At 46.0% G+C, this 144,179-nt stretch overlaps 1 protein-coding gene and 1 pseudogene across 6 annotated transcripts; both read right to left on the bottom strand.

Moving 5' to 3' along the window:
• Nucleotides 1-80,710: 80,710 nt before the first annotated feature.
• Nucleotides 80,711-81,056, bottom strand: LOC101835081 (annotated as a pseudogene).
• Nucleotides 81,057-92,471: 11,415 nt separating this feature from the next.
• On the bottom strand, nucleotides 92,472-143,185 carry Adcyap1r1 (ADCYAP receptor type I). Of its 6 annotated transcripts, none has more exons than XM_040737296.1 (18): nucleotides 142,305-143,181; nucleotides 134,714-134,838; nucleotides 133,336-133,441; nucleotides 121,921-122,028; nucleotides 120,035-120,055; nucleotides 119,172-119,213; nucleotides 116,407-116,516; nucleotides 115,813-115,910; nucleotides 115,264-115,396; nucleotides 113,971-114,124; nucleotides 113,566-113,626; nucleotides 112,949-113,018; nucleotides 109,346-109,437; nucleotides 107,759-107,800; nucleotides 102,889-102,972; nucleotides 99,917-100,046; nucleotides 98,485-98,526; nucleotides 92,472-97,088 (listed from the first exon to the last, which is right to left on the bottom strand). In XM_040737296.1, the coding sequence occupies exons 2-18, from the start codon at nucleotides 134,762-134,764 to the stop codon at nucleotides 96,900-96,902; spliced, it is 1,533 nt and encodes a 510-aa protein (XP_040593230.1). In that variant the 5' UTR covers nucleotides 134,765-134,838; nucleotides 142,305-143,181; the 3' UTR covers nucleotides 92,472-96,899. The 6 variants fall into 6 exon arrangements, with proteins under 6 accessions (XP_040593230.1, XP_040593231.1, XP_040593233.1 ...); XM_040737297.1 differs by having other exon boundaries at nucleotides 102,889-102,969; XM_040737299.1 differs by lacking the exon at nucleotides 107,759-107,800 and having other exon boundaries at nucleotides 102,889-102,969; nucleotides 142,305-143,176.
• Between the last annotated feature and the right edge of the window lie 994 nt (nucleotides 143,186-144,179).

Genomic DNA, 144,179 nt, shown 5'->3' with positions numbered 1-144,179 from the left:
TTTTAAACCCTACGATTTCTATAATTCCATCTGTTTTAGGTTTAATTAGCAAAGTTACAAAAGCCAAATATATTTGAATAATTTGAAAGCAGGCTGAATGGCAAAAAAATGAAAAGTTCCCATAAATATTTAACTACATAATCATGTACATTTCATGAGAATGTACTTTCCGTGTGCTCTAAGATGATACATGTGAATTTTCTATATTTTACCAACAAGAAGCCACATCCAAGGGAAATTATGATCAAATGCTGCTAAGCTGTTAATTCATTCAGTTGTTTTTTTAATCCAAATTTCAGAGATTCCTTCTGATAAAATGCATCCTTATCATCTAAGCTCCATCATGGCCCAGAGGAGCGGCAGCTGCATGAAGTTAGGCATTATTGCATGCACCTCTTAAAATACTGTCTCTGACCTTTGAGAAGATGCATGATGCTCTGCAGGTAGAAGGATGTGCTCATCACCAGCCTAATAATATTTTCAGTCTCCCAATAACACAATTTTGAACAATAAAAGTACATATTGATGCAGCACCTCTAAAATTAAATGCAAAATCTAAAGGTACAAATTGAAGAATTCAACCCCTTCCACCGTTATTGAAGGAAAATTTTATACTGAATTTTTCGAGCCTGACCCAACATGAACTCTTGCCATGTTCTTTGGTTTGGATGTTGTGCTGAGCAGCTGTGCATTATTCTGGGCCTCATATGGCCCCAGTCACCAATGACTGACAGAATGACGGTGACAGTGTGACACATGATATCTACTCCACTCAAAACGCTGCCATCCCATGATGGTGACTCAGTGGGTGTTCAGCTCCGTCCTCTTTCTTACTGCACTGCTGACACATAATAAGGAGTAATTAATATTGTGTGTAAGCTTGTCTTTTTCATTACCAGAAATACAGTGAGAACAATTTATCCTATCCTGTTCTGCTTAAACACGTGACTTTTGTTTCAGTGTGCATCAAACACTACCAGTTAAGAAAACTGAATAATAAAATAATAAAAGAAATGACTCATCAAACCTATGTGCTGCTTTCATGTCACTCTAGAAAACTGACATTTAGCAAGAGTCTACTTGAAGGCACATTTTATGTACTCATCTCTTACAGTAATGCCTCAACCATTCAAGACAGGTATAGCCATCCCCTATTTGACAAGAGAAGAAAAGAAACCCAACAACAAGAATGTTGCTCAAGTAATAAAAAGGAGAGAAATACCAATAAGCAATCTGCAGGAGTGGGGGCAAGAGCCAGAAAGCACATCCTGAACTTTAGCTCTACTCCAAAGTTCACAGATACCCCTACCACTTTCTAAAACACCCGCCTTGCAATGCTGAAGAGATTACTCAGTGTTTAAGGTCACCAACTACTCTTCTAGAGGACCTCTGTTCAATTCCCAGAACCCACATGGTTGCTCACAAACAGTTCCAGAGGATACGACACTCTCTCCTGGCCTCCACAGAGACCAGGCACAGATATGGTGCACAGACAGACATACATGAAGGCAATATACTCACACACATAATAATGATAGTAATAAAATAAAGTTTAAATTAAAAAAAAACCATCACCTTCCAAGACTATGATACAACCTGTACCTCTGACTTCTATTAGGCAGATGGGTTCCAGGTCCCGTTGTGGATGTCATAATTCCAAATGCTCAGGTACCTTATGGAAGGTGGTAGAGGGCTGGCATATACTTACAAGCTCCTGCCTCTCTAATCAACTCAGGTTGTTTATGACGCCTAATGCAATGTGAGTAGTATGCTGTGTCTGTACTTCACTCTGCATATTGTTTGAGTAATGATGACAAGAAAACAAGTCTGTGCGGGTTCAATATAGATGGACTTCTCTTTCAAATATTTTCAACCTGTGGTTGTTTGAATCCGGGCATGTAGAAGCCAGATATGGAAAAGTGGCTGTGCAACAGTATCTATTTTACTTACAAAATACCACCTGGGTTTCCCACCTGTGGGTCATTTTATTGTATTATATTAATCTTGACTCTCTGAAGGGTTTATTATCTTTGAAAATAACTATCTACTTTTGTGTATTTTGAGTTTAAACAAAAGTATAATGAATTATCCCAGGAAGAAGGCTGAATGGATTTTGTTTGTAAATAGTCCCGGGAGGCACCTGTTCCCACTTATTCACCTGCACTTGCCTTTCCCTTCGTCTCTGCTCACTCCTCACTTGCCAAGAGGCTGTCACTGGAGGGCAGGGCTGTGCTGAGCCCAGCAGAAGGCTGCACAGCATCAAGAGCTCTTTCTCCACTAAATAAGAAGGAAGGATCCTGCTGTAGTTCTTGCTGTTATGATGAGTAACAGCTTTCTGGATAAAAACCTGATAATGGGGACAGGAGCTGCAGAATGGGAGGGAGGGAGGGAAGGAGGGAGAGAGGGAGGGAAGGAGAGAGAGAGGGAGGGAGGGAAGGAGGGAGGGAGGGAGGAAAGGAGGGAGGGAGGGAGGAAAGGAGGGAGGGGGGGAGGAGAGGGGAAGCAATGAGAGGAGATACCAGAATATGAGAACATCAGGAAGTTAGTTTTGGCACCCTTCTCTCCCTGGTTAGAATTTGGACAAGTATGCTAACCAACACAGACTTTGTGCAAAATAAAAAAGAAGGAAAGATTATGCACCTATCCATTTTCTTAATTCTGTACTGCTTTTTATTCCAGTTTCCCAAGGTGAAAGTTGATCAGGCTCTCCAGAGGTCCATCTGTGCTAATCTGAAAAGATGGCTGCTTTCTGCTTGCCCATTTCTAACTATCTGTGTCATTTTTTAATATTGATCTGCTTTCTTAACATTTAAATAGTCCGATGAATCAGTCATTCCTACAACAATGTATCAATTTATAATTGCATGCCAGAGTTGAGTTTCTATGCTAACAGATTGGCCAGGAGACAAAACTGAGTCTTTTTATAGTCCTGCCTGTGCAGTCACACTTTGACTATGACATTTGGAAAGGATCCTTGTGGACTGATCGCTAGCCAGATAATTCAAAACCAAAAACTCCATTCTGTACCCTCAACTCCTTAATTTGCCGTTCTATAAGAATAAATTCAACTTTTTTAAAAAAAGTGTCTATATTTCAGAAATTCTAAAAAGGATCTAGAACAAGTTTGTGCCTTGAAATGTAATGTTCTTTATTTTCTCAAAGACATTTAAGCAATACATTATAATAATTATGGAATCTGTGTGTCACCATGGAGCTGAATTACACAGTAAATTGGGATCAGGTCTCAGAGCTTAGAGTCAGGGTTACAAATGACACAGGTTCAAGGCTTCATTCTGATGTTTACTTACTCGAATTTAGTGTAAGCGTAGGCCCAAGAAATCAGCACTTCAGTTGTATTACACACCAAGTAGGCATAGTATTACTACCTCACAAAGCCGACTATTAAATGAGTTAATTATTAAAGAATATGTAAAGCTAATGAGGCACACACAGGCGCAAGAGTCAGACAGGAAAAGTATTACATGCTATTACTGGAGTTTCACTTACCAACAGGCTAGCCAGCAGTAGGGAGCTCTCTTATGTAGTAGAATCCACAGAGTTAATGGCTCCCATAATCACTGCTGGCATATAGAAACCTCCTGGCTAAAACTCTTCACATTTTTTGAAATGTATGTATGTATGCAAGCATGCTTGCATACATACATATATGTGGCCTACAATCCAGTTTTCAGGATGCAAGGGCAAGATGATCACATGAGATTGAGGTGGCATAATGAGACCCTGTCTCATAAAAACAAGGGCAGAGACTGTAGCTCAGTGGTAGAGCCCTTGTTCATCAAACACAAGACCTTGGGTTCAACCCAAGTATTACAAAAAAATATTCAGTCACTAATCCTCATCCAAATACGTTTGTCTAGCCATAGTCTGTGGTGTTCACATTAGAGGTCTGCTGATCAACTGTCACCATCTTAGAACTTTATTATTCATATTCTACATTCAAGGCACCATGTTAATTATTTATGGGTTGGCATGGATAGATGTCGTGTAGAATGTATGGGTCTACCCTCTCATATTTAGCACAAACTGATGGGTTTATGGCCTATTCATTTAAAACCTAGATACAAAGTCTAAAGAAAGACATGCTACAAAGACAGGTGTTTGGAGCTTAACTATGTCATGTTGTTTTGGACTCTCTTCCAAATCAAACTGCTCCATCTTCAGAAGTTCAACTGTGTCTGCAAACCAAAGATGGGCTTGTTGACTGTAGACCTGCTTTCTTGGAAGAAAGGGACTAGGAGGTCCAGAGGACTCTCATAAGAATATTTAGCCACCCATCTTAAATAGTTATGAAATTTTCCCTAGTTGAATGTGGCCTTGGGATCTCTGGGTAGGGCTAGAAGATAGGTGGGAAAGAATTAGAGGAGGCTCCACCTACACAACTGGGGGATATCATCATCCATGTTAGATACAGAACTTCCAGGGAGACTGCTTTGAAGTCGCCCATGCTCCACCCATAATTGCTCAGTCTTTGCTATATAAGTAAGCCTGAAATAAACTCTTTGGTTCTCTCAAGTTCATTTTGATGAAATCACTTCTTAGTTTGTCATTGGGACCTTAGGAAGAGGGTAGACATTGTTCACTTTGTTCCCAAGGAAAGAATTTTGGCAACACCTCCCAAGATTTGTATGTTGAAGTTTTGAGAATCTCAGAATATGACATGAGATCTTGACAGAAGTAATTAAGTTCAGATGAGGCTTTTAATGCAGGTTCAGTATATTTGTATCTAAGAGGAAACCTAGACATAGAGTCAGATAGAAGCAAATTGTGTAAAGATGCCCATCTACAAGTCAAGAAATACCTGAGAAGAAATTGACCTTACTAACAGGTTAACCTTAGATGGGACTCTTAACACCTAAACTATGTGTGGAAAGGCTAGTCTTGTTTTAATAAGTTACTTAATAACTTAATACAATTACAGGACAAGGAATTAAAAGAAGAAAGTAATGAGTTAGAGAAGGATAGCTTGCAACATATGAAAATAGAGTAAAGGATACAGAAGAAGATGGTGAATGGCAGGCATAGAAGACGTAGAATCTCTGGGATAGAAGAGATAACTTTGCTGTGGGAGGTGAGGGGAAGAAAGAGAGCGGAGAGAGGCTCTGGTTTTCTGCTCTGGGAGGAAAATCTGCATAACCATAAATGCTCAAGTCCTTTTTAAAAGGTGGTAGGTGCATACACCTACACACACATGACTCTGTAGTAAACTCAGAATTGCTTATAATGCCTAACGCAATGTGAATGCTATGCAAATTATATCTATACTTCACTGTACATATTGTTTGGTTAATAATGAAAAGAAAACAAGTCTATGCAGGTTCAATGAAGATGAATTTTTCAACTATTTTCAGTTGTTGGGTATTAGCAAGTGTAGATTTGTAGATCAGATGCAAAATCTTTGCCTAGAGGTGTGCACTACTTTCATACTTGTTCATGCCTGCTTGGGCATTCTCAGTCTTAGAAAGGTCAAGATAGTGCTTTGGATCATGGTCAAGCTGTGAGATTGATGAAACCACCAAAAGAAATAACTGAAAGACAAAGAAGCCTGGGCAAATAGACCTAGGGTACATTTATGAAACAAAGTCACTGAAAGGGCTATTATTGGTGTCTTGGAGATAGAGGAAATAGACCTAGGGTACATTTATGAAACAAAGTCACTGAAAGGGATATTATTGGTGTCTTGGAGATAGAGGAGGACAGCTTGTGCTGGCGGAAAAAAAACCAAAAAACAAAAACCCTTGTACTTGGCCCCTGGTGTACCACTAAAGTCTTGAAGGAAAATCTCCAGGTGTACTCATTTAAATTTGTGACATGTTGAGCAGAGTAAAGTGCTCCCAGGTTATAGCAGAAAATAGATCCACCTTTTTTTACTTGCATCCTCAGACAAGGAAGTGGAAATCTCAGTTTCTGCTTAACCATGAGAGATCTAAATGAAAGAATCTAGAATCAAGAGCTTAGTTTCTGCCAGTTACTACCAGAAGTCCTACTCCACTTCTCTGTGGCTGTGATAAAACACTGACCTTGGGGAAAGGAGGGATTATTTCATCTCACATTTCTTTGTAACAATTCATCACTGACGGAAATATGGAGTTCAAGCCTGGAGGCAGGAGCTGAAGCAGAGAACACAGAAGAACCCTGCTTTCTGGTTTGTTTGAGGGTCACCTTCTTTCAGACCTACCGGGACCACTTGGCCACTACTGGTACCACCCAGAGAATACAGCCTCTGGGTGCTGATGCCGGAAGTCACCCAGTCTGACCTCCTTCTCCAAAGAAGAGGCAAGATTTAAATTCAGGAGCTCAGTGGAGGTTATATTACCAAGTGTTCCCTGAATCTTCCCATTTTCATCTCTTCACTGCTTATACAATGATTCTCTTCCTCCTACACACTACTTGGTCTCCCTGGGGTGCCCGGGTTTGTGTACTCTCTCTTGTAAATGTATACAGCGACTATATGGTGCCCATCTGATCTGCTAGAGGGAGGATTAGCTTGCCCCCTGCCACCAACAGAGGCCCACAGGTGGGTCTCCTCAAAAGGAAAATGCTCAGAGTGGAGAAGGTCCCTGAATATGACTTTCTTTGGTTTGGAACCTTGTACTTTTCAGCTTGAAAGAAATAATGATATTTTATCCAAGTGGATTTATGAACAGTTGTAAACATTTTACCGCACTGATATTTCTGGGCATGTTTAGCTACTATAAAATAAAAGCATTTGTACTGAATACCAATTAGTTTTAAATTAACTTACAGATCCAAGAGAGTTCAACTTTCATTTTGAAGATCATAGTGACAACATTTATTTTACTTCCACAAGATGTACATGTACATATAGTAAAATGGGTATGAAGATGGAACAAATGGACTTGTCAATCATTTCACAGTTACAGGCTCCCATTGCAATGTAGCTATGATTTATTCATTTAGAAAAATCCTCATTATAATATTTTATTGTTAGCTATAATACTTATGTATTTTATTTCCTAATGATTATTAAACTTTGACAAGAAAGTAGTCTAAATACACACTCAACTCTAAGCTCTATGAATAAGCTTTAAAAGTCAAAATTTCAGACAGGTAACTTCTACCACCACCAAAAGCCATTCCACAGAGACTCCCAGACGCTCCCTGTGTATTATGTGATGTTCAGAAATACTTAATAAACTGTTATGCTGAGATAGAAACTTAATAAATATCTTACTGATTCCAATTTTTGATACCAATATTTATCAATAATTTGCCAACACTTGCTTCATTGTTATTTAAAGAAATTCCTTAAGCAAGTATAGAAAATGGACACATAGTCCATACATCGCAATTGAAGAACTTTTGTCATTATTTGTCTTTGTTGACAGAAAGCCAGAGATCAGGAAAAATTAAATTTTTGGGCTGTTTCATTAAGTCAGTTGACCAGCTATGACCATCATAGACTTTGGTCCAAGGGTTTCTATGTGTTGCCTCCCAAATCAAACTTGAAGAGCTGCCGTACATAGAAAATCAGAGCCAGTAGCCCATGGGATGAGAAGAAGTTTTATGCATACAACCATAAATCTAATCATGCTATATTTTAGTAACTGTAAATCATGGACCCAAGAAAAGCAAGCGCCCAAACATATTTGCCAGGGCTGGATTACCAAGCTACAGAGGCTTAATTAAAAACACTGAAGAGTTTTCTCTTTACTTATCCATTCCATGTGGGTAAACGTAGTTTCCTCAATGATTACTACAGACTTCTTTCCAGAAAAATAATTATATATAGAGTATTCAACTCAACATCATAACCATTGGAATATTCCCCACCCCAGCACTGCTTCCCATTATTAAGCCTTTCTGGGTAGTTATCAAAGAATTATTTGCCCCAATAATTTAGCCTAAATGGAATTTTCATGAAACCATGCTGGTTTTTCAAGTTGTGTACAGACTACATATTGTTGTTAATATAAATTTTCCTTAAAAATGACAACTTTGAACTTGGGAATGTGTCTACAAGCACTGCTGACTCAAAGACAGGGTAAGGAGTATTTAATTATAGGTGGAAAGGGGATTAGCATGCACCTGTTCTATGAAGTCAGATTATTTTAGGATTTGTGTCAAGTGTGTTGTCTCTGCAAGAAGAAAATGGAGAAAAGGTTGCTGGACCTGCCATTTACATTAGGATGGGGATGGATAATTGGGTCAGTCAGGTTCGTATGGTATTGAAGCATCGTCTGCCAGCTACTGTGTTGGCTGCCACAGTCTGTCCCAATCAAGCATAACTGCAGATTTCAGAAAAGTGACATGAATCAAAACAAAACCCACATTTCATTTAGGTTCAAACTAAGAGCCAATGCTAATATTGACTACGTTTTTGATTACCAAGTGATAGTTGAGTATTCCACTGTACAAACCACCCCTTGCTAAAATAAAAATAGAAATCCTGGATCCTTTTGAACTATGGATAGGTTTGGTTTATTTATTTAAATTAAGAAAAAATAAGAGATGTGAAGGAAGGAATGTTTCTTTGATGATAATCTCAATTCAGAAAGACTAGGGGAAAAACAATGACAGCAAAAATAACAAACAGACATAAAAACCATCTAGAAAATTTCTAACATCCATAATTGATCAACATTTCCTGAAGACACACATGTTTTCTTTCATAGTCAGTTTAAATGGCTCAAAAACAGCAGGACAATGGCCAGACTCCCTTGTTAAAGGAAACAATTACTTGGTAGTATAGGTTATTTTAATGGACATATCACTTTAAACAAAGCCATCACATCTGTTCCACCTTCTAATTACAAATGCAACAGGATGCAATTCACCAATGCATCATAAAAAAAATAAAATGTAGGTGATTGAAATGCATGTGTGTGTTCCTTAGTAGAAGCAGCATACAATCTGCTGTGTTTATTACATGTTCTGGGCACGAATCAGATGGAAAACCTGCTCCATGATGAAACTGACTTTTTCTCCTTGGGTATGGTTGGTACTGTATGGGCACCATGGGTCTGCCACCTGTATGTGCATGAGAGAAATAGTAAACATTCCCAGACAAGCCCATTCTGAACACTGGTGCTCTGTGATCAACATGATGGAGCACAAGCCATTGAAATGCATGTTGAACACACACACACACACACACACACACACATCCATTGTGAACTATTGAAGTGAACCCTTGTGTTCATGTATTTGAACACTGCTCTCCAGCTAGTGGCCATGATATGGGAAGTCATAGCACATTCATTAGGCAAAGCATCATTACAGAAAATGGGTCACTGGGAGTGGACCTTGAGGTTTTATAGCCTGCAGCCTCTTTGCGTTCCTCTCTGGCAAGATGTGCTAAAGCCTGAGTCACACCCTCCCACAACCAGAGTTGCTGCAGCCAGGCTTTCCCACCACGATGTTCTGGACCTTCCAACTGTCAGACATTTGGTCACGGCAACAAGAAAGGGAGTTGCTATACTTGCATATGGGATGTGCTCTTGCTGATACATAAGAGACAATTTTGCCACAGAACAAGGAGAAAGTGTGAGAAGTATTTTCACAGTGCTGCTATCCCAGCTCTCTTTGGTCCAAAGAAGTGACTAATTACCACCCATTGCTCCCAAACAGCTATTGTCAATTTTCATAATAAATGGGAAAATAGGCATGAGTTTATGTCATATCCCCCCAAAAAAGTTAAATTGATTTTTCCGAAAAATAATTTAATTTAAGGAAAACATTTGAATGGGGATCAATTTAGACCAGAGAGCAGGGCAAGCAAGTAAGTATTTGGCTAAAAGTCGGGAGGTTAAAATCCTGTAGTTGGAGAGGCAGAGAGAAACAGCACGAACTGAGTGCTGAGTGGGGCTGAGTGAGCAAGGACTGTTGAAAATTCACATCTTTTCTCAAACGTGGATTGAATTCACCTGGGGTCTTCTATGTGCATCTACCATAACTGTAAGTGTTGGAGGGATAAAGAAGGAGCTAAAGTTTCCCTAGTTCAGAAATGGCCGTCAAAACTAGGTGCTGTGTTCTAGCCTCAGGGAAGACCTATCACCAATACTAAAACCTGGAAAGTCCTTTAAGGGAACAAATGAACCTGAAAAGCTGGGCCTGGGATTGACCGGCTCTGACAAAATCCTACCACTATAAATGGAAACACTAGAGCAAACAACAACAAAATTTTTCAAACGGAGTACAATTTCCACATTTTCTTTCTTATAACTAAATCTCAGGTAAATTCTAGCCTTGAAGGTTTTCAAGACCTGATCAATTGCTTATCTTTCTTATCTAATAAATAATTTTAAATTTTAACTCATACTAATATATGAGTAAAAATAAAATTTGATGATGGCTCCATATACAGCCAAAGGTTAAAATTCATTTAATACTCATGCAAACACACACACACATACACACAACTCACACACACTCAACACACTAATTCATACAACTCACATACTTACATACACACACGTACACACATATGCACACACACACACACACACACACACACACACACACACACTGGCCTCTATCTGTGGGCTCAGCATCTGCAGACTGTTGCAGAGCTAGAAACTCCTGATTATTTGTATATTCACATCCTTGTTACTATTGCTTAACAACACAGTATAACAACTATCTGTATTATTCTAGGTATTATGAGTCATCTAATTATTAAAATCTGTAAGGCATATTATATGCAGATACTATGACTTGCACTCATTCACTTACTTATTTTGATTTTTGAGACAGGGTCTCACGTAGTACAAGATAGCCTCAAACTTGCTGTGTAGAAAGGTGGTCCTGAATGCCTAATTCTCTCCCTCCACTTCCCACATAGTGGGTTTACAAGAGTTCAGCACGGTAACGGTCCTGTTACGGCTTTTTAAATAAAGGATTTGAACCTCCAAAAATCTGAATCCACAGGGCTTTGGAGAATAAATCCTAGATGACTAAAATAGACCCCGATGATGATAAAACTTACCTTGAACGTATTAACCACTGAAATCACAAGAAAAATGAGTTTACTCTAGAGCCTTGAAGACCAGCCAGTGAGGTTCACTGCCGTTTCTCTGTATGTGGGATTTAAATCACTTCAGCCTCTGTCTCCTCATCTATTACATGGAGATAATAACTAATACAATTCCAGACACTTGGTGGAGGTGACTGACAAAGCAGCAATTTGAAGTGAAGCATGCTGCCTAAATCACTGACAGTACCCAGTGAGGAGTAATTAGTATTATTAGAGCACCCACTCCTGGCATCAAATTTTGTCACTTTCTGTCAAATCTTTTAAAGTGGATCCTGTCATTTTCATGAATAAGAAGGAAATTCTGGTGGGGTTTGACCAAAAAAGAAAAAAGAAAAAGAAAAAGGACCCTGAAGAAAATCATTTCTCCTTTACATATGAATCTGACTTCCTTTGATATCAACATGAAATCCCCATGCGCACAGAAATGAGGAAGATTGGATGCTGTGTGCATTTCTTTGGCTTGTAACTTCAAAAGCAAAACTCCAAAGCAATCTGTTGTGGCGTGTGGCCCTCACGGCCTCCTGACTGGATTCACTAAATGGCAGCAGCTAGAAGCTCATCTTCAAACTGCAGCTTTCCCTCATCTTGCTGACAGTAAAAGTCATTCCCACATGCATCTATTGGGTGTTTTCCTCTGAAACAGCTTCCTAGCCTCTCCACTCTGACTATGGCATCCTAGTGTCAAAGCGTTGAACCTGTAGTGCCCTGGCTGATCCCCCATCCATTAATTGCTTGAGCCTAAATCCAAACCTTACCTGGGTCGTTCTACAGCCTTACTCAATGATATGCCTACATTCCAAACCATTGCCATATCCTAGGATGCAAAAACAATCCTTAGTTCACTTACCCTCCAGATCTATCCTCATTTCCCACTCTGCTGTATATACAGCAAAAGTCTGACCTCTGGTAATTCCTGCTTTTTGAATTCTACTTGGGTTTAACCAAGGAAAGTACAGTACACAGACCTTGAATGAAAACTGTGAGAGTAGAGATAGACACCTTTTCCTTTCTTTCTAGAACTTGATTTTGAAATGGCTACACTTCTCTACACAATACCGTTAGCCACAGGTTCTGCTGCCTATGTGAAGTGCAGTTCTTCTTAGCTTCTGCCAATGGTTCCAGCATCATTCTTGCTCAAGCATGTTAGTAGCATGTGCTTGCTTAATATGTACCACATTCGGTGTTTGCCCCTGTTACACGTGTGTCCTCTTCAGGGGACTATCAACTATGTTAAAATGCAACCAAAAGGCCTTCACCTAAGGCTTAATTTCCTGCTTCTATTCATCAAAGTTTTGAGCTAAATAAACTTCTTCCCTTTCTGACTTACTTCAGCCTTGAATATCTTACTATAGTAACACAAATAGACTTATACATCTGGTTCTTGCTGGGACTTTGACTGACACAGGATGGTTACAGAAAAAGACTCTAGTAATAGAATTCTGGAATGGGGCTATTCATACAGTTCATAAAAACATAAGCAAATTGCATACTAGAAAAAAATAAGAGACTGTAATTCAAGGTAGGTGCTACCAAAGTGAACACTCAGATCATCTTCATCCTCTAACTGTCCCTTGGGAAGCCACAGATGAATTATCAATGGAGTTTTAATTTGCATTTCCCTGATTACTAAGGATGTGGAACACATTTTTAGATACTTCTTAACCATTTCACACTGCAGGAGGGTGTAAAAATGCATTCTATTGATTCCATGATTCTGGTGGGGCACAGTAGGGGTGTTTAACATTAAGAAATAAGTAAGTGATAAAATAAAGAAATTAACCCTACTATGTCCTACCAGAATCATGAAATCAACAGAATACAAATATAGCTCCCTTATATTGGTTTCTGGAAATTCTACTAGTGTATAAAATCCAAAGGTGTTGAGCCCAGGTACTGGATGTATTATTTAAGAACACTATAATCATGAGCAATGGTTAATCCCAACAGCAACCCTATAAGCACCCGAGGAAATTTATTTAATTTACCTGGGCCTACTATCCTCACTGACATCATAGGTTTGGGGACCAAGAAAAGTATTTCTTTTACTTATCTGGCACCTAATAAGGGCACAACAAGCTATACTGTTATCAATTTTATATATACAATTATGTATACAATAATATACAATACTTAGCAAATAAGATTTATGTACTTATCATAATTAATATAATGTTTTAAACATACATATATATTGAAGAATGGATGAATGAGTTAGCATACTAATTATCTCATGTTATTTATTTTATACCATTATTATTACTATTACAACTATTGCTGTGTTGGCTCAAAGAATGCCAGAAATTACTGTGTAAATATGCTTGTCAGATTCTGGTCTCTATAGCAAGTACTTACAAGAAATCAGCTTAAAAGGAGGAAAAAGAAGCCTGAAAGCTGTCTCAGCTGGCAACGACACTTCCAAAACATCAGTTTAATCTACAGGACCCACATGGTAGAAGGCAGGAACCAACTCCTGCAAGTTCCCTGATCTCCACACGTGTGCAGTGGCACACAAACACACATATATACACAATACATAAGTAAGTGTGACAAAGAAAAAACTGAAGAGGAAATTTTTATTTTGGATTACAGTTCTAGATGTTTAAAGTACAATAAGTTGGCTCCATCAGTTGAGGCAGTGGCAATGAAGAATGTCATGACAAGGGACAGAGATAAAGCAAAGCGACTTACCTCATGGCAGCCAACAAGCAAAGAAACATATGGGCCTGATGAGCTACTGTCCTATGGTGCTACTGGGCACCACCCTGTAAAGGTTTTGCCACCTCCCAGTAGCACCATAGGCTACTGACAAAGTTTTCATCACATGACCTTTAAGGAGCCTCTAAGTTCCAAAACGTAATTATCTCATAATGCTGTGTTTCCTTATTTAGGGACACAATGTACTCTCCTGGATGGCATATCAGTCTAGGAATCAAGCAACTTGGATCAACCAATCCAGATCTGTCCTTAACTTCCCCTTTCAGTATTCTATCACTTCAGATATTCAAAAGAATGGGTATAGTTGCTAAGGTCCTTTAGATCACTGGCCTTCTTTACCTGCAGAATACAATCCCAAAGTGATCCTAATCCCCATACATAATCATTTAGGAAGAGGGAATAGATGTGGGAGTAGCATGATTCTAACATGGTTGCTTTTTCAATATTGTTTTTATAAAATATAACATCAACTATAACATGATGTTAGAAATTTAAAGTGTGTAGTTCTATGACATTTAGTGTAGCCACAATGCCATTAACCAATGCCTTCATCTAGTTCTAAGATATTTTATTACCCTAGTAGAAAGCCAAATACTCTATAGAGCAGTCGCTTCCCATTCCCCTCTCCCATTTGCCCTCAGGAGCCGCCAGCCTGCTTTCTGTCCCTATGGACATTTCATATGAACAAAATCATATAGTAGGTACCACTCTATCTCAGGATTCTTTCATTTCATGTTTTCAAAATCTATGTACCAGCTGTAGCATACTTCGTATTCTATTCCTCCTTGTGGCTTGTGTGCTGTCCCATGGTGTGAATCCCATGATCTGCACATCCATCCGCTCATTAATGCTTGATCATTGCAGCCACTTCTGAAGCATCCATCATCCTTACTGATTTCCAATACTTTTCTCCTTTTCTATTTAATTGGACCCGCTCAGTTTTGGACAAATAATAACAGTTAACTTGAAAAGACACAAATTGCAAGAAGGCTTTGCTTCAAAAGCCTTATTTTCTTAGTGAAACATTATTCCCCATAACCCAGATACCATTTTCTTCTCTCAATGACAGCTTGTCACCTTACATGAGTACTCTAAATGTAGTCTTGGCATGCAAGCGAATAACTGACATCACAGTCTACAAGTAACTCTAGTTGTACATACACACAAATAAGTATGTCCCAAAGAAGGAGAGGAAGAGGCAAAGGGGATGAGGGGAGGAAGGGAGGAGGAAGAGGGGAGGGGGAGAAAGAGAGGATTGGTTCCTTGAAACCTTCAAAGAACAAACAGTATTGTCTACCGTATCAAAAAAAAAGACTGATCTGGTCAATAAGATGGTAGAAGTGGCCTTGGTACCTCTGGCCTCCTCTCTAGAGTAAGCAATCATAAAAGAATTCTAATACTTCTATAGCTCTTCTGCTTCCACCCAGTTGCTTAGTCCTGACAACACAAACAAGCATCATGAAGACCACTGCTGCCCCAACTGGATAGCACCTCCAGGGAAGAGTGTGAAGAGCATAGCTCCAAACCAGTTTGTGGCTGGCTGAGTCAACTATCTGGTTTGGAAGTGAGCTAAGCCCATGACCTTTCAGGATAGACTACTCATTATTCAATGCAGGTGCAAACCACACTTATTTTGAGATGCTTTCTCCTCCCATTTAAATTCTGCATGATGACTATTGTCCCCAAATCTTCATCACCCCCAAAAGTTGTGACTATACCCCACTGCAAGGATCTGGATCTGGCAATGATCCAGTTCATTTGATCTACATAGCTAGTGGGAACAGATAATTTAAGTTCCAAATTTTCCCATTAATCAAAATAGTCTGATGACGGATACATCTGCTTTTACTTTGGGTTGTGTAGACACAGTCTAATTGTGCATTTCCTAAAAACAAAACTGTATCATCTGGAGCATTCACAGAGCTCTTCCTGCCCACATTTCTTTCCCAGCCGTTGACTAAACAGATAACTCAGTAATTAAAATTCATAATCAACACATGGTGAGGAGTTTTCTGTTTCTTATGCTTTTACAATCTTTTTCTCTGACTTCTGGGTGATTTGCCAACTGTTCCATCCCTCAGGAGTATATACTCAAGATTGTATATGCCTGTGATCCTCACCTTGGTCTGCTTTCTTAACCCTTTCTTCTCTCTGATAGCCTCAGTGGTAAACCAGCTTGCCTGGGAGAAATCCTTGCGGTTCTGAGTCCATCACAAAGGCCTCCTGGAGAGTGGTGTGCTGCTCCATTATGAGGGCCACCCCCCTTAGGAAGGTCTGTGTGTCCTAGACTACCCCATTAGACTTGGATTTGTGACTATAATTGGCTAAGGATACGCTGAGTTGAACATTAGAATAATGGGCTGGTGGGCTGGTGGGTTGACAAGTAGTTGGGGCGATTAGTGGGGAGTAAGAGGAGCATTTGTAAAAGTTTGCCTGAAATCATAAAGTGAATACATTCAATGAGGAAGGCCCACAAGTTTGATCATGACTTAGGTTCACTGACAGTTGATTGACTTGAGTCATAATCAGCTTTAGAGAATGTTGAAAATTATATGACTTTTTAAACTAAATGGAAATCAGGATTATTGCCCATGTCCTGAGTTGGATATGTGGAATCCCAGGCCCATAATCTCAAGTGCTCTTTGAACACTTCCCCTCAGGCCACCACAAATTTTCCTCCACAGCACTTATGGAACTCCTCCTTCATGAGTCTCCTTTCCTCCAAACTTAGTGTGCTGTTACCCATCTATGGGATGGAGCTACGGAGCCTCCAGAGTGAGTAGCCAGTGACTTTCATTGTGTTACCCTCCAGCCTCATTCAGACCACAGGGATTTCAGGGCAGAGAGGCCAGGCTGCTGGTCCTAAGGTTTATGGCATGGAGGTGCCAAGCTGTTGCACCGTCCAGTTACAACACCACTTGTGGCCTTCTCTGGGACTCACCTCCATCATCAGAGCGAATAAGTGAAGACACTCCTGACAGTTCCAGAAATCCATGAAGCTAGGGTGGTATTTTTAACACAGCCATTTTAAACAGTGTCTGTGCTGAACCACTTTTGCTTTGGCTGTTGGTGCAGGTGAAAAGCTGAGAACAGCTGAGCTCGGGAGCAGACATGTGTGGCCCAGGGTGGGCCCTGGATTTTTCAAAGGGTAACGTTTTCACACATGGAAAAACACACCAGTGTTTTTAGTATTCATGGCTCAGTATAGCTCCCTCATGAGAGTTTCATAGACAAACAAGAGGCATCTAACAATGGAAATCCTATCACTGTATCTGTTTCACCCTTCCTCCCATCTGGAGAACTCAGGCGCACACCTGGGAAGTTTGCTTTCTTGAATCCCTAAAAACTTTTAGCATTGTTCAGAGAATCTTTCCCTTAGAGTGCTCAGACAGACACTCTATGGGTGCCCCTCGCCCTAAGAAAAACAAGGCCCCTGCCTCTGTGTCCTGCAATTCTTTGCTCCTTCTAAAACGTGTCCTAGGAGCAAGACAATTTTCTGAGCTAGCAAGATAGAAAGAACTGGCTACCCAGAATGCAGAAGGCTCTGAGCCAGATCCGGTGGGTTATACAAACACATGGCACTGAAGCCTCAGGTGGCTCAGGTCAGCACTTCCTGGAAACCAAAGATACAGCCTGTTCCCTGGACAGAGGAGTGTGGAGATGCCATCCCTCTAGCATCCTTTACAGATGCTCTACGTCTCCATTTGATCCTTTGTCTAGATCCCTCAAACCTGGACTTTCAACAATCAAAAATTCCCTGCAGGCTGTGCCAGCATCTTGTGATAAAGTGATCCAGTACAGACCATTGTGGAATGTGAATCATTCTGGGCAGAAGTCACTTGAGTTCCTAGGCCCCTTACCTACCCTAAGGCAGAGACTCACTAAAGAGCACAACCGAATTCAACAGAAATCCACTCTCTAGGAAACAGGAAAGATCGACTGCCATTAGTGAAGACACCTTCACAAAAGCAAGATGTCTCCCACATACATACTTTCTGCTCTCCTTGTCCTTTTGCTCTCGCTTGTTTTCCCAAGTGTCTTTTCTCCACTCCTCTGTCCTCTATAAAATGAAGCCTCCAATTCTGATTGAGGCTTTATGTCACATATGTTTGTGAACTCTTGGTCTTGAATGACAACACCTGTTTTTTCTCTTGATAACCTGTCATTGTTCAGTTTGATTTATACACCCCCATGCCTAAAACTAACAACACCCTCTAGGATTCTCACTAGTGCATGCTACTTCAGTGGGATCTCTCCTTGCATTCCCAATTGCCTTTACGCAGTGGGTGCCCTCAGCAAAAGTGCTGTGAAAGGCAGAAGAATGGGGTCATGGCGCTTTTCATTTTCCTTAGGCTTGTACGGACTATGTACATCAAGCAAAATCCATAGCTCTTGCAATGGAGCGCCCTCTCTATCCCAGTTCTGATCATTAATCTTCCAACTTGCTACTTCCAGACAACCAGCAACAGAGTCCTCAACACCCCAGAGTAATGAGTGTCCTTTAAAAAAATTCCTATAGCCTGTTCCATCCTTCTGAATGACTCCATGCAAAAATCTTTCAAATCACCCAGCTTGAAGATGCCCCTGGAGTCCAGAATTCTCAATGGCATGCAGAGGAGCAATTAGGATACAGATGCAGCATCTCTCTACTTCCCTGTGAACTGAACACTCACTCTCTGAGGTCACTGAATTCCTGCTAGAGGCACATTCAGCAAATTCACCCCATATTCAGCAGCCATGCCTTGCTGGCATTTCCTTGTGCTGTGTGTGACCTTCTTTAAGGTTGGGAGGAGTTGCAAGTCTGAACCCCCTGTGGAGAGGCATGTGCTATCGAACCAGCTGCTGGCTGCTCCCAGGAGAACTCAGGGGTCAGAGTTTTAGCTGCTGCAGGCACTGCTACTCTAGCCCCCCCCAGACCTCCAGAAGAGAGATGTTCAAAGAAGGAAATGAGAGGCACAGACTTAAATGTGCCAAGGAAGACCTCAGTAAACGTGTAGACAACAAACGAAGTCCTGAGTCAATGTGAACTGTTTGACATGGCCACAGCCATATCAAGGACTACAGCCTCAGATCCATGGGAAATCAGCAAAGCCTTCCCCTGGTACTGGTGTTTACAAGGATTGACCAGTTTGTACAAAAACTAGTAACTGCAGCTTCCCCCTCCAGGTGACTGCCACCTAGGACTGTAGAGGCTTCCTACTGGGGCTGGCTAACTCCTCCCCCCTACTATACATAATAAACACTAAACACACTGAAGTTCCAAGTTATTAAGGTAGTTGATGCCATTCTATCTGAGTGTGCACAGCCCACTTGACACAGCTTTTCTAAAGTGCATGTATTTGTCATTTCTTCAGAGTCACTGTCCTTTCTTCATTCCATAGTCAGGTTTCCAGGAGTATGTCATGCTGGACACAATACCAAATAAAGAAAGCACTTATTGAAGGTTTAAAGACAGACATTTCCAATGTAAATTGTTGGTGATCGTGTAACACAGAACAGTCCTCCTGGTACTTTGTATACACATGGATGGAGAAAGGGAGAAGATACATACACATGAGCCCTTCTGTGAGGGGTGCGTGGATATATATGGCATACATGCATATGTGTATGTATGCATATAAAGACTACAGGTCTACCATTGATGTCATTACATAGGCACTGTCCACCTTGTTTTCTGAGACAGTGTCTATCACTAGGACATGAGGCTTGCCAGCTAAGCTTTGTTGGTTAGCCAGTGAACCCCAGAGATCCAACTGCCTCCATCTCTCTAGCTCTGAGCTTCGGACACACCAACACAACATTTTGTAGTACTTTTTAGTAAAAGCCCAAACCAGCACACATATCACTCAGGCATCCCAGTGGAATTCTCCAAAAAGACAAATCAAGGGCATGTCCAGGACAATAAAGGTCTTTGAATGGTTACACAATAGGTCAAGGAATTAGTGTGAACTTATCTCGTGAGGTGTCAACCGAAACAGATTAAGATAACAAAAATCACATGACTTACAAAATGTTCCTTAACAAAATGTTGTTTCTTACTTCTGCTCTGTCTTCTGTGGGTCACCTGCAGTATCTGTTCCATGTGTCCTTGCTCAGGGACTCAGTCTACTAGAGCCTCCAAATTCATACCATCACTGACGGCCAAATGAGTGGAGGGAACCTGGGAAGGCAGGGTACTGACTCTGGTTACATTCTCCAGGCTGGGAAAAATCACCCATCACTGCTCACAGTTCTTTGACCTAGACAAGTCACATGGTCCCACAAATAGCTTCCAAGGTATGAGTAAGAACTGTTTTGTTGTGTTGAAAACAAAGAGCCTTAAGTGGACCACTCTCATGTCTGTCACATAGATCTAAGCCAAGGGTTTTTTCCCAGCATTATCAGACTTTGAAATTTGTTCCTGAAATTATGCTACATCTTGTTCTTGAATGCCCCCTAAAAGCCTGTATAGTGAAGGTCTCTAGCCTGGGGCAATGTTGGACAGGGATGAACCTTTAGGATCTGAGGTTTAGTGTAAGAAAGTTAGGTCTCAGTGCATGCTGATAAGAAGCTGTTTGCCTCTTTTTCCTCTCTCTTGAACTTCTCCTAAGACAAGTACTTTCTCCCACCATGTGCTTCCCCAGTGTTGAGCTGCTCTTCACGGGTAGCCATAGGTTAAAGACTGAAACCCCCAAAGCTAGAAGCAAAAAGGTTTCCCTTTCGTCTTAAACTGAATTATCTCTGCTGTCTCCATGAGTCACTGCAATGAGTATGGATGGCCAACGAAAACACTTAAAAAAGAAGCATGAGAGAGACCCTCATATTGTATAATGTTAAAACCATAAGGTTGGGGTCAAGCAGACAAACATTTTTTATCACTTCTGGTAAGTCAGAATAATCACATTTAATGTTTAAGAATATTTGAGGAGTAAATAATATCAATACCATAAACTCAGTTTTTAAAAATCTAGTGTAATGTCCAGGTCAAGACCAGTCCCTGGTAACCACCACCAGAAACCATCCCTATTGACAAATATGGGTGTTGAGACACACTTTCAAATGCAGCAGCAAAATGATGAATGTAAAAAAAACTCAGAAGATCAAGCCACACAAACGTCACCATCACCTCAGTAAATAACAGATTTTCCATTTCATTAATCTGTGTAACTGCAATGAATGCTGCACATTACAACTTCTGCTTAAACCACCTCATTGGTAGATGGGAAAACTCACTGTATTTAGTTTACCCAACCCATTCAGACACAGAAGACCCAGCCAACACACTTTCTTTGAATTGGCCTGACCTGTGTTTACAAGGTTCTCTGCTGGCCATTCTACCTCGTTCTCATCCCAGGCCTGTGTCACCAGCTTAGACAAACACGTGCATCTGCACACAAGAAACACACTCAGGTCTTTGTCTCTTCCAGGCAAAGAAATAAAACAAACAAGTAAACAGAAAAGGTTGATATGATAAAAATGGAGCCAACCACAATTTTTTTGGCGAAGGCACACCAAACCAGCTAAACTCATTTTAAAAATCAAAACCAACTTGACGGCATGAATGCACAATTTCCTGGGCACTAATCTCATCGAGTGGGCTCATCTCTGTCCAAATAAAAGCAATCATGGAGGAGTTAGCACTCTAAGCTCGTGGTGAGTCGGGTGCTTTGCTGAAGGCTTTTGTGAATTCTCTTGTGCTGTCACCACCACAATCCAAGCATGCAGCACTGGTCTATCTGCGGTTCTCCGGCAGCATCAGACACACTGAGAGATTAGGCACTTTTCCTAAAGAAACAGCTCAGCACTCACCCCTGGCCTGCATACTGCTGTTGCATCTGATCCTCAGGAATACCCTGGGTAGCTCCACATCTTGATTTTAAACCAGCATTGTACAAACTGTCTGAAATTCCTGTGGCCAAGATCCAAACTCTAACCTAGATGCTAGCAAAATAAAGTACATTTATGAGATACATTGACTGTCCATGATCAAGTTAGTGTAGACCACTGTAATCAGAATCTTTTAGGTTTTATGAAGGATAATATTTAGTTAGGTTATATGCCTGTCTTAAAATATTACCTAATTGAGATGAAAGCATAAGATGTTTTAATATTTTTACACATACATAATTATGTATTACAATGTTGTGAATAATCATGAACAAGAAATTTCAACTTAAAGAGTCTTTACTCTCTCATTATCTTCCTCCACAAGTATTTGCTATGCTGGACTCTGTGATGAACCGTGGATTACAGAGCTTGGAGATGTAGTCTTTTATCTCAAGAAATTCATAGTCTGGCCAGAGAAAGAGCCTGCAAAACTATAAGTTGGCAATGAGATAAACACAGAATCCAGTTTGAAGATTCAAACAATTGATCAATTAAGGACAGCATAGGCAGTAGTAGGTCTCGATGGACAGTTATGACAAAGGCTTTGGAAGTATCTGTCCGCATGCTCCCTGACTCCAGAGCAAACTGCTCATTGGAGCTGCTAAGGCTTTCCCGGAATGTGCTTACGACAATATCTAATGATAGTGTCATACATTCTCTAGTAAGAAAGAAGGAGAGGACTAGAACTTGGGGAAAATGTCCATCTGCACACCACCATGATCTGTTCTTGGCACAAAAATTTCTGAGGTAATGGAGGTCTCTGAAAACATGAGACAATCTAGAAACAGCCGTGAGCAACATAGTGACAGATTCAGAAATTATGCCTGGAGGAATGGCGGGAGAGCAGAGGAAGAGAGAAATTAGAGCGGCCTTGGTCATAATCAAACTGGGAGGAAGGCTTAGTGCCAGCTCTCTTCCAGAAAGCAGAGTAAGTACCAAGGAGAGGGGCACACACCTGCTACAAACAGTGAAGTCCAAGGAGAACCACTCGGCGGTGGTTCGTACTCAGTGCCTGTTCTTACCACTTATGTGATGTGGAGTCTGCATCAAAAACAGTAGTGAATGGAAGGGCATTACTGTGAGCATTTTGTTTAACAATCTTCAGCATGGGAAACTTTTTCATTAACCTCTGCACGAGAAAATAGGTGCAAGGTGGAACTTCTGTCCTCTGAGAAGCCAAGACCGGATTACCTGAGACTGAACAATGAACAAAGAAATAAACTAACCCACATCCTAGTGAGAGTCCTGTGCCTTTAGGAGCTGAACTTGAGTACATCGCAAAATTCTGGAACTTCTCCTTGGAAGTATGTGTTGAAGCAGGATTTTCTTCTGCAGCCCCCACTCTTCTGTTTCCAATATGACACATCTTAAGCTTTGCTAGTTCATTGTGTTCAGAGTTCGGGACAGAGCAGATACCTCGTAAAACACATATATTTATTATTTTTAATAAGCTTTACTATAAAGACGCTGGAAATAAGTAAAAGCATCACACACCAATAGTAACCAGACTCAAAGTCTACACAAACTGCATGCTACCTCTCATATACAGAATGTAGACAATGGTGTGTGCTCATGTGAAAACAAAGCTAGAAAGAGAAGGCTGGGCTCCCAGGGATGAAAAAGAAAATTTGTACCTTTCCCTGCATGTGCAAGAATTTCCCTTTCAATATTTCTAATTACAATGACCAGTTCAGGCTACACTCACAGAGTGTTCACTGCCTCTTCTGGGTTCACAGAGGCGTAAACTGCACACCACCAAGCGGTCACATCGTCTGCCTACCCAGCCTTGGGTAAGCTTGGCCTCCTCCACCTCCTGTCAATACAGCCAATCTGCCTCTGACTCCATCCACTCAACCACAGGCAAGAACGCAGAGCTCCAGTCGCGTGTCTAGCCTTCTCCTAGACGCATCTACACATCGCTGCGTAATGTCTGCAGATAGCAAGGACGCTGCCACATCAGCCTGGCAGAACCCAGAATGTACCCTGATATACGATCCCCCAGTGATAACTGACCAGTGTCCTCAGACTTCACATTCTCCCTGGTCCACTACTGTCTCGGAACACTCCTTAGAGTTTAACCTGAATTCCCTCCATCCTGATTCTTTCCGGTAGTGGTTTCTACCTGTAGACCCCATCCTCCTGCTTGGTGTGCTTTCTCACTTGCTGGTGCTACGCTGCTGGTGGAGACCAAGCTCTCTGACACAGTGCAGGGCAGAGTTTCTCTGTCCCCACATTTGCTGTAAGAGTCCTGAGTAAAATCACCCTTAGCACGATTTAATAAGTGTTCCTGGATAATTTTTCCTCAATGACCTGTTAAAGTACTGACTAATTCTTACACCCCTTCAAAGCCCTTAGAGGCATTAGTCATTCTTGGTGTTGTTTTTAGAAAACAGTTAGATCAACCCTGAGAAGAACTCCAGCAAAAGGCAGCATTTGTTCACCTTGTCTGAGCCTCAGGTACTTGGTTTAAGGGTACCCAAACTCTCAGCCCCCCACGCTGTTACCAGCTCTTGCCTGTAGTACACTGAACACAACAAAGTGAGAAGTGTAATTTCCTAGAAAACAAAACCATATATGTGATATCAAAGCTAATCTCCATGGGGGGACAGTCGAGGGTGGGGGCAGAATTCTCTCTTCTGACTTTGGCAAATGCATCTTCGGAAAGAAGAGGCCTTCTGGCAGCGTGGATGTCGTGGGTGCTGGAGCCGTTCAGATCCTGGCTGCAGCAGTGGCCGCAGCCCCAGCAGCTGCTGGCATGGCCAGCTCCGTTCCGACAATCCCTGGATCAGACTGACCTCTAGGGGCCGCCCAGCAACCGGCAGCCAGGGCTCCTGCGCACACGCGCACACAAAAGGAGCCTTGGAGGCTTACAGGCAGAGCCTGCCAGAGCATCCCTGGTGCAGGGCTCTCAGATGCAGACACCACAAAGCCAAAACATTAACATTTTGCTTGCTATTTATTCAGCTTCTTTGTCTTTAATTCCCCCATCGCCAAGTAGCCTCCAAATGTGTCTCTTTCGGTATCAAAGTGATCGCCTCGGATTAAAGCATTCCTTCTGGAAAGATACCTTAATTAAAATGTGTGTGGTGGGGAGAGGTGGGTGGGCAGCAGCAGCTTTCTAACTCCTCTATGGAAAAAAAGGAAAAACAACAACAAAAAATAAATAGTTCAAGAAAAGAAGAAACGGCCTTTTCACAGTGTGAGACAGAAATTAGTTTTAAGCTTTTGGTATTTCTGGTGGGTCTCTACATTGAAGGCAGTGACTGCAAGTTAACATTTGCTGATCACCTACTATGTGCTGAGCACTGTCCTCAATGCATCCATTCATGCTACATGTTTTATTATGAGGACAGTGGCAGGGGCAGAAATGGTGACCCTCAAAGTCTCAGCCAAAAGGTAGCTAAGTCAGGATGAAACTCAAGAGCACAGTTTCTCCTCTAACTGTTGTGTCTAACTACCTGCCCCCAGAATTCTGAAGCCATTTCAAATTCAAACTAGAATTCTCACCATCTTCACCCATTAACAGCAAGCCACTATTAACACATAGGTAGTCTAGCACCTGGATGGAGCACAAGGGAAAGTCAAGGGAGACTCCCAGAGGGAGAAAGGAAGCAGGGTTTTCTATAGGCTAAGGTCACTCACTTGCATGGGTAAGCTTTCAACACTGGGGAACTATCACTGGCAAAAGACTTAATCGTTGCTTTGGATGAGAGTCATCCCCTCTGCCTCTGAGTTCTCATTTCAATGATGGCAAGAGTGGCAAGCCTCCACAGTAGTCAGATCTCCAGGAAGTTAGGTGAATAACACATGCCACAGGCTTAGTGAGTGCCTGGCCCTGGCTAGGCTCTGAATAGAAGTACCCAAATGAGCAATACAGCTTTATTGTGGTTTGTAATGGAAACCTGGACCTGCAAACTTGTGGTGATGGAGAAAGATGGTTATGAAGTTGATTAACACGCATGGAAAGACGCTGTTAGAATTCTCCAGAGAAGCAAAACCAAGAGGATGGATGTGTAGAGAGAGGTAATAAGAGACTGACTAAAGAAATTAGATCACATGGTTGTAGAAGCTGAAAAATACCAAGGTGTGCTGGAGACCCAGAGAATGCTGTAACAGATGACCTAAGAAGTTAGGGGATCTACTAATGCAAGCTTTCTGGTCCAAAAGCCAGAGACCCTGGGGTTCTAAAGCCTCCCGGCAAAAGAGGTGTGCCATCATTACAAAAGAAACTTGACCCTTCTTCTTCATTTTTGTTTGGCAGATATGGTGATGTTCGACCACTTCAAATGAGGGTGGGTTTTCCTTGCTCAGACCACTCATTCAGATGCTGCGCCAGAAATCATGCTGTAACCACTAAGTGGGGACCGCCGATTTCAGTGATTGACACCTACATTAATCATCTTGGTGGGTAAAGGAGGACTTACACCTACAAGGCTCTGATACAGGCAAAATTTGATTCACAAAAATACCTAACAGTGGAGCAGACCAAAGGGAGAAGTGTGTGTCCTTGGTGGCAGAGACGACTCACACCACTGTACACCCAAACTGCTTCATGGGCTTAGGCAGGTTTCGTAGTGTCACTGATGAAGGATTGTCACCAAGTATTTCTAACTTTGCTCTGACGGAGTCTATAGTCCTATTAGTTTAAGGGCCGTACAGAGTGCAAAAGAACATGTTAAACCACACAAGCAGAAATGCAGTAAACAAAGCTAAGGGCATGGAAAAGTTTAAGGACAAAAGATCCAGTTTATTTAGGAAATAAATTGTCTGGACAGGGGAAGGGGTAGGGGAAATAGTATCTATTATAAGACATTTAAGAGACACATCAACTAAACACAAGTAACTTTGGCCTGGTAAGTAAGTATGGGCACTTACAGGAATAGTTAAATTTCTCTTTACAAAATGATACTACTATGATTTGGACATGTCCCCTAGAAGTTTGTGTCAGAAACATTTTAAATTAGTTTTTGTTAGTATACAAAGAAACAGATTTCACCATGGTATTTTCAGTTACATATGTGTATATATGTCACTATACATGTTATTCCTACTCATGCTCTACATTGCCCCTTCTCCCCCTAAATAGTTCTCTTTTCAGTTTGAAAGATGATTTCATTCCAGCCCCCCCATAGACCTCTCACTCTCTCTCTCATATCCCCTTTTCCCCATCCGTTACATATATGTAGGTATATATGTTATAATCCTTCTATCATGTGCCAAGGCTAGGTTATATGAGAGTTCTGCTTTCAGTTTTTGAGGAGCTTCCACACTGAGTTGGACAGTGGTTACATAGTTCACACTCTCACTGGTAGGGCCCTTTATCCGCATCTGTTATCCAGTGTGTTCTTGATGTCAGCCATTCCGACTGGAGTGAGAATATTTCAAAGAAGTTCTATCTCATGTAACTTATGTCTAAGGATGTTGCACGCACTTTTTTCAAATATCTATTAGATGTTTGTATTTCTTCCTTCTCATTAGACCACTTATAGATTAGATGATTTTGGATTGGGGTATTTAGCATTCAGAGTTCTTTGTAAATTCTGGCTACCAGTTCCCTGTGCGATATATAACTGGCATTGTGCAGGCTCTCTTCACCTGCCGATTTCCTTTGCTGTGGAGGAGCTTTTATTTGCATTCAATTTCATCTGTCAGGTCTATCTTAAAGTGTTTGTCTATGCTTTTATTCCTAGAAGTTTCAGAGTTTCAGGTCTCACGTTGAGATCTTTTATAAATTTTGAATTGACTTTGCAGGATCCACAGTACTAATTTCATTCTTTTACATATTCTTTTAAATTTGGATATCCAGTTTTCTCAGCATAATTATTGCAATGTATGCCTTTGTTATGTAGCATAAACTGTACCCAACCCATATGGCAATGACATTTAGATATAGGGCTCTTGGAGTGAGGTGAGGTCATGAGAATAGAGAACCCATAACAACATTGGGGACCTTAAAACGAAGCAGAATAACCAAGCCTGCATCTTTGCTCTGTCTTGCCATCAGACTCCCTCTGCCACTGTATAACACAACATGAAAGCTCTTATCAGCAATGCCCGTGTCCTACTCTTGAACTTCCCAGCCTCAGAGTCACAAATACCTCTTCTCTATAGGTACCTAACTTGTGATGTTACAAAAATGGAAAATTAACCAAGACACCTATGAAATTGTATAAAGCTTATTTTTATCAATGGGGGAAAGACAAGTTGTAGTATGCTTTTCTGTCTCACTTTCAGAAGAACCACTGGATTTTAGTCTGTGAGGCAGGGCTCTCATGAGGGTTAGACCTAGTGGAAGATCTGAACAAAGCAGCCTGACTACCTAGAGTCTGTCTGTTGAAAGAGAGTTGAACCCTCTTGTTTAGGAAAGAAAAGCCAAACAAACAAACAAAACTATGGATGTAGAGGCCCCTGTACTTGAGGTTATAAAGACGGGAGGGAGTTTCTTCTTCTGTAAAGACCAGAATGAAACCTGCTGAAGTGAAGTGAATGATCCAAACTAGACAGCTAGGTGATGCCTGAAGCAATAGAGAAGGTAGAGCTCTTGTTGCCCTGTCTGTACAAATCTTACCCTATCTAGCCATAGGGGCTTCAGGATCCTACACCACAGTCACCCCCAAGACAATGGGAAAACTTTCAATAGTTTCTCCAGTGAGTAGCCCAATTCTTTTTTTTTCAATCAAGATGCACATTAGCCATGCACTGCTACCTCACATGACAACATTACAAGATGATATGACAACACAATGAGATAATCCTAGAAGTGTTTTATTACTCTAGTTTAAGGACCTGTTGAGCAATTACCTAGTGTAGTTTACTAGGTCCTAAAGAGTCAAATGAGTTTAAACTCTATAGAAATAGTTTCTGTGCTCAAGATAAGTAAGAAGGCTGTCTCTAGCATCTTGGTCCAGCATCTTGGAGAAGTACCTGGGATGGATATCACTACCTTCTAGTATCAAGCCTTCCAAAGCTACTCAAAATAAACGGTCACTCTTTTAAGAAGGAGATACTTAAGAAATTCAGGGAAAGTTTACTTAAAGGAGAGAGATGATCTATGGTCTCAGCAGAATGTGTACGTCATCAAAGACAGGATGATAGTAATGATAAATAGGTACCAGCTGCCTGTCAATCACAGCTACATTAGAACAGGATGGATAGTAAGTCTTTCAGTCAAAATAGAACAGACACATATAGTGGGATTTAACAGAAGTACTCCACTGGTCTCATCAGCAGGTGCCAGAGTAACCCTTGTCAACCTTGATCCCAGAGACCAAAGGGAGACTTGCCTTGTGACAACCCTGTCTATGGGTATATGGGCATCACCATACCTAGATTATATGTGAGATAGGAGAATTTAGTCGTAGATAGATGACAGTTGGTCCATATCCATTGTGGATGATTGAACTCATTCATTTATCCATTTTCTGGCCCAAACTGCAGAATGAAGAGGACTCAGGTCCTTACCCTTTGTGGCTGAGTAACCCAATAAAGGATACAAACAGTCAAATGTTCATTTACAGTGTGTGATGTATCCTACAACACTGGCATAGAAAAAAGTCTGAAAGAAGGACTTAGAGAAGACCACCCAGGCAATTCCATTTATGGAGGTAGAAGGGGAGAGTCAAAGAAAGCTACAAGGAAAGTGACAATCAGATAGGTTTCACATGAGATTACATCACCAAACTGGGATAAACATCAGTCCCCAAGATGAAATCAATACGTGCAAATTACACAAAGACTGAAACAAAATGGATAGAAATTTTGACCCATCACTATGGCCTCACTACTGTGCATATCACATGAGTGACAACTTTGATTGTTGTCCCTTCCAGATCCATGACATGTTCCACTCACTGCTGATGCTTACAGGTGCTTGATCATGGCCAGTGACAGAGAATACAAGATGGAAGAAAAAACAAAGCCTTCTTTAACTTTTGTACAAGGAGTCAAGTTTTAAACATACAGAGATAAAAAAAGCCACAACTAAGCATCTTTACCCTGTTTAACTCTTTAAGCACAATGGAACCCAAGAACTATCTGTAGTCAAACATCTTGGACCATCATAGTGTTCCTAGAACAGGCAGTAACCATTGTTAGTGGACGTTTTCTAATTTCTCACACTAATCTCCAGTCACCTTGGACAGCTACCTTGCCTGATTTCTATTCTTCAGAAAGAGCTCATTACCTGCTGATGTGCTCTTGCAGTGAAAGGTGCTATGCTCTTTGCAAGGTTCTATTTTTATTTTTAAATGCTCAGTTGGGAATGCTAAACTTTGTTTCGCTAAGTCATTTGTAACTGACACTGAACAAATAGCATATGATCTGAAGTCTATAAATTTGTCTCCCAGCTTCAAAGACTTCCATTCCCAAGAGCTGGAACTCTGGCACCTAACCCAGCCACATGGTTGAAATGTTGGTGAGCTGAGGGCAAAACTTTCCATAAGAAACTTTAGTGCTGATTGCCAGCCTACAATCCACACTGCCAGAGAGGCTGGGAAACAGCCAGGACCCTAAGAGAGATACACATGGTACCTCGGAGAAGGGTAAGGGGACAGGATCTCCTGAGTGGATTGGGAGCATGGGGGGAAGGGAGAGGGAGATGGGAGAAAGAGAGGGGAGAAGAGGAGGGCAGAAGAGGAGGGGAGAGGGGGGAAATGGGAGAGCAGGAAGTTTGAGTCAGGGAAGAATAGAGGAGAGTAGGATAAAAGATACGATAATTAAAGGAGCCATTATAGATTTGAGGAGAGATCTGGCACTAGTGAGATTTCCAGAGATCTATAAGGATGAAACCAACTGGCAATCTAAGCAATAGTGGAGAGGCTACCTTAAATGCCCTTCCTTATAATGAGATTGATAACTATCTTATGTGCCAACCTAAAGCCTTCATGCAGTGGCTGATGGAAGCAGAGGCAGACACTCACAGCTAAACACTGAACTGAACTCCTGGAATCCAGTTGCACAGAGGGTGGAGTGATGAGTAAAGGGGTCAAGACCAGGCTGGTGAAACCCACAGAAACAGCTGACCTGAACAAGGGGGAGCTCATAGACCCCAGACTGATGGCTGAGAGGCCAGCATGGGACTGATCCAGACCCCCAGAATGTGGGTGTCAGTGAGGAGGCCTCGGCAATCTATGGGGCCTCTGGGAGTAGTTCAGTAACCATCCCTGGTGTATGAATGGACTTTGGGAGCCCACTCCACATGGAGGGATGTGCTCTCAGCCTGGACATATTCGGGAGGGCCCAGGCCCTGCCCTGGATGATATGACAGACTTTGGGGATCCTCATGGAGGGCCTCACTCTCCCTGGGGAGCAGAGGGTGATGGGGTGTGGGGGTTGTTGGAGGAGCAGGGGAGGAGAGGAGGGGGAGGAGCTGGATTGACATGTGAAGCAGGCTTGTTTCTAACTTAAAGATTTTTTTAAGGGGAAAAATGAACCTTCGGTGCTAAAACAGACTCACAGTCACAACTGGGACAGTCCCTCTCCTTCTTTTGTTCACCTGCATTTCTGCTGCCCTCACCAGGAATTTTAGTTCTCACAGAGATTCTCCCCCCCCCCAATCAGGGAAGATGCTAAAGACAGAAGTAGAAAATTGATAGAGACCCTCCCCAGAACACAAAGTCCATGTACATTCCTTCCTGTGATCCCTGCATAGCACGTGTTACCCATTAACTATGGGCGAAGTATCATGACTGCCACAGCAAACACACTGCAGTCCTAGGCCTTAAGGGAGCAGACATCCTGCATGGAAGACAGAGAATGGAGACCAGGACTAGCAGGTGTGAGAAGAAATGCGAAGCCAGTGCTGTGGTTAGGATATGGTTTGAGCGTCCTCTAGGGGCATATGTCAAAAGTTAATCCACTGTGAGAGTGGAAACTTGGTCTATCTATAACGATCAGCAGTGGGGACATTGGAAGTGAGCAGGATTCTGCAACATCATCGGGGAGCCCACAAGTGAATCCCGGTGGCTTTGTCAAAACAGAGATCAGAGAAGCACAGACATATGTGCACTTCTTGTCGCTTGACATCTCGTGGCCTGCATCAGAATCCCCACCAGGCCTCACCTTTTCATCATGCAGAATCTTCCTGAAAGCACCATTTGTGGCTGTGTTCTCTCTGTGCTCCGCTTGGGGCCATTCCTCTATTGCCATTTCACGGAGGCTGAAGAAAAAGAAGAGGTAACTTGATTTCATCCGTTTTAACGTTCTCATTTGAAAATGTATAGAGTAATAATAGAAACACCATGCTCTTAATGCCACCATCATTTATCATTTATTTTGTCTCCCCTCCTATCCCTGCCAGCTCTATACTCCCAAATATCTATGTGGCTGAGGCAGGAGGATCAATCACATTAATTCCTACCAGAGCCACAGAGTGAGCCTACAGTATATCTAGGTAGCAAACTGATATCTTGTCTCAAATTTTGAAAGGTAAAAATCCTAAAAAGTGGGTTATGGAATAGCTCGGTGGTAGAGACCTTGTAATACATATGAAAGCCCTAGAGTCAATTTTCAATAAGGCAAAGGGAATTTTGATTGAAATAAAATAAATATCACATATAACAAACTTTCTTTTGGGCCACCAACCAGTTCCCAAGTCATGATACAGAAACTCAATATTAGTTATGAATGTCTGGCCTTAGCTTTGTTCCACTAGCTCGTATAATTCATTTTAACCTGTTTCTCTTCATCTATGTTTTGCCTCAGAAATTTTTACCTTTCTTTCATTCTGCACATCCTACTCTGTGTCTGACTTGCTGGTGGCTGCCTGGCTGGCTGGCCCAGGGCATCTTCCTTTCTTTCTCCCTCCTTTTTTATCTTCTCTGAAGCCTGGATTCCTCCTCCTACTTAGTCTCTCTGCCCACCAGCCCCCATCTATCCCTCTACATCCAACTATTGGCTGTTCAGCTTTTTATTAAACCAACCAGGTGCCTTAGGTAGGCAAAGCAACACATCTTTACATCATTAAACAAATGCAACATAAACAAAACATAACAAATAATCCAATTTAAAAATGAGGCACAGATTTAAACAGAAGATTTTCAACAGAGGGATCTCAAGTGATCAAGAAACACTTAAGTAAATGTTCAACATCCCAGCCACAGGCCTTTCAATCTATAATTTGTCTTGCCTACAAGACGTGCTGGGGTAAAGATGACACAGAAATTGTAGTAGTGATCAACAGTGATTGGCCCAGCTTGAAACCCATACCATGAGTACTAGCTTACCCCTGAGAGCCAGGACCCAAAGACGGTATACCCTAGAGACCTAGTAGAGAACCAAATACAACTGGAAAAAACTGTCAATGAAATGATCCTTAATGACATTCTGTTATACCCATAGATTAGTGAAGATTCACCCAGCAACTTATGAGAACGGATGTAGAGAACCACAGCAAAACATTAGGCTGAGTTCGGGAACCCTGCAGAAGAGGAAGAGGTCAAGGACACCATGAGAAAATTCACAGAACCAAGTAATCTGGACCCATAGGGGCTCATGGAGACTAAACTGACAACTAGGGAGCCACTTGGGTCTGACCCAGGCCCACTGAATATGTGCTACATTTGTGAATCCTTTTTCCTCCTATTAGATTACCTTATCCAGCTTTGATATGAGGGTATGTGCATAGTCTTATTGTAACTTGTTATTGATGCTGGGAGGAGAGGAAGGAGGGGAAACTGTGGTCGGGATGTAATATATGAAAAAAAGAATACACTACTAAAAACATAAATGAGATAGCTAGATGGTATGAATGGTCTATGTTCACTGTTTTGAAGATACCATACTGTATTCCACACTGCTATATTAAACTTACATTCCTAACAGTATATAAAGACTCTTTTTCCCCCTCTAAGACCTCACTAACAATTTTTATAATAACCACTATGATGTAAGGTAGAGTCTCATTGTGTTCTTAATTTTCTTGTTGACTAAATAAAAAATTCTACATAGTTAATGGACATGATCCAGGTGTTGGTAGTACATGCCTTTAATCCCAGAGCTCAGGAGGAAGAGGGAGGCGGATCTCTGTGAGTCCGAGGCAACCTTGATCTACAGAGCAAGTTGCAGGACTGGCTCCAAACCAATAAAGTAAAAGTCAAAAAAAAAGTTAATTGATATGTGTGTTTCTTCTGTGTTATTTAGATTTTCACATCCTTTAAACAATTTGCTTTCTTATGTTGTTTATTTACTTTTTGATTGCTTAATTTTAGTTCTTTATATAGTATAATCCTCTATGAAATTAATAGAGGATAAATACTGTTTCATTCTGTAGAATGACTCTTCATTCTATTTGCTTTTCTGGACAGAACCTTTAGATGTAATTCTATTTTCAATTCTTTTTTGTTTCATCTACTTTTGAAGTCATATCCAGGAAATATACCTATGCCAATATTCTGACATGTTTCCCCAAATACACATGACTATAATTGTACTTCTCCATGGGATGTTATAGTTAAGTTTTTAAATATACAGTACGAAGAGAGCAGGTTACACTCTGCAATAGAGAAGTGTCACATAACATTTAAAGACAAACACATTAAACAAATAGCAGATATCTCAGGAAAAACTCTGATTGTCAAAGAGCATTTCTGGGCCTGAAAGGTAGTAACTACCTACCGAGAATATTATACCCAATGACATTATCCTTCACAGTCAGATGAGAAGTAAAGACCTTCTATTGTAGGGAAAGATTACCACCACTAGACCAGAATTATAAAAGATGATTTAGGGATAGCTACACCTAGAAAATAGTTTACTAAGTACCATTATTAACAATGTGAATAAATCTCACTAGAACAAGAGATATACCAATGAGGAATACAAAATAAGTATTTCCAATAGAGTAAACTATCAAATTTATAAAATCAAAGGAAGAAGCATGCAAAGATATTTAAAACTGCTTGAATAAAATTAAAGTAAAATATAATAAGTATATATTTCCCAAATGCAAAAGGAGTACCCAATTTTATATAAGCAAACACTACTAGACATGAAGAAGAGATTCGGGTCCCAATGTAATAGCAGGTGACTTTAATAACAAAGATGACTTTATAAAACTAGAAAAAATATTAACATGAGCACACAAAGGATTTCAGGCCAGCCGATTCTCATGAAGATGTGTTAAAAGTCTACACTGGATAAAGGACAGTTTCTGTAACTGCTGTTGGAAAGACTGGGTGGCCACATGAAGGAAACTCAAACTAGTCCTTCGCTCGGTTTAAAAAACTTGGGCAGCGCATGAAGAAACTGGAGAATAAGTTATACTAGAGAATTAACAGCACAGCTGAAAGCTCTAGAACAAAAAGAAGCAAACTACCCCAGGAGGAGTAGATGCCAGGAAATAATCAAATTAAGGGCTGAAATCAATAAAGTAGAAACTAGGAAAATAATACGAAGAATCAATGCAACGAAGAGTTGGTTCTTTGAGAAAATCAACAAGATAGACAAACCTTTGTCCAAACTTACCAAACAGCAGAGCGTGAACATGCAAATTAACAAAATCAGAAATGAAAAGGGGGACATAACAACGGACTCTGAAGAAATTCAGATAATCATCAGGTCATACATTGAAAACCTGTAGTCCACAAAATTCAAAAATTTAAACGAAATGGATGACTTCCTGGATAGCTATCACTCACCAAAACTAAATCAAGAACAGATAAGCAATCTAAATAGACCTATAACCCCTATGGAAATAGAAGCAGTCATCAAAAGTCTCCCAACCAAAAAAAGCCCAGGTCCAGATGGCCTCAGTGCAGAGTTCTACCAGAAATTCAAAGGACAGCTTATACCAATTCTTCTCAAAGTATTCCATGCAATAGAAGCAGAAGGGTCTTTGCCAAACTCTTTCTACGAGGCTTCAATAACCTTGATCCCCAAGCCACACAAAGACACAACTAAGAAAGAGAACTTCAGACCAACATCCCTCATGAACACTGATGTAAAAATACTCAATAAAATACTGGCATATCGGATCTAAGAACACATCAAAACAATCATTCACCATGATCAAGTTGGTTTCATCCCAGGGATGCAGGGATGGTTCAACATATGAAAATCCATCAGTGTAATCCACACTATAAACAAGATGAAAAACAAAAATCACATGATCATCTCACTAGAAAAAGCCTTTGACAAAATCCAACACCCTTTCATGATAAAGGTCTTGGAGAGATCAGGGATAACAGGAACATACCTAAACATAATAAAAACTATATACAGCAAACCAACAGTCATCATCAAACTAAATGAACAGAAACTCAACGCAATCATGTTAAAATCAGGAAAAAGATAAGGCTGTCCACTCTCTCCATACCTTTCCAATATTGTACTTGAAGTTCTCGCCAGAGCCATATGACAACAAAAGGAGATCAAGGGGATACAAATTGGAAAGGAAGAGGTCAAACTTCCACTATTTGCAGATGATATGATAGTTTACATAAATGATCGAAAGAACTCTACCAGGGAACTCTTACAGCTGATTAACACCTTCAGCAAAGTGGCAGGCTACAAGATCAACTCAAGAAAATCGGTAGCCCTACTATATACAGATGATAAAAGGGCTGAGAAAGAAATCAGAGACACATCACCCTTTACAATTGCCACAAACAACATTTAAAATACCTTGGGATAACGCTAATCAAACTAGTGAAAGACCTGTATCGCAAGAACTTTGAATCTTTAAAGAAAGAAATTAAAGAAGCCCTCAGAAAGATCTCCCATGCTCTTGGATACATAGGATCAATGTAGTAAAAATGGCAATCCTGCCAAAAGCAATCTACAGATTCAATGCAATCCCCATTAAAATCCCAGCACAATTCTTCACAGACCTTGAAAGAACAATAATCAATTTTGTATGGAAAAACAAAAGACCCAGGATACCCAAAACAACTCTGTTCAACAAGGCAATGTCCAGAGGCATCACCATCCTTGACTTCAAGCTCTATTATAGAGCTATAGTCCTGAAAACAGCTCGGTATTGGCACAAAATAGACAGGTAGACCAATGGAATCGAATTGAAAACCCTGATGTTAACCCACACATGTATGAACACCTGGTCTTTGACAAAGAAGCTAAAAATATACAATGGAAAAAAGAAAACATCTTCAACAAATGGTGCTGGCATAATTGGATGCTGGCATGTAGAAACATGCGGATTGATCCATGTCTATCGCCATGCACAAAACCTAAGTCCAAATGGATCATAGACCTCAACATAAATCCAGCCACACTAAACCTCTTAGAAGAGAAAATCAGTGGTACCCTTGAACGAATTGGTACAGGAGACAGCTTCCTGACCATAACACCAGTAGCACAGACAGTGAGATCAACAATTAATAAATGGGACCTCTTGAAACTGAGAAGCTTTCATAAGGCAAAGGACACAGTCAGCAAGACAAAAAGGCAGCCCACAGAATGGGAAAAAATACTCACTAACCCCACATCTCCGCACACCAGGGCCTAAAAGACCCTAATTCTACTTCCTGATGGCTTCCCATACTACATGTCTTAAGTGCTGATGGTGGTAATAAATCTCATCTCTCGTGTGGCTTTCCCAAGGCATGTACAGGGATAAGGGGTGAGGCCCTGATGAACATGCTCACAAATATCCTACGCAGGTGAGCATAGATCAATCTAGTCTCTTCTGCACATTGTAAAATGGTGCCACATAATGACAGCGGTTGACTGAGAAAGAAACGGCACTAGATGTTTCATAAAATTGGAAGAACTATGGGTGTGAAGCTGCAATCTCTCACATACTAAAGCCATCTTGTCACATCATTCAATCATTGACAAAACCAGGTTACACCCACCAACAGCCTGATGCAAAATCAGGAACCACTGCTGATGTCAACTAAAGCCATACTGGGGAGTCCAAGCAGGTTATCAAAGAGAGATCCAGGAAGTTGATGAATGTGGAGAAGATACTTTGGTCTACCTACCAAAATGGGTGTGAGAGTTAGGCAAAGAAAAGGAAAGCTAGGTCCTCAGAAGTGTCTCTCTCTCTCTCTCTCTCTCTCTCTCTCTCTCTCTCTCTCTCTCTCTCTCTCTCTCTCTGTACGTGTGTGTCTTTCTCTCTCCATTCAATAAAAGTGTCTGAGTTTCTCCCTTTCTGCAAGAAAATAAACTGTCAATAAGATGAAGTTTGTCTTATGGGCCTCCTCACACATGGTGCTGGAATTTCCTGTAAGGTTCATAGAGTAGAGGTGATCAATAAATGCTTAACATACGACTACTTAATACAACAAACTCTCCCTTCTCCTTCCTCCCAATAGCTTCCACAAAGGTTTTTCTCCAAAAGGACCATCTCATTGTAGTAAAATTGAGCATGTGGTTATTATGCACAGAGATTTGTGTTCTCCTGCAGTTATCTGGCATCAAACACATTCTCCAAGAGTGGCGAGAGTCTTCAGTTGCCGAGAAACACAGAAGAATTCTTCTGCCTGGAAACCCGGCTGCTTTGATCTATCTGCTTTCCATTTCGCTGCCTGTCTCTCTGCTGGCATGAGATGCTGGGTGATGGTAGGCAAGGACCGCAGGCAGGAAAAATGCAGTGTTGTAGGAAGCAAATGATCACTTCGAGACTTCCCTGTTTAATATTGCAAAAGCCTGTGGAGGGGGTGCTTGTGAAAAGCCAGTGGGCAAGCTGCAGTCCGCATTCAAGGCAGTTCCTATGCTCTGCCTGCATTTCCCTGCTTCCTTTAGGGGGGAAGAACCACCCCTTCGATGTCTCCCCACACAAAGTCTGAAATACCTAGCAAAGTGACTCCCAGCGGGGCAGATCTAGATGGTTCCTACAATCAGAACGAATTGCTTTAATATCTTCAATTACTGGAGTTTTCTCTTTCTTTTGTTCTACTAGCTTAGTCCTGTTTGTGAATAAAATTTTATATCTGGGGAGTCCCCTTCCTCTTCTTCACACTTTTGTGGGGGGCCTAATTAAGGATGGAGGAGGCCTTCCTCACAGAGTAGCAAATGCACATGCAGAGATGGAACAAAACCTAGAAACAGACCACACTTTAAACCCTCTCAACCCACATTTTCCACAGTGTCTCTCTGTCCCTCAGTTTGCTAACTTCTGACACACTGTCTCATGAGCTAAGGCATGTGATAGTAATTGTAGGCACACTCCCAGAGTCACTGATATAACCAAGGCTAAGGCAGCAGCCGCAGTCTGGAAGACAGAGCATGAGTCTTGATGCTTTGCCTCCTCTCCACCTCTGTCCCTTGGAGAAGTTGCTTTAGCTCTGTGATGGTCAGCCCTGGTTTTGAACTCAATTAGCTTGAGAAGTGCCTAGGATAGGAGTTAAGGCAAACCTACCTTGTTTGAAGGGTCATTTCCAAGGAGAATTCACTGAGGGGATACTGGAATCAGCTGCAATAAAAGGGTAGGGGCAGAAAGTCAGCCTGTGGGATCTCTCTCTCTCTCTCTCTGTTTCTCTCTGTGTGTGTGTCTCTCTCTGTGTGTCTCTCTCTGTCTCTGTGTGTGTGTCTCTGTGTGTCTCTGTGTGTGTCTCTGTGTGTGTCTCTGTCTCTGTGTGTGTCTCTGTGTGTGTCTCTGTGTGTGTCTCTGTCTCTGTGTGTGTCTCTGTGTGTGTCTCTGTCTCTCTCTCTCTCTCTCTCTCTCTCTCTCTCTCTCTCTCTCTCTCTCTCTCTCTCTCTCTCTCTCCCCTTCCTGGTTGCTGAGGAGTGAGCTGCAATGCTCTGCCATCTCCACCAGGATGGGCTGCCTGCCACCTAAGAAACCATGAATCAAAATAAATTCATCTACCTTTAAGTTGTTTCTCTAAAGTATTTGATCATGACAACAACAGAATGACTGACACATGCTCACCTTCTCAGCCAAGAAAAGGAAGGAAGGCAAAATACTTCGTAGAGACAGTACAGCTTGGCAGTCCTGATGTCCCAGTACACTCTCCATTCAGTTTAGCAATCATTAGCTGTGCTGGAATTACTTTAAACCATCAGCACTTTACTATTTAGCTATTTCAACTTTTTTTTCTTATCTTCATTGTTGTGATTCAGAAACACAAGTTCAGGAGAGAAGAAAAGAACTAAGAGTCCTTTCCCAAACATGTGATCATGCACACGACCTCTAAGTCCCCAAACTGCCAAGAGCTGACTCCACAGGAAGACTGTGGGACAGGTCTGTGTGTAAGCGCCCTGGCCCCGTGTTGGAGGAACTCTACCCTTCACAGCGGCACTGCTATTCATAGTTTGCTGCTCTGAAGCAGACAGAATCAGTCTCGTTTTCTTTCTAGCATAAGAAAGTGTTCAGAAGACAGAAAGCCTTTTCTATTCCTTTCCATGCATCTCCAGAACTGTGCATATTACCTGGCTCAGGCCTCAAATATTTGTTAGCGGTCCCTCGAGAACTCCACTGACTTAAAGTTCATTTGCTCCTATTTCATCATAGGTACTCTGTCCTATGCTATGTTACTCAGACTGTTGATCTAAGAGGTCCTTCAGGACCTAGAAAGATGGCTTGGAGGTTAAGAGCACTTGCCTGCTCTTCCGATGACCTGGGTTTGACTCCCAACACCCATATGGCGGCTCACAGCTGTCTGTCACTCCAGTTCCATGGGATCTGATGCCTTCTCTTAGCCTCTATAGGCCCCAGGTACACACACAGTGCATGGGTGTACGTTCCTGTAAAAACATTATGTACATAAAATAAAATTAAATTAAATTTAAGTTTAAATACTTTAAGTGGTTCGTCAGTTTTAGCACAATATTCCAGGGTCATTTTCACAGACAAAAAAAAAAAATAAAAAAGTCATCACCCACCTCTTTCTATTTGACCTCTGCATTCCGTCACTCAACTCATTCAGAAAAAAAATTGAGTAAGCGACACTTGTTCCTAGAAAATTCTTGGAGATTCCAAAGTATGGATTATATTTAGTTAGTACACATCCCAACATACTCAGCTGTTGACTAATGATTACATTTCCCTTTAGGGAGAAAACATGCTAGCTCTGTCTAAATATGACTTACTGCTAATTTCAGTCACACCAACCATTGGATCTTTATTTTGTTCCCCATGTTGGATACTGAGCTTCTGTTCTCATTTCCAAACCACCTAATCTTTCTCCAAAAATAAATGTTTTAAAAATAGGCTTTTCTGAATTAATATTGCTACCTGTACAACGTTTCTTTACTTCTCTCTTCACTAGGAGAGTAATGTCTTTCTATGCCCCCTTCCATCTACATAATTGCAGAAAAAAACCTTCAGATGGTCATCACCACAAAGCACAGGAGTATCTGAAGAAAAAGTGAGGGGAGAATGCTTCCTTAAGCGGGCCTTTACTAATGTCCTGTGCTTCTACAGGCAAGTCAGGGTCTGGAACACTGTTTTACTCCCAGGAAAACAGCTGGCATACCTATTTTTCACCATTTTTTTATTTATTTCACATACCAACCACAGTTTCCCCTTCCTCCTGTCCTCCCATCCCCTCTCCACCTCCCTTCTACCCCTATCTACTCCTCTGCGATCTCCATTCAGATGGGGTAACCTGGAAAGACCCTGGATGCCTCTCAACCGAAGAATGGATAAAGAGAATGTGGTATATCTACACAATGGAGCACTATTCAGAGGGAAACAAATGTCATCATGAAATTTGCAGGCAAACGGACAGAACTAGAAAAAAAATCATCCAGAGTGAAGTAATCCAGACCCAGAAAAACAAACATGGTATGTACTCACTCATAAGTAGATACTAGATGTAAAGCAAAGGATCACCAGGATACAGTCCTCAGCCCCAGAGAAGCTAGGAAACAAGGAGGACCCTAAGATGGAATCATGGATCTCCCTGGGAAGAGGAAATAGATGAGATGTCCTGGGTAAACTGGAGGTGGTAGAGAAGAGGAGAGAGGATGGGGAGATGGGAACATGACATATCTAATTTTAACAGGCCATGGAAGAGTTAGGGAGTCCGGTGTACCTACTATCCTCCAGATTCATGATGGAAGAGGACAAAAAGGGAATGTATTCCTTAAGTAGACTTCACAAGCAAAATGGGTGGAGAAAAACTGGGCGCATTTTTCCACTGTTGTTTTTTGTTTATTTATTTTTTTAAGACTTGTACTTCTACAACTTTCAGGCCACTAATTCTTTCTGAAGTAAGTTCTGTCTCTTGAAAAGTCAAACAAAATTCTACGAATGTTTCCAAGTCCAAACCACCAACCAATAGAAGACTGGAAGACAGGCCATCTCCGGGACAGCTGAGTCAGTGAGGAGCATAAGATCTAGACATTCTGCTCAGTGACTGGTGAAGAGCCAAGAAACACGCAGCATGGTGGCTGTGGAACTCAGAGAGCCAACACGACTTCCTCAGCATCTGCCATGCGCCACAGCGCATTCCTCACCCTTTGGGACTCTCTGGCTTTATCGGTTTTCATAGAAAACAAAGGGGGAGTTAGGGTGAAATCCAAGCGTCTTTGTGGGAAGACTAAGAAGATTCAAGTACTGTTTTCAACTCTTCTCTCCCGGGAGAGTGGAGACACTGAAAGAACAAGAACGTTCAGATGTGTGAACAATCCGTGAGTTAGATCACGTTGATGCTGGTGATAACTACTGGTAAGTAAATGAAAGATAGTTTTGGCAAGGCAAAATTGGAGAGAGAAAGGGGGTATAAAATTGTACAAGTGAAGGAATTTCCATATGTGAAATGTTAGCCACAGAGTATAACAGAAGACATGTCAACACACACACACACACACACACACACACACACACACACACGGTATGGATTTATAACCAGCACTAAGGTGCCTTGGAGCACATGTAAAAATCCTACCCTGCAGATTTGCTCTATTTAGATTCTGGGCTACCGGTAAAGTTATGTAAGCAAACCCACTGTTTTCAGCCCAGTGAGAGGGCCTTCTAGGCAGTTAAGGATTTAGTTCAGCCTGAACAGTGATGAAGACAAGGCTTTGGCCATTCGGACAGGTGACTGGATCTCTGCCTCATTTTTATCACCTGGATAAACAGAAATTATAATCCCCTTTCATACACTTGCTTCAAGAAATAATTTATAATATGTGCATGAAGCACATGAGACACACATGCATAAAAATAAAAACAACAACTGTTTTAAAAGAATGAAATAAACTTTTATTTTCTACCTTATGTACTTCTATAATATATACGTATATATGCATATATTATGATAATAATTAGAGAAAAGATGATTTCCAAATTACTAGTAAGTGTGCAACTCAATAAGTTGGGCTTTTTTAAAAGAAAAAAATAGCATTTAGGCAGCAAAATAGAACCACACAAACCCAACTTCTGCTTTGCACAGACCATGCAACAGGACAGTCAGGACCTAGATGCCCACCTAGTCAGCACCACTAATGGAAATGGAGTCCCATGTCTGTTGGAACCTCATACCTTGGCATGCCAGCACCGTATGCACACAGAGCTTGTCAAGGCTGGGTACTAGAAGTGACTCCCAGGTCTATCCTCTGGAAAGCCAAGCTGAAGGACACCTTTCATGGCTATTTGCTTGAGCAAGGATGGTCCTTTCTTGTAGTAGATGCATAACTTGGCCTTAAGGGGATGCTTGTGACACATAACAGGTAGCAGGGCTGCAAGAAACTCAACCCAACTGGAGCCAAATGTCCACTCATGCTTCGCATTCAAGTTCTCCCTAACAGAGTGTTTGGCAGTGAAAACAGGAGAGCTTGAGTTCCCACAGAAGGACTTCCAGTCATTCTTCCATGGCTGGTTAGTCTGAGGTCATCTGAAGTCTGCTGGACTCCCTTGCTTTTGTACAATCAGCTCTAACAGCAGTGATGCTTAACTGGTCATGGTGACAAAGGATGGCAATCCTAACACTGGGGAGGCTGATGGAGGAGGGTCGCCACTACTTTGAGGTTAGCCTGGTCTATATAGTGTGTTCAAAGATAGCCTGGGCCACATAGAGATACCTTGAATCACCAGTCAATAAATAAGAAAAAAAAACAAGTAAATAACTTAGTGACACCTTGCAAATCCCTTATAGAAATGATGATGGATAAATAAAAAAATTTGTCTTACCTGGAGTGCTGTGGAGATGGCCCAGCCATTAAGGACACTTGCTCGACCCAGATGCTGTCCCCAGCACCCAAATAGTAGCTCACAACCATGTCTGACTCAAGTTCCAGGTAATCTAAAGTTCCCTTCTGACATTCACGGGAACCAGGCATGTGCATGATACACATGCTGGCAAACGTTTATGCCTATGAAATGAAAGTTAATACATATTTTAATCTCTTAATATAATTTCATTTTCGACCTGCAAGGATAGCAGGAACATGGGACATTAGCACAGACCCTGGCTGCAGTGGGGTCACAGACCCTGACATGGCCCTCAGGGCAGCTCAGGCCCAGAGGTCTCCGTATCATTGGGTAGCAGCACATGTCACTCAGATATGGATGCATCCTTGTCCTCGGTCACCAACCCAGGCTCTGGTAACTGGTCTGACCCCAGGCTTTTTCATGGCACTTGGAGGCAACCAAAGCCACCAAGCTGCTACTGAGACACAGACACAGACATGGTCCTCCGCAGCAGCCTGGGCCCAGATGACACCCTAGTCCCAAGCACAGGCCACCCATATCTGTATGGCCCCTGCTGTAACGTGGTCAGATTGAGCCACTGGGGCCACCTGCCTCAGGTGTGATGGTGGAGTCAGCTCCCCTACATGCATGCCCTCAGGGTAGGCTCATCCTCACCTGTGGTGAGGGGTGGGGGCCCTCTCTCCCTAGTGCACTGGCCAGCTCTCTTGCTGTAGTGGCCAGTAAGAGGCAAAGCCATCTTTCCCAGGGCAGTGAAGGTCAGGACAGGCTCAGTATAGCCCTCTGATTTCATCTTGCACAGTTCCTAAGGCCTTCTGAAGTGCCAGTAGCATCAATACAGACCCAGCTGCGGCTGGATCCATAGACCCAGACATGGCCCTTGTCAGCAGCTTAGGCCCAGAAGACATCTTGGCTCTGGGTGGAAGGATTGGTCACTCAGGTGGGAACTGCTGGATACCATCAAGGTCTTAGGTTGCGGTCCCAACCCTGGACCTCTACATGACCATTAATAGCAGTGCAGGACCTGGACTTCAGGTCAGACCCCAGCCATTGTAGGATCAGGAAGGACCCTAACATGGTCCTTAGCAGCAGATGGGTCTGGATGTTACCACTGCCCCCCAATAGCAGTATGGCCCCGAGATACTACCTTGGCCCTTGATCTCCATGCTGACTCCTGGAGGCTGGGTGGCCTTCTGGGACCAAGACAGGGTTCACAAACCATGCTGCCACTGGGACTGTACTGATCTAGGTGGCTTTTGCCATCACCTGGGGCCACGGTGACATCCAGGTCTAGGCTGCTGCTGAGAATCATGTCTGTGCCTGTGATCCTACCGCAGCTGATGTCTGTGTTGATACCCATGTTCCCATGGTGCCACCAAAGGCCACATGAATTTTGGAGTCTGAGCCACATCCTATGGCCTTTTGGTGTCCAGGGGCCATACTTCCATCAGAGCCATCCTGAACTGAATGCCTGGAGCAACCACTCAGAACAAGGATGTTAATTAGCCTAAGCTGCCGCCTGAGGCCATGTCTGGGTCTGGGGTCTGCCTTGAATTCTGTGGTACAGGTTATCACTAGGGCCCATACAGAGGCCCTGGATCTAGGCCTGGATGGAACACTTCATCTCGATTAAAGGCAATTGACCAGTCAGTGATGCTGTGGCTATTTCAGGCAGACCAGCCACTTCTGTGCTAGCCATGCCCTGTGCATACCACCTTCTCCACCCTCTGCCAGTGCATCCTCACCCAGGCTTTCTCTGCTTCTCTCTGGTGCTATGTGCAGGAGCTCTGGGCTTGTGGCTACAGCTAACATTGGTCATCAGGGTACCCTGGGTCCTGCTCTACAGAGATCCCTACCCGGGCCTAGATATGGTTTCTATAGGCCTTTTGTAATTTGAGTCCATTGGTTTTTTAGTTTAACTCAATGCAGCTTTGGATCTACCATCTTACTTGAAAGTCCCAAACCTGTCTTTCTGTCTGTCTGTGTCTGTGTCTGTGTATTCTTTCTCAGGTGCTGTCCTTCAGATCGGATGTCTCATTGGCCAGGAACTTGTCAAGTAGGCCAGCCTGGCTGACTAGCAAGCCCCAGGAACCCATCTGATCCTGACTCTGTTGCTTGGATTATAGGCATAGCTACCTCCATAGCCTCAACCACAGGGTTTCATTGATGACTCTGTTTTTATAGTTGGATGGCACACTTTGAGAAGTTTGAAGTTAGTGGATGTACTTCATGTGTCCTACTTTAGTCTTTAGTCCTCTCTCTCTCTCTCTCTCTCTCTCTCTCTCTCTCTCTCTCTCTCTCTGTCTGTCTGTCTCACATGCTCTCTCTCGCACACTCGCTCACTTGCTGTCTCTTTCCTATGATGTTATTTCACTAGTTTGGGAATTTCGCCCTCCTATTTATATTTTGATTCTGTCTTTCCTTAAACTCCACAAATTAAGTGATACTAATTATTTGAGTATTTGTTTGGATTTGCTATGTCTTTCCTGCTTGCACATTAGACTAATAACCTCTCAGAATAGGTTTTCTTCTCTCTGAACCAACAGCTTTTAGAGAAGGAGTTTCACTGTGTAGTCAGGCTCAAGTCCACAACCTTCCTTGACAAGCCCTGGCATTATAGGAATGGGTCAACACACCAAGCTCTAACTTTTTTCCTTTTCTTTCTCTTTCTTTCTTTCTGTCTTCTTTTTTTTATTTTTAAGTTTAAATTTAGATTAGAAACAAGGTTGCTTCACAAGTCAGTTCCAGGTGCCTCTCCCTTTCCCCCCCTCCTCCCGTGCCCTCCCCCCAACCCCCCCAATATCCCCTCATTTCCCCAGGGAGGGTGAGGCCCTCCATGGGGGTGTCCATAGGTTTCTGTCTTTTCCTTTCTTTCCTTTTTTTGTTCTTTCTTTCCCTCTTTCTTTTAAGTTATTTGTTTATTTGTTTAATGTATGAGTGTTTGTCTGCATGTATGCCTGGTATCCACAAAAGATAGAAATGGTGTCAGATCCCCTAGCATTGGGGCTACAATTCTGAGATATCATGTGGGTGTTGGGAACTGAACCCAGTCTTCTACAAGAACAGCTGGAGTTCTTTTTTTGCTTTGCTTTGTTTTGTTTTGTTTTGTTGAGACAGGGAATCTCTGTGTGGCTTTGAAGCCTATTCTGGCACTCATTCTGTAGACCAGGCTGGCCTCAGATTGACAGAGATCCGCCTGCCTCTGCCTCCTGAGTGCTGGGATTAAAAGCATGTGCCACCAACTCCTGGGTACATGTAACATTTTTAATGAGAATCTCTTGATAGAAAAATCACTTCCGCTTTGATTTATTTGAAAATGCGCCTAACTTCATATAAGTTACTACTAGGAATTTATGGAAATAAGAAATGCATCTATATTTGATTACATGCTTAATTTAAGATTTAAGTGTTATGTAGGAAGATAATAAAGCTTGGTGAGAAGACAAGGGGAACTATGATGAATTGTATTTTATAATGATTATGAGAAAAGATATCATTGTCAAGAAACTCTTTGAACTAGGGGGAGGTAAAACAGGGAAGAAGCTAACTCCGCTGTAGTCTAAAAGATGGGAAAGCCATCACAAAAACCCCGAGGTGGGAGATGGTTCATTGTTAGACCCATAGCAAGCATCAACATAGCTTTGGGGAAACACACAAAGATGAACTCTTAGGAGATATGGGAGAAGCTGCGTGCAACTACCATGGAAGTCTTATAGGAGAGATTCAAGGAAGAGGGCTATGAATTAAATTGTGTCCCTACCGAATTCATATAAATATAACTGCATTTGGAGACACTACTTGAATGATACAATTATGGGTAAGTGAGATAATAAGAGTGGGACCCTGGTCTTGTGTGACTGATGTCCTCTGAAGAAAAGACAGGTGAGATTTTCATGCACAAAGGAATATGCAAAGACAGAGAATAGGAGCTGGGTACCAGCCTTGAGGGCATGTCTCAGGAGAAACCAGCAGGGCCAGCACCTTCTCCTTGTTCTTCAGCCTCCAAATGTCCATTGATTCGATCATGAAGTCTGGAGTATTTTATTTCAGCCCTAGAAAATCAATCAAAGGAATGACATGATCAGACTTCCATTGTTTCCTCAGCTGTCATTTATTCCCAAAGTCTCCTTTAACTTGGGTTATTTTATAATCCTATCAATTTAATCATCTTGCAAGGGTCTTGGAGTCCTTAGGATGGTCACACATGAACTGATTCTTTGCTGTCCATCTTAGTCTAGTATTTAAATCCTTGCATGTGGTCCCTCCCTGTCTCTGATGTAAGAAGACAAATTCTCTACTCCTGTGGTCCTGCCCCGTGACCTCTTCATGCTCAGCTGATGCAAGGGCAGCATGGGGCAGATGTTTCTCACTCCTTCATCCCTCTAGTTAATCTGATGGGCAGCCCTCTTCAGTAAGCTTTACCTACAGTTACAAATTTGTTGAAGGTTCTTGGTGCAGAAGGTTATAGACTTCCCAGCCTTTCTAGATTGCAAAAATCTTCTAAGCTACCTGGTAATGAGGCAGCAGACAAACAACATCTGGGCAGATATTTATCTTGTTACGTTAAACATGCACCTGGCCCCTTAATTATCAACTATAATTGACAACTTCATCATCACAGAGTATTTTTCTGTCCATGCCACAGTGGTGCAAGTAATTAGGTAATAATTAATGATTCTTAAAGTACAATATTTCCTGTGAGTTCAATTTTCACTGTACGTATACTTAAAGAGCAGCACTTCTGTTTGCTTTATCCCGCAGATGAATTTTAGAGTGAATGGAAATTTCTGAGCTTATTTGGGAGTCTCAGAGGATGGTCTGCATTCAGTTTTGACCATCCTTTAAATTCATACACTGTTTTATTTTCCTTCAACCTTCCCAAATAGTCACTAAATATTAGAGTAGAGACAGTCACAACAGTGTTTACAGCTACATTAGACACTAAGAGGAAATCTTTAAAAATATAAACAACCAACGTTGGAGACAGAGTTCATTGAACTATAGTGCCTAGTCTTAATTGTTATTCAAGGATTTTAAGCAATAATTTCAAAGGCAATATGAAAATACAAGCAGTATTTATATACCACCATGCTTTGAAACTTAAATTTTCTCCAAAGGTTCATCTACCTGGTCCGCAGACTGATTTTGTCCCCAATGTGGTGATATTTGGAATTGTGGAACAATAAGAAGCAAGACTGCGGTGGGGTCTTCAGGGTCAGTGTGCTGGTGTTTATGGAGTGCAGTATGAAACCCTGTATACGTTCCCCTCCCCTGTCATTAGCCCATTGACCCTGAGTGAGCTCCACCACATGCTCCTGTCATGATTTCCACCCCAACACAGGTCTACAGCCATTGATTCAGCAACTAGAGCTTCCAAATGATGGGCCTGAACAAACTTTTTCTGTTTATAAGCTGATTATCTCAGACACTTTAGCATAGTGACCAAAACATTAACACGTATCGTGAGAAGTAAAATGTTGTGATTATAATTATATAAACTATATAATAAAATAAATAAAACTGAAAATAAGCAGATAGTTTAGCAAGGCCCTCCCCTAAGTGAAAGACATTTCACTGGAGGATGGCAAAATGCAAGTTTGATTTGTTCATTGATTAACCAGTTGACTTTGCAGTTGGACAAAAGGCTTTGTGCAGGCGGCATAAGCACTCTAATGGTCACTGAACTGGGTCTTCATAATTTCTTTTGAAAAGATATTTCCTTTACACTTTTGAATGGGTAGAATGGGTAACACACACCCAAAGCAGGATATCCAAAGGCTATACAAGGGGGTATACTGAGAGTTATTGTCTTGAGGGACTGTATTAGTCGGGGTTTTTTAGAGTAACAAACTAATAGAATGAATCTTTGGATGAATGGATGGATGGAATGGATGGATGGATGAAAAGATAAATAAAAGGACATGCAAACAAACAGATAAATAAAATGGATTTTTGGAATGACTTACAGGCTGCAGCCCAGCTAATCCAACAATAGCTGGCTGTGAATGGAACAGTCAAGAATCCAGTAGTTGCTCAGTCCTCAAGGTTGGATGTCTCAGCCGGTCTTCAGTGTAAGCTGGAATCCCAAAGAAGTAGGCTTCAATGCCAGGGATGGAATGTGTGCGCTAGCAATCAAAGAGCAAAAGCTTCCTTCTTCCATTGCCTCATACAGGCTTCCAGGAGAAGGTGTGGCTCAGATTAAAGGTGTGCTTTCCTGCTTCAGGATCTGGATCAAAATGTGTGTCTTCCTACCTCAAAAGTCTGCACTAGAGTGGATTTACCCACTTCAAACCAAGCAAAATTAATCTCTCACAGGGGTGCTCTCCATTTCTGTATTGTAGTTCATTGAAGACATAGTTGAGTTGACAAGCAAGAATAGTCATCCCAGGGACCTCACTGCCTTTCTCAGAAGGGCCTTTTCTAGACACTTATTTTTACTTATAAGTTTTTCCTAGACACCACTTTTTACATTGCATTCTAAAACACCTTATGTACTTATGAAAACATGCTCATTTACTCTTTTTTCATACAAATGGTATCAGCAACGCTGCACTCAGTTGACACCTTGCTTTTCTCACTCACTACCTCTTTGACTAGCTCCATGTCACCACACAGAAAGCTGCCTGATTATTATTAGTTGCTATGGCGTTTCATTAAATAAATGTATCATAACTCATTTAACCGTTCTATATTCATGTAATACAGACTAATTCATATCTTTTGCTACTTGAAACAACATCTCACATGATAGTCAGATTGATCCATTTAAAATGCAGATGAGATCATACTTCTGGTATGAAGACAGCCCTGCCAAGTCAAGATTCCTATATTCATCCTCATGCACCTCCCTGAAAGCCACAGGTGAGAATGGTCGATATAAACACAGGAAACACGAACACTTAGTAGCAACAGGGAAAAAAAGGAAAATCATACTTTTTGATTGAAACCTCCAGCTGGCCTTGCGTGATCCAGGAAGCCCCACTCCTGTCTCTGTCTCCAAACCCCACCCAATCAGAGAGTCTCTGAACAAAGGAATGGCACAAAAAGAGCCCAGATCCTCATTCTTGGCAGCTACTGCAACTTCTTCCCCTGAAGTTGTCAAATGCCCAACCCTTGCCTAAAGCACTCACCTTTTGGCCATACTTGGGGCACAAACCCAGCTTGCCGTATACACGTCATCACCCCTGGCCTACAACCCATAGATAGTGTCTCTTTGCTTTCATTTGTGGATGTAGCTTCCCTAGCCTCCATCTTTGGGACTGGAGAAGCCACCCAGGAGTTGCTTTGCTAAAATAAACCTGTTGTTATACTTTTTCAATTTGGTTTGATCCAGCTTACTGCATTGGCAGAGAAACCTATTATGAGGAGACAGGGCAGAAAACCTATTACACAAGATTATCCATCCAGGTCATATAAAACAAAGTTTAGGTGGCCATATATACCAAACCTGTGTCATTTATCTAGGCCAATAAGATGACTCATCAGATAAAGGTACTGCTGTACAGGGCTAGGTACTAGAGTTCAACCTCAGAACCCACATAAAGATGGAAAATAAAAACTAAGTTGTCCTTTGATCCTTATATACACACTGTGGTACTCGTGTCTACACATATGTCCTGCACATACATAATAATTTTTTGTTTTAATTTTTTAAAATCTCTAATTGCATACTGTGATAATTTTAACATAATTGGCCTCCATAAACTCCTAAGGAGTGGCACTATTAGGAGGTGTAGCTTTCTTGGAGTAGGTATGGCCTTGTTAGAGGAAGTGTGTCACGGGGGGGGGTGGACTTTGGGGTCTCATATATGTTCCAGCACACCCAGTGTCACAGTTCATTTCCTATTGTCTGAACAAGATGTAAAAACTCTCAGCTGTGTCTCCACCACCATGTCTGCCTACATACTACCACATCCCACCATGATGATAATGGACTGAACCTCTGAACTATAAGCCACCTCAATTAATAGTTTCCTTTATAAGAGTTGCCATGGTCATGGCGTCTCTTCACAGCAACAGAGCCCCTAACTAATGTGCATACAGATTCCTGATTAGTACCTATACAGAACTGTTGACTGAAGTTTCTGTCCTACCCATTCCCTCTGACTAGCTCAGTTGGTAGAGTGTTAGACTCTCAAACTCAGGGTCAGAGGTTCACACCCCATGTTGTGGTCCACATTTGGATGCAAGTTTCTGCTCCACCCCATCCTACAGCCATTTATTCCCAAACACACACACAAAGGCTATATATTAATTATAAATGGTTTGGTCAGTGGCTCAGGCTTCTTATTGGCTAGTTCTCTCTTAATTATTAACCCATTTCTATTCATCTATAAATCTCTACATGGTCTTTGTTTACCAGTGATGCTCAGGCTTCTTCCTTCCTTGGCAGCTACATGGCTTCTCCCCGCCCCCCCACCCCGCCTTCCCAGAATTCTCCTAGTCTGGTAGCCCTGCCTATACTTCCTGCCTGCCTACATCCTGCTTGCCCATTGGCTGAAATAGATTTATTCATCAACCAATAAGAGAAACATATATTCTCAGCATACAGAAGGACATTCCCCATCACAAAACTCTTTAAAGTCTCCCACAAACTTGTCTAAGAAATATGTATATATTTCAAAATTTATTGGCAGGAATATGTGCTTCTGCTAACAATAGAATATCTGCTTTCAAACCATCTCTCCTACTAAAACCAACTGAAAGTCCTTGCAAATGCATATTTGAAATGTGTATTTGGAAATTATAAAGAGCTCAAGAACATGGACAAATGATTTTGCAGAGAAGAGGTTGATCCTAACTTGTCACTGTTTTGCTGATGACAAAGTTGATGGTTCCTTAGTGAGAGCTAAGGGCTGGGAATGAGTAAGAATTCCCTCAATCCTTACAAGCATCAAAAGAGACACCTGGAGGAGCCATGCTGCTAAATACCGCCAGAATTTAAGTTGATATCCCTAAAAGGACTGTTGTGGGGTAGTGAGCATGGCAGAAGTAGACAATTCTTTATAAAAAATAGAAAACCACTTCAAATTAACACAATATATTGTTGCATGTTGGGGAAGTCCTGTGCATTTGTCAATAAAGCACTGTCTGGCCAATAGGGATCTAGATAGGAGGGACTAGGAGTCCAGAAGGACTCTGAGTAGGAGAAACACAAGGAGAGTCAACATGTAACACCATGGGGTAGGCTGGCGGGAAGGCTTCTCTCAAGGAAAAGCTTCTCTTTACAGAATGGTGTCAGAGAGGGATTGAATTTCCATGTAGAATGACAAAAGCTTTAAAGGAATTTTAGAAACAGAAGAATGGAGAGAAGCACAGATTTTTGACAGCAGCATTTTTCTCAGGTGTTTTGCTAGCGACAAGCCGAGATTCACGTGGCTCACTTACCGGAGTCTTCCTGACTCAGCATAAAAAGAAACAAACAAACAAACAAAAAAAACCAGCAAGGTTGTTTTAAGAGACTCTGCTAATGATTGAAAGGTGTGTACGTACAGCTGGAAGTGGCATCTTTTGCTGGATGTCAGCATGGACTGAGGCGGTAAACTGGAGTCACGCTTACGCCCGCCATCTTGGAAACGGCAGTTTAAAACAGCCGCGGTTTTACAGATAAGACACGTGGCCAGAAAAACATAAAGATTTACAGTAAAGTCAGACTTGGATGAAGAAAAAACCTCTAAAGGTTTACAGTGTGTTTAAAAATATACGTAAGATTGAGAGAGAAAATAAAGAAGCCGGCTGTGGTGACGCACGCCGGGAGGAATTACTCCAGAGGCAGAGACAGGCAGATTTCCAAAGAGAAACACTGTCTCAGAGAAAAATAAATAAAAGTGAAAGAAATAGAGTAACAATAATAATAATTGATAAATAAATAAGCCACGTAAAGATGGAAAATACACAGAGAGTCTGAATACTGTATGCTATTGTGTTTTTCAGTTTTTTGATTGCTCAGGAAGGAACAGCTACTAAAATACACTTGATTATAAATGCTGCTGAATTAATCCAACTTCTATCTTTTGAAAATGCCTTGACTTCAAAATTTAAGTATAAGAATATGTTACTTGGGAAAGGAGATTTTACTTATGTTTCTACAGAAAATGAAAAGCTGAGGATTCCTTCCAGGCTTCTGTGGTTTGACAAACCAAGACCCCCGGAAGCAGTGGACCAGGTGTTCCAACAACTGAAACAGCTAAGATGATGCAGCTTTACAGACCCTGAAAATAAAGACTTATACAGGTTTCTGAGTTTTGTCATGATCCCCATGGTATGAACAGCGCCCCCCTTCCAGCACGAAGCAGTTTGGAATGAGCGACGTCCTAATTCCCATCTTGTTTATAAATCTTTGTTTTCATTTAAATGGGATTGTTTATAATTGGTTAATGATCACAACCAATCACTTTTTAATGGTAAAAGGGGGAATTATGGTATGGGTATTGTTTTTCATTTATTGATACAAATTCAAGGTCAATTTTGTGATATGTATATTTCTCCTCTTGATTAAGTATTGTGCTTATACTGATATTTTAAAATGTAATGTGTAATTAAATACAGATTATAGATAGTTACTTATAATAGTCAGAATTTATAGTTAGGTAAGTTAGGTTTTCTAGATATACAGAAATATATTTGACATAAACAGTCTTTAAACCTTTCAAAGACCTTCAGAAAATGGCATTTAAAATGGTTTAGGGTTTTTCTTGACAATGAGAAATGTCTGCTCCTGGCAGCACCAATTACGTCTGAGAGGAAGGTGGGCATCGAAGAAACTTGTTATGGAGTTTGCTTTCAACATGGAAAAATTAGCCTTTTGAGCAAGAAACTGCTCTTGCCTAGACTGTTTGACTGTTGCTGTATAAACTGAACATGCAGGACCCACAGGAAAGTGACTGCTGAACTCAGTCTTACAGGGTTCCTGCTTCATGGAAGAGTCTACAAGACTTTCTGCAGGACACAGAAAAATGACTGACAGACTGCCAATGCAGATGGACAGTTTTGAAATTTCCTGCTTTGCTGAGAAATCTTCTGGATACATTGTGGCCTATGGGCTGAAGATGGATGCCCCAACGTTACAGAGGAACTTTGGGTGACTGTCCAGGCAGTAAGATATCTCTGTCAATCCTAGTGTTTATATATTATCCTTCTGTGGTCTTTGATAGAGTTGAAGACAGATAGTTATAATTATAGTTTTCCTTAGTTATGATAAAAGATAAGCTACATATAGGACTTTGGACTCACAAGAATGAAATAGATGATATTTTCTTTAAATCTTGCTAAAATATTGTAACTATGTTCTTATTTGATAACTGTTCTGTTATATATAATTTGACTATGTTAAAGTTAAGACTTTCTTTTTGTTTAAACAGAAAAGAGGAGATGTTGGGGAAGTCCTGTGCATTTGTCAATAAAGCACTGTCTGGCCAATAGGGAATCTAGATAGGAGGGACTAGGAGTCCAGAAGGACTCTGGGTAGGAGAAACACAAGGAGAGTCAACATGTAACGCCATGGGGTAGGAAGCCCGGAACTATTCTCCGGTAAGAAACATACTTAGATTAACAATTATGGGGTAATTACTTAAGTCAGAGCTATCCAGTAAGAAACAAGCAAGGCCAACAGCTTCATAATTAATATATCCTCCTGTGTGTTTATTTGGGACTGATGCGGCTCTAGAACCAGGCTGGCGGGAAGGCTTCTCTCAAGGAAAAGCTTCTCTTTACAGTTGCAGGTTACCCTACTCTGACACCTCTTGAGGGAGGGAGTGAGAAGACATAGTACCAATGACTCAGGTACTGGGACTCAGTGAGTAGCAGAGCTTGCTGCAGACATGTTTATTAAGTAGGTGAGATCTGCCTTTATACCCTCTTCCAAGGTTCTATTGGTTCAGGCGACTGACTCTGCTGTGTGGTCCTTTCCTCATTGGTGTCTCTGGGTGAGGTGTCTCTCTGTCAGCAGTGTCTGGGCATTGAGGAAGGCTCAGAGTCGTGGCTCAGGGAAGAAGTGCCTGCTGCGCACCAGCATGCGAATGCGGACTGGCCTGGGCATACGGGGGCGGGGCAAAGGATTGAGACTTGGATAGACTAGCCAATTTCTCCCACAATATATAACTAGATTGTTATATTGAAACCATCGTGGTCTCTTTTAACTTTGTACCAGAAATAAAATAAGCCCTTTTCATTCATAAATAACACTAATACAATCAGAATTTCTTTATAATAGCTTAATATTTATACATGTATATATATATGCATATAATGTATATAAATAAATCTAGATGGTTTAGACCCAGGAGGTAAAGGGAACTAAATATGAGACACTGAATCTCACAGGATTCCATATGGACTTCAGCAGACACCATCTTTAAAATAAGTGATGGCATAGTTGCAGAAATTAGGTGACACAGTGGCAGAATTTTTTGTATGTAACTTTAGATGATACTGTACAGAAAATAATGTTTTTAAAAGATAAGATTAGAGGTTAGGGAGACACCTCAGTCAATAAAGTGATTACTGTATAAGCATGAAGACTTCAGTTCATTCCCAAAACCCTGTGTTTAATATATATATAATGAATATTTTTATATTCATATTGTATTCGTAGTCTCATTTTACATTATATCAAGATGTTGTGGCATGCACTTGTAATCCCCATGCTCGTGAGAAAGAAATGGGTGGATCCCTGGGGTTTGCTGTCAGCCAGGATAGATGCATCAGTGAGTTCCAAGCCAAGTGAAAGATCTTTTTTCAAAAACAGAAAGTGGGCAGCCACTGAAGAATGACACCTGAGGTTGACCTCTGGCTCCCGTGTGTATTTGCACACACACGAAAATATACCTGAAAACCCATATATACATGTACACATGTACAAGACTTAAACAGAAAATTCAACAGATGTGTCTAACTGCAAACCATAGGTACAAATGTAAATATAAACATAAGGCTACATGTATCTCTTTTATTAGTAACCTTGCAGAAAGTCAGAAGAAACTATCAAAAGTGAAGCATAGGGTGGTACCCTTGACCAGGAACCCCAAGTGGAAACCCTGGAGCTATTTCACCCACCCAGCTGCCCACCAGCCACCCTCTGTGCCATGCTTCCCAGGGACAATGTGACTGACATTCTACAACCAGATGGGGACCCCAGAGCTACTCAACCCACTCACTTGACTATCACTCCACCCACCTGACTACCCAGCAACCTGGGATGTGGCATCCTACACCACTGTCTCCTGATACAGACCCCCCTACCTGCCCCCCTTCCACCTGAGAACTATACAGCATCTGCATCTCATTCTCAGAAAGCATCACTAGTTCCTACTGTGACCACGTGTGCTGCCACCCAAGGACCACTTGGAGAACTCTTCAGACAGCTGAAGATCTACAGTGAGGCTCCGGAGGCCTGCAGAAGCTTTACTCCTGTGCTCAGAAGAGGCATTTTCCCCAAACTGAGATGGAACCACTTCTAGCACTGTCTTTGCCCATCAACACAGAGCTGCCCACGACTGGACCCCCAGCATCATTCATCTGGTGCACAGCTTGATGAAGTAAGGTAGCAGCAAAGACTCAAACATCCAGTCAACCTAACTCCAGATGCCTTAGTCCCATCACAAACACACAAAACAGCACAAAAACAAAACGATATGTCTCCTGCAGAAGTTAGTGCCCCCAATGTAAGACCTGAGACCCTGAATCTGTAGGAGGAGAAAGGAGGGACTATGCTTGACCTTATAGGCATAAGGAAGGATTTTCTGAACAGGATCTGGTAGCATAGGCATTAAAACAAAGGCCGGACAGTGGTGGCACACGCCTTTAATTCTAGAACTTGGGAGGCAGTGAGCAAATACCAGGACAGGCTCCAAAGCTACACAGAGAAACCCTGTCTTGAAAAACAAACAAACAAAAGTGACAAACGAGTCCACATGGAACCAAAAGTCTCTGTACAGTAAAGAAAGCCACCATTTGATTGAAGCAGAGTCTAATGACAAAGGGCTAGCATCTAGAAGAGACGCTGACACCAAGCATCAAGAGCAAAACACAGAACAGAGTTCTTAAACTATAAAACACCAATGGCCAAGAAATACTTTTTTAAATGTTCAGTGTTGTTAGCCAATGAGAGAAATGTGAATTAAAACAATTTGGGATTTATTCTTATACTAATCAGAATGCAGAATGGCTAAGACTATATATATGTGTGTGTGTGTATATATATTCTTATATATCAACACACACACCAATTGATATCATGGATATGGGAAAGAGTGAATAAATATTCACTACTGAACTTTGATAAGAGTGCAAAATGGTACTACCACTATGGAAATCAGTGTGACATTACCTGAGGAAGTTGTAAATATACGTGCTGCATGATGGAGCCACTCCACTCTTGGGCACATATTCAAAAGACTCTGTTCTTTACTATATAGTGCCCTGCCCATCCACAGTCATTGCTGCTCTGTTCACAACAGTCAGGAAACAGAAACGGCCTGTATATTCATCAGCTAATGAATGGACAGTGAAAATATTGTGCATAATGGAATATTATTCTGGTGCTAAAAATGAAATTTGCAGGAAAATGGATGGAACCAGAAACAAACTAAACAGACAAGCAAAAAAAAGAAAACAGAAAGAAAGGCACACTTACACGTGTGTGTGTGCGCGCATGCACACACACACGGATGCACACTTGCACTTACAAACTGCATCTAGACTCTTGGAAGAAATGCTTATAGTAATAGAGTTGCCTCATTTCTTGTGTCCTGTCAGAAAGCCTGTACCTCTAAGTTTGTTGGCTATCCAGTTGGTTAAGTCTTGATTCTGTTTTTCTTTAAAACAGACATTTATTTTTTTAAAGATGAGTCTATTTTCTCATGTTTGAAAACCAAGCAAAACTGAAGGCGCTTAAGAGGACCATGTGACTTCAACCTTTCAGAGAGCCTACAGTTCTGGTTCCATCTTGAGTTATTTGAGCAACATTAATCCACATGTATAAGAAACATGTACCCCAAGAAAGAAATCTTAAGGAAATAATAGAACTTCCAGGGCACATTTGTTTAACAAGACATAAACAGCAAAAAAATGTTTTAAGTATCAATAGGGAAAGCAGACATTTTCTTCAAAGAACCTGTTCACTTCTGTTGAAAACAATGTTATCAGGACAACCACAGTGTTGCATGAGCAGGAATTCTCTATGGCTCTATCCCAGCCAATGTTCTAAAAAATTATAGAAAGACACTTCAAACAACGCAAACAGAGGGAATTCAGCAAGAGCAGATCCACCATAAGTGAATTAACAAAGACATAGAGAAATAATTCCAGATTAGTCAAAGAAATGCAGTACTGTGTAGGAGCTAAAGGAAAATACAAGGGTCTATCTAAGTAAATTAAAAAAAAACAGAAACAGTCATCAATACTGGAATTAACAGGCCTGTTAGCTTAAAGTGCATAGTACAGTTCTAGAGCCTTTGTACAAACTGAAAAGTGTTGAAAGTACTAATGCCTAACAGTATTGTTTGCCTGTAAAATTTTCCATTTTAACAAATGATTATTTGCAGATAATATGATTATATAGAGAAAAACATTTTTAAAGTATAAGTAATTTGTAAATATAAGGTAGTAATTTTCTGGAAAACTTAATTTTATTTCTTTATAGAAGTAACAATTGGAATAGAAAATTAATAAATATAAAAATTTTCCAAATTATTAAAGATATGAATATTAATACTAATTATAATAGATGATGTCTCTCCTTAGAAAGCTATAAGACATGGAAATCTTAAACATGAAATCAATGGATGAATTGAAAACTCTACTGTTAAGTCAGTGATAATCAAGCTACATTCCATAGAACTACAGAGCTTAAGGGTAGAGTAGGATGAGGGAGTACAGACAGATTTCTCTAAGGAGAAATCAAATAGATAATGAATGAATGGGGTGACTGAAACAAGAGGATCAAGTCGGGAGGGGAGAAAGAAGAGAGAGTTAAAATTAAGGACCATATGAGGAGTAGTATGGAAACCTAATGCAGTAGAAGCTTCTTAAAAATATATACGTATATGAAGGTAATCTGAATGAAACTGCCAAATAATGGGGGAAGAACGGATCCTAACTGGGCATCTCTTGTCACCAAATGCTCCCATTACCAGGAATATCTTACATCCAATTGAGTTGTTGGCCAAAGGGATTCCATGGAAACTCCCAAACAAGCCAGGATATTGCCAAGGATGCAGATTTCTCTCCACAAAGTGATGGAAAGACCCTATTGTTGAAGACAGCACCTGCACAGCTCATTGAACAGGAAGAAGTCAAGCTGGTGCCTACCTGGAGCCTCCGTTCCTATGTCCTAGCATCTTTGATACAGGAAGGTACTCTGTACACTAGCAAAGGAGAAATGTAAAAAACAGTTCAGCCACAAACCCTTGATCTACAATGGTGTCCTGACTGCACAATATGCTGGTGCTATGAAGACACAAACTTGTGAAAGTAATAAACCAATATTTGTTTTGAGTTAAAATCCACACCATGAGATGGAACCCATACCTAAAACTGCTTTGGTAGTCAAGAACCGAGGCCAGATAGCCCAGTGACCTAGGGGGAAACCAAACACTGTTCTACTGGAAGAACTTAACAAGGATGTAGCCCAGTGACCTAGGGGGAAACCAAACACTGTTCTACTGGACGAACATAACAAGAATGACATTCTGCTGTACTCATAAGTCAGTGCCTTTCTCGGCCATCATCAGAGAGGCTTCCTCCTGCAGCAGATGGGAAAATTACATAGACCCACAGTCAGACAATACTCAGAGGGTGAGAAACTTTGGAACACTCAGTCCTAAAAGGGATGTCTCCATCTATTTCCTCCCCTCAGGGATGAGGGAACTCTGCAGAAGAAGAGGCAAAAGGAGTGTAAGTGTTAGAGGGAACAGAGGACACCAAGGAATCAAGGCCTTCTAGACACAGCAGGAGCAGTGCACACATGAACTCACAGAGACTTAGGCAGCATGCACTGAGCCCACACATGTCTACACCAGATGGAGTCCTAGATCTGAAAGGAGAAGAGGGCATATGCCCCATCTCTAACCCAGAGCCTATCTCCAACTGATAGCCATGTGCAAATGAAATTTCAGCTTTTACTAAGGGCGCCTCACTGGAGAAACAACCTCTTTGTAAAGGCAGGCCGCATGCCCAGCAGTGGATGCCAACATAAGACAAACTCAACTTAGGAGGTTCCTTGTCTCATAATTTCATGGCAAAGCTTTTTCGTTTTTCTTTTGTTTATTTTGTTCAACCTTTCCGTTTTTATTTTATCACTTTTTAAATTTTATCCCTCTCTCCCTCTCTCCTTGTACCCTGCAGGCCCTTTGAGCATAATATATAGGCTTTCAGTTTAGTGTTTCCATGGGATTCCTGAGTGAGTGAATGAGAAGGTCTCTATGTTTATAACCGATTCTCTTGCCTTTTCTTGGGCTCCTTCCCTTGTATTTGTTTGTTTCATGTTAGTTTTTGTTTTCTCTTTTTCTACATTATTCTATTATTGTCCCTTAGAAGCCTGTTTGTTTTCTAATGACAGTTGGTAAAAGGAGTGGGTCTGGATAGTAGGGGAGGTGGGGAGGACCTGGGAAGAGGGTGGGACTGTAATCAGGGTATATTATGTGAGATATAGTCTCAATAAAGAAAAAAGAAAAATTAAAGAAGAAATCAAGCTTGAGAGTGATTTAGGTATTTGGAGGGGAGAGAAGGAAGGAGGGATATAAATGATATAAAGTACTCAGATGTGAAACTGTCAAAAATTAAATGTGGATTTGCGAAAAAATGATTTTAGTTACACTGAAAATGACTTTAAAAATACAACGGACTTTCAATCAAAATAGTGAGCACTGCTTTGGGGGGAAATGTATAAGGCAATTCTGAGATTTATAATGAAAGCAAATGGAAAGATCCAGAGCCACTTTAAAATGAGCATTATTGAAAACTTGCAAAATCAGATATAAGCACATGTAATAAAATTACAGCAATTTGATAACACAGGAGAGACAAATAACTAATGGGGTAAAATCAGAAGTCTGAAAGCTCCCCATGAAACTGATGACTGAAAAAAGAAGGAACTAGAAAAAAAAAACATTCTGAGTGAGGAAACCCAGACACAGAGAGACAAACATGTACTCACTCGTAAGTGGATATTTGTCATAAAGCAAAGAATAACCAGCCTACAGTCCACAACCCTAGAGAAACTAGGTAAAAGGGGGAACTCTAAGAGGGCCCCCGGAAGGGAAAATAGTTAATATCTCTTGGGTAAACTGGGAGGGGGTAGAAAGGAGGGGATGGGAATTCGAAAGATCAAGAGGGTCAAGCTGAGGGAGGAGCAGAGGGGGAGACCAATAAAAGAGATATCTTGATAGAGGGAGACATTATGGGGTTAGAGAGAAACCTGGTGCTAGAGAAATTCCCAGGAATCCACAAGGATGACCCCACCTAAGACTCCTAGCAATTGCAGAAGATGGTTCCTGAATGGGCCTTCCCCTTCAATCAGATTAGTGACTACCCTAATTGTCATCATAGAACCATCCAGTAACTGATGAAAGCAGGTGCTGTGACCCACAGCCAAGCACTGGGCTGAGCTCCTGGAGTTCAGCTGAAGAGAGGGAGGAGGGATCATATGAACTAGAGGAGTGGTCAAGATCATGATGGGGAAAACCACAGAGACAGCTGACCCAAGCTAGAGGGAGCTCAAGAACTATGGACTAGAGCTAGGAAACCTGCATGGCACCAAACTAGGCCCCCTGAATGTGGGTGACAGTTATGTGGCTTGATCTGTTGAGGGGCAGGGGTCTGGCAGTGGGACCAGGATCTACCCTGGACACATGAACTAACTTTGTGGAACCCATTCCCTATGATGGGACACCTTGCTCAACGGGGAGGAACTTCATCCTGCCTCAACTTGGTATGCCAGACTTTGTTGACTCCCCAAGGAAGGCCTTAGCTCCTCTGAGGAGTGTATGGGGGATAGGAAGGGAAGAGTAAGTGGGGCAGGAGAAGGGGAAGGAGGGATGCAAAATGAAAAAAAATTATAAATAAAAGAAACTGATGACTGGAAACACCAAAAGCAGGACCCCAGAAAGCATGGTGGCTAGAGCCTGTGGATGGTAAAGGTGCAGGCGTGATCAGAAACACTGAGATGAGTGAGCTAACCAGTCTTGGGATTATCCTGGTGAAACAGATAAAGAAAGACTGAAAGACACAGGCCAAAGCAAACATCATCTCAGCTGGAGGAGAATAACCCTGAGAGTGCTCTGCACAATGTGGTGAGTACAGGTATAATATCATATTGATATAACATGCTTGAAAACTTATGGAAGAGTGTAACTTATTCATCTGCAACACACACATACACACATGCACTCACACGTACATGCGTGTGCATGCACACACGCGCACACACACACACACACACACAAAACGCATCTGCCTTAAATGAAACATCTCTGTCACGCCCTCAAGACTCAGAACCTGGAAGGGGAAGGGGCAGAAAGAACAGAAGAAGCAAGTCAGGGAAAGCAGTGTGGGTCACTGGCTTGATATCCAGAAAATACGAACACTCCAAATCGGCCCCGTACTGTGAACTCTGAGCAGGCAGACAGCAGATCTGAGTAGGCATTCACAAAGGGGGTTATTCAACTATCAAGTAATCATATAAAAAGCCACTTAAGCTGGGGCTTTCAGTCAATGCGAGAGTACTTGCCTACCATGCATGAGGCCTGGGGCTCAGTGCCAGGACTGCAGGAAATATATCCAGTTTCATTATTCAACACAGGAATGATCATGACCATTAAAACCATTGCTTTTAGATGCCATGCCATTGCTTGCCCACAGGAATAGCCGAATGTAAAACAGTGGCAACACCACAGGCACTGACACCAGATGGACATCCTGTGGGAGTATAAAGTTTTACAGCCACTTGTGAAAACTGTCCTCTAAAGTTCAACATACACATTCTTATGACCAGGAATGTAACTGTGTGTGTGTGTGTGTGTGTGTGTGTGTGTGTGTGTGTGTACTAAAAGATGTATACACTCTATCATTTAAAGTAGTCAAAAACTGAAACAGAATCCCCAGCCAGAGAGTCTGGGAAACAGGGAGGACCCTAAGAGAGATATGCAATGCATGGTAACCCAGAGAAGGGGAACAGGACAGAATCTTCTGAGGGGATTGGGAGCACGGGGGTGGGGGGGTGAGAAAGTTGAGAGAAAGAGAGGGGGTGAAGAGGAAGGGAGAGGAAGACATGGGGGAGCAGGATGGTTGAGTAGGGGGAAGAATAGAGGAGAGCAGGATGAGAGATACCATAATAGAAGGAGCCATTATAAGTTTGAAGAGAGATCTGGCACAAGTGAGATGTCTAGAGGCCTACAAGGATGACACCAGCTGGCAATCTAACCAATACTGGAGAGGCTACCTTAGATGCCCTTCCCTATAACGTGATTGACGACTTCCTTGTATGCTATCCTAGAGCCTTCATCCAGTGGCTGAAGGAAGCAAAGGCAGACACCCACAGCTAAACACTGAACTGAACTCCTGGAACACAGCTGCAGAGAGGGAGGAGTGATGAACAAAGGGATTATGACTTGGCAAGTGAAACCCACAGAATCAGGCTCATAGACCCCAGACTGATAGCTGAGAGGTCAGCATGGGACTGATCCAGACCCCCCTGAATGTGGGTGTCAGTGAGGAGGCCTCAGCATCCTTTGGGGCCTCAGGCAATAAACCAGCATTTAGCCCTGTCATCCAGATGGACTTTGGGAGTCCATTCCACGTGTAGGGATGCTGTCTCTGCCTGGACACATGGGGAGGGCCTAGGTCCTGCCCCAGATCATATGACAGACTTTCGAGAACCCCCAAGAAGGGCCTCACCCTCCTTGGAGAGTGAGGTGGGGATAGGGTAAGGGGTTGGGGGAGGTTTGGAGGGGGGGCGGGAGAAGAGGGGAGGAAGAAGGAGCTAGGATTGACATGTGAAGCAAACTTGTTTCTAATTTAAATTTTAAAAATAAATTAAAAATAAAAATATTTTTTAAAAATAAAGGCATGAATATTCAGAAAAGAAAAAAAACTAAAACAGGTCCTGCTGGAGCTTGTGAAGGGACTGGTCCTGTAAAATGATACCCATAAGATCTCCAAGACACAGGATATCTCAGAAGAGTTCCAGTGAAGATGATGTACCAAAAACTAGAGGCCTTGAACCAGACCAGTAACTCATGCAACTGACAGTTGCCCGTCAAGCTGATGGAACAAAGGGGTATAGTATATGACACCCAGAAGTCTCCAAGGATGGATGAAGAGGTGATGGAGAGGCAGGAGAGAAGGAGAAGCAGAGATTTTGGTGTTTCGGGTGTGGTTTTGTTGTTGTTGTTCTGTTTTAGTTTATTGGGTTTTTTCTTCCATTTCTTTTTTATTTCTCGTTCTTGCTATTGTTTGCTTGCTCACTTACTTTGTTTTGTTTTCTTTCATATGGGAGATGAAACAGGGATGAGGGGATGTGAGCAAAACTGGGGTGCATGATGTGAAACCCTGAAAGATTCAATAAAGAAGTTTAAGAAAAGAATGGATAAGTAAACTGACACTTTGGTTATTTTTAAGTATGAGATGACAGTGACAATGAGCTATCTCTGCACATACACAAGCAGCAAGGGCATAAGATCTGATATGAAACAATCTAGACATTAAGGAGTGTATTCCATAGGAATCTTTGTACTCAGTTTCTAGACTGAAGTGTCGCCCAATGTGCATGAGGACCTGGAATCACTCCCCACCAACAAGTAGCCAACAAGGCCACCGAAAGAATCTAACACAGGAATAAGAAATCTACTTCTCTCAAACTCATGCTAGTGAACGCCTCCAGGGATGGACGCTTCTGGGCACTGGAATTCTTTCACATGACCTAGGTGGGAATCACATGACTATTATGATATTGACACTGATGCTTATAATTTGTGTGGTATTTCACTTGAGCCTGCTACATTTCAATAAAGAGTTTTTAAATAAAAATAAAAATAGTGGTTGTCAAGGAACCAGCAGAAAGACTGGAGAGCAAAGAGGAAAAGGTCATTGTTCATCATCTTCCTGTACACATGGAAGCTGATTTAAGAGTTTTTGTAAACTTAAACATGAGACAATAATATTTTGGAAGAAAACATGGAATTATCCTGACAGCTGTAGCTGCAACAGTATCTCCTGGACAGAACCCCCAACCGCCATGCTCCCCAGTTTCCCATCACCAAAACAAAGCCCCATAAGAGAGCAAAGAAGCAGGCTTGGACCTGTGTCATCAAGCTACATCATGATAGGAGACCCACTCACCACTTGGCAGCCTGGAAATCAGAGATCAAGATCCCCCACCCTGGGAATCAAAGTGGTTCCTCTGGCCTCCACTTCCTAGTGCTTGTACCCACACCCAGAATGGCAGGCTGAAGGACAGCCCTCAACATAGGAATCTTTCGGGGACTCTACCCAAACCACAGCAATTCTCCGTGCGATGACTCCCAGCACCCCAGCGAACCTTGGCACCCTTGTCATCTTAGGGCTATAGAATCTGTCGTGGGCTGCCCTGTGCCAACTACGATATGTAGCTGGAGCCTTGCCTTCTCCTCGGTAGGTGCCAGGAGCAGCGTCCCTTCCTAACAACCCAAAACATCTCTAGACATTGCTAGGTGTCCCTGTGGGGCAAAAATAAGCATTTGGAAACCACAGTTTCCATTTGTCTCAACAGCTCTGAACATCTGTAAGGGTTCAGCTGTGGTTGTCACCGCTGGATCCCTAGTGTCAGTATCAAGGCATGTGTAATCAATATTGGTCAAACAATGGCATCGTCATTCAGCAACAGTGCGGAGGAGAGGAGTTCTGAGGGGCTGGCCCCAGGGAGATGGCATCAAGGATAGCAGGTAGACTTAAAGAATGGGTTGGGTCTGTGAAGGTGACAGAGATAATGGGTGTTATAGATGGGGATGTCGCTGCCCCCACGATGAAGAAAAGAAAACGCAAAGCTTGGGGTTAGAGAGCAGAAAGACATTCGGTGTCTGAAGTGAAGACAGATACGTGGATAGCAGCCCGCTATGAATGTTCAAGAGTGCCTGCCACTAGGGTTGTGAGAGTGAGATTTTGCCCAGTGAAGCCAAGGCCCTTGGAGAGGTTCCCTAGCAACCTTGTGACTCCACAAAGTAGTTCTCTTCTCTCCTTACTATCATCGCTTCATCTCCCTCCCTCCCTCCCACCTTCCCTCCCTCCCACCTTCCCTCCCTCCCTCCCTCCCTCCCTCTCTCTCTCTCTCTCTCACACACACACACACACACACACACACACAGAGAGAGAGAGAGAGAGAGAGAGAGAGAGAGAGAGAGAGAGAGGCATGCACGCGCAAACACACACACTTCTTCTAACTCCAAAATCATGCAAAAGAGCTTCTAGAAAAAAATCTAATTTTTAATGGGGTGAGAAGAGGGATAGAGAAGTGTACGGGTGGCGATTCCAGGAGAAACAGTCTTCAGTACCTCTCTTTCCAAAGGGTCTGTGCAAGTCAAAGAGCTTTTTAGTGCAAAGTTGGTGCCATCTAGTGGCAAGTTGTTACAAGTGCAGCATTGCCCGCTGTGAGACCCAGAGGGGCCAAGGGCAGCCCGGAAAGGAAGGGGGATTCAGGAAGCTAGAAGGCAGATGGGCAATCTTATGAGCTCCTCTCCCCAGAGCAGAGAGCCCCAGATCCAGCACGAAACAGGACCCACACCGATGCTCTGCTCACCTCGGCAACAGTGGCCTTCTCAGGAGGCCGGGTCTCTTTGCCTGATCTCTTGTGTCTGGTTGATGTTGTCCCATGACGATGCTTTCCTCCTGGTTATTAGCAGACTTCATTACCAGTGCATGGGTATATGATTTCTTCTTCGAAAATCCAACAAGCTTTTAATTAGATACGCAACGGGAAGAGATATTAAGCTATATTAATGCATCTGAAAGCCCAGCACAGCTAAAAGGAAGATCATCTCATAGATAACACGCTGTTGAAAATTACGAGAGGCGCTTCCTCCAAGTGCCCAAATGGAGAACTCCGGGGAGGGTCAATCGTTACTTAACACTTGTAGCACTGCACAGCCTGTGCTCATACCACTGCGACTCAATTTTGTGTGAAATGAATAACAGGAATTAGGAGTTACATGCCAGATGCTAAGTCAGCTTCATTTGTAAAGCCCCGATCATGTAACGACAAATTTAATGAAAGCTAGACTCACAAGTAATTGCGTCACCACAAACTTGAAAAGAAGGGTCCCTGGGAGACTTCTGTTTCCAAGGAATGTCTCAAAAATGCCCATGCCTCAGAAATACTGTTTGCTAAATCCACTGGGGTGGATTCCCTCCCTCCACCGCCTCTTTGAATGTGGCTGCCTGTTAGCATATTTCTGTGGACAAAATGCAGTAGAGGGCATTTTCTGCTTGAACCTGGGTCTGGAGCAGGCTTTTCTTGAAGGTTTGTGTCCTCCGGATCTCCACCAACTGTTGAGGAAATGCCCTGGACTACCCTGGTAGTGCAGAGATTAGCCATCCTAGCCAAGTAACCAAGACGTGGCATGCTCAATCAAGATTGGCAAAGCCACCCTCAGCTACTCAAGAGAACCTGGCAAAACCCATGTGTCAGTGTTGATCCCAGTCCAGGAAGTCAGTCTTGAGAGTCAGGAGCTTAGTAAAGGGTAGTGATTTTATAACCCTGGGTGTTGAAGTGGTTTGTGATAAGGCAGCTGCTAATGAATCATACTGAGTAGGGCTTATCTTAACTAGCATTTCAGGATTTGATTTCAAATGCTTACATACACATAACAAGACATCCAGGTCATAAGAGCCCATTCTAAACACAAGATATGTGTGTTTCATATACACCATGTACATAAAATCTGAAGACTCTGTTTCTTAATTCTTTAAATTTTTATTTATTTATTTGGCGTGGGGGTGTGGCATGAGAGAACTACTTGCTGGAATTGGTTGTTTCCTTCCACCGTGTGGATCCTGGGAATTGAACTCTCAGACTCTCAGGCTTGGTGACAGGCACCTTTCCCCACTATTCTACCTCACTAGCACGCTTTGAACTTATTTGGGGGTAATGTATTTTTATGCAGTATTTTTGTTAATTTTGTCATCAGGTTTGCATTTAAATTTTTTTCAAATTTTTGGGTGGGGAGCATTACTGACTAGAAATTTCTGCAACTGTTGAGTCTATATAATCATTGCAGGGGTTGCAATATAGAAAAACGTATTTCTTGACTCAGAAACCATGATTCACAAAGAGGAGTACATTTGAAATGCAACTACATGGGGTTGAGCAGACAGGATGCCCTTGGGTCATAGGTCTCCACAGCTTCCTTTGGAGTCTTCTTGCCTTAGACACAGAGAACTCTACTCTGCCCCTCAGCAGAGCAGAGGTATAATTGTAATGCATAAAGCTATGCATACCTCTCTATATGCATATCTCCATACCTCTCTAAACCCTCATTTTTTGCATCTAATTCATTTTAACAGTTGATTTTTCTTACTCAACATTTATCTCTACTCCAATCCTTTTATCTACAATTGGACCATTTTTTATCTTAATTTCTCTTTCAATATGCTTCTCCTCTTAAGTCCGTCTGTGTATATGTGCTTATCTTATTGGTTGTTGAATAAAGCACTGTTGGCCAATAGGGAAGCAGGAAAGGTGGGACTAGGAGTCAAGCAGGATTCTGAGAAACAGAGGCACAGGAGTCCCAATGTAGGATGCTGGAGAAGTAACATGCCTGGATCCTTCCTCCGGTAAGAGAAGGCCACATGGAAATACTCAGATTAGCAATTATGGGTTAAATACTTAAGTCAGAGCTAGCCAATAAGAAACCAAACAAACGGCCAACAGCTTATAATTAATATAGCGTCCTGTGTGCTATTTGGGGTCTGAGACAGCAGGGGGACCCAAAGGGCTAACTGCAGAAGGGCCCAAATGGCTGGCAGGAAGACAACACGCGTTACATCCTCTGCTCAAAATTCTTCAAAATCTTCCTATTTGCTGCTGCACAAAAATAGTATCTGTAAACAAAATTAGAAAAAATAAAACCTGGAAAAATACCCTAGGCTGTGTAAAAATGAAAAATGCTGATTCTAAACATGCTGTTAGGAAATGAAGACAGACTGGGGAGGAATATTTGTAACTCACATCTGATGAAGAATGAATTTTTATGAATGAATAAATGGATTCCACACCCTTCTACTCCTCTTCCCATCAAAACCTTGCTCCCCAGCATTCTGCTTCCACACCACCCCTGTTTACTGTTCCCCATCCCCTAAGATCCCCTCCCTGCTGTCCGCCTATGTCCTCTTTCTAGTCTCCTGACATCTACAGGTACTTCAAGTTAAGCACACAAACCCAAAAATTCAAAGATAGAATCCACATATGAGTGAGAATCTGATCGCTTGTATTTCCGAATCAGGGTTATTGCTGGTTCCACCTATTTATCTATAAATTTCTTAATTTCATTTTTTACAGCTGAATAAAACTCCATTGTGTATAGGCACAATACTGGCATTATCACCAGTTGGCGGGCAAATCATTAGTTACCACTACTCTTGGTTTCTCACGAGACCTTGACTGTGAGACCTATTTCTTGTGGTTACTGGACGTTGAGAAATCAAGTGGTAGTAACCAGGAAGCTTTGACCATGCTGGCTAGCTTCCACAATGCTGGAAGATGCTATGTAGACTATCTGGAGGGAAGGCAAGAGTATTACCCAGCTGTGAGCCCTGTGAACTACAATAATCACCAGTGTGGTGAGGGATGCCATCGGTACAAAAGTGGCATGTATCTATAGGTGTAACCAAACACTTTCTGGCTGCATTTAAGGCCTGCTTCATAAGAGGAAATGCATGCATGGTAATGTAAATTTAGCCAAGAACCCATGGCATAGCATCAAACTACCCTCTCAATTCATATCTCTCTACTCACAGATCAGTGCAGCACTCAGACATCAGCAAGGAAGTTTCCCCTGTGAAGAGGACAGTGGTTAATGTAGAAACTCACAACTGATCAAAGTACAGCTAAAGAGAGAGTGAGTGCTCAGCCTCAAATGGGAGCTAGATCACACGCGCGCACACTCACACACTCACGCACGCGCACACACACACCACAGAGGAATCATCGTGATAGGATAGTCAGATTGTAAGTGCCAAAGACTGGGGATGACAAGAACAAAACGGTGACTTTTGAACATGACAGTAGCCTTCATGAACTCACAGCAGTTATAGCTGTCTCCACAGAAACTGCACAAGACCAAACCAGTAAACATTCCAGCAAGGCAAGGAAAGGGACTCATGAGTCCCCACGCACACAGCCGTTGCTGAAGTACTGTTGGCAGTTGATGACTCTGGGGAAAGGGGAGCCAGTTTTTTTTTGTTTTTGTTTTTTCGAGACAGGGTTTCTCTGTATTGTCTTGGATGCTGTCCTGGAACTCGCTCTGTAGACCAGGCTGGCCTTGAACTCACAGAGATCCCCCTGTCTCTGCCTCCCGAGTGCTGGCTTTAAAGGCATGCGCCATCAACGCCCGGCTGGGAGCCAGTTTTCTTTAAGAGCATGGCCTCTGGTAGATCACCCAGGCTCCAGTGGGTGGACCCATGCCCGTGAGTTTATTAGCATCGCCGACTGGAGTTCATGGGTAATCGAAACAATTTTTTTAAAAAGGGCACACCAAGTAAGTTTGGAGAAGATTCAGAGTCAGGTATAGAACTGGGAGTAGTCAGGGTGAGGAGTAGGGTATGAATATTATTAACATACATTATGGGAAATTCTCAAAGATATTGTATTAATTTTAAAAAAGAAAGTGTTGTATCTGGGAGATGGTTTGTCCTCAGTTCAGAAACCAACATCACAGTAGTAATAGGTGTGGTCAGGAACTTTAGAAGCATTAGGTCATAAATGTTTCATGATCATGGAGGGATTAATGCACCTCCCATAACAATGAGTGAATAGTCCTGAGAGATGGCTATTAGGATGCAAGCCTGGGCGGTACCCCTTGCCAGTCCTTCTTGCTTCCACTTACCTCCCAGTGCCTGTCATGAGACTCCCACCAGATTGCCATGTCCTGAGCAGTGTACTATTAACTCTTTAATAATGATCAGAGTGCCCAAGAAAATCCTCAGGCCGAAGCTGCTGCAGTTATTATTCAATTTCTGGCAGAACACAATGTTTACATTTATAGAATTTGTTTATGTGTGTAATTCTGTCGTTCATTTGCTTCTCGGTCATATGACTGCACAGTAGCTCTGTACAAGTTAACTTTTCTAATAAAGGGAGGTCCTGATTTCCTCATTTTTTCCATCTTTCTACACAATTCTTTGCTTATCAACAAAAGTCCCCTGCAGGGTGGAGGTAACTTCAGCTAATCTAACTTTGTTGTTGCATATGCCATGTAACCGCCTGAGCATATGGAAGGAAGAGGCTTGTAATCTGATCTGTGGCCAACTTGTGGTAAAATCTTGTTGACTTTTTAAGTTTATTTTATTTTGCTTGTCTTGTTCCTGAGCAAGTACAGGGACAGATGTTTCAAGAGTGTCTCATAGCCTCATAGAGAGACCTCTGGCTTCTTTATGCGTGTCACAACCTCCAAGGAATAATGAATACCTTCAAGTAGATAAGGATAGCTCCCTAAAATCAGGAGGGTTAGTGTGCTCAGGACTTTCCTGGAGAAACTTAGAAGCATTACTTCTTGGAGAAGGCATAAAGGATTCACAAGAAATTTCCCATCAACCCAATATCCCCAAATTGTACAAATCCTGAAAGTTCCCCAAGTATACAACATGTGGAGATCAAAGCCAAAAGTGGCAAAGCAGCCATTGGGAGACTCAGCTTTGCCGAGCTTTGTCAAACGGCTGCGCTGACCTTAGGACTTTTGCCATGTCCATCAGATATGGCTGTGCCAAATGTCCATCTTCAAATGATGAACAGATAATGAAAATTTGCAACATTTACACAGTGGAATATTATTCTGCTGCTAAGAAATGGAGTTATGAAATTCACAGGTAAGAGGGTGGAGTTGGAATCGGTTATTCTGAGTGAGGCTGCCCAGACCCAGAAAGACAAATATTGTATGTTTTCTCTCATTTGTGCACAACTTGGAATCTTCAGATGTTTGGGTTCCATTTGGAACACCTGTACGGGTCAGGAAATTAGCAAAAGGCCCCATGGTGAGGTGGCTTTCAAGGGAAAGGAAATGGAATGCAGGAGTGTAAAGGGTTAAAGTGGAATAATAGGACAGGAAGGATTAAATGGAGTGAAAGCAGAAGGGCAGGAACTAAGTCAATACTGGGAAGGATAAATAACACTGAAGGCCTCTCAAAAATATGAAAATGTATTACTGCAGGAGCTTCCTAAAATACATACAGGTACATATATTCTCAAAGTTTTGGTGTATTTACCCAATAATGGACAAAGCTTCTACTGCACACCACCACAGGGTAACAGTTAAAAAGTACAACGATAGAAATGGGTTACCCACTAAACTCTGCTTCTTAAAGCGTCTTCAACCTTCCACACTCCCTACTGGGAACCCAATTTATTTTGTCCTTTCTTGTTTCCAGTGCTATGAGTAGAACGCCCTGCAGTATGCTATACAAATCATTATCACTATGCTCTATAATTTTAAACAGCTACAGGATTCCCCAACCTTCTCCAAGGTCCGGTCTTCCTGACTCCCCCCATCCACATACCCAAAAGATCTGACCTGGGTCCCATGCCCAGTGTCCCCACGTAGTCTGGCCACTGTTGCCTGCACTGCAACCAACCTCTAGACTTTTCCATAACCTACCCTACCTTCTACAACCCACAGATCCCTCCTGCAGGGCATCCAAATTCTCCACCAAGCCAGATCTCCCACATTCTTCCACAGGGTCTAGCCTCGTGAGGCCCCTGATCCTCTCCATTTCCTGCATCCAGGACTCCAGACTAGTATAGTCACCCCTGAGTGCATCACAAAACATCTCTAGGCTTCTTCCAGAACCCATCCTGCCTATCCCACAATCCATAGTCCCCCTCCCATGCCACATACAACCTTCCTGCCCAGTCAGATCTACCGTCACACGCTAGGCTTGGAAGAGCAGGCACGTCCTGTACACCAGTCCCCTTTCTCCACCTGAGTTCAACTTTCTAAGCCATTTCCATTTCCATTCTCTTGACCACCTCAACTCCCAAGTGCACCATCTCTTCTGCCCTAACCTACTCTCTCCACACCAGACTTAAAGCTAACGATCCTGAAATAACTGCAGAAACCAGGAAACTAAAAGCAGGCAAGTAACAGAGAGGGGTAGTAGAGTACATGTGATCAGGGGCACTCTAACTGGGGAGGAGGCATGGAGACAGATACAGGGAGAGAGGGAGGATGACAGAAAGGGTGTCTGAAAAAGTCATAAGGGATCATACTATCAACTGTCTTCCTGTGATGGCTATTCTTGGTTGCCAGTGTGGCTACATCTGGAATTAATTAAAGCAGATGTGAGGGAAATGGGAAGACCCACCTTTAATCCAGATCTTCCGATTTAATCTGGGCCACCTTCTGCTGGCTGCCTATATAAAACACTGGAAGAAGGAAGTCTTTGCTCTTACTCTGCTTCCCCTTACTCTCACTGGCAAGTCCATGCCTTCGCAGTATTAGAACCCACTTCTTTGGGATTGTGGTGTATACTGAATGTATACTGAAGACTAGCTAAGTCATCCAGACTCATGGACTGAACAATTACTGGATTCTAGGATTTTTCCATTGGTAGACAGCCAATGTCAGACTATAAGCCACTCTAATAAGCCCCTTTTATTTTAATATGTATATTATCAGTTCTGTTCCTCTAGAAAACCCTGACTAATAATGTTACCAAAAAACCTACAATACATGTCAGTCTGTGTATAAACATACATATATAGTTTAAATGAAAGTTTCTTATCTGGAAGGATAATGCTCCCTCCAAGAGGCAAAGGCAACATAGCCAAAAACCCCAGCATTAGGCATGAGAAGCATTCTTTTGAGTTGTTGGTCAATGTTCTCCAAGAGACTGCCAAAATATCAGTGGTTATTACTATTGCCCTTGGTTGTCCCCAAGAAGTGGATGATAATACCATATTACTAAAGATGTCATACACTTCAGACACAGGGCCTAGAAGCACCTGAACTAGAATTGACCTGAAAGCCTCTTCCCTAAGGACTATATTGCATCATACCAAATAGCAGCATTCAAGCTTCCAAAGAAAGGAAGCAACTAAAAGTTTTCCTTAGCTATGACTCCTATGAACCACAACAACCAGCAGGACAATAACTTGAATGGCACATTATGCCATCCATACTTTGGAACTCAAACCAGCAACTCTATAATTGGACTTAAGACCCTCTCAACAAGAGGAAAACCATTCCTTATACTGGAAACCTAGCAACTGCCCAGAGATAGTGAAGTCATGGATCTTGGAGGAGAACCTACAACTACAACTTAATTAAACCAGCAAATTACTAACTACATTCTAAATAGTTGTCCTTATACGCACAGATAAGCATAGTCTTCGCCCCTCATCAAGGAAATTTCTCTTTGCCACAGAAGGAGAAGGTTTAAAGCATAGTCAATCCAAATGAAGTTGTGATGTGTCCGATCCCAAAGGGCACATATACAAAACAACTCCTGCATCCGAAGCTCACGGAACACTGGCACTTAGAGGGAGAAGACATTGTGAGAACCAGGGATCAGGGAGTTTGCTGTGAGACTCTGTCTCCTGGTAATGTCAGATGCTACACCCATAAAGGTCATCAACATGACTCCTAAACATGAATTGAGCAAGGACAAAAGCAAACATGCCAAAGAGGACCAGGGTAACACTCAAGGGGCCTCAACCCTACACAAAGGACTACAAGCAACTAAGGGATGCTGAGAATGGAAAAATAGCCTTCCCCAGGGAAGAGTGCATCAATTAGTTATCCAATACCAACTGGACAGCCTTGAAAACACATACATGTAATGTTATATAGACCGGGCAGGTTATATTTAGGAATGCACATACAACTACGGCAAGAACAATTAATTAATTAATTTTAAAAGAGGCCAAGAGTGTGAAAAAGAACAATGAGGAGTATATGGAAGGGTTTGAAGGGAGGAAAAGGGAAGGGGGAAATTACATAATCATAATATAATCTCAAAAAACATAACCAACGATAGATATGTGCCCATTGACCTGCTCCAGCAAGGAAAATTTGAATATAGTGACTCTTACATGGGTTCCTTAATGTTTCAATGGTGTCTCAGTTAGGGTTTCTAACGCTGTAACAAAACATCAAGACCAAAAAAAAAAAGAAAGAAAGAAAGAAAGAAAGAAAGAAAGAAAGAAATTGGTGAGGAAAGGGTTTATTTGGCTTATATCTCCACATTGCTGTTCATCACTAAAGGAACTCAGGATGGGATCTCAGAGCAGTATCCTGGAAGCAGGAGCTGTTTACCAGCTTGCTCCCATGGCTTTCTCAACCTGCTTTCTTATAGAACCCAAGACTAACTGCCCAGGGATGACATCAGCCACCATGGGCTACCCCCATCCCCATTGATCACTAATTAAGAAAATGCCTTACAGCTGGATCTCAGGGAGGCATTTCCTCAACTGAGACTCCTTCCTCTCTGACAACTTTAGCTTGTGTCAAGTTGGCACACAAAAACAGCCAGTACAAACAGCAAAGTGATCCAGATAGCTACTGTTCATAGTTCAGAGATGACCAGTTGTACCACGTGGACATATCTACTTCAGGAATTTGGGTGAATGACATCTAACTCTATAATAAAGAGAAGGGTCCAGGTATTTTAGAAAGCCTTAATGATAATCCAGAGTACTGTTGAAGGCAGGCAGGCAAAGAGGTACAGGAGAGATGCAGGGAGAGAGGGAGAGAGGGAGGGAGGCAGGGAGGCAGGGAGGCAGGGAGGCAGGGAGGCAGGGAGGCAGGGAGGCAGGGAGGCAGGGAGGCAGGGAGGCAGGGAGGCAGGGAGGCAGGGAGGCAGGGAGGCAGGGAGGCAGGGAGGCAGGGAGGCAGGGAGGGGAGAAAGGAAGAGTTTCTAGTCAGGACAGGAGCTCAATGAAGGCAGGAACCTTGTGTCCATAGGTGTGTGAAGAATGAAACACGTCCTGACTGGGAAAGCATGGGAACCAGAAAGAGGAACCTTTGCTCAAGGCTGGAGATTTAGACAGGAACACAGGATCACCATGTGTGGTTACTCTAGAACATCAGCCCAGAAAATGGAGCCTGATGTGAAGGACAAGTTTACCCTGAGGTTCTCATATAGACCCAAGTCCCATGCACACAGTGACAAATAATGTGCTGACTAGTGAAGGGACTCGATGCTGCTCTGGTCTTGTAGAACAGACTTGTGACTCTCTTTTATCTGAAAATTTTTTACACAACCCCAGCTATGAAAGCACACAGTCGCTATGGAGAGCACTGTGGCAGCTCATCAGAACAATGGGATCGATTGACATCAAGATCTAACTGTGCCACTCTGAGCATGTATCCAAAGGATGCTTCATCCCCACCAGAGACACTTGCTCAGAGACACATGTTCATTGTTGCTCTATTCATAATCCATCTATGGCCATCCATAGATGTCTGTCAATGGATGAATGGATAAAGAAAGTCTGGTACATCTTTACCATGGAATATCACTCAGTTGTTAAAAATGAAATTGTGAAACTCAAAGGTAAATGAATGTAACTATAAAAGACATATATGTATATATGTAGCTGTTAAGTCATTAATTATTATTAACTATTAATAATCACTAATAAGAAAACTTCAATCCTTAGAACCTCAGATGGTATGTAGAGAGTAAGAGACTGGGGTGGGAGGATGAATCTCACTAAGAAGGGAAAATAGAATAGAGGTACTGGATGGATGGGAGGGACCAAAGTGAGAGAATGAATCAAACAGAAAAGAGGAGGGAAAAGGGGAACAAGGCAAGGATTGTAGAGAGGGGCAGGGTTTTTTTTGTTTTGTTTTTGTTTTTTTAGCTATTTTAGCTTTTTACTAAGCCATCCAAGGAGTCTAATGGAAACCTAATAAAATAGAAGCTTCCTATAGTATATGCATACATGAAGGCAATCTCAATAAAATTGGCAAATAACAGGGAAGACAAAGTCCCAGCTGATCATCTCTCATCACCAAATGAAGCTTCCAATAAAAGAATGGATTATATCTAATCAAGTCATTGGCCAAAAGGGTCTCCGGGGAACCTCCAAATCAAGACTATTCTCCACAAACTGATGACAAGGCAGCATTACTGAAGATAATAACCACACAACTCATTGAACACAAAGTCATGATGGTGCCTCCCTAAAGTCTTCAGCCCCACAAACTAGTATTTGTGGTACATGCTACCAAAGGAGACAAGTAACACCAGCCCTCCTACAAACCGCCAGTCTACAAGAGTGACATGTCTGCAAAATATGCTGATGCAATAGCGGCACAGAGCTTGTGGGAGAAACCAACCAATATCTGATTGAGTTAAGGTCCATTCCATGAGATGGAACCCATACCCAAAACTACTCGTGTGACCAAGAACCTGAGACCAGATACCCCAGTGACCTAGGGGGAAACCAAATGCTGTTCTACAGGAAGAACTTAACAATAAAATGACTCCTGATGACATTCTGCTGTACTCACAGATCAGTGCCTTGCTGGGCCATCATCAGAGAAGCTCCCTCCTGCAGCAGATGGGAAAAGGACATAGACCCACAGTCAGACAACATTCAGAGAGTGAGAAACTTTAGAACACTCAGCCCTAAAAGGGATATCTCCATCAATTTCCTCCCCTCAAGGATGAGGGAACATTGCAGAATAGGAAACCGAAAGAATTTAGGAGGCAGAGGAGATAGACGACACCAAGGAATCAGGGCCTTCTAAACACAGCAGTAACAGTGCACATATGAACTCTCAGAGACTGAGGCATCGTGCTCTGAGCCCGCATAGGTCTGTACCAGATGGAATCCTAGAGCTGAAAGGAGAAGGGAGCACGTGCCCCATCTCTAAGCCAGAAGCTCTCTCCAATCGATGACCGCTTGCAATGAAAATTTACTTTCCTCACTAGAAAAACAAATTATTCTTAAGGATGGGCCCCATGCCCTGCAGTAGATGCCAACAGAAATTGAACTTAACAGCATCTTTGGAGGTTCCTTGTCTCATGATGTTGTATCAGGACTTTTTAAAATTTTTATCTTATATTTTTAGTTTTTATTTGCATTTTATTTTCCATTTTTCTCTCTTTTTACCCTACAGGACCTTTGTGTATATATTATGGATTAGAGGTTCTTTGTCTCATAATGTTAAGTCATGGAGTTTTTTTGTGTTTGTTTATGTGTTCCACCCTACAGGTTCTGTGGACATGTATTATGACTTCTGGTTTTTAAATTCTTTTTTTTTATATCTCATGTTTACTTTAATTTCTTTTAAAATTACATTTTATTTATTTATGGGCCAGGCACACATACCATTGCATACATGTATACGGCAGGTGACAGCTTTTTTGGGAGTTGGTTCTTTTTTTTTTTTTTCTTTTTTCTTTTTTTTTTTTTTAATTTTCCAGTTTAAATTTAGATAAGAAACGAGGTTGCTTCACAAGTCAGTTCCAGGTCCCTCTCCCATTCCCTCCCCTCCTCCCGTGCCCTCCCCCCCACCCCACCCCCGTTATCCCCTCATTCCCCCAGGGAGAGTGAGGCCCTCCATGGGGGTGTCCATAGTCTGTCATTTCATATAGGGCAGGGCCTAGACCCTTCCCCAAGAGTTCAGGGTGAGAGTGCACCTCACATTGTTCTATGGGAGTCCAAAGTCCGTGTGTATACTTGGGATGGGTACTGATCTGCTGCCCAAGGCTCAATAGATTCCCTAGGCCTCCTCACTGACACCCAAATTCAGGGGGGTATTGATCAGTCCCACGCTGGATTCCCAGGCTGGGATTCAAGAGTTAACCTTTGTCTGGTCAGCTGTTTCTGGGGGTTAAACCAGCCCAGTCTTAATCCCTTTGATCATCAGTCCTCCCTCTCTGTTACTGGCTTTCTTGAGTTCAGCTCAGTACTTAACCAAGGGAGTCTGCCTCTTCTTCGATCAGCCACTAAATGAAGTTTCTGTTTTCCAGACTCTCTGGCCATAGGATTGTAGGCTGGCACTCCCCAGATCTATGTCTAAAATCCATATATGAGAGAGTACATGCCATGTTTCTCTTTTTGTGACTGGGTTACCTCACTCAGCATGGTTTCTTCTAGTGTCATCCATTTGCCTGCGAATCTCATGATTCCATTATTTTTTTCTGCTGAATAGTACTCCATTGTGTAGATGTACCACATTTTCTCTATCCACTCTTCGGGTGAGGGACATCTAGGTTGCTTCCAAGTTCTGGCTATTACAAATAAAGCTGCTATGAACATAGTGGAACAGACATCTTTGTTGTATGAATGGGCATCTTTTGGATATATGCCTAAGAGTGGAGTTGCTGGGTCTTGTGGTAGGTTTATTCCCATTTTTCTGAGGAATCTCCATACTGATTTCCAAAGTGGTTGAACCAGTTGGCACTCCCACCAGCAATGGAGGAGTGTCCCCCTTTCACCACATCCTCTCCAGCATAAATTGTCATTGGTGTTTTTGATTTTAGCCATTCTGACAGGAGTGAGATGGTATCTCAGAGTTGTTTTGATTTGCATTTCCCTGATGGCTAAGGATGTTGAGCACTTTCTCAAGTGCCTCTCAGCCATTTTAGACTCCTCTATTGAAAACTCTCTATTTAGTTCTGCAGCCCACTTTTTAATTGGGTCCTTTGCTGTTTTGGAGACTTGCTTCTTGAGTTCTTTGTAAATTTTGGAGATCAACCCTCTGTCAGATGTGGGATTAGTGAATATTTTTTCCCATTCTGTGGGCTGCCTTTTTGTCTTGCTGACTGTGTCCTTTGCCTTACAGAAGCCTCTCAGTTTCAGTAGGTCCCATTTATTAATTGTTGATCTCGCTGACATAAAAAGGCTTTATTAGCAGGGGAGCAAGAATTTAATCAATCAAGCCAAATCCCATGTCATCATCTGACTCTTTGGACTCTTCCTTCTCGTCTTTCTTCTCCTCTGCTGCAGCGGGAGCAGAACTAGCAGCAGGAGCTGCAGAGCCAGGGACAGCAGAAACAGCCACAGCCCCACCAGCAGACACACTAGCAAGTTTGCCAACACTCTGGGCGATGACATCCTCAACGTTTTTTCCATTCAGCTCACTGATGACCTTGTTGATGACCGGTCATCGTCTGTCCGCCTCAATGCCCACACTGTCTAGTATCTTCTTAATGTCTTTGGCGCTAGGAGTTGCCCCCAAGGGCGGCAAGCAAGTAAGCGGCGACACAGTGCATGTTGGCAGCTGTGGACAGGCCTCACACGTGCGACCTCGTTGGTGTCCGACAGCGAAAGGAAGACACTGACCTGGTTTTTAAATTCTTATGGGATTCCTGTGTGCAAACATGTGTGTCTAAGTGTCTACATGCATTTCTTGTGCTCTTTCTGCGGTTCTTGCTTTTGTTTGGTTGTTTAGTCATATTCTGACTTTTTAATGTATTACTATTCCTTGCATGCCCACTTGTTTTCTAATGAGAGACAGAAAGGGAATGAATCCAGATGGAAGGGTGGTTGAGAAAGAACTGGGAGGAGCAGGGGAGTAAAAACTGTAATCAGAATATATTGCATGCAAATCTATTGTATTGAAAAATCTGTTTTCGATAAAAGAAAAATTAGATGTACAAATAAAACTTTTCATGATAATAAATCATAGACGTATTCTAAAGCAAATTCCTTAGTGTGCATGCAATTGCATAATTTATTAAAGACAGGCAAATTTGCATGCTAATGAGAGGGATGTATTTGTCCATTTTTAGATGGGGCAGAGAGGCGGGGGAGAGGAGAGAAAGGGAAACTGTAGTCAGAATGTGAAATAAATGAAAAAATTCAATTGATAAAAAGAAAATTAAGAACACTCTGCTCATTATCTTATTATGCAAGAATTCATACCACTGGCCCAAAATCTCAAGTACAAATACATGTATCTCTCAATTCTTATCTGTATCTGATTGAATTATGTGCATTATAATAGAAACCCATGATATCTACGCCCCCAATTATTCATTAATTTAACTTATCTGCAATATAATATTTTAGGATGTATGGTGGGATAAGCAGAATATTTAGATTAAGCTCTTTTGCCTGTTCCTGAGACTCTCTTCCTCCTATTGGATTGCCTTGTCTGGCCTCGCTATGAGGGCTTTCGCCTTGTCTTATTGTGTCTTGTTTTGCAATGCTTGGCTGCCGACTCTTGGAAGCTGCTCTTTTCTGAGGGGAAATAGAGCAGGAGTTGATCTGGGTGAGAGCTGGGAAGGTGGGAACTACGTTCGGGACACATTGCATGAGAAAAGAATCGATTTTCAGTAAAATCAAATAAAGAATCCATAGCTTAACAAGTGAGGGTCCACTGCAGAAATCTAACAGCTATTAACGCTGACTGAAACTTGGCACCGAGGAGCTACAGCCACAGGGACAGGGAAGAGCTGGTCACCTGGCTCCTCAAGGGAAAAGCTGAAGGGAACTACAAGAAAGGGAGTTGGTGACACTGATGGGGTCCGGCCTTTCGCCCTATCTGCGGGGCTCAGCTGAATTCATTTTGCCCATATCTGCTCTCTTGTGTCTTTCTCTCTTGACCACAACATAGGTGGGCACAGCGATATCCACACTCTCTCACTTGCTTCTGTGACCTCAAGGCTTAAAAGACAACCCAGTTCAGGGAAGAGTATTTGAGGAAGAAGTGGATACATCTAACAGGAAGGAAGAAATTTATAATCTAACACAGAGGAAGAAATTGCTACATCTATCAGAGAGGAAGAAATGGATACATCTAACACAGAGGAAGAAATGGATACATCTAACACAGAGGAAGAAATGGATATGTCTAACATAGAGGGAGAAATGTATCTATCTAACACAGAGGAAGAAATTGCTACATCTATCATAGAGGAAGAAAGGGATATGTCTAACATAAAGGAAGACATGGATACATCTAACAAACATGATGGAAGAAATGAATACATCTAACATGAAGGAAGAAATGCATTAAAGTTCCCTAGTGGCAGAGGCCGGCATGTCCACCCCAGAGCCAGTCACTGAGGAAGGTAGTTCCGTACAGAGGAGTGAAGAAGGCCAAGGGGGCAGAGGAAGTGTCTAGACACAGTTATCCAAGCCAAGCTGACCTAGTCCAGCCCCTGCACCAGTAAGCTAACACGTACACTGAGCCACAAAATCTTTCCCTTCCCGAGGCCAGGGTGCACGGTCCTACTCCTACAGCCTGTCAACGGCTGCAAAACATGTGAAATGAAAGGGCAGAGGGAGTGGTGGTGTCCCTATCAGGTATCAGTCAGCAATCAATTGCTGGAGAGAGAACAGGCAAAGGCTGTGTCAGCCAGTGAAGGAGCCCAGCATTCCCACAGGCTCGGTCGGCGGCGCGTGTTTGTCTAGTTACCTAGTTCGCTCTCATGTCCCCGGGGAACAAGCTCCTGCCCTAACAAATGCCATGGTGGCCCAAGTCCGTTGTACAAACCGCTGCATGTAGTCCTACATGTTTCCTCGAACATGCCTTAAGTCCCGTCTAACCGTTAGGAAACTCAGAACAATGTGATCGCCATGCAAATAGCCTCTAGACTCGGTAGCTGCTGGGTAAAGCCTCTCCCAGGATATTTTCCATTCGAGGTTTTCTGCATTTACAGATAAGGAACGTACTAGTACATGCGGTCAGCTGACTTCATTAACCTCCCAGCAAACAGCGAGTTCCTGAGGAGCGTTCCCCAAAGCCTCAAAAGAAAGACAAAAGCAAAACCCTTCAAGAAAATCTGAAGCATGACCAGATGGATGCGGATGTTTATGCTTAGAATTGAGTGTGAAAGTTCTTAGACGCAAATTCACATCCTAAATGGCACTAGAGACACTTTTGTATGTGCCTTATGTGTAGTTTCCAGAAATAACTTTTCTGTGTGGTCATACAGAAATACAAATGTGTGTAGCAGAAGTCCTGAGACTAAAGCCCTTTCCAGTGCTCTGTGGGTCACATTCTTCTTACAAGATACTTCAGATGTGTCTCCTCCCAGTGTTAATTATAGCAAACATTTAAGCTTGTTCTTTCCTCTCATAATCTCCTTACCAGCAGCGTGGGAACTAGCCCAACAGACTACGCTGCACCTGGTATCAACAAAATGGCCAGCAGAGGGCAGTGCAAACCTAGGAGTTGATTTTTTCCCCCAGAAGACAAGGGAACCTGCTGGGAGAGGAAATGATTCCCAGTTTCCAGTTCCCGCTTGTATTCTCAAGGCTTTCCCCTCCCTCACTAGCCTCTCTGGGAAAAAATGTTCGTGCCATGGTCTGTTGTAGGCCTCCCTCTGTTCCTGATGCAAAAGTATACTCAAATGGCATGACAGGGTCCTCCATGCTACCTGCAAAAGACTCATTTCTAACTCCAGGCATCCATGTGTGCTGACTGCGGCCTGGGAGGAAGCAGCCTCAGATCTCATGAGGCCACTCTGTGTGACCCAAGGCTCCTGTGACACCACGCAGACATTTCCCCAGATTGGAGAATGTGGGCCCCATCTTGTCCTGGGGCACCAACTCAAAGTTCAGTGGGGTAACATTTGAAGGCCAAGGGCAGGTCTCATTACTTGAGTGAACTGCAGAGGGGGTGTTCATTTAAAAGTGTCAAAAATCAGAGACCAGCCTGTCCTTGCCCTGTCCCTTCCTCTGCAGCCCCTGGGCTTCAGTAGACGCTTCCTTCCCGGCAACATTCTTGGAGGCAAATAGGAGTTGGGGAACTGCCATCCTTTCCCAGCAGAGTCCTCCTCCCACATTCCCAGACCCCGGTTCTGAAGCCTGGAACTGTCCACTCCTTCCCAGAGGATGGCAGAAGCCAGGCTCTTTCCAAAGACCTCCCACAGTCTCTGCGTTTAGGCTGAGCACCTTCAGTCTAGGGACAAGAGCCTCGGTCCCTCCAGCCAGCTGCTTTCTCCCATCGACCATTTTGGGGGCCTTTAATGTAAATGGGCCCGGGGTCCTCAGCACGCAGGGGTCTGTCTCTACCACCCAGCCCAACGAGGAATGTGAAACCAACGCTTCCCAGGCAGCATCCTGCACAGCCACTCCCAAGAGATTTCCAGGGGGTAGGAAGCCACGAGTCTCAGCTTTTGCTGGGGAGGCCACCCTGGTTCTTACAAGCCTGGCCATCTGGCCTGGCCAAAGGGTGACTTGTAGCAAACCACTCTACCCCTAGACAACTATCTTCTAGCCCAGTTGTCATGAGCTGTGCAGATGGGAGAGTGGCTGGAATCGAATGCTGCTTCCGCTTCAGGGACCACCGAAGTGCCAAGGCCACCTTCTAACCCCACTGGAATTCAGTTCTGGGTGAGCACTCGCCTTGCTGCTGAGAGTGGGGAGCACCAGAAATGCTGGCTGTCACCTGCCCAGCATTCTGGAAGCTTACAATCCCTTCTGGTGAATTCTCCCTTTTCTGACTTACCTTTGGTTGAACATTGACTTCCCTGTGACAAACTCTTGCCATCCCCTTAAGTGACCATCCCTCCCACACCCTTGGCTCCAGCCAGGAGCTTGTTGCTAGGTGACATCCCTCATGACACCTAAGCCAAGAGCACCCCCTGCTAGCTGTCTCCAAAACCCTGTATCCACACAGTTCTCAACTCTGATGGCCCACCTCTAATCTGAGACTATCCTGCAGGGCCCAGATCCCCCCCAGTTACACCTCCTCCACCAGGACACGAGGACCTTAACATAGAAAGGAAGCATCACTCCCTGCCTTAAAACTTCCCAGAGTTAGGAACTTCTTAGTAGTGGTAGATAATAGAAGTGAAGACTACAAACAGTAATCTTAGTCACACTCTCCTGGATCCCTTGGGAGTGTAAATATGATGTTATCACATACAGCACTGATGGGCTTCCTTTCCATCTTCTCCATCTGAGATAGTTTGTTTCTGTCACCTTGACACAAAAGAGAGTCACCTGGGAAGAGGGAGCCTCAGTTGGAAATTGCTTTCATCAGATTCACCTGTGGGCATATCTGTGGGGCATTTCCTTGATTAAAATTATTGATTGGGCAGGATCCATCCCATTGTGAGCAGCACCACCCTTAGTCAGGTGGTCCTGGGTTCTATAAGAAAGCAGGCTAAGCAAACCACCAGCAGCAAGCCAGTAAGAAGCACTCCTCCAAGATCTCTGTTCCATTTCACATCTCCAATTCCCCTCCTAGTGTTCCTGTCTTTGTTTTCCTCAGTGAGAGACTGCTAACTGTAAGCCAAATAGACACTCACTTCACCTCAGCTGGTTTTGATCAGTTTTTTACCACAGCCACAGAGAAGCAAGCAGGGATGACACCTGACCATGAGTGCAAAGTGAATCAGTTTGTTACTGGTGTTGGCATCTCCACAGAGCCGATACCCTTAGTGCCTGGGAAGAAGTTTTGAATCTGGGTGGGTTGAGGGGTGGACTGGGTGCTTCAGGGAACATGTGACACCATCCAAGGAACTTCGAAGTCACTGGTCTGTGTATTCAGACACATTATGTGTTTTAACAGAGGAAGGTTCTACTTCGGGTGACCAACAAGCTTGAGTCCCAGTCATGACTCAGTTTCCAATTGAAAGAATCGAAGAAATGTGTTCAAAGGTCTTGGTGGAACTTGTTCCTGATTGGGTAAGTGTGCAGGCTTATTGCACCGACGCTTCCTCTCATCTCACCGCCTTACACGGTAAGTAGCACTAAACTAGCCAGAGACACTTTGGTGATCAATCCAAGGAGAAGTTGTCAGAGATGCATTCAGGCTGTGTTCGTGGGTTGTAGATGAGTGAATGTTGCCTTACTTTAGAGTTAGATCATTATGCTCCATTCCCTACCATACACAGGGCTAGAGAGCCAGAAATGGTGGGGTACCAAGACGTGAAGATGCCCCTTGCTGCTGGAGCAGGGACATGAGTGGAGCCAGGCTCTATTATGCAATACAAACCCCATCACCAGCTGTGTATCTGAACTTGCAATTGGAGGATTCTGTTCTCATCAGTACAGAGGTCAATCAGTTTAAAAATTCCATTTTAATTATCTTTAGTACTAAATTATATTGCAATTAACTATATAGACAATTATATAAATATTGTTCGATGAAGAATGCACAAAACATGATTGTGCTTATGGTTGTTGTCAGCTTTTATCATACTAAAAAGATCATTTTTACCTGTTTTTGCATCAAAGTGGAAACCCTAAATAACAGGAATTTCAGACCCCACAGAACCTGCATTTGCCATGTTCACAGCAGACAAGCATGCAGGAACTGGCCTGAAGAATGGAGCTGTCTGTGGTGCTGGACAAGGAGCACATGGGACTCCTGCACAGACTAGTGCCATGCTATAGACTGTGCCTAGACATGACACCCAGTTTAGCAACCAAGGTCATGGTCTGTTAGGGTCCATACAGAGGGGTCCATTTCATTTTGCCTCAAGATCAGAGAGTTCAAAACTGTCTAAAGCTTGGCTGCTGCAGGATGTTTCGGCCTTGGTAGCAGATGTCTTTATCTAAATAACAATGGACTCGGGCTCAGGTGTGTTTTCTCTTGACCCTGCAGGCCGGATGGCAGGTGTGGCTACCAAATACCTGGAGAATTAAGGGAAGTGAGTCTGTTTGTCCTTTATACGTGATAATAGAAGTCTTGTGCCATTATCTCCACTTTTGGTTGAAGAATAAACTTTGCACACTCAGCGTGGACTGAATTTGCCCTCCCGATACTATTCTGTCTCTCTGTCTTTTCTCTTAATGTCTTTAGCTAGCCTTTCTCAATCCACATCCCCCCCCCCCCAGGTATGAGCCACCGGCAAGTCAGCTGGCTCCAATTGCAGCCCCACAAACACATTTACAACAGTTGCCTCCATACTGCCTGTGAGTATGTCTGTGGGGGCATTTCCTTGATTAATTATCGATGGGAGGGCCCAGCCCACAGGATCGGTGCCACCACTAGTCAGGTGGTCCCGAGTTGTAGAAGAATGTAAGCTGAACAAGCCACAAGGGGCAAGCCAGCAGGCAGTGCTCCTCCGGGGGCTCCACTTCTGTCCTGCCTCCAGGATCCTGACCTGAGTGCCTGCCCTGACTTCCCTTCAGCCACAGCTCTTCTTTATGAATATCCCAAGTGACCCCAGTGTGCCAGCCCAGCCAGCGAAGCTGCAAACCTTTGCTTATTCCTGCAGGCAAGCTGTGTCTCTCCAGATGATATGTTGGAGCCCTGACGCTGGGTGTCTAGGGATGGAGCCAGATTTGGAAATAAGTGTCTGGAGATGAGATGATGAGTTGAGATCACACTGGATTGGGTGAGCCTGAAATCAGATGGGACTTTCGTCCCTACAGTGATGCACAGCAGGCACAGAGTCTCGGACGTAGAGAAAGCCGTGTGAGGACAGAAGAGCAAGGCGATGCTCCTACAAGTCAAGGAATGCTAAAGGAAATCACCGGCAAGATCCAAAACTCAAAAAAGAAAACAAGATACAGCATTCTCCCCAGAACCTTCAAGCAGAGCACGGCCCCAACATCATCTTGGCTTGATGTCTAGACTCGGGAATTGTGACAGAACAAAGGTCCGGTTATCTGACAGTCCCTCCCCAGGCCTGTAGTAGTTTATTATGATGACTATAGGAAGTCACTGCACATTATGAGTGAGCCTCATTTAAAAACTCAGAGTACCCATTCATGGTAGCTCTTTACCTGGGATGCTTTTGCCATTGGTATTTCTGGAGACCCTAATAAAGCTGCAGGACTCAGAAAATTACAACGCTCAAATCCCGGCATCCCCAGATTTCTGGCTACCCACTCTAAAATAGTTGCCCCGCTGTGGGGCTGTCCCCTTCAGAACTATTCCATTTCTTCACGACACTGACCTTCACTGGAAACCATATTCTGTTTCTTTCCTTATTGCTGACTCAGCAGACCATGAGCTGTGACCATGAGGACTATTCTGAGCCCACTCGCCAGTGCCTGAGAACCGTTCTAATTGCAAGGCACACCCTAGAGAGTGATCCAAAGAGCGACAAATGCTCAACGAGCAGCTACTGAATAAACAGATCAGAGTCTGATGCCCTATCACTGCTGTAGTCTCCAAAAAGATCACCGTTCTTAGCCTTCTCTTAGAATTCTCTGACAATTCCTGAGTCTAGACATCAAGCACACCAGTGAAGAAAAGCGACCTTTCCATCGATGTCTACAAGATGACGTTTGCTTCTGGACACTCAGCCCTCTGCTAAGGATTTCCTCTCTAATATAGAATGGAATATCTAATATAGTTTGGAAAAGAGACTGGTACCCAGCTTCCCACAGGGAATTCCTAATCTTGCATCCCAGGCTGCCATAGGGGTTGAGTTCTCATCAGTGCAACTGCACAGTCCCACCCACTAGGGGGCGACATAACAAAGACAGAAGCTGAGAAGCGTTTAGCCGAGTCTGCTTGAGGGAACAATCATGAATTCATGGCAATTATGGTGCTCATTCTCCTCGCCGAAAGGACTATCTCTGAAGATCATCCTAACTAAAACATGTGTAATGAGTTCAGGAGTTCCCACAGCACAAAATACACTCACAAAACGCAGACATCTGAAGGAGCCCAAAGAATAAAAGAAACCCAAAGCACTACAGCACGTGTTCATCCCTTGATCTAAGCAAGGCTACCAGGGGTAGGAACAACCAGTTCCAACCGAGAATCTTCAGAGTCATTCTGTGGTCCAGCTGGGATGCTGCATCTCCTTGTGTTTTTTGTTTGTTTGTTTGTTTTTGCTTTTGTTTTCCAAATAAAGTGGGATCTACAGCTAGACAATCTCTTCACGGGTGTGGGAAGAGCCGGGTGACTACCTCCAGACTTGTCAGACAATCAGGGGCTTGAAAGTATGACACAAACCACTGCTCTACAGTCAGTGAACGCCTTCGCCTTCCAGGATGATGGGGGATGTGTTAGTTTGCCTGCTGTGATGGTTTGAACAAGAATGAACACCGAAGGCTCATATGTTTGAAAGCTTAGGCTCTAGGGAGTGGCACCACTTGAGAAGGAATAAGGCGTGGCCTTGTTGGAGGCAGTGTGTCCCCTGAAGTCAGCTTTGAGTTCTGAAAGCCCCAATCCAGGCCGAGTGGCCTTTCTCTTCCTGCTGCTTACAGATTCGGATATAGACTCTCAGCTACTTCTGCAGCACGATGTCTGCCTGCATGCTGCCATGCTCCCCACCAGGAGCCAGGCCCAACTAAATGATTTCTTTTATACGAGTTGCCACTGGGTGGTGGTGGCAGAACATGCCTTTAATCCCAGCAGAAGCAGGGTGCTCTACAGAGTGAGTTCTGGGATAGCCAGGACTGTTACACAGAGGAACCCTGTGTGATAAAAAAGAGTTTCTGTGGCCATGGTGTCTCTTCACAGCAACAGAGCACTGACTAAGACACCTGTCTTGGAGTGAGTGTGTCATGTGACTGAACAATGGCAATGGGAGGTAAGCCGGAAAACACCTGCTTTCTCTTTTTCACTCCAAGTCTAGTTCCAGAGTTGCAGGTACCATTTTGACTTTGGGACCAGACTCCCATCCTAACAATGCACATGTAAAGAGAGTCCCTGGGGACCGTGAGTCACAGCTCCAGTTCTGGACTCCCTATTGCAGACTAAACATGGGGAAGATAAATCCTGTCTCCTTTAGGCCACTTTTTACTTATTGAGAGTTTTCAGCTATGACCTCTGAACTTGACCCTAATTGTCTCCAGGATGGTTCTAAGACTCAAGATAGCTTGTATCCTTGGATCTGGATTCTCAGGTTATCTCTGATGGTCTACAGGATCCAGATGGCAGAGCCTCAAAAGACATCTACAGGTCAATTTTCTTGTAGACCTTCATGTCTCCTAAAACAGTCAGTGACCTCATGATGTCAGTGTCTGTTTGCTATCCAGCCCCTAGGAACTGAGCCACTGTCCAGGTCCAGGGTTCACAAACAGGCTGGGGTGCCCAGCCACATTCCCTTGGACAGGATGGATTGAGGAGTGGTGCTTACAGGGCTAGCTCCAAGTGAGAGTTAACAGTAGACTGTTGAGCCCAAATTCAGTCATGCTGCATCAGAAACTGTGAAGGTGGATCCAGCAATACATGGTGACTCTGGTTCAACCAAAAGCTTGAGGACCCTGGATTTCTGAAAGGAATTTTACTTTGTTACCAAAGAATAGCCAGGAGTTACCTAGGGGAAAAAAAGGAGCTTGGGGCTTGGGACAAAGGAAGAAAGAGGCCAAAATAGTCTTCAGTGTCTGGGACAAAGGCACTTACTCCCATGAACTAAGCAGCTTGATGACTATACTTGCCAAGAAATTCCTTCTTAACATGAACTCAGGATTTTCAACTTCTGCTTGGCTCTTCACCTGGCCTTCTTGAGGAAGACCTCAAAGAATGGGATATGGAGCCTCCATTTATCCTGGTCAAAGAATGACAGCTCTGGAGAGGTCTTCTGAGGGAGCAGCCAGCAGATTCTGGCCCACTGAGAGATTAACGTTCAGATCCAGGTGTCTGGTAAATGAGTCGTCATGGGGCGTGGCCTGACAGTCTCCCAAAAGGAGAAAAGGGAAGTGTAGCCTTGAAAAGCACAAACACCAGCCTCCTAGACACTGGAGCAGAGGCCTCCGGGGCCTATTGGGTGGAAGGCTGATGGTGGATATCTGTTGGCTTTCAGCTTATCTCACTGGCTTTTACTTCAGAGTGGTCTGGTAGCTGGGGGGAGCTGGCTCTGTGATGGCTGTAGACTTCCTGCCCATTGTGGTCAGTTCTTCCTATTCCCAGGCCTCCTGAATACTTGGGGATGATTTACAAATCTCCAGATTTGAAACCCTGACCTCCTCTTGATGAGTCTAGGAAAACACCACACCATCAGGTTTGAACAGCCCCGGACAAAGGTCAGATGAGGCATTGACAAGAAATGTACAGCCAGAGAGAGGACGCTACGTGTGGGGTGCTTTGCCGGTGACTTGTCTCAAGCTATGGGCTTCAGGGGCAGTGACAAGTGCAATGTCAAGACCCCAGCCTAAAGAACTCACCACTGGGATGGTGGCAGGTACTGTGACAACAGCCCGCGCATCAGTTTTGTGGCATGACAGGTAGCTTCGGGTAACTCTTGTTTCTTCACCCTGACACAAATCCTATGACTCTTTTTCTGACTTTCTGTTGCTGGCTATTAAAATGTGACTAACTCCATGAGGAGAAAGTTATAACAATCATTAGGCCCTTAAGGAAATGAGAGCTACATAGAATCCGTTACCTGCTGTGGCAGGGCTGGTGGTGGCTCTGACTCTCCAGGAATTGTTGTGGATGGAACCCTGACAGCCAAGGGCACACCCAGGCTGAGCTGAAACAGTCCCTGCAGGAATCTGGGGCAGCTCCCACCAAACTACATGAAGGTCACGAGACATCAAAGACCTTAGGGTAAGCCATTTTGATTTTCAGACTCCCGAGTGAACCTAGCTCCACTCACATCACAGGAGTGTTGTCCCCTGAAGGCCAGAGTTCCCTTCGTTCCCTCCTCCATCTTCAGCTCACTCAATCACATCCTCATCCCTCTCTTCTAGAACCCAAAAGGCCATGAGGCCTTGCAGACTACCCTGCTCTGGGATAATCAGATCTGGGGGCGGGGGATTCGCTCCCCCTCCTGCCTCTTTTCCCTACCCTCCACTTTCAGCAATTTATAGGCACCAAGAAAAATGATAAGACATTTATTGAGTCATCTACAGCAGTTTGACATCCTTAAAATCCCAGACAAGGTGTGAGCACAGCGTTAATGGAGGCAGCAGTAGCAGTGAGGTCCGTGGGATTTATCTTTATTGTGGGAAATTAAACTCAGACTGATCCAGCTCCCACGAGTGGGCCTGGAGCTAATCTGGAGTACCAAGGGCTGACCCAAGCCAGCCCAGACAGACACAAAGCCTCAGAAGACAGACAGCAGACAAAATACGCATGGCTGAGTACAGCAGACACACCACAGGACCTGGAGTTCAGGGGCGGGGAGGAGAAAGAATGGGCATTTGTCCCACTTGAGGAATGTCCCATACCCTTGGAGGATTCCTAGGCAGATGGCACAGAGGTTCTCACAGCACTCATAGAGCTCTCCACGTCCTTACCTTCAATGCAAACTGAACAAAGTGAAGATAAAGCTGGAGATTAAGGTCTACCCAGAGCCCCGTGGCCTCACCCTCGGTGCTGGTGGTCTTTACAAATGGGGTAACAGTTAACCCAAGGAGGCTCAGAGCAGTAGACTGGTTGCAGGGGATACCTTTTGAGGGTCTTCACCCTAAGAATGAGCACACGGCTATGTGGTTTACAGAGCTTGTAAACCGACAGTGAGCATTTCACTTCCACCGCATCCCTACTTAGGGAGCAGATGATTCTGTAACCATGGCCACACCACAGCAGATTAGGGGTTGAGAGTAAGTATGGGGTCCCAGGACAGACGGAGAGGGCTAAGTTTGCTAGCAGGTATCCTTATACCCCACCAACTCCATTGCTTCTCCAATACTGTATCATGGACTCCCAGACATTCTGAAGGTGCAGCCATTCCTAAAGAAGGTGCAGTGTATTCTATGACTGCTTGGAGTGTTGTATCTGGCTCACACGCAGGGCTGGTCAGTACTGGTAGGGCCACATTCTCATTCAAAAGCATGCTAGGCCCACCTGTTTCCTCATGAGCCCATGGGGAAGGTTCACCCTTCAGATCTCCAAGTTGCTCACAGCTCTAATAGTCTTTGAATTTCCCCTTATAAGGGATGAGTCAAGGTCAAACAGCAGTGAGCGGCTAAGCTGGGGAACCCCAAGTCCCAGACTCCCTGGTCAAGGCTCTTCCAGCTGGTTTCCAGACCCCCTGGACTCAAGTGGTATTTGCAGTGTTACAGTACTTGCTGCCTTCTCTTTGCAGGGGACAAAGGGTATACACGGAATTAAAGAGTGGCTCGCAGCTTTTCTTCCAAGGAAGAAGGGGCACAGGTGACAGGTACAGGGTTATTTCCAGCACTGGGCCCTGAACAAGCTCCCAGTCCCCCTCCCCGGAGAAGTCAGTCCAGAGAAGATGGGTTAGGGAAGGGCTCACCATGGGCTCCTGAGCATGCCAAGGGAACCTCACCACCGTACACAGAGAGTGCAGTCAGGTTTTCAGCATGGCGGATGCCAAGGATAAAAACTGCAGCATCCCCCAATCCCTGTGACTCCCTGGCAACCTAAGCCTTCCCCATGTAGATCCCGTTTTGTGAGGACTAGACCCTCTTCTGACACTTCCTGTTTGCCCTGTAGATGGACAGTCATAATAGGAGATGGGACGAGACATGGCTGTCCTTCCCTCCCTCCCAAAGGGTGTGGTCCATGAGATTTGGCCTTCCGAGTTTCCTAGAACAAGGCCCCACTCCCCAGGAATGATCCTCTACAGGCTGGGTGACCTTGGATCGGCTCTGACACTGCTTCAGGGTATCTAAGTCCATGAAGCCCTTTTCACCTACCAGACAGGATCCCTTCCCCATTTTCCCTTCTCTGGGCCCGGGCTGTATTACTGCAAGCCTTGCCAGGGGCCGATTCCAAGAGAAGATGGTTGGTGTTTAGACAGAACCCCAGAGGCACACTGGGCAACACACAAATTAGTAAGTCTTATTGCTTGGGCTATAGCTGTAGGAGGGTCGAAGGGGAAGGGTTTTACCCAGCCTTGCGCTGTCCCTTCACTGCCTGTGGCCTGAGAGCCAGACCCTCCCAGGACATGCAGAATCCTTCAGGCACATCTGCTCACAAGACTAGCAAACTAATGTTAATAATAACCCTTCAGACAGAAAAACAAAACATCAGGAGCCCGGAACTTCTAGGAGGACGCAGGCCCAGGGCTCAGGAAGCAGCAAGGGCTCAGGACTGACCTGGTTTTTGCTGTTTTGCAGTGATGCAACTAGAAAGTCACAGTTTCTTCTTCCACAGTGAAGCAGACCCACTGGTGGGGGGTGAAGACAGGTGAGTGGGGTTCATAGCCCAGGGGCCACACCTTGGGTGGAGGGTGCCACAGGCCACCTGTGCCTGCCCAGCCTGGAAAACTAGCTCTGCACATCATATCTGAGGTTCTATTCAAATGACCGTGGCCCGAGCTTTCCTCTGCTCTGCAAACTTGCACTGTGGTACCCAAATGGGAAAATAAGCAGAATGCCATTCCCCTCACCACACACATGCACATGCGTGCACACCTCCTGGATGATATACACAACAATACATGTCTGTTTACCTGCCGTGGTTTTTAACTAACACCGAACCTGGAGAAGCACTAGAAAACACCTCATTTCACAAACAAGGATGCTTCTGCCCAGCACATCACACATGCATTCACAGTTACAGCATTCTGAGTCGATAGGAATCCTGAACCATGGCTTCCTCTAAATAGCTCAGGCTCCCTAGTAATGTCCAAAACACAAGGTGATCAGCTGTCTCTTATTTGGCTGATAACCTGGTTCTCAGAACAGAGGAAGAAATATGGAGGGGGATAAGGTTTGGGGTAAAGGGTCAATGTATACCCAGTGGCTGGTCCAAGCCACCAAATATTTTTGGGAAGGAACAAGGAGGAGCTTTCCCACTTCTGGCTTTACCAAAGATCCAAAAACTGAATTCACTAGTCAAGGATACAAAACACATGTCTACACCATATCAACTAGAACCTTCTCCAGTATTTCTAATGGTTCCTCCAGCAACACCGTCTCAAATCTTACTTAATACAACAGCAAGCCAGGCAGCACTCCGTCCGCACTCCCCATGCATCCCAGAGCACAACCATGAACAAGTCCACAGAGGCAGGGACAAAAACAAACACCAGCATGGAAAGAGCTGGGCCACGTGGCCCCACGGCCCCGCTTTTCCCCTCCATCTCCCCAAATCTGGGTGTGGCCTTATTTTAAAGTGTTGGGTTATGGCTGTGCAACCTACAGCTGGAGAGTCAAGATGGGCACTCTTCCTCCCATCTGTAGCTTCTGCTCATGCGTGTGACAGACACAGCATCCCCTCCAAACCCTCTGAGAGGCCCACGTGCAGTTCAAATGTCAACGGAACATGGTGAAAGTCTTGCAGACATCTGAGTCTAGTCATGGAGTCCAGGCTGGGGGCGGCTTCTACAGTTCCTTGTCATCAGTAGAGGTGTAGCTGTGGGGATTCCCCAGGACTTGGCTTGTGAAAACTGAAAGTTGCTTCAGAGCTCACTGATATCACTACAAGGTGGCTGGTTCATTCTAGACATGGCTTTGACTTCGGGGGAAATTGAGAGAGGAGAGCTCGGGGCTCTCTGTGGCTGGCATGGCTGGAGAACGGCTTCTTCAGACCATCCATTTTAGGCAAGATGGGTAGATGTGAAGCCACCACACGATCGAGTCTCGAGTCAGGGCACAGTCGTGGACATGGTAAGATCTTCAGCTGTCCCATTTCCTTCCCAAACGCATCTGCGTTCCTGGCTCTCAGCTTTCAGATCAAATGAAAAGCACCAGAACGTTCCCTGACCCTCACCCCACCCCAACTTAAGTTGATTGAAAGAGCCCTGTAACCCTCCCATCATCCAGGCATACAGGATCTGAGTACCTGGACAACCTAGATGTCAGGTAAGCAAAAGGAGCCTCAGGTTGACCCACTCCAAAGGATGCTCTGGCCACTGAGCTGCATCCCTGGCCAACTATAGGACTTGGTACAGGCTGAGAAGAGCCCACATCCAAAGTCAATTTAGTGAAAGGCTTCTGGGTTGGGTACTACCCCAGCCTCTCTCCAAAACAGGCCTTTTTCTGCCTCAGCTCACAAGGCCTTGTACCTGGGATCAGGCCATCACTGAGGCTGGCCTTGACACAGTAGGTCAAGCTGGAACCTGGCAGAAGTGAGCAAGGGCACGGGTTGGGGGGAGAGTTGGGGCAACTTTCCAAATTTGAGGTGTATTTACATGTCAAATTGGGCTCAATGGACCACAGTAGGCGGGACCCAAAAAGGAGGAGCAATATCAGCCTACACCCTATCTCTCTCTTCCCCCTTGGGGAGGAGCCCAGCTTGCTACCCAGGGCCTGCCCAAGGAGAGAGGAGAGGCACAAACACGCGCAGGCACCGGCCCGCAGCCCCAGCCTGTGCAGGAGAAGGGAGACAGAGCTCAGGTGGCCAGGTTGTCAGCCGGAAGGCTGGACATGCGGAGCTGGGAGCTGCTCTTGCTCAGGATGGACAGCTGGGTCCCTCCATTCACTCCACTGCTGGCCAGGGACGGGTGCCGGTGCTTGAAGTCCATAGTGAAGTAGCGGTTCACCTTCCAGCTCCTCCATTTCCTCTTAATCTCTGCCTGTACCTGCAACGAGCAATGTGTACGTGACTTCCCAGTGAGCACCTTCTAAGCCTTTGCTGGTGATTTCCCAGCTGCCATCATGACTCGCCACCCAGCTCCTACTTCCCAGCTGTATCCTGCAGCCTTGTCCTAGCCCATTTTGGAAAGGTCTTCGGGCAGCTTCCTGCTGTCTGGGCCTCTCAGTCCTTTGGAACTGTCAAAGAGAGTTGTCCTAGCAACCTCTTGAAGCAAATGGACCAAATAAAGGTCATCACCCCTGTTGGCCACCATGAGATGCATATGAGGGTTACTCAAATAGCTTAAAATATCCCAGATGTCCAAAGCTTATGAATGGTGATATCAACATCTCTGGATAAGGCCTAGATATCCACAGCTTCGAAGGCTTCCAAGGTGAGAAGATTTCTGAGACCGAGAGTCAGAAAATGGTCCATGCCTCTTGGCAAACCCCCATGTAGCTTTGCATATAGTAAATGCTGGCCATGCCAAGAAAACATAAGCCTCCGTGTGCCGCTTCAGCCAAGCACCTCTATGCAGCATACAAACTGCACGACTAGAAGCAGCGTATATACCCACTTTCTCCACTTCGTGCCTCCACGCCCTCGGCAGACTCCTGACAAGATGCCCATACTCCTGCCTCTAGCTCTCTGAGGATCTTATGCAAGGCTCTCTCTCTAGGCTCTCTTGATCCATTATAATCTGATCGAGGTTGGCCTTCTGGTCACGGAGCCTTAGTTGTCTTGAGTCTCAGATGCAAACAAGAGGAAGAACCTGATGAGACCATGACCTTTCCACTAACACCAGAGCCTTGGGGAAAAGACCTCTCTCCACTTGCAACCCCATCCACATAGCCGATCCCCAACACTTCCCTGGCACCTCTATCCTGGGCCCTATTCCAGAACATTACCCCAAGCAGGCTAGATAAGGAGCCCCAGATGGTAGCTCTGGGTATGAAACACCTCAGGAAGACTCCAGGTTTCTGCTTAGGGCCTCTTCCAAATTCTCATAGGCTCTGTGCTAACAGGGATAATCGGGCTGCCTTACCAGGGCTCAGTAGCTCTCCCCATCACAGCCTGATAACCTATAGGTACTAACTCCTGCTCACTGCACTGAGGCATGTCCTGTGGAAAGAATGCGCCCTGGAGTTGTGCTCTCAGCAGACATGACTTCACTAACTGTGCTCTACTCTGTCTTCAGTTTTGGCTTTAGTTGTAGGGTTGGAATGATTCTGGAACAGGTGAGGGATTTCAGGAGATGTTGGTACCACATTTAACACTGGCAGCTATGTCAGCTATCCTCGGTACCGGGAACCTGGAGAGTCCCGTCTGAGCAATCTGCTCCCGGTCTGTCGCCAGCAAAGCCCACCTGTGCAGCCAAGGAAGGTAGAAAAACTGTGTCTCACCTCCCCATTTAGGAAGCAGTAGAGCACGGCCACCACAAAGCCCTGGGGGAGAGAACACAGACAACCATGAGTCCTACCAGAAAGGGCCCTCCTGAGACACTGTGGGCATGTGGGAGGAAGGGCAGTGGAAAAGATTCCAGAAAGAAGAAAAGCCTCACAGTCTAGACAGGGCGCGCCTGTGCAAAGCTCTACAGTAATATGGAATGCATCCTGCTGCACCAAGACAGGCACTTCCATGAAGCCAGATGGTTGATAGACCAGTCCCCACAGCCAGACATCTCTTCTTGGATCTCACATTCACGTGGCCAAATCCTTCCCATCGCTGGAGACTATCTTCAGTCCTAGGGAAGCCACTCGCCCTTTCTAGAGGGGCCAGAATGTTCTCTGGGCTCTGCTACTAGTCTGCAGGCTCCTGAGAACAGGACTCCTTTGGAACAGAAGAGACGCATATGATCTTTATCCATCACTAACCCTGCTCTGCCCTCCCTTGGCAAGCTGCTTCTGGACACAGCAAAGCAAACCATGTGCAGCAAGTACTTGGCAGGGCATGGATCTAGCTCTTCTGCCCGAAACAAAGCAGCCTTTTCCTGAATGCTGGAAACCAGGTCTGTAGGACCTCACTACCCTGGGCTGTCATTTGAAAAATATCAAAGGACCGATGGCTTGACTATGCCAGCAAATGTAAAGATGGAAGCCTTGGGCTGTAATTCCTGGGTCAGAGCATCATCTGTAACACTCCCGGCCTCACCAGAATGTGAAATCATGTGAAAGGACTTTGAATTAAAATTCAAGGCATTTGGGCAGAGTGTTTTCTGACCATCAAACTCAAATGCCAATTTAAAAACGCGGCTCAGGGAGATATGCCCCCTTTTGCAACACACCACTATTAGCACCTTCACTCACTTCCTAGCTGTGATGTGTGCATACATTAGAGGCACCTACTCCCTCCTGCTCATACCCTTGCTGTTCTGTTCCTCATCTTGCCCCCACACCCATTCATTTAAGGATCTGCCCAGGTACCTCCAGCCTGGTCAGTTCTGTGTCAGGCCCTACACTGGGGTCCTCTGCGCCACCGACTCAAGGTGGATAAGAGAACCCAAGTCCTTATGTGGCGGCAGTACAGGGCTGAAGTCAGAGTGTGAACACATCACAAGAGTCTTAAAGCCATCCATTCTCATGGGCTTTATAGGACGATTTCATCTCTAGTCCCTCAGGGGCACCTGGACCAGGATCCCCCAGCACAGTGACAGCCAGACTTTGTTGTATCTTAGAGCAGCAGAAAGGACTGTAGGGGACTTATGCTCCAGCACTCATGTCAGAGACAAACACTGGGGTTAGAAGTCAGGGTTCACAGGGTTACAGAGCTGTCAGCAGTTCAGAAGTCAGGGCTTAGCTTCCAATGAGCTATGCCCTCTGCGCGCATCATGCCTACCTGGAAGGAGCCCAGTCCAAGCTCAAACACAAGTCTTTCCCTCTTGCTGACATTCTCTGGAGAGAAGGCGAATACTGTGTAGTGGATTCCAAACAGTGGGATGAGCAGCAGGGTGGAGCGAGCCAGCCGTCTGTCAGGAGAAAGCAAAAACCTGCTCGGGGGACTGCAGGACTTGGGATCGGGGAGGGCAGAGGACCTGTCATCAGCCCTGGCTACCTCTCAGTGCCCCTGTTCACAGACTTGCTTGGTATGGTTTACTGGTGCAAGGGGTCTGGGAGCAAGGAAGCCAGCTAGAGCCCAGGGTTCCTAGGATGTTGTAAGGAGGCTTCCCCAATCTGCAGGGTATCTAGTCAGTATCTTGCAGAGCCACTGAAAATGAATCACTTACAGGGTCCCTTGCATAATATATAATTCAGAGGAAAATTCAGGGTAGAATTCCAGAGTCTTGAGCCAAAGTAAACCTGTCCTGGCTCAGAAGGAAGCTGCATGACCTCAAAAACAGCTGCTGTAAGACCCATGGAGATAGGACTTTTCTGAGTCTGGGGATATCTAGGGACACTTGGGAGCAATGTTGATGCCTAGGAGGGAGGGTACTAGGTGGACCATAGGGGAACATGGGAGGGTTTCAAGGAAGGACTTTCTGGTTGGGCAGAAATTCTGGCTGCACAGGAGAGAGCTGCTGCCCCAGAAACTGAGTCAAAGGATGAGGTCCACCCTAAGGATGGATCAGCAAGAGAGCCCACCATGCCTCCTGGGACCCTCCCTGTGCTGCTCTTAGCTCTTGTGATAGAGACAGGGCAGGGCCCTGTCTAACAGTGCAGGGACAGAAGAGGTCCACAGTGAGGTCCACACGTGTGCTGGGAATGCTGCCCTGGAGAGAGTAAATTCTTACAGGGGCTTCCCAGAGTGGGTCCCATCTCTCCCCATCCCAGCACACTGAACACCTATGAGCCTCCCCAAAGAGGCCAGCTCTCCTCTGCAAATGTTTCCCCCTCAGCTGTATCCCGTGCTCCCCCCACCCCGCCCCCGGGACCTTCAGCCTCACCCTGTGCTGCCACAGCTTAGTCCTCAGAAGGGGACAGTAAATAGAAGGGTGACCAATTCTACCACTGCCCCTCATGTCCCCCTCCCAGCCTTTCTGGAAAAAGGCATCCCATTGAATGTCGGACTCCAGATTTCTAGAAAAGCCAAATCTCTAGATTCTGAAAAAAGTTCCTGGTGTCCCAGCTTCTATGAGAAGGAAGACGTGAAGGAGGAAGGGAGGAGAAAGAAAAGGGAGGAGAGTAGGGGAAGGAGGAGAAATGAATAGAAGCTTGAGGTGGTCTTTAGGAGAAGATTCAGCCCACAAAGGAAGGAGCCCACAACGGTGGGGCTCACAGTGTCCACCTTGCTTGAAGGCAGCATAGTCTATAGTCACTGAAGGTCCTCAGACCAGGGCAGGGTGAATGGGATGTGAAAGAGTCCCTGCAGTGAGCCCACCTGGGTTGCTAGCAGTCTGTCCTCATTTCTGTCTATAGCTGGTGGCCCTGATGAGGACCCTCTTTTATCTGTCAGGTCTCACAGCAAGTACCTTCAGGCATACAGTCAACACTGGAAATGCCCGTTCCATGGAAGAGCAGCAGTGCTGCCAGGCACATGAGCTAGTCCTTAAAACCCAGTATCTCACAGGTACCAGGTCCCACCTGCCTCTCAGTGCCCAGGATCTGGCACCAGAAAGCAGCATCTTGTGCCTGGGGACAGAATGGAAGTTGGAAGAGCTGCGAGATGTGCTATGCATGGCAGATCTGCGGATCCTGTTGGGTCCTGAGCAGGTTAGGGCCCTGCTTTCCTCTTCCAACTTCCCCTCTACAGTGGTCCCATTCCAAGTTCACTCCAGCAGAGTGAAAAGGAACCCGGGAACCAAGATGCTAAGCCTCGCCGGTATTCACAGTAGTATTCCATGTCTTGGGTTCAGGCTGAGAAACTGGCTTTCAGAAACAGTGTCAGACCCTTCCCAGACACAGGGCAGATGTGGGACTGAATTGAGAGTTTCCCAGGGTGTGGCCCAAGAGCAGTATCTGCCCTCCCACAGCTCTGAAGCAGGGATGACAACTGGGAACTCAGAGCACCTCAGGGGCCCTTGGCAGACAGGGCTTCATGAACCCAGTGTATGGGACCTGTAGATGTCTGAGCTGACTGTCTGGGAACGGAAATTTTCAGGCAAGCTAAAAGCCTTGAGTGTGATTAACCCAGAAAGACAGTGACATAGCCTCTACCTCGGCTCGCCTATCCTGAAGAGCCATCAATAAGAAGAGTCCCACAGTCCCAAGTAGAGCTTCTGGTGCTCAGAGCCACCCAAACTATCTGTGGGTTGCTAGGAAGACCACACCTCCTACTGTGTGGGTGTCATAGGTGACCTGGGGTGTGATTCCTAGGATGCAGTAGGTTCCAGTCCTTTCTTTCCCAGTCATGTGACTTACTCCACCTCATCATGCTCCCGTTTCCTTGTCTAAGAAATGGAGACAGTACAAGAAGCCACCTTACAGGATCCTTGTGGAGACTGAAATCAGCCAAGTAGCACACGTGCTCAGCCCAGAGTGAACTCATCCCATCTCTTGACAGTTCTGAAACTGCCAAGACTAAAGCCCAGAGAAGTAGGGATCTGAGGAAAGACATGCTTCGTTCAGCGGCCACTAACTCATGACTGTAGAATGAGTCGGGCATCAGTAGTAGCCACCAAGTCAAGAGGTCCTTGCAATGCCACAGCTCCAATACCCATAATCCCTCCAGCCCCACCCACAAGACTGCAGAGAACTCACAAGACACATGTCAGCATGCAACAGCCAGGAAGAGGGGCAGGCTGGGAGGCTCAGGGTGGCTCTCCACACTCCTCCAGCCTAGCAGAACACGGCACAAGGTGGTGGTAGCAATAGCAGCATGCATCCCCCACCCCTTCAGGACACCCGGCCACAGCCACGGCCACACACACTTACAGAGTAATGGTGGATAGTTCTGACATCTTGCAAGGGTGCTGCTGAGCCCGCTGTGGCTTGCAGTAGCATTTCTGCACGCAGCTGCTGGGTGTGACAAGATTAGCACTTCTGTCAGCTGGGGACATTGGGCGATGAAGAAACTGCAGTAGGACTTGGGAAGACTTAGTTCACAGGGCACAGGGAGGGCAGAGAAGTGAGGGAATGGAGACAAGCTAAGGAAGTCACTCAGAGAAGGAGGAGGAAGCTAAGGACTAAAAACACAGTCAGCTCTGGACAAAGGAAAGCATGACCATAAGTATTAGTGTGTGGTTCTCTCTCTCTCTCTCTCTCTCTCTCTCTCTCTCTCTCTCTCTCTCTCTCTCTCTCTCTCTCTCTCTCTCTCTCTCTACACACACACACACACACACACAGTGGGGTCACTACTAGGCAAGAAGTATCAAAAGGCAGGTGTGTTCAGGAGATAAGACCTGAGCTGGGAATCAGACAAGGAGCCAGAGTCCATCCCTGTGTCGGCCCCATACTGAGAGCATGGCTTTGCCAAGGTCACCCAGTAAGATGAAGAGCTGGAAACCCATGCTGTGGACCTCACGCATAGCTGGCAGGAGACAGAGTTCTGGGCTTGTTAGCAAAGATTACCGTGGATGTTCTGACTATCTCTTCTTCTCCCACCCCGACCTCCTCTCAGTGTAAGGACACAGGAGAGTAGCAGCAGGCCAGACTTAATGGGTTCATTAGTCTAGACCTGTATTTACCTACTAAGATGGCCACTGCCCTAGGTGGTATTCAAATTAAAATTAATTAAAATCCAATCAAATGAAAACTCTACTATCTCAGCAATCTAGTCACAGCATCAGAGTTTATAGTCACATATGACCAGCAGTGACCATGCTGGATACAGAAACAAGGCCATTTGAGGAATTCCACAGGACAGCACTAAGCTACACTGCTCCATCCAGGTATACAGACAGGGGCTGTAGGGCCAAAGCCTGTGGAAACAAGCCCCTTAGGAGGCGGTACAGGGGCCGGGCTGGCTGTGTGTCCTGCTGTCCCCAGTCACAAAGGCATCTAGCTGCACTCCTACCTCTGCTGAGTCTTCCTGGGCCTGCTCATGCTTGAGCTGGTATAAGCCAGGGACACTAGTTTTCCCTACCGGAGATCAAGAGTCACATCACCTAGATACCAAGTTACCTCCCATAGAGGGCTCTGGGCAACTCATACTGGCGAGGGAATGCATTAAACAGGTGTGGACTAGGTGCCAATGAAGGTGAGCATGCAGGAACAATTAGGTCCCTAACAGCCAGACCTGCCTTCTGACTCCAGCTGAGAGTGGATCTAAAGGCAACTGGAGTCTGGGGACACGTCACTCTGCGGAGGCAAGAACATGTATTACATGTTTCCAGATGAGGCCAACGCCAGCCTGCCCAGCAGACTGTTCCTCTCCAGGCCTGTGGTACTCATTCAATAAATGGCATCTTATTTCATGTCACCTACGAGGTGGGTGCTGTGGGCCTATTTTGTGTTATTTGATACCTTGCTACTCAAGGGGTTCCCCAGATTAGCTGCAGGAACAGTACCTGACTGCAAATCAATAGCTTACTATGGTGCCACTCTGGCCTACTGACCTGAAGCTCAGGAATTGCATTTCAACCTCAGCTTGGGGTATAATGGAGACACACTGTTGCAAGGTATTCATGAGAAGTTTCTTGTGTGTTCCTCAGAAAATGACAAAGGACTAGACTGTGTGTGTGTGTGTGTGTGTGTGTGTGTGTGTGTGTAATGAGAGAGATCCAAATAAAAAAAAAAAACAAGGATCTCTGGGGTCTACAGGAACAGTGGCTATTCTTGCCTTCTCTTTTCCCTTGCCCAGACCAAGTGGCTAACAACCCTCAACTCTGGCTGAAGCAGACAGGGCCAGTCTAAGAAACTGTACATCCATACACCTGTTGCTCAGTTTCTGCCACCTCCAATTCTAAGCTTTAGCCCTTCTCCCCCAAACCTCTCCTCCCCCCCCCAACTGTCCCTTTTGGGGAATCCATGACATTTTATAGAAAACGGACTCCTCTGATTTTCCTTTAAAAATTCTTGAAAATAGCCGAAGGACAATTTAGTGGCATGTTTACTGGGATGGGTTTCCCTGATGGGAGAGGAAGGTCAAATCAAGGGACAACCAAGGCAAGGTGACATGCAGAGGGCCTCCAGGGAGACCCTCCAGAGGAAGAGGGGAAGAGGCCCTCTCCCAAACCCCTGCCCCTAGCCTGTGGTGACTTGCAGACTCACTGAAAAGCAACAGGGTATGCCAGAGAGTGAGAGAGGCAGTGTGTAGGACTCCCAGGGTAACTAGGCAAGAGGGGAGAAGAGTTTCATCTACAAATACACCCAGGCCAACCTGGAGGCCCCCACAGAGTCCAGGAAGCACAGGAGACTCAGGAGTGTGTTAGGTGGGCTCCCCCAATCAGAAGATGGAAACTTCTCATGGTGGGGGCGGCCTATGGGGATTTGAGTCCCCTCTGCGAGTCAGGGAGCCTCACTTCCAGGTCCAGCTCTGACATGGCTTCTCTTCATCTATGGGAAGGTCAGGGCTATTCCAGAGACTCAGCTCTCACATCTATGCCGGGGATCTGGCACAAGGTTTTTACAGCATGCTTTGTGCGAGGACCTGGCTGGACTCTAGTCCCAGGAAACACCCAATAGGATACTAGACAGACCGCTATCTATGCCCTGTGAAGACAGCAGCCCCACCATCTTCACCTCTGAGCCTAGGAATCCATGTACTACTGCTTCCTTGGCAGCCTACAGGCGACGGTGGTCTCCTGAAGCCAAACTCACCTGCACCTTCAGAACTGCCCAGTCCCCAGGAAACATCCTCCAGAAATAGCACCCCTGCTAGAAGTATGGCTCTTCACCACTTCTTCCTCCAACAAGGAGACACAATGAGCTTGGGACCCCAGAAAGCATCCAACCAGGTTCAAGGCTTTGTGGCCACTGACTTACAGAGTGGTTTTCTTTTCCTGAGTTTCTCAGGTTAACAGTTTTCCCCAAACCACCCCTGACAGAACTCTGTGGGCAGATGCTCACTGACAGGGTGGAGGTCATGGGGTACAGGGACTGGAAGGCCGTACCTGCAGGCCAAGCCCTTGTCTGAACATCCTGATTGAAGGGCTGCCTGTGCACACAGGGCCTGTCCTAGGAGGAGGCGGAGAATCCCTGTGGGGGCGGGGGCTGCACATAGGTCTTCCCTCCCTATCTCAGACCTAAGAGGTAGCTTCCAATGCCCACCTCCAAGAGTAGAACCAGTCATGGGCACTAAGAATGAAGCCAGGCCACATCATGGTTGAACTGTGCCATTCCTTGCTCATTCTGAGTCTTCCAGAAAATGTCCTTCTCCTCCACCCTCCAGAGTCAGAGAGCTGTGCCAGGCAGAAACTCAGGCTGAAGGCCAAAGCAAACCAACCCTGCCCAGTCCAGGGTTGGATGTTTGCACAGCCCTAACCTGAGCCCCTGCTGACCCTAACACAGTCCCAGGCTTCCCTGCCCTCCACAGGGCCCCACATCCGGCAGGTCCTTCAAGGTTGAGCCAGGAGCACCTTGGTTGACAGTGGACAAACCCTTAGCATCTGCACAGCTGGAACCAACCTACAGGAAAGGGGGTGAATGCTGGTCTGAGGGCACAGGCAGGGGGTCCTCTCGGGCTTTCTTGGGGACTCTCAGCCTTAAATTTGTTCTGGAAACAGAGGAAAAAACCAGAGAGCTGTTGTGGGGAGATCAGAAGGGGCTTTATAGCAAAATACACCCATTTGGGATCCCAGGCACAGCCCTGGAATCTACCACCATGCCCTGCCCACCCCGGGTTCTCCCTCCTCCCCACTGCAGGCATCTCCCCTTACAAGCAGCTTCCCAAAAGCCCTGGGAATGGAGTACTTTTTTTGGGGGGAGTGTCTCTGAAGCCTGGCAGGGATCTTCATCTAGGAAGCCTTTGATTTCACAAACTGGCTTAACCCTATCTTTTACAATCTGTGGATTCCCTGGGACCAGGAAGGGACGACAGAAGCCAGCTCTGGTACCAACTGCCTGCACTGGAGTCACAGCCTAGCCCCTTCCTCCTGGATCCACCAAACCTCAGGGAGCACTAGTGTCCTCTGCTGTAGAAGGGGATTCTAGATAGGGGTAGCCTGCCCACCTCGCCCAGCTGTGCCTGTGAGCATCAGCTGTGCGCAAGTGGTTTTTCACTCTCTGCAGCTCTCAGACGCTTTGTCACCAGGACCAGTGAGGTCTCCGTGACCCCGAGAACACTTAGACACAGAGCTGAATTCAACAGGATCAAGTTGATCCCTAGTCCAGTCTTAGCCTTTCCCTGGCTTACAGACATCATCCACATGGTTTTTTAATCTTTGAACCTGGAAGGCTATCATGGGCTTGGGGTTTTTCCTACCAAATAGCACTGGTCAAGCCTGTAAAGAGCTGTTTTTACACTAAGAAAGCAAACCAACTAGCTGCTTCTTCAAAGTTCTGGATTAACTTCGGAATATAAACATAAATACAAACCATGTGCTAATTACAAGTGGTTCTTATCTATGCATTAGGAAGGCCCACTGCTCTTTCCCATGAGGCCATGGATAGTGTTGCTGTCTGTGGCAAGGTATTTGATATGGCAAATGTGTGATCAGGGTTCCTGGAGCATCATTGTTCACTAAGCCCGAGCCCGTGTGTGTATCTCTGCAAAGCAAAGTAGGGGAAGCAGGAAGGAGCTTCCCATTCAGCCCAAAGATGACTCAGAGGCCAAAGAAGAAGATGCAGATTTGACCAGGAAGGGGAGGAGACTGAGAAAGGTTGACAGTGCTCAAGAGGGAATGAGGTTAAATTAACTTCTCACCAGCTCCAATGACAAGCGGTGGCAGTCAATAGGGGAGCCAGTCTACAAGGCAAGCAAGAGAAACTGAGGCTTGGCATAGAGACATGACTTTGGTTTCCTACATTGGACAATGAGGTGGCAGAGGGGAGAAGGGGGCTGTTTTGTGACTCCCCGAGACAAGGGCCTCTCTCCAGTACAGGGCAAGATGTAATATAACTACTGCGTTAACAAGAGGCCAGGGCTTACAGCAACAACTTCCTATTATGTCACAGATACAGACAAGGAAGGGCTGTTAAAAAGTAGTAAATAAATAAATGCATAAATAAACAGCTGCCAAAACATGAAAAAACAGACAAGGGTGCTTACGTATATAAATAATCATGACAAAAACATAAAACAGGCAGGGGGAAGACAGTAAAATAACCAAAAAAGGTGTCCTTTGTCAATGTTATGTAGTTATTGCAGAGGCAGAGAACACGTGATAAATAATAAAGATGCTGCACTAACTAACCACTGGCACAGGGATACAGTGGTTTCCGTCTCCCCGGAAGGAACCTTGAAGAGGGTCTGGGGTTCAGTCTTTGACGCACTCCTTTTCTACCTAAGAGAACGGCTGGTGAGAGCCCTCTGTCTCCCTCTCTCTACTGTCCCCCTCATTTCTTCTCAGGGGAGCCATCAAGGTTGCAAGCCTCAAGCTGGGTTCATAACAAAGACCCCAGTGATGCTGTGATGCCCCATGAGTGCCCGCCTCTACCCTGGGCTGCTACTATGCCCCTCCCATCAACCTCACAGAGCCCGTGACCTTTCTTTCTCTATAGCCTTAGCAGTGTCTCCACACGCTGCCACACCCCATTCCTGAGCCCAAAGGGTGAGTCAACCCAAGCTCTGTCTGATTTCGGAATGGGAAGGGGTTGGGATTGGGGCGGTTGTGTGTTTTCAGAGTAACAACAACTGCAAAACCGCTTCTCGGAACTCAAATGTCTGTAAGTGTAGCGAAAGCCTTGCACTCAGTGACAATCACAGAGCCGATGCTCCTCTGCTGGGGACAGAGGTGGCTGAGGCAGAAGGTCAGACAGATGCAGAGGTGGACAGAGCTGTTCTGGGGGAAGGCGGAAGAGAGAGAATCCCCCACACAGAGCAGAGGATGACCAAGGAGAAAGTCCCCCTGCTGACTGCCAGGCACTTGGCAGCTTCAATGGTAGTGGATGCAGGGGGAGTGGCCTGTCCCCGTCATGCCTCCAATCAGTTCTTCTTCCCACAGAACCAGCATCCCCAAAGGAAAGCCAACTTCTAAACAACCAAGACCCTAGCTACCCCAGGGACTCTGGAGGTCTCTGCTGATTTTCCTGCCACCAGAGGCTCTGTCGGTCTCTTTCTCTCTCTTTCCCTTTCCATGCAATGCCAGTGCAGCTGAGGAGCTCTGCATTGGCTGAGGCCTGGGAGGGCAGCTGTAGTTCACAGGCACTTTAATGAGGAAGAGATCTTGCAAACGCCCATGCTAGGTCAACCTGCCAGCAAAGTTCAAGCTCTGTCCTGCCTGTGACCCCGAGTGCAGGCCATGTGGTCGGAAATGGCTGTGGCATCCACATATCCACGCAGCATACTTACAAGTAGATGCTGGACTCGTTGCCTCCCATGTCCGGGGACTGCAACTTCTGTACAAGGATGATGATGATGCCGATGAAAAGCACAAAGTTAACCTGAGGAGGGGAGGAAAGGCAAACTCGAACTCTGTCCAGCTTGGCATCCCCCACCCCCTCCCAGGACCCTCTCCCAGCCAGGTGAGCTCCCTCGCAGACTTCTAAGCCTCCCAACGGAGTCATGCGAATGAAGGAAAAGACACAAGAGAAAGAATTCTATGCAAAAACAAAAACAAAAACAAAAAAACAAAACCTAGGAACAGAGAGCACAGGTAGTAAGCCAGGAAAGTGAGCACTGTCTGGAAGAGAGAGAGGAAAGAAGGCTAGGGTGGTGAAGTGACTGAACAGGTGACTGCACAGGTGACCCCAAGCTCTGCAGATGGTAGGGTTGCAGGCGTGCACTCTCGGGGCTTGCAAGGCCAAAGTAGGAAGAGTGCGCATTCCAGGGTAGCCTGGGATATACAGCAAGATCCTGTCTCAGAGAGAGAGAGGCCGAGGTGGGGCGTGGACGGGGAGTCGTGGAATACAGGGAGGCAGCCACAGCGTTCCTAATTAGAGGACTGCCTGGGAACAGCAATAGCAGCAGCACGTGCCATCAGGGACAGACGCTCTCCAAACAAAGTGGGAAGCTGCGTGTGCACTAAGAAAGGGGGAGGAAGGGCTGCAAATAAATGCAAAGGAGGCACAACAAGAAGACAGCAGGCACAGCGACATCTCTGGGCCAGAGCCAAAGTCGCCGCCGGCCCATAGGAAAAGAACAACACGATTCTATTTAAAAAACAATAACAGCTACTGAGAACAACCAAGTATCCAAAAGCTGGAGAGTGATCATATACCAGAGGGAATACTATGCAGGTAAAGAGTCGTGCCAGAAAGAAACCAGAAGCGGTAGGGGGCTTGATCAAGAAGGATACTGTTCGTTCTCTTTGTTTCACAGATCAGTTAGAACAAGAAAGCACACCCCTGCCCTCTGCCATGCTTGCTTCTGCTTCTGCTGCTGTCTAATTAATGCTTGAGTTAACTCAGCAAACACTGCTAAGGAGAAAGTACCATTAGATATCTAGGGGTGAGAACGAGGACAACACAGGAAAGAAACAGACTTCTTCAAATCCTGAGAGAATGGTGACCAAAGCCAGGAAACTAAAGAGAGCCACAACAACCCACTAGGAAGCGGAAGGGTCTGGGAAGACCAGTGAGCTCAGAAGGAAACTCCAGAGTAGCCAAGTATGTGCATTACAAAGCAATAGGCCCGCATAACTGCACAAACTTGCGAAGAAAATGCCGTTTCCCTGAAATGTAATTGCTTCTGGGAAAATAAAAACAAAATCTCAAAGATCCTGCTGCTACTACTACTACTACTACTACTACTACTACTAATAATAATAATAATAATAATAATAAAAGAGGAGGCAGAGGGGTAACTCAGCCAATAAAAACCTTACAAAAAGCACGAGGACTAAGCGTGATCCCTAGAACTCAGGTTGAGAGAAGGGAAAAAGAAAGAAGAGGTAGGTGTGGCAATATGTGCTTGTAATCGGAGGGCAGAAGGGCAGACACAGGCAGGTCCTGGACTGCATTCCCAGCCAGTGAGAATCCCTTCACAAAAGCCCAAGTGGGAAAATTCTAAAGAATGACACTAAAGATTGATCTCTTCTGACTTCCCTACACACGGCGGAGGGGGGGGAGGTCAGAAAAAAAAAGCTGAGCATGGTGACACGGACCCACAATTCCTGAACTCAAGAGATGGAAGAAGAAAGACCACGAATCTGAGGCCAGCCTTGGTCATGTAGTGGGACCCTGTTTCAAAAGGCAAAACAAAGCAAAAGCCAGGCAGGAACAGAAAACAAACTCATACTGGCATCTAAGACACATGGAGAAATGCACACCCTTTGTCCCAGAATCTTACTCCTAGCAATTTATCCCAGAGACATAAGCACACGTGCTCACAGCCAGATACAAATGTATCCCTAGCGCTAGAGAAAAACCAGACTACGTGTATTATTCTATTCTGTCACAGGGCATGATCTCTTCAGCACATGTGATCAAATGTAACACCCGTGCTTAGCTTCATAACACACACAAAAGCCAGCCAGGAAGAAACCTTTGCCCAATTGCATGCAAGACTACTGCCAAAGCTAGAGCAAACATTGTCCTCTATAAAAACAAGGAATAAAAGGAACATTGGGAAAGATGGGCAAAAGCTGTTTTCATTTACAGGTTGCATAATTTTCTATGTAGAAACCCCATTTGAACCAAATAAAAACGGATTAAACTCATGAGAGAATTCAAAACTGTAGCTAAGGCAAGAAATCACAAAAACTGATCACTTCCCTATAAGACCCCAATAACCCATACTACAATGAAGGAAAGATCCCTAGACTCGACCAAGGCCCAGGCTGGGGACACCTCAGAGCAAGCAAAAGACTCCACAGACAGAGAATTTTGTCCTGTTCTTGGAGAAAATCAACTTTCCCCCAAACTGGATCTTTTCTTACAACTTAGCAAGGATATTCAAACATCTTCCTGGCTAAGTGAATGGGTGAGAAATGTTCAGCGGAACAAACAAGAAATTTACATATAAGGTGCTAAAGCACACAGGGTCTCAGTAGCTGGCACAGCTACCTGGGCAGACATTATGAATAGCACAAAGGTGAAAGTCTCCAACACACAGTGCATAGGTATTTGTGATAAATAACTTTTCAGCATGTAAGATTCTGTAAGAAGACTGTGAATTGGAAATGTGCAGCCATCAAAAATATGAAAGTAGAAAAATAAATCGCATTTTTAAAAAGACAAGGAATAAATGCAACATTTCTTAAAGATACGTTGATAGCCTACATTGTAGCCACGAAGTGAAGCAACTGAGAGGAGATTGGCTGTGTGGCTTAAGCTGATGGAAATCCTCCATGTATAAGAAGGAAGGCTGGGGATCGTAAAGATGAAGCCTGAGGACCCCAACGCATGGAAGTTACGCTGGCCTGGGAACATGACAAAGTGGCCAAGAGGTGTCACAGCTCCTCAGCTGCCCTAAAAGACAATCTGCCAGAGGACAGAATAAAAGAAGTTCACAGGAATGTCCAAAGTAAGCACAAGCCACCAAAAAGCTGTGTAGAAGTAAGGGTTTGGGCCCACCAACGACACAGAGAAACAGACATTCAGAAGCCACCGTCACCCTCCGTAGGACTATGCACCATCAAATGACAGGTACTGTAAGTACAGGGAGTGTTGGGGAACAAAGCCACCAAGAGGGATGTGACTTGTTGAAGCATTTTTGCAAAATGGTGAAGGATCTGAAATGTTAAATGTACACCCTTGACCAGCAGTTCCAGCTCTGGAGATTCATTTTAAAGAAAAACCTTAAAATGCTCAAAATTATGCATGAAATTATTCCCAACACCTTTCATAATAATTAAAAGTGGACTAACAGCCTAGTCCAACACTAGAGGAACAGCTTAATAATTTGTGCGTCGGTGCTACAGCATGCAATACGGCTGTGGCAGAGCTTATCTTCCCTTCTCCTATATTCTCTTTGTCTGCCTCTCCCTTCCCTTTCTGTTCCAAGGACACTCACCATTATAGAGCCAACCACAGGGCCTTTGATCACCCACCACAGAGCCGTGCTGTCGTTCATGTCCCAGCAGCTAAAAGAGGAGAAATTATAACAGGCACCTGCAGAAAACCACACGACTAGCTGGGGGACTGAACCCCACCTCCAACTCCCTGACCAAGGCGATCTGGAAGTAGAGGTGGGCTCGCTAGAAAAGTACCCCTCATCGGAGGCTTATTTTTCCCTCTGCTCCCCTGTCATGGCAGAGACCGGAGCCCAAGAATCAGGGTCACAGAGGGATCGTTGGAAGGGACACGTATCTCATTCAGACCCAGGGCTCTTAGGGTAACCTTGGGGTTGAGAGTGACCTCACCTTCAACTTTCTTCCTCCTTATCTCCAAAGGATACCAGATGGGCTCAGAAATGTACCCACTGTCTTGCTGGAGTGTCACTTAGGACAAGGCTGGCCACAAGGGGAAGGGGGACGCTGAGTAGGAGCCTGAGACCAGGCTTAGGTCTGGGACTGAGACAGGACTGGTCATATGGGGTGAGCACTCAGGTGCTGCCCAGGGCTGGGTTTTATTCAGAACAGCATGTGAAGCCAAGCAGGCAAAATGTACTCATTCTGGAGCTGTACTCACCCAGCATCATCGAAGTAGAGCCTCAGCACAGCCCACACGGTCACACAGACAGTAGGGGTCCCTGGAGAACAGGAAAAGGAAATCCAACTTGCCCCCAGAATACTCTTAGCCTTGGGTGGGGTGGGGGGAGCATGGGGGCCCTACTATCCCTCATACTTCAGCTTCTTGTCATACTTTCCATCTCCCCTAGCTTCACGACATCTGGTCTCCCAAGATGACCCCTGGGTATAGCTCTCCCTCAGAACGTGGGGTCCCACAGGAAGGACGTAAAAAAGGAAATGGTTCTAAGAATTAAGAAGCCCACAGCCTGGTGAGGGCTCTGTTACCTGATGTTTCTGAAAGCTGGGAACAAAGACACAACCGACCTGGAGGCCTGCACCCATGTGGACCCAGGCAGTGACCTACCCCAGCCAATGATGGTGTACCAGTAGAAATATCTCCTCTCGGGGAAGAAGGTCTCCACCAGCAGTGTGAAGAGGTACAGGCCTTCGATGAACAGCCAGAAGTAGTTGGACACCACGCAGTAGTGGAAGAAAACCATGACAGCTTTGCATTCCACCTACACAGACAGCAGAGGAAAGCTGAGCTCTCTGCCCTGCCCCCAGGTAAATCCTGAAAGCCAGCTCCACAGAACAAGGGAAATCCTGAGGCCTATCAGCACTGGCCTGCTCAGTCTCAGGCACCCCAAGGACCTAAGGTTATAGGCATTCCTGGATGGAGTAGGCAGAATACACAGCATCCCAGTACTCAGCATAGATAACCTTCTCAGCCAGGAACACGCTGTACAAAGACAGGCGATAACAGGCTAAAGCTCCAAGCTCCTCTCTCCCACCCTCTCTCCCTTGGCCAGCACTGTAAGCAGGTAAGTAAGAAGAGAAACAACCAGCAGTCCCCACAGGACACTGCTACAAAATAAGGATCTGGACACATCGCAGGTAGAGACACACATCTTGGCCCTGGGAAATCTCTTCTCAAACAGATCTGCAAGCCACGACCTCCCAGCCTGCCCTTACCCATCCCTACCATCAGCCAGTTCTCTGCATATACCTCCTTCACAATCTGTGCTTGGGAAGCATCTGCAAAGACCCTGGACAGCTGGTACACAGGTTTCCACACGACTGGTTACATAGTGAAGGACTGGGTAAGCCCTGTCTGAGCCTCATTCTCACACCGCCTTCCTGGCCCAAGGTCCAGGTTGAGGGCGTGTGTAGTTGGATTTTTCACTAGGCTCTAGCTCACAAATAATGACACAGAGACTTATTATTAACTCTAAAAGCTCAGCCTTAGCTTAGGCTTGTCCCGCTAGCTCTTATAACTTAAATCAGCCTGCTTTTATTAATCTACATTTTACCACGTGGCTTTTTTACCTTTCTTTCATTCTGTGTGCCCAACTCTCTGCATATCTGCTTTGGGTCTCCTCTGCTTCCTCTTCCTCCTTCTCTCTCTCCCTAGAAATCGCCTTTCTAGCTATTCAGTTCAGCTTTCTACTACACAATATGTCTTCACACGACGTACAAATGCCCCACAGCAGGCCTGACTGGGTTTTGGCTGGGAGAGAGGTCATACTGTAATCACTCCATAACTCCTGAACTTCCACGTGAGCTGGATGGGACAAGGCTTTCACCTGCAGGGACACCTTCCCTGTAGGGTGCTAGCAGGGCAGAGTCCTGGGGTGTCCGGGCTGCTTGGCCCACTTACGGTGGAGATGAAGCAGTGACTGCTGTCCTGCTCGGCATACAAGATCCAGTCTTTGATGAAGACGGAGATGGCCCTCAGCATGAAGGACACGAACAGGTTCATGTGGATGAAGTTCCGGGTGCAGTGTAGCTTCCTGCGTGGACCAGGACGGGGAGGCCATGAACTGCGTAGCATTCCACACCCTCCACGGGTAAGGCATATGCTCTGGGTCTACTCACGGCTCATCTTAATGAGGGGTCCCTCTCCCTGGCCACCCTCTTCTTCCACCTTGATAACCCTCTGCCTTTCCCACCCTGGTCATCTGGTCATCGGATGGCCAGAAGTCTCCCTCCTACAGCCTCTCTACCTAGATCAGGGAGATTAGAGCAAGCAAAGGAGATTTCTGGAAGGGGTAGTGCCCGAATGTGTGGTCCTGGAAACATGGGCTGCCCTCTCCTCCGCTGTGCTAGGGACAGGGCCTGCCATCCAAGGGGCATCCCAGGGATGGTGGGAGGCAAGCACTTTGAACAGGATGGACAGTTCTGGCTCTGACAGCCAGTGGGCTCTCACCGGAAGCGGCACAAGATGACCATGGCAGTGGTGAGGGTGACGAGGGAAGTACTGTAGCCGACCGTGTAGAGGGCCTTCACCGACAGGTAGTAATAATCCTGGAGCGGGGCACAGGGACACGCAGGGCTCTACTTGGGACCAGCCACTACCCCCTAGGACCCACACCCAGCATCCCAGACCAGGGCCTGCCCACCCATGGGTCCAACATGGGTCCAACACCTCCCCCTGTCTGTCATCACTCCACTCCTGGCTGGATTCCTGCTCCTCTCTGCAAAAGGTCAGTACTCTAAGCATGTTCAGAATCTATTGAAGCAAGGGCCCTGATCAATCAGAACAGAAAGCAGCCTTAGCCACTTGAAGAAGGGTGGAAGAAACTCCCTGCTAGACCAGCATTGAGCCCTCAATTGCTGGGCTACATGGAAGGCAGTGTCCTGAAAAATCAGCCAGGGTTGAGGGGACTTGTGAAGGGACAGAGCTCCAGCAAAGTGAATGAACATCCTACACTCCCTGCTTCCAGCCCAGCATACAACAGGTGCTCATGTGTGCTCCCTGGAGCCCTGAGCTCCTCAGAACTAACCCTCCCATCAGGCTTACCTGATCCCCAGACTCAGGCTCATAGTCATCAAACCCACAAGCATCGAAGTAATGGGGGAAGGGCTCTGACCAGCCGTCCTCTGTGCAGTTCCGGCCCACGACCCCCATGTCTGCAGAGAACAGAAAGCTAAGCAAGGTGTGTGAATGGGTTTAAATGGCCCTGAAAATGAGTCAGAATAGGAATTCCTGAAAACCCAATCTTCACCTAGAAGGCCCAAGACTGAGTGATTGCTGAAGACCTGGCACTCATCTTTCATTGACGATGGTGGGGGCATGGGGGTAGGATGAATGAGCAACCTGATCCCTTAACCAAGAACCCAGCATGCCTGGACCGCTCCTGCAATATTCTGAAACACTCACCAGAGGAGGATCTGGAGCCTGCCCTGGGTCCTGGATCAGCACTTCTCAAAAGGTCAGTGTGCACCTAGAAACTCATCCCAAACACTGCTTCCAATCCAACCTCAACCCCAGCCCCAGGGACCCTAACAAGGCATCCAGAACATTCAAGACCTCCTCGGGTGACAGTGGGATAAGGATTCAGCCCACATGAACACAGAGCTCTGGGCCTCCCAGCAGCTGGAGCATCTCACACGGATGGGGCACCTGACTTACTGCTTTTAGCAAGCCCAGGCCTGCCCTCTCTCACTTCCAACCTTACAAAGCTTGTTTTGTTGCTTTCTTTTTGCCTTTCAGAGTTTTGCAGTCTGTCTCCTGACATCAATGTGCATTCATTCTCTTTGGACTGACTTTAAGGTCATTGTGTGGGACTCTGGAGGGACAGAGCAGTCGCGGCTACTGGCAGAGGCATTTGCTACCTGCAAAGCAGTGGGCAGGCTATTTTTCATGTGAGTGGGTTGCTTCAGCCTTGAATGACATCATGTCATTTTGAGCCTGCGAGAGCCTCTAAGGTCCAGGAAAGCACAAGGCAAGTAGGCCTTTTCTTCCAGCCAGCACTAGACACTTGTCCCTATCTGGCAGCTCAAGAGTTACCCATCTCTTAGGAAACAGTGAAAGGAACAGGACTTGGGGTAGTTTTAAATCCCCAGAGACAGAACAGAGAGGTTCAAACTTCAGTTGTACATCCTGGTCACTTTGTGGGCTTGGTAGGGCACAGATTCCAGGACCTCATCCTGCCCTCTCTGACATAGTCTTTGGGTTTCAGAGACCAGCGAGCCGGGCGTTGATGGCGCATGCACTGGGGAGGCAGAGGCAGGTGAATCTCTGTGAGTTCAAGGCCAGCCTGGTCTACAGAGTGAGTGCCAGGATAGCCTCCAAAGCCACAGAGAAACTCTGTCTCAAAACAAACAAACAGACATAAAACAACAGAGACCTGTGACTTGAGTATGGTAAAAGACCACTGCTGGGAAGATCCTGTCCTCTGTGATTAAGGTAGCTTCTGGGGAGCTCAACAAGGAGGTGATGGATCAGTGTGGGGCAGAAGGGAGGGGGAAAGACCCCTCACTTTTCTAACCAGCAGCTATTCTTGCTGGTAGATTTAGAAGGTGTAAAGCCAGTTGCCTTCAGCCAAGAGCATTGGACATACCCTCCCTAGGATTTGGAGGAATGGGGCGGGAGGAACAGCAGAACAATGACACTGCCCAGAACAACCTGGGAGGTTCTGCAGCTTCTCTGACACCAGTGATAGCCAAGAAGGGAGTCCAGCAGGCCAGGGACTTCACTCTTTAATGGTGTCACCAGATTGTCTCCTCTTCTGAAAAATTTGTCTCAGGCTGCTGCTGGCAACCTCATTTCAAGGCTCCTGAACAGTTCAGAAAGTCTGAATGCCCCCCCCCCCGCCCCATCTCCCCTGGGAGGCAGATGGCCAAGCCACTGGCCTCTCTGGGCTTTGGTTGACTCTGCTTTGCCTATCTCAAAGAGGTAGGAAGAAGAAAGCAACTAAAGGTGCACAGGGATTTGGAAATCAATTAGAAAAAAAGCTTCCTAGAGGGAAAAGCCATTTCCTGTCTTTTATTTTCCCTCTTTATTTTAATAGCACGATGTAGGCTCAGAAAAATATAAACCTTTTACTTCCCAAAATGGTTCCATGAATATTGTTCTGACAGAAATCTCCGGAAGATGGGGCGCTCTCCAGATTGTCACAGCCCTCAGTGACAGCATCTCTTTCACTGGGTTGTTTTTGCTCCAGCAATGCCGTAGGAGGATAGCACCGTCCTGATAGGGCCCCACCCTATCACCTGGAGACTGGCTGGCCATGCATCTGGTCCCATTCCAGCTGGCTGCGTCAGAGACTGGGGTGAAGCCCCACTCTGCACTTTCCCAAGTCTGCAGAGAGCAGGAGTGGGATAGGGAGGCTGCATGTCACCCAGCCACCGCACATCTCTCTGGAACACAGCCTCTTGCAGCTCCAGTCCCTAGCCATGGCTGTGATGCTCAGGCTGGTGCAAGGCTTGGCCCCATCCAGGAGACTGGAGTGCAAAGCTCAAGTCTGAGAACTTCTGTGGGAGGTCCAAAGCCACCAAAGCCTTGCAATCCGGAGGCTCCACGCTCACAATACATGAAGGGCTTCAAGACACCCCTAGATCCCCACCTGCCCAGCACATGATTACATGCATGATGGACGTAGCATCTTCTCTCTGGGGACCCAAGTGCCATCTTCCAAGGAGACAACACCCAGCTTTCTCAGGGAAGCCACTCACTCAAGACCACACACAGGATGAAGTCCAGCTACAAAGCAGGTCTCAGAGCTCTCATGGCAGCTGCCCTCCAACCCCACCAGCCCAAGGTAGCTCTAGCTCCCCACTCACCTGTGATTTCCAAGGAATTACTATCAGCAAAACCAGAATCCCCTGCAAAACAGAAACATGGATCAGAATTCTGCATTTGCCAGCCGGCCCCATTATCCAAGGCTAAGGACTGCAGTGAGTGCTTTGGGATCAAGAGGCTACCTCTCACTCAGCAGCTGCTCATTTCTCTGGTACACACCCTCTCACAAGGGTGGCTATGATGCTCAGAGTGGTCCACGGTTTGGTCCCCACCAGAGAACCTCCAGGATGGGGAAAAGGTAAGCCTGGGGTTTGGGGTTCTTTCCTAACCTCTACTGGTGCTCTGTCTGTTTTTTAACCAAGGGAACCCCCAAATCCCAAAAAGTTTGTCTGCAGTTTTCTCCCAACTCCATAACCTTTATTCTGATATTTCTCTAAGGATGGCCTGGGAGTTAAGCCCATTTCCTCTCAACTTTTCAAAATCCATTTCTAAACTTCCCTGTCCTGCTACCCCCCCCCAATAATCTGCCCTTAATTCTCTTCTCTTCTCTTGCTCAGTAGGTACCTGCCCACCTCCCTGCTGCTGGAATGATGGTCTCCACGTGAACTCACAAACAGGGCCATGCACGCACTATGCACCCACTTGGTTTCCAACCCCTCCATTGGTGACAAACTCCTGACTGAGCTTTAAAGGGCCTTGAAACCAACCACTGTGTCCTCCATCTCTCCTAGCCTCCATGATGGCCAAATTATGGGTGGGAGGGAAGAAGCTGGTCCCTGAAGGTCCTGTCATGCACATTACCCCACCTGACCATCATTCCAGCAGCCAGGGGCATTGGACCTCCTAAGGGTGAACTCCTGCTAGGCAGACGGAATTCTGTCTGTGCTCCCAAGTGTCCTCTTACCTATGGTTTCTGTCATCCAAACTGTATGGAGAGAGAGAGAGAGAGAGAGAGAGAGAGAGAGAGAGAGAGAGAGAGAGAGAGAGAGAGAACATGAATATGATTACAGAAGTGAGCAGATCTAAAGTAAGGTCTGTTCTCACAGGGCATTCTCCCCCAACCCCCCAACTCTGAGAGAGCTCTGCTAGGATCCTGAAGGCCTGAGGATCCCATGCTAGGACCTAGCAGGCTCAGGGAGGCCTCTAACTCCACCCCCAGGTCAGTACCTGAGGAGGAAGGGGAGGCATTGACCAGGGCTCCCACAAAGCCAGCACCTCCGGAAGGCCTATCCAACACCACTGTCACTGAGCTTCCCGGGAATGAGAAAGCAAAGAGAGTCTGCGGTGCCCTCCCTTCTGTGGGGAGGGCAGGTCTCACCACCAGGCTCGTGAAGAGAGGTGCTGAAGGCCCTGCTTTAATGAACCATTAGGAGCCAGGTGTAAATAACATTCCCCGCTCCCTGAGGCGGGTGCGGCTGAGGAAAATCATTTTACCCTCATTCCTGTCACCTCTTGTGGCTGCTACTGTAGGGAGGGGTGGGGGAGGTTTTGTGGCTGGAATTTTGCCTAGGGAGGATGTTCCAGAAGCTTCAACTAACTGAAATAAAGCAATGGGTAGTGCATGGAGGGAGGGATTAAGCTGGATTCCATGGGAATAAATCTTAGTGTTCGGCCCTGTCCCTGACAGCCTCCATCTTCCCTCCATGCACTCTGCCTCTCTACCTAGATCCTCCTCCAGAATTCACCCTCTGGCCTGCCCTGGGCCCAGCCCTCAGGATATGAACATTCAGAAAACAGCTTCTTCTGGGCTAGCAGGAGACAAGATGTGGGCTGAAGCGAGGAGGGTTATACAGACAAACCCGCCTTCTCTGGATGGAGGGGGTCAGGACCCCAGTGAGGACCACTCCTTCTCCCCCTCCTCCTGCAAGCCAGGGAGAGGCAAATGATTGGCTGTGGCCTCCCAGAAAAGACCTAACACTAGCCCCATGAAGTCAGGCACACTGGGGTCTTGTCTTTGGGCAGAGTATTTCCTTGCTCCCTGATTCACAAATATCATTGTGCCCATTCCGTGGGTTTCCAGTTTGGCCCCAGGAAGTCTACACATCATCTCAGTGGCACCAGAGGCCATGAGCAGACACACCATGTGAACTCCACGGAACCCTCCACTCGGCTCTGGTTTCTTGGCACAGGCTGGCTTGTCTTATGTCAACTTGACGTGCAAGCCAGAGGTAGCTGAAAGGAGGGAATCTCAATGAGAAAATGCCTCTTTGAGAGCCAGAGAAAGGCATTTTCTGAATTAGTGATTGATGGGGGAGGACCCAGCCCAATGTGGGTGGTGCCATCCCTGAGCAGGCGGTCCTGAGTTCTATAAGAAAGCAGACTGAGCAAGCCAGGGGAAGCAAGCTTCTGTGGCATCTCCGTGGCTATGTCATCATCGTGGTAACTGAGATGATGTCGTCAGCTAACTTCCCTACTGAATATGCTACACAGCATCTCTCTAAGTTACCTCACTTTATCCTTATAGACCATCTGGGAGACAGCCACTGTGTCACATTACTATCTGCTAAAACAAAACCTTGAGGACGGTCTGCCTTGCTGAAGGTCCCTAGCGGGATAAGCAGTAGAGCCCAGATTGCTCTCACCTACCAAGACACTCACCCAGCAATGCATACCTGGCATACCTGGAGAAGCGTTTCCATGTCCTATACCAACATGAAGAACACCATCCCATCCTGTCTGCCATCTGCCCATCAGGTCCCTGAGTCCCTGAAGCTGAGCTCTAGGCAGGGGTATGGCTTTGTGGACTGCAGGCTAAACCAACAGCTGGGAGAGAGTCTGGGTTTGACTTACCTTGGTCCGGGTTGAAGATCCTGAAGACCTCAGGGCAGCTCACAAGGACCATCTCACCTATTTGAGCAGGCTTCCAACATGTGATATTGTCCCACATGCCAGGGCAACCTGGAGGAGAGAGCTACCATGAGAGTGTGCCTATGTGCCTAGCCATATACACACCGCATGCACACACATGTACACATACCACAACCGAACACAGACACCATACGCATCCCACATAGGCAGACACACACACACACAACACGTAAGACAGATGTATACACTTTATGCCCCCTCTGTAATGGCTAGTTTAAAATATCAACTTGATTTAGAATCACCTAGGAGATGGTGAGGCACTCCTCTGGTGATGGTGAGGGTTAACTAAGGAGAAAAGATCCACCCTGAACATGGGTGGCATTACCTGTGGGTGAGCTGGTATCCTGGGCAAATTAAAGCGAGGAAAGGAGAAAGCTAGTGGGGTGCTATCATTCCCCATTTATTTGCTTCTTAGGCACCATACATGAGCTGAGCTACTCTACCGTGCCTCCCCAACCACAAACAGAACTCCTGGAGCTGTGAGCTAAAATAAATCTTCCCTTGTTATTTCTATTAGGTATTGCAATCAGGTGATAACTGATAAACAACAGTCCCACACCATACACAAGTACCACACACACACACACACACACACACACACACACACACACACACACACACACACTTTGCACGAACTGCTCAGAAGTTGGCCCTTGCAGAAGGCAAACATTTTACAAGGAGAGAAGGTAAGTCTTCCTGTGTGGGGAAGGCTGGCTCCTGTACCCAGAAAAGCCCCCCATGAATATTTCAGAAAGACACTGTAGGAACTTCAGAGCAGGAGGCTCCGTGGAAGGCCTTCCTCTCCATGCCACAGCCGGCCTGCAGCCTGCCAGACACCTGCATTCTCCTAGTCTCACCACCATTGTGGGCTCTGGCAACATGTTCACCTCCACAGTGAGGCTCATTCCTCCATGGGAGCTGGGCTGAGGCCAGACCAGCTGGTCTGAGGCTGCACCCCACAGCCCACCTCCTTCCCAGCGTAGGCCTGGAGCAAGGATCTGCCACACACAAAGCTGGCCCCCGAAGTGAAGCCACAGCTTCCCCAGCTGAGAGGATGGAAAGCACCCAGACAGAAGCTTGGAAGTGACTGTAGAAAGACTTGGAACGGAGAGAGGTGATGGAGGCAGAGTCCTTGAGGAGGCCAAGGTGAGAGTCTTGTGGGGACCGGCTGGCAGGGGGGAAGGGACAGGTGCACAGCAAGACTTAGGAATCATCAAGTCTTCCTGGGGTGAGCAGTGAGGAAGAGTTTGTCAGGCTCATCTAGCTCTGATTTGGGAGGTTTGGTGGCTCCTTCGGTGCCTTCTCTCCCTGCACGGCCACCATCTCTCCCCACCCCTCCTCTGCACTGCGGCAGCACTCCCCAAGGTCAACAACCACCTCTTCTCTGCCAGATCCTAAGAACAATTTCAACTCCAGCTGGGCTGTACTCTGCCCACCTGACTGGCTACAGACTTGGGAGTCATCCTGTCTTGGGTCACTCACCTTGGATGAGCTCACCCTGCTCAGGGACTTAATAGAATCACATGTTGACATTTCTAGTCTTTGGCCTCTAGCCACTCTCTGGGCGGAACCCCAAGGTTAGTTACCTACTGCATTTTTCCACTTTGGGAGCTCAAAGACAATCAAATGCAAGAGTTCTGGACTCCACCCAGACCCTCCTACTAACCTCACATCTGTGTCAGCCCAGCTAGATACCTGAGAGTCACTTACTGCATCTCCATCATGGGCAGCATCAAGCCCTGCATGGTTCCCTCCAGACATACATGAACCCTATCCACCTTTACTGAGATCACAGCCTCCTCCCAGATCTCACCCAGCTAGGACCCAAATCTTCTCAAACTGCATGGCTTGGTGACTCCCCACATCAACCATTAAGATTTGTGTTCTTCTTATCCCAACTCATAAGCATGACACCTGCTGCCCCTGCGCTGCCTACCTGTCCCTGTCCCTACCTGGCCTGCCAGGCTAGCTTCCCCTTGAGCGTGTGAGTGGTGAGGCATGCCTTTGTGGTTGTGAGCCTGGCCTTTAATGGCTGAGCCATCTCTCTAGCTTATGAGTCATGTCTCCCAAGGAAAGGACGTGAAGACGGAAAGCAAGGAGGAGGAAGCCCCAGGGTACCACACTTAGGAGTTAACAAAGGAGGAGGAAGCCCAGGGTACCACACTTAGGAGTTAACAAAGGAAGCACGGGTAGTGATGGGTGGTGACGCAGTGGAGAGTACATGACAAAAGTGCAAGGGGGCTGGGGGGGGTGCAGAGCATGTCAGACAGCAGCAGAGAGCTTCAGGAAAGGAGCCTGACCTGCCGAAGGTCTACGGGTGGGAGAGCATCAGTGTCCCATAAGGGAAGTGAGTGACTGGCCGTCCCACCTCCCAGGACAGCTAGGGGGACTAACGAGTTCCTATACAGAAAGTTCTATGATCAGCACCATGCTGACTTCACGCATGTTGGCTGTCACTAGCCTTAGTTTTATTATTTCAACTAGCTGCCCCTGGGAATCACTCCCCAGAGAGGCAGCCCTGCTGGGGACATAGAAGCTCAGTGACCAGCTGCTGACAGACACAGAGCAAACCTGAGCAGGCAGAGCAGCGGCCTGGGCAGGATTCCTGACCGCATGGCTCTTCTGTCACAAAAATGACTTCTGGCAGCCCAAGACATTCTCAGCTTATAGGTCTCTTAGAATTTAGACCTTGCTGCTTGGACATTCACACTAGTGACACTGGCCTGTGGCATCCTGCTTATGGAATGACACCCTCTGGGAGCTGGGAAAATTGTTAACGCTCTATATGCTGAGTCTAAGTGTACAAACACTCAGTGGACCAGATGAGGAAAGTCATCTATGTCCCATGAGGCCACTATCAATGATTCCTGTCCACCCAGGATGTCTCGCCAGTGCACAATTGGCTCTGACATTGTGTCCTTGAAAGACACCCAACAGTATATCTTTGGCTGCCATGGCCCATGCTAACTGTGAAATGCCCACTAAGCATGGCCACGTTTGGCCCATACCCCAGAAGCCCTGGCCAGCAGATGTTCCCATTATTGGGACATTAGGCCCTGGCACAGCAAGCTGCTATTCCAGATGACAATGCAGAGGGCAGGGAGTCACACAGAGGGCACAGATGTGAGGGCTGAGGGGCAAGGAGTGGCTGCAGCCGGGACCCTGAGCCGGGGCTCAGAGGTGGAAGCAGGGTAAATGATGCATGGTCTTAATGAGAGATCTCTCAGCGGCTTCCCTGTACCAGATGTACATGAAACTGACAAGGGGACACAGCTGTAGGAAGGGCAGGGAGGGCCTCCCTCCTGAGTCTGCCTAGAAGAGCCCAGATTTATGTGTGGTCTCCTCTGCTGTGACTCACAGACCAACGTCAGAGACAGAGCCAGGTGTCTGTCAGTACCCCAACCATGAGTGGCCAGAGCTGGGGTCTGGAACAGAGAGTTCACAGGACTGTCTGCTGCCTCTGGGATGACAGGAGCCACCAGGACTACTTTCTGGTCCATCTGCCAAGGATCTTGGCAAGGATTCCCAAGGATCTACCTCTCATAAGCCTGGAAACTCTCCCAGTCCTAAATTCTGCCCCCAGTTTTGTCTTCTCATGAGGCCAGGACATCAAGAAAATGCAGAACAAGATCTCCAGGACCTCAGGACCTATGGGTGCGAGCGAGGCACACACCTATACAAACTGGCCGCCTTTAGACACGACAGGAGGTGGGCTTGCAACAGGGCCTTTAGACATGACGGGAGGTGGGCTCGCAACAGGGCCTTTAGGTGCTCTGGCTGAGGACAGAAACTGTGTCCCCGCCACACACACAGATCACACACAGTTTCCACAGCTCGGCAAGCTAATTTTGGTGGCAACTGAAGCCTTCACAATGCCTGTGCTCTTCCACTCCCCTCCTTTCATCCTTTTCTCCCTCCCCTTGCTACTTTTCCTTTTCATTTGCTCATTAATTCAAAAGACATTAAGTAGAGACACAATGGATTCAGCAGTACAGATGAAGCAGAAGCAGCCAGTCTGGGCCTCGTGGAGCTTATAATGGTTTGGAGTACTATGCTGAGTGAGTGTTATGCTAGTTTCCTATTGGGGCTGGAGGTTCATACGGCAATTTAGCATCTTTTGGGCAGCACAAGTTACTATCATTCCATCATGGAGGAAAGAGGCCTGAAATGAGTCTCACCCAGCTAAGATGGGGCATCAGCAAGACTGTTAGAGGTCTGAGGGGATGAGCCTTTCAAAGATCCCAAATTCAAGGAGTCACCAGAGTTTTTAGGCTTTGTGGTCCTTCCCCAGCTCAAAGTTAGGAGCTTGGCTTCCCATGCTTCCTCAACCCTTGAGACCACATACTGCTGTGCAATGTTTGTTTCACTAGTTAAAGATGTGTTGCATTTGTTAGGCTGCATTTGTTTAATGATGGAAAGATGTATGGCTTTGCCTTCCTAAGGCACCGATTGATCTAATAAAAAGCTGAAAGGTCAATATCCAGGCAGTAGAGGGAAGGGGTGCTGGTGAGCAGAAAGAATAAAGAGGAGGAGGACTCTGGTCTGAGAGGGAGAGAGAGAAAAGAACAAGAGAGAAAGAGAAGGAGATACCAGGAGCCAGCCAGACAAACAGACAGACACATAGAAGGACATACAGAATGAAAGAAAGGTTAAAAAGTCCAGAGGCAAAGGGTAGATGAAGAGAAACAGGTTGATTTAAGTTATAAGAGCTGTTGGGACAAACATTAAGATAAGGCTGAGCATTAAGTCACCGTGTCATGACTTGGAAGTTGCTTGTGGCCCAAAAGAAACCTGTTTCATCATACAGAGGGTGTCAGTGTTCCACCAGGGAAGGAGCCTGGGTCTCTTAATGACCAGGCAACGCTAAATTCTATCTTCCCACTGTAGCTAACTGTACTGACTGATGACTTGCATAAGAAAAAAGAAACACCATTGTTCTAATCTCTGGATTTAAGGTTGACTTGTAACTGCAGCACAGTGTATGTGATGATGACTCATGTACCAGAGAGGTAAGAAAGTATCGCTGATGTCATCCTGGTTTCTGGCTTGGGTGTCTTAATGGATGGATGATGATATAAATGGGTGGGAAGATGGATAGACAAATGGACGGATGAATGGATATTTGAATGTATACATAGGTAGACGGGCAGGTAGGCAGTGGGTGGATAGGTGGGAGGTGGGAGGGTAGATGGATGGATAGACAGCCATAATACATGGACTAGTTAGGAGTCAAATGGTGAGTGAATCAGGAAGTTGGAAATCATGTTTTGTCTCATGTATGCCAGATGTGAGACAGAAGTAAGAGCCAAAATTAAACCAGATGACAATGGGCAAGGTGGCCAGGGCAGCTAGACGATTATCTAGTGAGAAACTGAGTTCACAGAGGAACACTCAGGAATGCCAAGGTTTAGAAGTGGAGCTGGCTAAGAAGGCTGCAGAGAAAAGCAGGACAGGACAGCGAGACAGCGGCCAGGAGCGTGGGTTTCAGAGACGGTGCTCGAGCTGCCGCCTTCAGTGCAGGCCTTGATGCCTTTGGAGCTGCTTTACTTGACGGCTCCCCCAAACCCCCGGGGACCTCGTCTCTACTCCTTAGGTTTGCACCAGCACCTACCCCAGCCCTCCCAGCTGAACCCACACAAGCCCTACTGAGGAATCAAGGGTCCATGAGGCAGGAAAGCCTGCACTTTGAGAGTTGTGCCCACCTTCCCTCCGACATGACACTCACAGCAAGCAGCAGTGACTCCTGTGACAGCGGAGGAGATGGGATCTACTTAGGCGTGGAGCTGACAGAGAGTGCATGAGCCATTAGTCTTTGAAGGGAACAGAATGAGGGAGCTAATCAGAGGTTGTCATGGTGATGATTCTGTCCAGCTCCACATAGAGTTCAAAACTCATGAGCCCAGGGACACCAGAGTGACAGCCACAGCCACAGCCCTCCCTTCCTTTCAAGATCCACCCAGGGATGTTCAGGTATTCTTAAAGAAAGCCCTCCATTTGAGCATGCGATTTAAGGGTGAAAAACAATTCAATTTCCTGAAGAAACACTTGACAGCCAAGGTTTCATCAAATGAGGACCCCTCCCCCTCCCATGATGTCAGTGCTAAAGGGAAGGGGCAGAGCTGAAGGCAGCAAATCTCCAAATGTGACCCCGAGCCAGCAAGACACTTGGCAGCCTCCTAGAACGCAGATGCTCAGGCCCCAGCCAGACCTAGATACGAGATCAGGAGAGTCTGATATATGTTTGAGCTCCAAAGGGGCCATCTTCTGGGGAATACGGGTCTGAGAAAGCCCTCAATCAGGTTCCTATGAACCCTACATATAGCAAGTTCCTCAGAGCAAGGGGTTCTGTAGACACCTACTTCCTCAAAATTGGGGCTGGTTAGTGTTGGAGCAGCTGGAAGGCCAACAGCGTCGGTGGTGGGGCTGGGGCTAGGGCTGGTCTAGGCACCTGAACTCTACCTAGGACAAGTCCAGAAAGGTCACATGAAGGCGTCTCTCCTGACCCGCCACAGTGCTGCAGGCCTTGCCTATCTCTTTCAGCACGTGCCATTCACTGAAGACTAGCCAGACCCGCTCTTCCTGAACACAGGAAGGTTCCCAATGCTCACAGCTCAGAGCCCCACAAAGGAGGAGGTGTGCTGCTGGCCACAACCTAGACAAGGCAGAGGGATCAAAGAACGGAGCTACATGGCCTGATGTGCATAGACCAGCCCCAGTTCCGGTGCAGAGCAGGCCACCTCCCCGTCCTCTTCCTCCTCCAAGGGCACTGCTACAGTGCAGCAGAAAGGGAACTCCCCAGTCAGGAGCTCTGGGCACCCACCCAGAGCTGGCTGAGACTCTCCATGTGATTTGCCAGTGCCAGCACCTCTGGCTCTAACGGCTTCATGTGTCATACGGCAGAGCCAGACTCAGAGTTGGCCCGAGTCCCACGCAGGATCCAGGAATTTGGAATGAGAAACAAAACAGTGAAACATACCTCCATCCCTGATCCTCTTCCCAAGAAACGCCTTCAGCACACGCTCAAAATGATGGGGTGGTATTTCCAACGCTTGAAGTTCAGGAAGATGAGGAGATACAGGTGCCTCCCCAAGACAGTTATCCCCAACCACACAGCACCACACATGGCCCCTGCCTCCAACAAACCAGGCCTTCATTCCAACAGTCCCATCTCACTAGATATGCCATGGCTGTCTCCTAACCTTATACTAGAGCTGAGGAATCCCTGCCACTAGTGATGCAATCACCATGTTAAAGTCACTCGAGTGTTTGCGGTGATGCTGGTGGGAACACACACCTCATTGCCAGCCATGTGAAACAGCACAGTACACACACATTATGTATGGTACAGGATAACTGACTAAACTCTTGGCCCATGAATCTAATAAACTGTACTTCTATCGTTATTTCACGGTGCGCTTAACTTTCAATTTTACTGTGAAGCTTTGAGGCATGCTACATATTCTCACACATCTCCTGTTTACCGTCTCTTGCCTGCACAAAGCGAGCATGTGCAGTGGCTGACTAGACCACAGAGGTCTGTATTCCTGCACTGTGTGGTGATTTAAGAGGCTGCCCAGCCATACCACCCTTGGGTAGCCATGACATTGAGAAGCAAGGGAACGTGTGTGTGTGTGTGTGTGTGTGTGTGTGTGTGTGTGTGTGTGTGTGTGTGTGTGTGTGTGTGTATAAAAGCAGCCCTGAGCTCACACCCCCAAGCTTTCTTCTTCATTTTCAAGCCTGTCTCAGGGTCACCACTACTTTCTGGCAGTGTCTGTGCAGATAAGTGCTCAGGGACAACATGATTGGAGAGGCAGACAGAGACCACAGCTGACCAATCCCTACTCTCCCCAACCAAGGCTAACAACACAACCAGCTCTTAATCCCATGCCACTCTGAGAGCTGAGCCTGATTCACCTGCTCCGTGCCTGACTCACAGGGACACAGGGGTGGAGAGGGTTCTCTAGAGTTGTCAAACTTCGACACACTTTGCAATCAGGTAGAGGCTGGCTCTGGGGACACACCTCTTTGGAGCCTGGGCCCAGATGCTGCTGACCTTGGCTGCAGGTAGGAAAGGACTGGTCATGGTTACCTTACATTGTTCCTAGGGACTTCAGCAACACTGCAAAGTACAGTGAGATGCCCCCTGCTCTAGGGGCACAAGGTTGTTTAATTCGAAGGCCCAGATGAAGACACCCCTAGAGGCAGGCACGAGGCTCATATGAGGCTCATATGAGGCTCAGAAAACATGAAGACCTTCCCTAGGGGGCTGACAGCAGGGGTTAGCTGTCCTGGCCCCTGAACCCTGGCATGGTGCCTGGAAACCGCCTATTCAGATGCTTGTTTGCAGCAGAGTGTACCACAGGAGCTTTAGGGCACAGATTTGATGAATGCTTCACTCAGCCCAGCCTTCCCAAGGTGCCCCCTTCCTCTGCCCTTGGCCTTCCTTAATGAGACCCTCCACCTCTTCAGCACTCACGCAAACAGCCTTTGCCTTTGCAGGGCTCAGCTCTGAGCAGGGCAGGCCCTCTTGAACACAGACCCAAAGTCACCTTCTCCTCCTCCATGACTCCTCATGTGTCCAGCAAAAAGGAACCTGGGAGACTTTTCACTCTTCAACTGCAGTGTCATGGATTGGGGGAGCTGGGATCTCTGGACCTCTCCAGAAGTACCCACTGGCTCTTCCCACCCTGGCATGAACTTCTAGATCATGGGCAAAGAAGCAAGAAAGCGGTTCTCTGAGTGGGCGACCTCATCTTCAAGTGGAAGGAAACACCGCAGCTGACTGAGGTTGACCAGCTGTGTGCAGGCATGCACACTGAGGACTCAAACCCACGCTGCTAGCACCTGCTCTGTAAGTGCTAGCCCACAGTTCTCACCCACGTTAAGCCACCCCTACCTAGGCTTGCTCTGCCTCCCTCCCTCCCTCCCTCCCTCTCTCCCTCCCTCCCTCCCTCCCTCAGTTCCCTGAAGCCTGGGCTGGTTCTCAACTCTCTCCTGTTTGGGATATTTGATCATACTATGTGAAAGGTGCCTTCTGATTGGTTTAATAAAGAGTGGAATGGCCAATAGCTAGCCCGGAGAGACTAGGCAGGACTTCCAGGGAGGGGGATGGGAGGGAGAAGAACTGGAAATGAATCTAAGTGCTCGAGAGAAGCCAGCGAGACACTGAGGGAATTGGACATACAGAATGGAAGAGAGGTAAAGAACCATGCGGCAGAACATAGATTAGTAGAACTGTGATAATTTTAGTTATAAGAGTTAGTTGGGAACAAGCCTAAGCTAAAGGCCAAGCTTTTATAATTAATAATAAGTCTCCACATCATTATTTGGGGGCTGGCGGTCCAAGAAAGTCCAAAAAGAAAGTCGGACTACATGCCCCTCTCTTTAAGAAACCCCTTCCAGAGAGTTCCAAATGGTGTCTACCTCATCAGAAGAACTCTGACCTAGCAGAAAGGTGGGAAGTCTGTGGCCTCCCACACCATGATACAGTGACTCTGAGGTCCTCAAGCCCTCCTGCTTCCTGAAGATGACAGCTGCTAGATATTAATCCACCCTCCATTATACCTAAGAAAACCGAGCTGTTCCACGTCTTCAAAGGTGATATGGAAGTCACGCCGGACCTCAGAGCGTGCTGTCCTGAGGCAGCAACTGAGGGCAGAGACTACTCAAACCCAGGTCCCACTTGCAATGAACTGTGTCCCTAAGCAAGGTGTGGGGTTCCCTTGCGCCTGTGTCATCATCTATGAAGTAGGAGTAATTACAAACACCCCCACCTGCCGTGTTCTCCCACGGGTCCTGGCTCACCCGCTGCTGATGCCCATCCCCTCCTCCCTGGTTTTCATAGCTCTAGTTTCTCACCAGAACCTCCTGGGAGTTTCTGAATGTCATATAACTATGTCAAGCCAAGATTCTAGTTTAATCTGGACTGTGGCTTGTGGATGTTCTCCTAAAAAGTCCCTTGGTGGTGTTCCAAGCTACTCTAGCCCTTCCTGCTCACTCCTTCTGGCCGCTCACCTCTTCTTCTTCAAAGCCCCTCCCATCCCCGCCCACCCCTCCTTATATGAGTGTTCTGCTCACACCTGTCCTCGTTTGCTTTCAGACAAGGACACCCTGTGAGCAAGCCTGTCTTGTCAAATCCTTCCACCGGGTGTACAACTGAGGAGTGTAATTAAGCTGTCCACAGCCTCATACAGCATGTCTTCCTCAGCTCTCTTCCTTCCCCTTCTGAGAGGGGCCGTCTGTAACCAATGACTCCAGGTCAGGGGGCAGGCTGCATGGGGCCTGCCCACATGGTACAGAAGCACTGGATAGCTTCTGCCTTCAGGACCCACTCTGCCACCCACACAAAGATAAAGGAGTCACTTCGATAAGAGTGTGTACCCTCCTACTGTGTACCCATCGGCCCCCTTCCTCAGTTTTCCTAGTTGGTACGGGCTGGAGTCCATTTTCTGGTCTGGCAGGGAAGCAGCCATGCCATGCTGGGAGCACCTCCCCCTGGTCAAGCTTTGTGAAGGAGCTGCTGGTGCAAGGCTGGCCCATTGGAAATTCTGTTTACTGGGCTGCGAATTAATCACGCATTCAGGCAGATTGTTCTCTGAAGGGCTGGGTGAGTCTCGAGGGAAAGGCGCACCCCTCAGGATGGAGTGGAGCCCCACCCCTAGGTACACCCCTCAGGATGGAGTGGAGCCCCACCCCTAGGCAGCCTGCTCTGCAGGACAGGACCAGGAGAAAAGCATGGCATCTCCAAGATGTCCACCCAACCTCCCCTACACGTGCAGGGGGAGTTAGAAGACACCCCTGGGTCTTACCAGGAGTTGTGCCTCTCGCTCAGGACATGAACTGTTAGGAGGCACTTTTTGTAATCCTTGGGACTATTTGAGGGAACGGGCTAAAGATGTCCACATCCAGCATATGATATAGGAATTCCACATTAACCAATACCCTGAAGTTGGCTTACACTTTCAGCCCTGGCTTCTGCTGTACCCAGCAGATAGAAACTGACCCCATACCCTTGTCTCCAGCTGGCATACTCTACAGCACCGTAACAGCTGCATTCCTGCTGCCACTGGTCCCAGGTGGCCTGTGAACAAGCTCGTTGACAGCTGTTATCCAGACCAAGCCCAAGAGAAAACAGTGGCCACTTTAAGCTACCCAGAACAGCCCAGTACAGCCTGGCACAAGGAGAGACACCCAGTGTCACCGAGCAGAGCAGATGTCAAACACCATGCTCTCAGAGGACATTCTGCAGGCTCCAGAGTTTCCCACACCCTCCCACCACTTCTGCAAAGCTAGCTTGCATGTGCTAAGGACACCAGGACTGTCTACCATCTCACTCACCTGGGGAGGACTCATTGAGGCCCATCATGTCATTGGCCCTCTGGATCTTCTCCAGGCACATGGCTTGCTCCTTCTTTAAGATGCAGTCAGAGTGCATAGCAATAGCCTGTAGGACACGAGGAACGGACAATGAGAGAACAAGGAGCTCCACTGAAAACCCTTAGTTTGACTTAGAAGCAGAGTGTTAAGGAGGACCAGCAGGGGCATCAACATCTACTTTGTTACAGATGCCACGAGGACTCTCCCCAGACCCTAACTCAGTGTGTGGGTCTCACAGCCTCCTGAGCCTCAGTCTCCACCACTCTATGGTGACATTAACACTTGCATGCGCTGCCCTCCAGCTGCTGAGCATCTGTGTGTGCAAGCATGATAGAAGCCCATCAATACTGCAAAGGAGGGGCTTGTTTTATCTTCATCATTTTCTGTTGCGGATGTGTAACCAAGTAGAGATGCTATTTAACTTGTTCCAAGACACATGGCGGTGTAACAGGGTTTGAATCTGATGTGTTGGCTCTTGCTGCACTTTAGGGGGAGGCAAGAAGTGGTAAACTGAGGGCCACAGGAGCTGGTGCCCTTCCGAAGCAGACAAAGGGGTAATGGTAGGATTCCGGGCCTCACCACTCTCTTTCGGAGGAAGAGAGACAGGCTCAGAGAGGGTGTGGTACAAAGCCCAGTTCAGGTCCTACAGCAGGATCCAAGGACTTTACAGCCACACTCGGCTATCATGATAGATGACAAAGTTCATTTTCATCAATCCCCAGGTCAGAAATGATTCCCTTGGCAAAGATCTGAGCTGCCAAGGGTCATGTCCCAAGACAGGTCCAACCCCAGCTGCTTACAGAGAGAGGGTGTGCCTGTCTGTCACATAAGGAGATATAGATCAAGAGGCTGGGTCCCAGGGACTCTAAGGACAGCCTCATTCTGGCCCAAATGGAACTCTCCTTCTCTCCTGGTCTTCACCCTTGATCAACAGAGATCAGAGCAGAGGACAAGCCCCCGAGTTTAGATGTCAGAAGGTTCATGAGATGGGAACCAGAGGACCATTCTGTGGCCCTAACCAGAGACCCTGCACACAGTTGAGCTATCCAAATACTATGCAACTCTAAATGCTACCGCGCATGTCACCATCCTAATAGACTTGTAAATTCTGTAACAAGTTTCAGTCCAATCAGCACCAGTCGAGGAAAATCATTTATCTAATTCACACTACAGAACCGTGAGTGGTGCAGTGTGTGTGTAGGGGGGAGGGGCGGTGAGTGTTGGCAGAATTTGACAGACATGCCAGTGGAGGGGACAGCTTGGCTGACAGTATGCAGAAACAACTGGTTCTCCAGGTGGAGACTCAGTACACGTGTGCAGGGAGGCTCTGGGCCCTTACCACAGGCAGCAGGAGGAGAGCCGTCAGGGAGCCCTGCAGGACTCTGGCCATGGTGCTTCCCAGCCTCGATCTCTGGCTGCGGCTCCCAGCAGTGGAGAATCAGAGCCAGAGCCGCTGTCCACAGGCTGAAGGGAAGGAAAGACGACATACCGTGTTAGCTGCCGTGGATTCCCAGGCCAGGCTTCCAGCCCTGATTAACCCTTGGGGCCCGAACTCCTTTTTTACCCTTTTGTCCTACTGACATGAGTTGAGTACCATCTGCACAGGCCCACAGTAGGGCACCGTATGTGGGTACACGCCAGCTCAGCCACCAGGCTACTGGAACACTCTAGGGCAGCTTATTCCTCTGGAGTATACCAGCTGTCTCCATGTCTGGACATTCTCTGCTTCCACACAGGAACAGCATTTTGGTTGGCATATGCATGCCCCCCTAGCAGTGACATTTACCAGGCTCCCTTGTTCTCAGGCACAAGCGTGAGCCTCTTGTGCAGGGCACACATGCTCCCAGATCTTTCCCTTTCCCTTCTAAACGCAGGGCCCACATCCTCAGGGGAGATGGAATAAATCCCTTCGATTGGAGAATGACACTGGAATAGAAGCCAGGATCACTGTGCAGTCTGTGGCAGCAAGACACCTCTCCAGCCTGGGTGGCCTAGCTAACTCCATACCAGCTGTTCACTCTGAAAGGGCCTCTTTGCTCCCACTGCATAGTTGGGACAAGTACATTTTCCTTTCACCCTGTCTCACCACACTTTGTCCTCAGTGACTGCTAAAGAGTGCGTTCACACCTTAGTGCTGCTGGACCTCAAGGACAGGTGTGGGAGTGAGGACCAGGGCCCCAGAAGAGACCAGAAAAGCTCCAGACAACTGGGGACACTGGGGAAGCAAGCTCGCACCTATCCAGGGCCTGTTCTGCTTCTCAAATTGACCATCGATACAAATGCCTTGCCATCAGGAGCTCTACGCCGGGGAAGGTTCGCCGTTGGACAGAAAGCAGCATACATGTGATTACTCACCGCAGCATGATCACACTGGCCCTGCTAAGCAGAGTCCCGTCATCCCTTCAGAGTGGTGGTGGTTATTACTACAGTGTTGTGGGAAGGATTATTAAGTAGCCCTATCAGAGCACGCTAACACAGAAGGGCTTCTTCACTCCTCAGTCTACGGCTCACCCAGAGGTGCCGAGGAGGCCTCAGATAGCTGATACTTACTGGGGGAGGGGGCAAGGAGGGCTGGGTGGGCTGGGAGAAGGCTGGAGGTCAGACGCACAGGCTTGAGTTCCTGCACCTCCCAGCCCCATGCACTCCTGGTGGCTACGGGCAGCCTTGGTTCAGCACTGGTGGTTCCCCCAAAGGCCGCAATCACCTCTAGCAGTCTGAGGCCCCAGACTCTGCCTGCAGAAATAACTTCAGACTTCCTTAGGATAGAGGAATATCTAGCTCTGGGGACCTCAGCAAGAGTGAGAAGCCATCTTTCCCAGCTAGTTCAGGATAGAAAAACCAGGAAGAACAAGACGTCCTCTGTGCTCAGGGCTGACTGTCCTTCACCTTGAGTAACCTCAAGATGAAGACTCCAAAATGGAGCTGTGGTCCCCAGGGAAACCCTTTGGGAGCAGGCTGTCCCCAGACACACATACTTCCTCTCCATCCCGGGCCCTGTCAGCCTGGTGCGGCCTGGGGCCACCTGCCAGTCTGGCCCTCCAGTTGAGTTGTGGAGATGGGCTTATGGTGGTTCTGCCTTAACCCGTGTGAGAACCTTGGGATGCACACTGGGGCAAAGAGACCTGGAACAGAGAGGTCTGGTGGAGGGGACATGAAGGCAGAGAGCTGGGGAGGGGGGCAGCGTTGGTATTCTGTCTCCCCATTTCCTTGTCTCTCTACTCCCCTCTCTGAGACAAAGGAGCATAAAAATATGTCGTGTCACAGATACTGCACCATCTTTATCCACAAGGCTTCCATTTGATAGCACAAATATGGTCATCCGTCCCCTTATGGAGACCCAGAGCCATGTAAAGAAGACACTGCTGTGGGGAGACTCCTGGCTCACGGACACATCACCCTCCTGCAGAAACGGACAGGGATCCTTGGTTCTGTGTGCAGTCTCCTGGACAAACCCAGGGAGATGCGCAGAGTGCCAGCACAGGAGCCATGAGTGCACACAGTTCAGAACCTCAGGTGGGGCAGCCACCAAGCACGAGCTAGGTACTGCCGCTCCACATGACCCCTACCACGGAGGGCCCAGGCCCTGGCTTCTCCTCCCGACTCTGCAAGCCTCACGTAGCGTGGCTCTCTGCTCTTCCCAGTGGGTGCTTCTGTCCTGTCCCCTCTCTTTCTCAGCAGCGCCTAGCGCGGGCACCCCACAGTGCTCTGTGGGGCCCAGGCACAGTCCTCCACAGGCAGCCCTCCAACATGTGTGTGCCCTGGATCTGCCACACCAGCCTGCTGCTTCTCTCTGCCCAGGCTGCCCTCCTTGGAGATGCCAGTGACCCTGTCATGGAATGCGACGGGCCGCCCTGAGAAGGGACACCAGGCCCTTTTGACTTGGCCACACTGTGCGCCCCACCCTGCGCTCTCTCTGGGGTTCAGGCTGTGCTAGGCAGGTGGCTCTGGGAACAGGGAAGCCTTGCCCCCATGCTCTTAGTGTTTCCCATGGAGGTTTGAGCCTTGACCCTTAGGCTTCCTGCTTGGCCTCTACACGTTGTCTGCAAAGTCCCCAAGGCAGCACTGCAAGCATGTGTCACAGCCGGGCATCTGTGAGGTGTCTCCCACTCTGCGCTCATGATTCCTGTGCCACTGTGCTGTCTCCTCCGCCCTGTGTCACAAATACTGGGACCAGCAGGCTGACTGCTCTTTATCTCCTAACAGCCAGTACTCACTAAGCACTCAGTGTGTGCTGGGCGCTCTTCCAACTTGAATACCCTGTCAACTCCTGTAGCCTGACTGACACATATGAAGAAGCTCCTGGCACGGACCTCGTTCTATAGGGGAGGTGACAGGGGCACAGAGAGACTGTACAGCTTCTCCAAGGTCACACAGGAGGTGCCTTGTTGAGCTAGAAAGTAGCTCCAAAACATACATGTCCCTTGACTTCTGCCACTCTGTCACTCGTAAAGGAGTCTGCTTCACCCCCTGGTGACTTCTCACCCTCTCAGAGGTATGCAGATCCTCTAGGGCCGGCTGCCACTGGCCTGTACAGATGCAGGCCTACCTGTGCCTGTTTCCCTCTTCTGGAAGAGCAGCTGTGAACAGAATAATTCAGTCCTGCCTGAGATCAACTTGAAAAGCCATGGCAAGGCTGACACCAGAGCCGGAAGGTGTTTCCCAAGGTTACACGGTGTGGAGCCTAGGGATATGCCTGACAGGAATGGGATGTGGACTGAGCTTTGGAGGGTCTGGGAGACCCCAGAACATACCACCCCTCTATCCAGCGAAGGCCTGCCCTCCCTGGGCACCAGCCGTTCTGCTGTGAGCAGAGCAGGAACTGACAACAGTAGCCGCATCACCACTCAGCACACTGGAGAACTGGTGACTCACACACGGGCCTTGAGACGTTCCTCGTCAGAAGAAGGGATTTGCAGACCCTTCAGATGCCCTCCTCACTGCAGCAAACCCAGCAGAGGCCATCTGCCATGCTCAGCGGGGGCGTGGTTTCTGCTCCAGACCGCTTACAACTCCTCCCACAGCAGGTCCAGGCCCTCATTTGGAGTCTGGTGTCTCTCTGCATCCTCCCCTACTCTGAACTCTTCTGCCCTAGGAAGCCCCTACAGGGATGGACATACAGGCTTGGGTTCCTCATATGTCCTGCATCAGAGTCACCTCCAGGGTAGGGGAGGGAGCCAGCCTAGCAGCTAGGGACACTGGAGGGCTGCATCAGAAAATGGGTGGTACTGGGTGGGAAGAGATTGCTACGCCCCCACCAAGAGAAAAGATTTCCCTGGCCACCGAGCAGAGCAACCACAGCGCCCTCAGGATCAGGACCAAGTCGATGGAAAGTGAGCTGAATTCTGAGACCTGGGGGATATGACAGAAAAGTATCCCTGGACGATGCCACATGAAAGAAAGGTCCTTGGAGGACAGCAGGGCAAGAGAGAAGTGAGGGGGGCGGGGAGGCCTGTTACCCGAGCCTTAGGTTCCCAGTGAAGAGATTCCAAGGCGCACAGCGGCTGCCAGTGCTCTCAGCCAGTATGCCACATGTCCATCTGCCAGGGAGAAGGTGGGAAGAGCCAGGTACGACTGAGAATCTTAGGAGAGCCAGGAGGACGGAGGCCACTCCACCCTTGGAATGCCACCTCCTGAAAACCCACTTACTCCCTCACTCTACCCTCCGGTCCCCAGCTCTGAACGAAGAGCCCCTCCCTAGGCTGTTGAGGGCTTGCCAAGTTCCCCGTGAGATCCAAGGTGAGGCTTTGAACTGTCTTCTCCCTCATAAGAGGAACAGGAGAAGGGGCTTAGGAACTCCTTGGCATGCTCAGACAACATCAGAAGCATTTAATGTGTGCTGTCTCCGGCCATACTTCGGGGGTGGGGGTGTCCCCTGAGCACACTGGAGGCCTCTCCCAGTACTGACAAACAGATGCCTCTGGGATACCAAGGGGAGCAACTAGTGCTCAGGCATCTTGAGCTCTGAGACCAGATGTCCTGTTTCTTCAACCTCTTGGATCCTTTCTTGCCTCTAACCATCCAGCCCAAGAGTGAAGGACTCTTCCAGCCAGTCAAATTCACTTCGTTCACTATTTTTGGACAGAGAGTCAAGTATGGTTTCTAAATGTGCATTTTTAAATGGCCAGGAAATTAAAAGAATCACATTTCACAAAATACAAATTGCATGAAATTAAAATATTGGGTTCCAAAAAATTTACCAAAATATAACCAGGTTTAGTTTCTTTTCCTGTGTTCCCTGTGTTTGCTTCCAAGCTTAACACAGCAGGACAAGGCCTCTGCAACCAAATATGATGGTCACAGAGTCTAAAATATTTACTAGATTTACAGAAAAGAAAAAAAGCCACAGTCCATGGTCTAAGTTCCTGCAACACAGTGAACAAATACCACACAGATACAGAAGATACAGACACAGACACAGACCACACACACACACACATACACCTAGGCCTTCATTAAGGTTAGCTTTTGTGACCAAGTGCTCCCAGATCTTGTGTGAGGATGTGTTTCTGTAGCTGCCTACCTCTATCTCATCTCAGATCCCAGGCAGGTGTCATGGGAAGCCTACATGCTTACCCAGCTGTGTATCACTCCTCTGTGTGTCAGTGTGGGGGTGGTTATCATTGTGTGCTTCTGACGGCATCCAGAGCTCAGTACAAACACATCCCAGCTAAGGGTTTCCCTGCCTCCATGTTGCCAGGCAGCTGGACATGAAGTCCAATCCATTCAGGCATAGAAGCCCAGTACCTTCTATTCAGAAGTGGCAGGTAGCTTTTGAGGCCTCTAGGCCTTCTGGGGTGAAAGGCCCCAATATCCCCTGCCTGGAGCATCACTACTCTGTCCCTGTGTTCCCTCTGCATCTTTCGGTCACCTCAGGGTCAGTTCCAAGATGAGTGGCTTGCAGGTGGACACGGTGTTCCTGGTCCTAAATGAAGTTCTCACCCTGCATTGAGCACCCTGGGCCCTGCCATTGGGCAGGCAGCACAGGATCCCTCACTTACTCAATGCCATTCCTGGGCAATGAAATGCATCCCCGCTAGGCCACTTTCCCCGTGAGAAAGCCACCTTGTGGCCCTATCTACTGTCCTACCTGTATACCCATCTGTAAACCTGCACTGAATGCATCCACCACTCACTGCAATGGAAGCAAAGGATGTCCAAAAGTGGAAGCATGGCAGAGGTGACTGTGTGAAAAAACAAAACAAAAAACAAGGGCTCCAGAGCGCTTCACCAATCAGCCCCCTGCCAGCCTGAGATATGCACAAAACAGGATGGGAATGCAGGCTTTACCCTCTCTCAGTCTCGGGAGTGCAGGAAAAGGCTCACCACAGACATGTCCCTCACCACACAGAGACAGACAGACCCTCGGGGATCTCAGGACAGACGCCCCACCTCCCACCAACTACCCCTGATGGCAGAAAGCGGGAGGAACCGCATCTGACTCCTGGTCACACCACACACACACTTGTTGATGGATTGGTCAGGAGATCTGGCTCAAGGCTGGCTCCAGTATGTCCTGTCTTTAATTTGTGTGTTCCGATTTTGGCTTGTGCCCAGACTGGAGCCTTTGCCTGTTTTCTCCAAGGTCAGGGAGGAGCAGGAGTCCTAGGCCCACATTTGGAAATGGGGGCTCCTCCAGCCTCACCCGCCCCTCACACCAAATGCATTCAGGGCCTCCTGAACAAAGCTAGAACTACCTACTATCCCTGGGCCCCGGCAGGCTCCATCACCATATCCTGTTGTCTTCCGATGCCCACAGCCACCCTCTGGCCTCCAGCTCGACCTTCAGCATGGTCTGCCTCAATCCAACAGCAATCCCAGGGCAAACTGCCCTCAACATGCCCTGTGTGGGCTCTGAACTCCCACATACCCTCGAAGGGATGCACCTGAGCTGCCACGGGAAAATCCCAGAGTCCTGTTTCTCTTTTTGTTTGGGGAATGAGGGGCTATGGGACACAGCCTTAAGTAAAGAAAAGTAGCCACACACATGAGCCCCGAAATGGCCTGAAGAATTACCAAGGCTCATTCTCAGGCCAAGATGGTCCAGAAGGCTCTCTGAGCTAGCTCCTTCGAGAACTGATGCTCCACTCCTTAGCAGCAAGTGAAATGCCATCACCGTCCCCTTGCTGCGCGCTTGGTGCCTCTGACCCCCAAACCTGCCATGCTCTTGCTGATGGATGACACAGTCCTGCTCCGAGCAGCTAGCTACTGTGGGCCTTTAAAACAGTCAGCAGGGGTCTCAGGTGGACCCACTTCAACAAGCCCACTCCAGCAGCGATTTTCTCCCACAGGCCCTGCAGGGCGTTTCCTTGTTAGACCACCAAAGTCCAAGCGTTCTCTCATTCAACATCTCTGCTCAGGAAAAACCGTAGGGCTATCCTTTTTAAACAGTCTCAAAGGTTATCTCCACTGGGGAACAAACTAAACTGGTTCCTACCCTACCTCCATCCCTAGTACGTAGCTTGACAACCCCTCAAATACCCCCCCAGACTGTGGAACCGAGTCCCCCAATGGACCCTCCGGTGTCTTCCTTCCAAATCCGCGTAGGCGCGTTGGTCCACCCTGGAGACAGGGAGGTAGATGTCTTGGGGTCCCTCTGGCCGCAGTGTCATCCCTGTTCCTAATGTTCTTTTCTGGCACCAGAAAATGCTGAGAGAGCTAGGCCGATCCCCCACTGAGTGGTCTACAGGTATGGTAACCCCAAGCCATGGTCCCATACACTTGGATCGGGCAGAGCGAAGCTAGCCAGCCCACGGCAGCCAGAGAGGTTGGGCTTCTGCGCTGTGCCCCTCACCGGCTCTGGGTCGGCGTAGCATGTGGCTGCAGGAGACCTCTGGGCTGGAGGAAGGGTCCAAGGGCCCCCACCTGAACAGGGTCTGGAGCTGGGCGTGCGCTGCGGAGCGGAGGGACAGGCCGGGGGTGGTGGACCTTACCTGCTGGTCACAGGGCCCGGACAGGCTGAGGGGCGCCGGGACCGAAGGTGCAGGAGGGCGCGCAGACCGCGAATCGGCGCCGGGAGCTTCTCTGGCTGGAGCGTGTGAGCCGCGGAGCACGCGCCGAGCCTGGTCTCTGAGTGCGTGTGGCCGCGGGCAGCTAGGTCTGTGTCCCTGCGCCGCGGCGTGTGCGTGTGTGCACACGGGAACCACGCTGGTCCAGAGCCACCGCCAGTCACCGCCGGGGAAGGGAGCCAGGAGCTCCTCAGTCTGCTTTCGCCCGCCCCGCGCCGCGCGGCCCGCTCTGTCCTGCGGGAGAGGCGCCGCCTCTGCTGCGCAGCCAGGCCCCGGGCTGAGGGAGGCGACAGACCACCACCTCCCCCAGCGGACCTCGCAGGCTGCGGGTGGGGTGCAGGCCAATGAGCGCCGGGGGGCGGGGTTAGGCCCGGGGCAGAGATAAGGAGCTGGATGGGGACCACCGCACTGACACGAGCCCACAAGCCGGAGGAGCTGCGGCAGAGACCCAGGGCGCGGAGGCGGAGGTAACAGCCCCCCTTTCCCAGCTCTGTCGCAGAGCTTCCGGGCTGAGTTGAGCCTTCCTCAGGACTCTCCACCTTTTTGTCCAACCGCAAAAACATCCAAGAGAGAAAACCCTCTCCCTCTCCTCACTGTTTCCAAGCCTCCCCTGGCAACCCTGCTACCTGAGCAAGTCCCAGGCGCTCTTTGGGTCTTTCTCTGCCTACAATCTGGGTCTGCAAGCGTTGGGTTGCAAGTGTCTATGTGGATGTCCTCAAACGTGACGCTCTGGAGAACACCTCTATAGCCTGTATAGGAGTGATGGTGCGTATAGGAGGTCTCTTAAAATAAATGCAAGTGCCTTGCCAGGTCTGTGGGTCATTTCTGAGACTCGACTTCTTCCCCTGCACTACATATATTCATAGTTCCTGTTTCTGGGGGTAATGAGAACAGCATTGAGTAAGGACAGACTGTGTGCCAGGAGTAGGCTTATGCTAGCCTCATATAGTCTCTGAGGCTGAACAAATTACTACTGTTATTGGTACAATTGGGTAAGTGGAGGCTTAATGAGCAGAACTCAGCAGGCTAAGGTCACATAGCCAACTGTCTTGCCACGCCCAGTTGGCTGTAACTGTCCCCAGTCAGAGCATCCTGTGAGTTCTCCCCATCCCCATCATTCAGCTAAGTTCTGGGCCACCCTTCCTTTGGTCCAATCACTGGGGTACAGAGAGCCTTTTGAGGAATCCCCAAGGAGGAAGAGGCAAGGAGAAAGCACTTGAGCCTTTCTTTGAGCAGAAGATGAAAGGTCGGGAAGAAAGAGAAGAACATGGGATGGGAGCCAGACAGAACCCTGCCACATAAGACCTGACCATTTTACACGCCATTTCACAAGTGAAAACAGTAAGGCTCAGAATAAGGAGCAACCTTATGTCCCAAAAAGTTATGTGAAGTGCCCTATAGACAGACAGCACGTCCATGATTCCCCCTTGTAGCCGGCTAAGCACCAGCCCCCACTGCCTCGCCTCACTGTTAGCTTGTGTTCCTTGCAGACCGTGTTCCGCGGGAAGAGAAGTAGAGAATACCAGTCTTCTCTGTCAAGAGAAAGAGCACAGGTGCTAAGCAGGTGTCAGCAAGACCACCCCCTGGAATGCACTGCATCTTTTTCTAGTCTGGGGGGTCAGCTCCTCTACTGGGCCTCCGGCCCTGGTGTAGGACCAATCAAATGAGATGTCACCTACGAAAGTGCCCTGTAAACTGCGGGACGTACAAGGGAAGGCATGGCTGCTGGGAACCTCCAGATAGGAATTGAAGCGTGAAATGCCGGACACTGGCACCAGGGGATGCGTGGAATGGGGAGAT

Source organism: Mesocricetus auratus, unplaced genomic scaffold (assembly GCF_017639785.1).
Source record: "Mesocricetus auratus isolate SY011 unplaced genomic scaffold, BCM_Maur_2.0 Super-Scaffold_100676, whole genome shotgun sequence".
NCBI classification, from domain to species: Eukaryota; Metazoa; Chordata; class Mammalia; order Rodentia; family Cricetidae; genus Mesocricetus; species Mesocricetus auratus.
The sequence above is the reverse complement of the archived record's forward strand: the minus strand, read 5'-3'. Positions and strand labels throughout refer to the sequence as shown.

Excerpts from the sequence above, each read along its gene's own strand:
- Adcyap1r1 (XM_040737296.1), bottom strand. The coding sequence starts at position 134,764 with ATGGCCAGAGTCCTGCAGGGCTCCCTGACGGCTCTCCTCCTGCTGCCT. Across the intron at positions 120,056-121,920 it reads GATCTTCAACCCGGACCAAG|TTTGGATGACAGAAACCATA; the intron begins GTAAGTCAAACC and ends CTCTCCATACAG. Across the intron at positions 109,438-112,948 it reads CTGTGGTTGGCTCTATAATG|GTTAACTTTGTGCTTTTCAT; the intron begins GTGAGTGTCCTT and ends TCCCCTCCTCAG.